Source organism: Cornus florida, unplaced genomic scaffold, assembly GCF_030987335.1.
Source record: "Cornus florida cultivar Cherokee Brave unplaced genomic scaffold, ASM3098733v1 CherokeeBrave_3.0.0_Hap2_Chr08, whole genome shotgun sequence".
NCBI classification, from domain to species: Eukaryota; Viridiplantae; Streptophyta; class Magnoliopsida; order Cornales; family Cornaceae; genus Cornus; species Cornus florida.
The window spans coordinates 11,596,231-11,721,250 of NW_026775578.1; the positions used below are offsets into that span (position 1 = coordinate 11,596,231).

At 35.3% G+C, this 125,020-nt stretch overlaps 8 protein-coding genes and 1 pseudogene across 18 annotated transcripts; 7 read left to right on the forward strand and 2 right to left on the reverse strand.

Moving 5' to 3' along the window:
• Nucleotides 1-3,245: 3,245 nt before the first annotated feature.
• Nucleotides 3,246-7,426, forward strand: LOC132269367 (protein NRT1/ PTR FAMILY 8.1-like). Its single transcript, XM_059770534.1, has 5 exons — nucleotides 3,246-3,392; nucleotides 3,993-4,282; nucleotides 4,371-4,588; nucleotides 5,335-5,885; nucleotides 6,447-7,426. The coding sequence occupies exons 2-5, from the start codon at nucleotides 4,093-4,095 to the stop codon at nucleotides 7,279-7,281; spliced, it is 1,794 nt and encodes a 597-aa protein (XP_059626517.1). The 5' UTR covers nucleotides 3,246-3,392; nucleotides 3,993-4,092; the 3' UTR covers nucleotides 7,282-7,426.
• A 6,100-nt stretch (nucleotides 7,427-13,526) lies between these two features.
• LOC132269368 (protein NRT1/ PTR FAMILY 8.1-like) lies at nucleotides 13,527-17,636 on the forward strand. 3 transcript variants are annotated; one of them, XM_059770535.1, is made up of 5 exons: nucleotides 13,527-13,739; nucleotides 14,406-14,652; nucleotides 14,739-14,956; nucleotides 15,502-16,052; nucleotides 16,524-17,636. In XM_059770535.1, the coding sequence occupies exons 2-5, from the start codon at nucleotides 14,505-14,507 to the stop codon at nucleotides 17,356-17,358; spliced, it is 1,752 nt and encodes a 583-aa protein (XP_059626518.1). In that variant the 5' UTR covers nucleotides 13,527-13,739; nucleotides 14,406-14,504; the 3' UTR covers nucleotides 17,359-17,636. The 3 variants fall into 3 exon arrangements, with proteins under 3 accessions (XP_059626518.1, XP_059626520.1, XP_059626519.1); XM_059770537.1 differs by having other exon boundaries at nucleotides 14,499-14,652; XM_059770536.1 differs by having other exon boundaries at nucleotides 13,528-13,739; nucleotides 14,492-14,652.
• Nucleotides 17,637-32,508: 14,872 nt separating this feature from the next.
• LOC132269369 (uncharacterized) lies at nucleotides 32,509-34,261 on the forward strand. The gene is made up of 2 exons (XM_059770538.1): nucleotides 32,509-32,749; nucleotides 33,544-34,261. Exons 1-2 carry the CDS (start codon nucleotides 32,716-32,718, stop codon nucleotides 33,996-33,998), a joined length of 489 nt encoding a protein of 162 aa, XP_059626521.1. The 5' UTR covers nucleotides 32,509-32,715; the 3' UTR covers nucleotides 33,999-34,261.
• A 3,169-nt stretch (nucleotides 34,262-37,430) lies between these two features.
• On the forward strand, nucleotides 37,431-38,574 carry LOC132268397 (arabinogalactan O-methyltransferase 1-like; annotated as a pseudogene).
• A 7,316-nt stretch (nucleotides 38,575-45,890) lies between these two features.
• On the forward strand, nucleotides 45,891-49,374 carry LOC132269370 (AT-rich interactive domain-containing protein 2-like). Its single transcript, XM_059770539.1, has 3 exons — nucleotides 45,891-45,917; nucleotides 46,090-46,128; nucleotides 48,310-49,374. The coding sequence occupies exon 3, from the start codon at nucleotides 48,364-48,366 to the stop codon at nucleotides 49,036-49,038; it is 675 nt and encodes a 224-aa protein (XP_059626522.1). The 5' UTR covers nucleotides 45,891-45,917; nucleotides 46,090-46,128; nucleotides 48,310-48,363; the 3' UTR covers nucleotides 49,039-49,374.
• Nucleotides 49,375-54,183: 4,809 nt separating this feature from the next.
• LOC132269371 (protein OCTOPUS-like) lies at nucleotides 54,184-56,364 on the reverse strand. The gene has a single exon (XM_059770540.1). It carries the CDS (start codon nucleotides 56,209-56,211, stop codon nucleotides 54,343-54,345), a length of 1,869 nt encoding a protein of 622 aa, XP_059626523.1. The 5' UTR covers nucleotides 56,212-56,364; the 3' UTR covers nucleotides 54,184-54,342.
• Nucleotides 56,365-60,678: 4,314 nt separating this feature from the next.
• On the forward strand, nucleotides 60,679-70,694 carry LOC132269372 (alpha-glucan phosphorylase, H isozyme). Of its 7 annotated transcripts, none has more exons than XM_059770542.1 (17): nucleotides 60,679-60,949; nucleotides 61,036-61,101; nucleotides 61,531-61,766; nucleotides 63,302-63,481; nucleotides 64,008-64,184; nucleotides 64,269-64,354; nucleotides 64,528-64,717; nucleotides 65,149-65,241; nucleotides 65,940-66,124; nucleotides 66,282-66,399; nucleotides 66,539-66,667; nucleotides 67,074-67,292; nucleotides 67,394-67,597; nucleotides 68,565-68,723; nucleotides 68,941-69,204; nucleotides 69,536-69,726; nucleotides 70,300-70,694. In XM_059770542.1, the coding sequence occupies exons 3-17, from the start codon at nucleotides 61,554-61,556 to the stop codon at nucleotides 70,424-70,426; spliced, it is 2,535 nt and encodes an 844-aa protein (XP_059626525.1). In that variant the 5' UTR covers nucleotides 60,679-60,949; nucleotides 61,036-61,101; nucleotides 61,531-61,553; the 3' UTR covers nucleotides 70,427-70,694. The 7 variants fall into 7 exon arrangements, with proteins under 7 accessions (XP_059626525.1, XP_059626530.1, XP_059626524.1 ...); XM_059770547.1 differs by having other exon boundaries at nucleotides 61,057-61,101; XM_059770541.1 differs by having other exon boundaries at nucleotides 60,680-60,949; nucleotides 61,543-61,766.
• Nucleotides 70,695-71,857: 1,163 nt separating this feature from the next.
• Nucleotides 71,858-76,456, reverse strand: LOC132269373 (serine/arginine-rich splicing factor SR45a-like). The gene is made up of 7 exons (XM_059770549.1): nucleotides 76,338-76,456; nucleotides 74,216-74,238; nucleotides 74,016-74,102; nucleotides 73,785-73,896; nucleotides 73,344-73,493; nucleotides 72,830-72,893; nucleotides 71,858-72,715 (listed from the first exon to the last, which is right to left on the reverse strand). Exons 1-7 carry the CDS (start codon nucleotides 76,338-76,340, stop codon nucleotides 72,093-72,095), a joined length of 1,062 nt encoding a protein of 353 aa, XP_059626532.1. The 5' UTR covers nucleotides 76,341-76,456; the 3' UTR covers nucleotides 71,858-72,092.
• Nucleotides 76,457-84,622: 8,166 nt separating this feature from the next.
• Nucleotides 84,623-115,258, forward strand: LOC132269374 (DExH-box ATP-dependent RNA helicase DExH11). 3 transcript variants are annotated; one of them, XM_059770550.1, is made up of 23 exons: nucleotides 84,623-84,970; nucleotides 85,752-86,009; nucleotides 86,334-86,594; nucleotides 86,712-86,780; nucleotides 87,018-87,093; nucleotides 88,426-88,625; nucleotides 88,743-88,850; nucleotides 93,260-93,361; nucleotides 93,523-93,723; nucleotides 93,918-94,028; nucleotides 100,860-100,927; nucleotides 101,165-101,555; nucleotides 101,875-102,030; nucleotides 102,173-102,283; nucleotides 102,513-102,566; nucleotides 104,202-104,459; nucleotides 105,819-105,928; nucleotides 110,738-110,891; nucleotides 112,503-112,959; nucleotides 113,231-113,445; nucleotides 113,565-113,803; nucleotides 114,602-114,728; nucleotides 114,820-115,258. In XM_059770550.1, the coding sequence occupies exons 1-23, from the start codon at nucleotides 84,836-84,838 to the stop codon at nucleotides 115,030-115,032; spliced, it is 4,074 nt and encodes a 1,357-aa protein (XP_059626533.1). In that variant the 5' UTR covers nucleotides 84,623-84,835; the 3' UTR covers nucleotides 115,033-115,258. The 3 variants fall into 3 exon arrangements, with proteins under 3 accessions (XP_059626533.1, XP_059626534.1, XP_059626535.1); XM_059770551.1 differs by having other exon boundaries at nucleotides 86,712-86,777; XM_059770552.1 differs by lacking the exon at nucleotides 84,623-84,970 and having other exon boundaries at nucleotides 85,813-86,009; nucleotides 86,347-86,594.
• Nucleotides 115,259-125,020: the final 9,762 nt, after the last annotated feature.

Consider the following 125,020-nt stretch of genomic DNA (forward strand, 5'->3'; position numbering starts at 1 on the left):
CAGTTGTTCATGTAAAGTTTTAGTACGATAAGATGTGTAAACGAGAAGTGTGAAAGAGTTGAAAATCTACGAATTTATTATTATTATTTTTTCATGGGTCAAATGTTTTTTTTTTTCTATAATTTTTCAAATATAGAGAATAATCATTTACATTGTAGATAGAGAAGTGTGAAAGAGTTGAAAATGTACATTTTTTTTTTATATTTTTATTATTCCCCCGGACGAAGAATCATGTGAGAGAGACGGGGAGAGAAAGAGAGTATATGTTTTGGAATGAAGTTAATTCCAGAGATTGCAAGTTGTGTTGAAAGAGACAGGTACAGTGGGACAAACAAGCCATTCCAAACATCGAGCATTTCTACGTCAAATGCAGGGGTGATGGCAATCCTAATCGGATCCTGTTTCATCGGGTTATTTTTTTTTTGAATTCGTCACCAACTCATTATCTCACGAATCGAATCTAATCGAATTTAATTCGCAAATTAAGATTTTTATTAAATATTATTTATTATTTATTTTTTAACCATAACCGAATAGATAAAATTTTAATTTATCACCATTAGTTCATTTTCATTTATTTAAATAATCATTAATTAATACATTCTTAGAGTTGATTATTAAATGATCATCAACTAATTAAATTAAATAATACATTATATATATATATATATATATATATATCTTACGGTTCAATTGATTCGATTTTTTTGAATTCGGCACCAATCCGTAAGTGCAGTAATCCGATCCGATCCACACGGAAGGGACTGGAACGAATTGGATTCACGAATTATTTGTCCGCCCCTAGTCAAATGTGACACATTATTAAGAAAAAAAAAAAAAAGAAAAAAAAGAAAGAAAGAAGGGGTACTTAGAGAGGTCCATTTTTTAATATGGTCAAATTTTGTATATATATTCCTTTGGGGGGAGTATTCAATGTGCATTAGCCGGCCGTATATCATTTTCTTCCTTGGCAACGTCCACATTAGAGCTCTCTCTCTCTCTCTCTCTCTCTCTCTCTACTCTCTCGTCAATCGCCATAGGAATTTGAGTCTTCCTATTTAATAGTTTCAACTCAAAACCAAGAATCTAATATATTTGGTGAGAAATATGTGCACTTCTCCTTTTTATTGTGCCTGTTGCATGCTATGCTGATTTCCACGGATTGAATCCAGGTAAGGTACATGTGAGCTGATATATATAGTAGTATTAACTTTATATATTTATGGCTTGTTATTGCCTTTTCTATTGTGATGATACTCATATTTTGATTTCATTTAGCTTTACAATAAAAGATTCACCGCAAAAGAGGAATAAAAAAAATGAGGACCTAAAATTATTTCCCACTAATTCAATAAGAATACAAATGAAACCAGCCGTTTGTGGGCTCAATTTTAGCTTGTCTATGGAGATTGTAACAGGTTTGAAAAGTTCTTGTTATTATTTTTAAAATATTTGAGCTTAACTCATTTAATAACAAAAGTTAATCAAACTCAATTTGGACTCGTATTCAAAATCTTTTTGTCTCGTTTACAAACTTATACGAGTTTACACTAGTTTATGTCTATGAATCTAGCATAAGTCTACATTTATTAATGTATTCTTAAACCTATAAGAATTTATATGAGTTTATGTTTATAAGCCTAATCGAATTGGGCTCAATATGATTTAATATTGACTCATTTATCAAACAATCTTAAAATTCAAATTCGAACTCGCCTGAGTGACTGAATCTGATTCAAATATGAGTCATTCATTTACTTTTTTTTTTTTAATTTTATCTGGATAAAATTGGAAGAAGAGATTCGAATAAAAACACGCAGCCCAACACTCTTACCAATTATACAACTAAATCATTCATTTTTTCACCATCCTCGACACGAAGTAGGTGGAAAAAAAAATAATAAAAAAAAAAAATTGGACTAGTTAAATGAATTCTGAAATAGTTGGTCTGAATAGACATTAACGTGGTCTTATCTAGAAAAAGAAAAAAGAAAAAAATGGTATTCAAAGTTCAAATGTTAAACGAAAATGAGAATCTCTAATTAGAATCTCCGTCCTTGATTTGTCTTTTTCATGAAGTATCTTTTTTAGAAAATACAGCAACATTACACGTGTTATCACCGTCTCCGTGGGTTTAGGTCAACTACCAGATCAACCTTCGTAATTTTGTAGATCCTGTTAGAGATTCTGTATCTATATTAATAAAATTATTTGAATTTGCTGATAATGATTATTTTATAATTATAATAAATAAAGCATATTTTTCTTTTCATCTATAAAAAATTAAGGTATTGTCACCATTCTTTTTAAAAGGTTAAATATATAGGATTAGCTTACAATCTTTAGTAATAAGAGGAGATATTCATCTATGAAATTATTTTTAAGTATTATGATATTAATATAATTTACAGATTTTTTTTTTTATAAAATAAATTCACATCTTATTTGAGTTATGATTTTATGCAACCATGATAATGATTTGTCGATCTTTGCGTAAGTGACCTGATGTCAAGCTTGAACTCGTGTGATGTTTATCCAATTGATTTGGTGTCCAAAAAAAGAAAAAAAAAAAGAAAAAAATCCAATGGATGAAAAAGTAAGATTAAACTCCACTTGTCTGTCTACTCTCTTAAAAAAGGACAATAATCCAGTGGATTACGATGACACGGAATTCAAAACAACAAAAGCATCACACCGAGCACCTTTCACTCAAATGCGATCCTACCGTCCAATTTTTAGTCAAGCTGAAAACGTTGACTTTATAATAATTGGTTCAAAATCTGCTATTTATTATCAAGTGTTTGTAAGGATTTCTCAACAATTTTTAGTTTGTATCATTCTCTTATCATTATCTAAAAATAAATATTTTTATAAATAAAAATAAAATTATTTTTATAATTACAAATTAAACATGTCAATTTTCTCTTTTAGAATAATTCATAAACACAGTCATAAAATTCAATAATTATGTTTTCACTGCAAGGAGATGAATAATACAACTCAATTTTTGCGAGTGAATATAAGTATCAATTCACAATATCATGAGTTGGACACGAATTTCATAAAAATTAGAATCGAATCATTTTTACTATTGGAATTAAACCAATTGAATGATCAGAATTAGAATCATCCAAAAGAAAGTTTTGGCAGATTGGGAAAGACACTTTTGTCCAATTTCTCTCTCCATTTGCTGGCCTTATAAATGCTAGATAGTCAAAGGTTGAAACTACAGCACAATAATATAAACAAACACACACACATGCACAAATAGGAAAGCATAGAACAAAAAATAATCAAAGATCATCGTATTTGAGCTTCAGAAGCCAGTGGGTTGTCTTTGAAGTCGTCAGATCTATGATGAGCCAAAACTGCTTTCTGGGTTAAAGCTTCAAGTATGCATCAAGTTCATATTATTTCATATTTTCAGTCCACCTTCATTTTTTTTTTTTTTTTTTATATATATATTTATCTACTCATTTTTTCCTTGTGCTTTCAAGTTGAGTGAAATGAAATAATAATAATAATAATGTGAAATGTTTTATTTTACATGTTAAAATTGTTCATTCACTTTGTTAATATTGATATTATTTCAAATCATTCCATTAATTTATTCAAATGTATCTTCCCTGAAAATTTATTTATTTTGAATAGCTTTGGAAAATTCTGATCCTCTAAGATGAGGGGAGACATCTGAATCATCTGTTGTATGGATAATTTATATTCTACAAAGTTTTGTACCTCTATAGCTTCAATTGGTGTTTCAGTTGTATATATCTTGTGATTGAACGTACATGGTTGCCAAAATTGAGAAGAAAAGAATAAGAAAAAAAAATTCCTAACCTGCCAAAATTTTCTTTTCTTTTATTTTCATTATAACTATATATAATTTTGAGAAATTGGGCTGTGTTTCTGATGTCTTTGATAGTTGATTAACTTGTTGCATTATTGCCTTTATGAGGATTTCATGCTAAATTGTTCTACATTTGCTGCAGTTTTAGCACATATTGGAGTACCACTATCGTTTCGGTCTTTGAGTAAATTTCTCAAACAAATAGAATACTAAATCAAGCATACACCAGTTTCTAGACTTCCATGGCAGAAGGTGATATCAATACTAAAGATGGAAAGATAATCACGGCAGAAGATGATATCAATACTAAAGATGGGAAGGTAATCACGGCCGAAGATGATATCTATACGAAAGATGGGACGGTGGATTACAAGAATAATCCTGCTAATAAGAAGAAAACAGGAACATGGAAAGCATGTCCCTTTATCCTAGGTAATGTATGTTATTCATCAGTTACTCGAGTTAACAGAATTTGGAATTTGTTTTTAAGGTTTTTAGTGACTTTTATGTTCATCGGCAGGAAATGAATGCTGCGAAAGGTTGGCATACTATGGAATGAGCACCAATCTAGTGCTTTATTTCAAGCATCATCTAAACCAGCAGAGCTCTACGGCTTCTAAGAATGTCTCGAATTGGTCTGGAACCTGCTACATCACACCACTGATAGGAGCATTTCTGGCTGATGCATATCTAGGAAGATATTGGACAATTGCCTGCTTCTCAATCATCTATGTCATTGTAAGTCATGTTTGTGAAACTTTATGGACTTGGTAATTTGTCTTGGTCCTATAAAATCCATATGTGGCATTTAAAATGACATCAGATTTGTATCCTTCTATAGCAATAGGTGCAGAAACTTGTATCACCTCAGAAAACTATAATAGAAACATACACATATGCATACATATATACACAGACACACACATATATATATATGAACCTTATTGGGAAATGATGCTTAAATTGACAACTTTGTTTGAGATACAGAATTGATTTTTGGTAATTTGTCTTGGTCCTATAAAATCCATATGTGGCCGTCTAAAATGACATCTGATTTGTATCCTTCTATAGCAAAAGGTCCGGAAATTTGTATCACAATAGAAAACCTTAATAGAAACACGCTAATGTATGCATACATGTATACATACACATCTATACGAATCTTATTGGAAAATGGCGTGTGAAAGAACGGCACATTTTTGTTGAAATTGACAACTTTGTTTTAGTTACACAAAGAAAAATCCAAGCTCATACAAAATTGGTTTTTGAAATTAACATATATATACTAACTTCAAGTACCAAAAACGAACTAGAATGGCTATGAGAAGTTAAATGGAATGAAATGATTATTTGCAAATGGCTCCTTACTTCATCCGCTCTATGTTCAATGCAGAAAGAAATCTTAGCTGAGTTTTAAAAACATACATTGGTTTGAATGGTACATTCTCGCTACATTACACTGAAAAGATCCCAATTTCATGTAGGGAATGACACTGTTGACATTGTCAGCATCCATCCCCGGCATAAAGCCATCCTGTAACGGTGATGTTTGTGACCCCACATTTAGAGAAAGTGCAGTGTGCTTCCTTGCACTCTACCTTATAGCTCTGGGGACTGGAGGAATAAAGCCTTGTGTGTCATCCTTTGGAGCAGATCAGTTTGACGATGCTGATGAGGTTGAGAAAAAACACAAGAGTTCTTTCTTCAACTGGTTCTATTTTTCAATAAATGTTGGAGCACTCATTGCCTCTTCTGTTCTGGTCTGGATACAAGATAATGTCGGGTGGGGCTGGGGTTTCGGCATTCCAGCTGTGGCAATGGCAATTGCTGTAGTGAGCTTCTTTTCAGGTACTCGTTTGTTTCGGAACCAGAAACCTGGAGGCAGCCCTCTGACACGTATCGCTCAGGTGGTTGTGGCATCCTTGAGCAAATACCGAGTTGAAGTGCCTAAAGACAAGTCTCTTTTGTATGAGACGACAGATGCAGAGTCTTCTATCAAAGGAAGCCGCAAGCTTGATCACACAAAAGATCTTAGGTAAGTGTCCCAACACCTGCTACATCAATCAAAATGCATGGACATGGAAAATGGTTCTTCTGTTTGGTTTAACAAAGTTTGAATTCAGGATTAATTGACTTGGTCAAATTGAATTGCTCAACAAGTGACTGCTCCACGAGATAAATTTTCAGAGATCTATAATTGTTTAAAAGTTCCTATGAATCAAAATTATTGCATTTATTTATTATTTCATGTTAGCATTCGGAATTGAAATTTAGTTTCAATGAAACTTAAATGAAAAACGTATGATAGAAATTCATATTAGTATCATTGTTTTAATAGAAACAATTGCTTGTATCAAGACTAAGCATGCTTAAGGACTATACCATGAATGTAAAATATACTCATTCAAAATCAGTTATATGATTACTGTGTGCTCTACCAATACATATACTTGATTTCCATATTACTTTCTGAATAAACTCATCTCAAACTCTGTAATTTACACGGCTTACTACATAGATTATTTATATTCTCTGTCCCTTTCTTGCTACCATGGTGAAATTATAGTCTGTCTCTTACGTAATCTTGCAAATGCAGTTTCTTTGATAAGGCAGCAGTGGAAATACAATCAGATCATATAAAGGAATCGATAAACCCATGGAAACTTTGCTCAGTGACCCAAGTTGAGGAACTGAAAGCCATCGTAAGATTGCTTCCCATATGGGCCACAGGTATCATCTTTGCCACCGTGTACGGTCAAATGAGCAACTTATTTGTGTTGCAAGGCGAGAAAATGGATACTCGTGTTGGCAAATCTAGCTTCCATATCCCACCAGCAGCACTAAGCATTTTTGACACACTCAGTGTCCTATTTTGGGTCCCAGTTTATGATCGAATGATCGTCCCATTTGTCAGAAAATTCACTGGTCACAAGCATGGTTTCACTCAACTCCAGCGAATGGGCATTGGCCTTTTCATATCCATCTTTTCCATGCTATCTGCGGGAATTTTGGAGCTCATCAGACTTAGGATGGTGAGGAGGCACAACTACTATGAACTCAAGGAAATGCCCATGTCGATATTTTGGCAAGTTCCACAGTACTTTCTCATAGGGTGCGCGGAGGTTTTCACATTTATTGGACAATTGGAGTTCTTCTACGAGCAAGCGCCTGATGCCATGAGAAGTTTGTGTTCTGCTCTATCGCTCACCACTGTTGCGCTTGGAAACTACACAAGCTCTTTACTCGTGACCATTGTTACCTCAATTAGTACCAAGAATGGGAAGCTTGGTTGGATACCGGACAATCTGAATTATGGGCACCTCCATTACTTCTTCTGGCTCTTGGTTGTGCTGAGTGTGCTGAATTTAGGAGTTTTTCTCTTGGTATCAAAGTGGTACACATATAAAAAGGCGGTGGGTACACTTCGTTAATGGCCACAAGAGGCGTCTAGCTGACACCATGTAAGCAAGTAGTTTCTTTCACTTTTCTGAATTTCTTCGTTTCTGATAATGGTGTTTCAAGAACTTGTAAATTCAGCCCCCTTCGAATGTTATTTGCTTTACTGTGTGTGAATAATATGTCAAGAGAATACTGCAAAGACAAAATAACACTTCATGTTCATGTTATTTCAGAAACAACTATAGTGAAAGTTCAAAGTTTGGACACATTGCAACTAGTTGTTTTGTTTACCATAGGTGTCATACATTGAATCAAGCCATAATATATTTGTGAAAATACAGAACAAAAACGAAAAGCAATTGCAAGTGTAACTGATTCAGATTTCTAATGAAGAAAAAAAATGGGGATGTCTTTATTAGAACCGGCAAGGATAGGGCAGTTAAATTGTTCACTTTCGAAAATATAGGGACGAACTTGTTCATTTTTGTACCACATGGGAGTATTGTGCTCACTTGGCGAAACTTCTGGAGTTTTTTTGCACCATTGCCTATTTTATTTCGGGTTTGTATATATATACATATATGTATATAACCTTCATTATTTATCTTTTTTTGTACAATTGTTCATTTAGTCGTGTTCAGCTGCTCCCTGGTGGGTAAGGTAGTATACTCACTTTTTAATGATAGCATTAGGATCTAATCCTACTACAATTAATTAATAAATTTTTACTTTTTCATATTTTAAAAAACTTATTTTTTTTTTCTATTACCATTATATATTATTAACGAAAAATGACAAAATTAGATGTGATTCAAAGCAAGGATTAACCTTTTTTTTTTTTCTTTTTTTTTTTTTCTTTTTTTTTAGCTTTGCAAATTTCAGGCTTTCATGATTGACGAATTTTATTATTATTATTATGTTTTTAAAACCGCAATTGATTTAGTTTAGTTTCCTTTAATTACATGTTTAGTTTTGTCATTTATTAGATTCTAATATTAGTATTAAAAGTGAATACACTACTCGGTTGCTTACCGAGTTGATGATTCTTTATGCTATGTTTGGTTGGAAGGATGGATTAGAGGAGGGATGGATGAGGCTTTTCGTGTTTGGTTGGAGGGATGGGAAGCTCCTTTCTTCATATTTTTCTATTCGCCCAATTTTGGGGGGAAGGGAGGAGAGAAAAAATGAATAATTATCAACAATATGCAATTTTCAATTTTAACCTTTTCAAAAAAATTCAAATGGATATCTACTTTTTTATTATTTTATACAGTGAGGATATATTGATAAAAAAATCTCTTTCTCTTGCTTCCAATCAAACAAAAAAAAGTATCATCTCATCCATTCTTTCTATTATCCATTCCATTTAACCAAACAGAAAATGGAGGAGACACCTTCCGTTCCCTAGGGATTCCTCATTCATCCATCTCTCTATCTCTTCCATCCATTTTTTCATCCCTCCAACCAAACAAAGCATTAATTTTCATCATTATTAAATTCGGACTCAAAATATCTTGCCCAGGTTTAGACCGAAATTAAAAAAACATTACCAAGCCCAAACAAATTCGGACTGAACTCGGGTTATTTAAGGTTGAGCCGCTTGAGATGCAGCTCATATGACAGGAGAAAAATGCTAAATTTTAAAATTTCATAAAAATAAAAAAATGTATTAATTATACATTTACCAGTCCCTATGCCACTGCGTGACTGCAAGTAGCAGTCCTTTAAAATCAATGGGTAAAAAATACAGAGTAGTAGCCTCCATATCGAAATAGAATTCTAGAGTGCGATGTGTGTATAAAATGGGGACTAGATGGGCTGTGCAAATACAACGATTGGTATTAAGGTTTAGCCAGGGTTCTGCTTCTGCAATGGAGGATCCACGGTCATCGTCGCCGGGAAAACTGCTGGGTTGACAAAGCAGCAGGGGAGATTCAGGGACTGGTATCAAAAACATTCATCCGCTAAGGCATACGTCGCTCAGTGAATCCTCATCTGATGTTGGTTGTGTTCTTTGTCCTGTAATCTTGATTCAATAGCACTCAGTCTTATTTAGTATTGTATATATATACACAGACATATATCACTTGATTCAATAGCACCGAGTCTTATTTAGTATTCTATATATACACACAGATGTGTTATGTTGTTTTTAACCACCAAAGGCTTTAATACGGTGATGTCTATAATGTATTCAAACCATTGTAGATAAGTGTCACTTTCTTGTTTTGACGGTTTTGGTTTTGTGATTAGGAAAAATAAAAATATATTCAAACTTCTTAAGGAACAAGTATTTTGATCGTGAGCGGAAAATTCCTACTGTCAATGACAATGACTGTTTTTGTTGAAGAAGACGGTGGCGTTTTGTGGGATTTGCAACATTCAACAAAGCCTCCACTCCCATTGCTGATGTTGAATGACGTAATAAGAAAACAAAATATTAAATTCTGTTCGCTCTCAGATGGCACCATTCATGGTGCTAAGGTACCTCCAGAGTTACGCGTATGTCGTGTTGTTGGATCTTCCATGGTTGGTTGCTGATGGCTCAAGCTCTTCCAATGAAGAGCAACAGTTTTCTAGAGCATATCTTGATGTCACTGGCCAAAGTTCCGATAAAAAATTTCCTGTTCAACCCGTTTAGTAAACAGATCATCCATCACCCATCCCAGACAAAAGTTCCATTTTATCGTTCAGACCAGCCAAGGTTCATTCTGAAGGCCAGTTTATCGTGTGCCCCGACTCCGGACAACTTGGCAGCAGGAGGTGCATAATTGTCATACTATTTGTAGCTGGGAAACTGGCTTTCTGTAAACCAGGGGATGCATCATGGTCCGTCTTGGATTCGGCTGGATTTTACTACGTGGACATTGCATTCTATGAGGGAAAGTTACATGCCCTCAATTGTAATGAGGACCTTGGCATCTTTAATGAGTTGGGAAGAAGTGGTGAAGTAACAAGACTCAACTTGCACTTGCCTTGTGTTCCTACTACATTGTGTCCATGGGAGAGTTTAATCATGTACTTGGTGCAATCTAATCGGGATCTAATTATGTTTATGAGGTTTTGGAAGGATGAACCTGAGTATGATGAACAATTATTCTGCCCTATCCAAACTCTCGACATCAAGGTGTTCAGGTTAGATCGCAGCAGTGGACTGTGGGTAGAGACGAACAGTTTAGGGGATCAAATGCTGTTCTTGGGTACCAACTGCTCGGTATCTTACACAGCTCCCATACCTGGGTTTTCAGGGAACTCGATTTATTTTACCCATCACCATTTTGATGGCTTCGAGGATGATGATCAACCAAGTGAGTTACGAGACTTGGGATTGTTTAGATTGGACCAGGGAAGCTTTGAGCCATGCTTTCAGACTAGTTTGACTTAGTTTTCCTATTTTTCTTATGCTGATTAATCCTGTGTCTGGTTGAAGGGATGGAAAAATAAATGGAAGGGAAAGAGGGAGGAATGGATGTGTCAGGAAGGAAATTTTTGGGTTGGGGAATGGGTAAAAGAAATGAACATGTGTCTGTGATGAAACCACTGGTTTCTTATATATATATATTTTTTTGAGCAATGCTTGGATCGTGCCCTATCAGAATAAGTTTTGTCCTCCACCTTGATGTGGTCCTATAAAAACTTGACACTTGTCTCAATATTGTATAATATTAAAAAAAGAAAAGCATTTGGATCAACCCGTCACAAATGGATTTTTTTGCTAAAGCTTTGGTCCGAACTCGGCGGCTCCGACGGGATCTTGCCACCTACATCCCCACAATCATTGGTTGTAAAGGGCGGTGAAGGTGGGGCGTTGCTGAGATCAGACAAGCGGTGAGCTTGCCGGTGGAGGGCTCAGCTTCGGATGATAGCAACCGTGATGGGCGCGGCTGACTGACAGCGACAGTGATAGGCTGACTTCAGATAGTGGCGAGGACGGCTCGGCTGGGGACAGCTCGGTCGTGAATAATTTGACCAGCGGTGGCGATGGCAGATCGGCGAGGATGAAGACGGTAGTGGGCTTGCGGCGCTGCTTGGCGAGATTGAACGGTAGTGGGTTTGCAGCGCGGCGCCGGCGGGCAAGGAAAAGCTTGACTGTGGATGAATTATGGCTGACTTGTGATAAGGTGGGCTGAACTCGGCCGGTGGCAGGGGCAGAGCCAGGGGTGGCCATGGGCCCCCTAATTTTTTAGAATTTTAGTCCCCCTAAGAAAAAAAAATATATATAAAAATTTAATGTCACTATCTTAAAATTTCAACTCAAATACAGTTTTTAACGTAATGTAATTATCCTAAAATCCTTCCAACTCAATCACAATTCTTTCAATAACCTTATTATCCTAAAATTATATATCATACATGATTCTTTCCGATCATTTTTTTTTTCTTCTTACTTGCCAATATTCTTTGATTTAAGTCAGTCAAAATTGATTTATTGTTGTTTGTTTTTTTATTGATATATTGTGTAATGATTATTAATTTGTGCAAGTATTATATGAATTTCTTATTTTTTTTTTTATAAATTAAAATCTAAAATCTAAATTAAATTGTTTTATTAATTTTTTTATTTATAATTTTGGCAAAAATCTTATTGGAAAGTTTAACAAAAAAAACTTGTTCAAATAACTATATTTTTTCATTTAAATAAATTGGTAAAATTTTAGATAGATATATTTTTATGTGAATTTAATAAATTGTAAAATATTTTTGCCTACGTAATTTTTTTTTTTTTTTTCTCCAAAAGTTCTAACTAAGCAACATTGCTTATTTTAGCCCCCCTAATCTCAAGATCTTGGCTCCGCCCCTGGCCGGTGGAATGGAGGATTCAGAACGGTGACCGGAAAAGATGAATGTGCTGGTTCGACAAAGATGAAAGGAAGACTTTCTGAAAAGAGAAAAAGGACTGGAGGAGAGAGAAGATAGGTTTCTCTGATGGATTGTACCCAGTAACTAATTTGATGCAGTATGATTCATTTTTATTTTTTGGGCAGGTGTCAAGTTTTCATAGGGCCACATCAGGGTGGAGGACAAAACTTGTCCTAATTGGGCAGATCCAAGCATTGCTCTTCTATTTTTTGGTGAATGTGTTTTGGTTGAATGGAAGGGGAAAAAAGTTTTTATATTCATTTTACCAATATAAATCTTAGTGAGTTTAAAGTAAAACTTTTTCCAAATTATTTTACAAGAAATTTTTTGTCAAGTAATGTATAGAATTTACATTCTTTTTACAAATTTATATTGGCATCAATAAAAATAAATAAATGCTAATGTTATTTAAGGTAGTAGGGTTAATTAATTTTTTTTGGAAAGGTTAAAAATGTATATTATTATTATTATTTTTTTTTGGTAGTTATCAATATTCACTTTCCTCTTTCACCCAAATTTGGTCTACGACCTTTTTTAAAAAAATAACAAAAATAATTTTATTTTAGATAATTTATGTTATAGTCATAAAAAAAAAATTAAAAATAAAAAAATACTTGAAAAGAAAAATGTTACCCTCCTTATAAGAATCTATTTGTTCTTATCCTATTTATTAAATATACACTTAACTTATCATACTTTGTGGTGGAGTGGAAAGAAATGATGTGATTAAAATTTAAGAACAAAACTTTACAGGTTTAGACCTAAAACACACAATATCATCACATTTTGGATTAAACTTTAAGAACAAAACCTTACTACTTCATACCCAAAACACATAATATGATGCCATGAAATGAGTGGTTGACACTTGCTTAAAGCAAGTCAAGCCCAACAACCACTCCGTTGACACTTGCTTAAAACAAGTCAAGCCCAACAACCACTCCGAATCCAGTCATTAGTAGGTGAAGAAAGATATCCACCGTAACCATGCGCTCCGTGAAGATTGCGCTCCGTGAAGATTCCTAAATTTTATCAGTTTTCCTGTGAAATGGGTCATGGTCGTTGAAAAGAAAAATAGTACCCACGGATATCTTACCTCGTTAGTTCCATATTAGTACCCATTTAACAAATACAAAAACTTCTTAAATATATGCATAACTTAGACCCGCCCTTGCATAAAATAGTCAAGCCCAACAAACACTCCCAATCCACTCACTAGGTGAGGAAAGATATCACTGTAACCATGCGCTCCGTGAAGTTCAATTTTATACCTAGTGTTTGTCAAAATCAGAGGGTACATGATAAGTGATACATGGTCGTTGTATATTAGTACTGCCACCATACTCCTCTCCCCCACTCTTGCCCTTTTTGTGCGTTCACACTTCACACAGCTGGTGCCACTCTGTTGACTTATTGTACACCAAGTGGCGAAGTCTCATTTGCTTTGTATGCTACATAGTCAAAAATTCACACTCCAAAATAATATACAGAAACACGCACACACAAAAAAGATAGGAAAGCAGAGAACAACAAAGATCATTTAATTTGAGCTTCAGAAAGCCATTGGGTTGGTTGTCTTTGAAATCAGATCTATGATGAGGCAAAACTGCTTTCTGGGTTAAAGCTTCAAGTATGTATTAATTTCATATTATTTCATTCCACTTTTTATTTATTTATCCACTTAATTTTTCCTTGTCCTTTCCAGTTGATTGAAATGGAAAAGAAAAAACTTCTCACATGAAAAATGTATAAAGTTTTATTTTGACTGTTTAAATTATTCATTCATTTTATTAAAATTGATATTATGTCAGTTCATTCCATTCATATTCAAAGTTATGTTCCCAGATTTTTATTTAATTTTTTTTTTATTTTTTAAATTTGTTAGCCTCTGAGTCTGAAATAATGGTTACACCTCTGAGTTATCTGTATATGGATATTTATCTTCCATATTGTATTGTACCTTTACCTTCAATTTTGTGTTTCAGTTGTATATATCTTGCGATTGAATCTACATGGTTTCCAAAAGTTAGAAGAAAAGAAAACTGGGAATAAAAAACACCTAATCTGCCAAAATTTTCTTTTCCTCTCCTCTTAGCATACAACTGAGCAATCATACAACTGAGGAATCAAAAATTTCTCCCAATTTTTTCATGTTGTCTCCTCCATGAAAGAATTTACTTTGTCCAATTATATATTGTTGATAAATTGGTTTATGTTTCTCATATTCTGTCTTTGATAATTGAAAAGTATTTCTTAAGAAGATTTTATATGCCTTGTTGTTCTACATTTGCTGCAGTTTTAGCACATATTCAAGTTCCACTGTCGTTCGGTCTTTGAGTCAATTTCCCAAACAAATAGAATACTAAATCAAGCATAATCTAGTTTCCAGACTTCCATGGCAGAAGATAAAATCTATACTAAAGATGGGACCGTAATCGCGGCAGAAGATGACATCTATACGAAAGATGGAACAGTAGATTACAAAAATAATCCAGCTAATAAGAAGAAAACAGGCACATGGAAGGCATGTCCCTTTATCCTAGGTATGCATCTTGTTCATCACTTACTCAAGTTAACAGAATTTGAAATTTGGGTAAAAATTTGTATTCACTTTTATGTTCATCGGCAGGAAATGAATGCTGCGAAAGGTTGGCATACTATGGAATGGGCACCAATCTGGTGCTTTATTTCAAGCATCATCTGAACCAGGACAGTGCTACGGCTTCTAAGAATGTCTCGAATTGGTCTGGAACCTGCTACATCACACCACTGATAGGAGCATTTCTGGCTGATGCATACCTAGGAAGATATTGGACGATTGCCTTTTTCTCAATCATCTATGTCATTGTAAGTAGTTATGTTTGTGAAACTTTATCGACTTGAATATCAACTCGGTAATTTGTTTTTGTCCTATGAAATCCATATGGGGCATCTAAGATGACATTGTATTTGTATCCTTCTATAGCAATGTGTGCAGAAATTTGTATCACCATAAAAGACTATTATAGAAAAACACACATATGCATACACACACACACACACACACATATATATGAGCCTTACTGGAAATTGATGTGTATAAGAAGAGTTCATTTTTGTTGAAATTGACAATTTTGTTCTATATACATGATGAAAATCCAGGCTCATACAAAATTGGTTTTTAAAATTAACAGAGACTAACTTGTACCAAAAACAAAGTAGAATGGATATGAGCAGTTAAATGGAATGAAATGATTATTTGCAAAATGCAAATGCCTCCTTACTTCATCTGCTCAATTCAGCCTTGCGGATTATATTCAATGCAGAAAGAAATCTTAGCTGAGTTTTGAATAAATACATGGGTGAATGGTACATTCTTTCTAGTTACGCTGAAATAACCCAATTTCATGTAGGGAATGACACTGTTGACGTTGTCAGCATCCATCCCCGGCATAAAACCATCCTGTAACGGTGATGTTTGTGACCCCACATTTAGAGAAAGCGCAGTGTGCTTCCTGGCACTCTACCTTATAGCTCTGGGGACTGGAGGAATAAAGCCTTGTGTGTCATCCTTTGGAGCAGATCAGTTTGACGATGCTGATGAGGTTGAGAAAAGACACAAGAGTTCTTTCTTCAACTGGTTCTATTTTTCAATAAATGTTGGAGCACTCATTGCTTCTTCTCTTCTAGTCTGGATACAAGATAATGTGGGGTGGGGCTGGGGTTTCGGCATTCCAGCTGTGGCAATGGCAATTGCTGTCGTGAGCTTCTTTTCAGGTACTCGTTTGTATCGGAACCAGAAACCTGGAGGCAGCCCTCTGACACGCATAGCTCAGGTGGTGGTGGCATCCTTCAAGAAATACCGAGTTGAAGTGCCTGCTGACAAGTCTGTTTTGTATGAGACAACAGATGCAGAATCTTCTATCAAAGGAAGCCGCAAGCTTGATCATACAAAAGATCTTAGGTAAGTGTCCCAGCACCAGGTGATTTCTGTCAAAATTCATGGACATGGAAAATGGTTCTGTTTGGTTTAACAAAGTTTAAATTTAGTATTAATAGATTCGATCAAAATTAATTGCTCAATAAGTGACTGCTCCACTAGATAAATTTTCAGAGATCTTCGTAGCAATAAAAATTATTGCATTTATTTATTATTTCATGTTAGCATGTGGAAGTGAAATTTAGTTGCAATGAAACTTATCTGAAAAATATGATAAAAATTTGAGATAGTATAATTGTTTTAATTGAATCAAGTGCTTGTATCCAGACTAAGCATGCTTAAGGACTATTCCATGAATGAAAAACAGACTCATTCAAAATTAATTATACCATTGTCCATTACCTTATGCTCCATATACATGATTTCCATATTACTTTCTCATTAAACTCATCTCAAACTCTAATCTACACTGCTTACGAAATCTTGTAAATGCAGTTTCTTTGATAAAGCAGCAGTGGTAATACAATCAGATCATATAAAGGACTCGATAAACCCATGGAAACTTTGCTCAGTGACCCAAGTTGAGGAGCTGAAAGCCATCATAAGATTGCTTCCTGTATGGGCCACCGGTATCATCTTTGCCACCGTGTACAGTCAAATGAGCACCTTATTTGTGTTGCAAGGGGAGAGAATGGATACTCGTGTTGGCAACTCTAGCTTCCATATCCCACCAGCATCACTCAGCATTTTCGACACACTCAGTGTCCTATTCTGGGTCCCAGTTTATGATAGAATGATCGTCCCATTTGTCAGAAAATTCACGGGTCACAAGAATGGCTTCACTCAACTCCAGCGAATGGGCATAGGCCTCTTCATATCTATATTTTCCATGCTAGTTGCTGGGATTTTGGAGCTCATTAGACTTGGAATGGTAAGAAGGCACAACTACTATGAACTCAAGGAAATGCCCTTGTCGATATTTTGGCAAGTTCCACAGTACTTTCTCATAGGGTGCGCGGAGGTTTTCACATTCATTGGACAATTGGAGTTCTTCTATGACCAAGCGCCTGATGCCATGAGAAGTTTGTGTTCTGCTCTCTCGCTCACCACTGTTGCGCTTGGAAACTACACAAGCTCTTTACTCGTGACCATTGTTACGTCAATTAGTACTAAGAATGGGAAGCTTGGTTGGATACCGGACAATCTGAATTATGGTCACGTCCATTACTTCTTCTGGCTCTTGGTTGTGCTGAGTGTGTTGAATTTAGGAGCTTTTCTCTTGGTAGCAAAATGGTACACATATAAAAGGGCGTTGGGCACACTTCGTTAATGGCAACAAGAGGCGATTGACACCATGTAAGCAAGTTGTTTCTTCACTTTTCTGAATTGCTTCTTTTCTGATAATGGTGGTTCAAGAACTTGTAAATTCAGCGCTTTTCAAATGTCAGTTGCTTTACTGTATACGAATAATATGTCAAGAAACAACTAAAGTGAAAATGCAAAGTTTGGACACATTGCAACTAGTAGTTTGTTTACCATATACATTGTATTTCAAGCCATAATACATTTTGGAACAAGTGATATAAATTCTTCATCAAATTTGGTTAATACACCTGTGATTTAACAATCATTGCTTATGCAATGATAAAAGTGTAGGTTGCTCAGTAAAATGTTTGAAGTGTGTATTCAAATATAAGAATATGTAAACCTTCCATTACACCGTCAAGCTTTGAAATTTTTTTAAATGATTTTTCTAGCACTTAAAAGTTGGCCTCCTGCTTTAAATCATTACCAAACACACTTATTCTTTAAAATTACTAATCGTGTATACAGGCAGTGTCCTATGTGGAGCCCGCAACCGCTTCCACTGAGTTACTTATAGTTAAAATTGTATAAATACTCCCACTGAAATTATGATAAAACATCCATTTATAAATTTGTCCCCATTATCGTTGAATTTAACTTAATAATCTCTCTTTAAAGTATTTGTATTTGTATATATAATTTTTAAAACTGTCCCCTCAAATTTTTAATAGTATCCGCTGCCTAAGAGATTCACTAGTATCCGCTGCATTTGAATTTATATATATATACGTAGTATATATTAGTCTTATTATTCTGTAATGGTGTCCTCCTCAACAAATTTTTTGAAAATAGGCCCTACTTAGGAGATTATCAATTCTGAAAGTCATCAGATGAATTAGCGATATCGGACCAATAGCATCTTAATTTACATGTCCACATCAAAACGTGTCGCTCGAACCAATTTAGTCCAAACAAAACACCATTTTGAACATCAGAATCATCACATTGATGTCTACACGAATGTGAAAGCTATTCAAAATTGAAAGTATTCGCCACATTATATTAGGCCACACCTATCTACAATTTTCAAATGGGTTCTCCAATTAGTTATACGTACAATTTGCTATATGGGGGTTACACAATTATTTTTACTGCAATCCCTAGTTAGCTGATTAACAACTCAAATTTCACTACATTTAAATGAAAAAAAAAAAAAAAAGAAAAAAAAAATTCTCAGAAACAGTAGTCCAAGTTGTAGGGATTTGGAAATAGCAATGTCATCCGAAGCTATTTAATTTTTGAGAAAACTAATAAGATAAGGAGGAGTAAAAATCTTTATATTGTTTTCATTGATTTACAGAAAGTCTACGATCTAACATAGAGACTTTTAGAAAAGAAAGGAGAGTTATTTTACAAAATTATGGAGTGTTGATCAAAAATGAAAATTTATAGAATATTAAATATTGTGTAGATATGTGTATAGAGAAGATTTCAGAATGACAGAGAGAACTGTAAAATCATATATATTTACGTATAAAGTTGCATTGAAGATTTTAGAATAGTTGAGTATTGAAGAGTTGTAGATATTTATTTGAGAAGTTGCATAGAGTAAATAAGATCCCTATAAATAAGTCAGATGTTATTTGCAACAGTCAAATGTGGATGCATTTTTCATAGCCTAGATCAAAAATCATTCTTTACCTAATGCAACAATCCCTGCACAATGGTAGTTTTAGTGAGCAACTACGACCTACGACTAATGAGGTTGCGGTTGATGACACAACCGTTAGCAATGAGATATATCACTAATAATTGAGAAACGGTTGATGACACAACCGTTAGCAATGAGATATATCACTAATAATTGAGAAATGTGATGGTAAAGGAAGAACGTCCTTTGTATGAATTTTATGGTTGTTGGGATCCTGACAGAGGAATGGATTGTAGGCAATAATTTCTTACATTTTTGTATCTTCGTTGCTGACTATGCCCATATGGGCCGATATGGAATAAAACTAATACATTCTGAAAATTTCATTTTAAATTTCAAATTCCACCAACACTTGTGAATAAATGAGGATGTTAATTAGGCCGTTCAACAGTTACATAGTAATATTAGTTCAATTTAACCATCAGAATTACACGAAGGCAGACCAATTTTCATAATTACATTATTCCATATAAATAGTTAAACCATTGGTTGCTTGCACGGGTAAAGCATGAACTGTCATTTGGTTCTTCCCTAAGCCACGTTCCAATAGTTTTAAAGATAATTAAAATGCAAAAGAAAGAATAAGGGCCTTCAGTGTGCATAATTGGATCTTTGTTAGATGGTGTTGGCCTTCAGTGTGCATAATGTATTTTCTTTTTTTAGGTAAAAAAAAATATATTTTTCAATATTTGGTTATGACAACCAAATACCAGAAAATAAAAAATATTTTATATCCAAACAAACGGATTGGTTCAACGGAAATTGGGATAATTTCACTTACCTCTCCTGAGGTTAGGCGTAATTACAAGTGGTACCCCTTACATTTCAAATATTACACTGACCTCTCTCCAAACTGATCGGCATTTTATTCCGGCCATTGACCATGTTAAATGACTAAAACACCCTCAATATTTTATTAATATATATCACATAAAGAATATTTTATTAATATTTTATAGGGTAATGCTTGCATCCTCCCCGAGGACAAAACTTATCTTACAATCTAACGTGACCCTATCAAAATTTGACACCTGTCATAATCTGATATAACATTAAAAAAATGAGCAATTTGGATCAACCCGGATAGAATCCAATTAGAAACCCATTTTTTCTCTCTCTTTCTCTCTTTTTGGCTTCCTGGTCCTCTTCTTCCTTTCTTTTTCTCAGCAATCCCTTGAGCCTCCTTTTGAGCCATTACCTTTGTCGCCGCCGTTCCCTAACAGATTTAATCATATCCAAAATCACTGACCCCCATTCACTGATAAGAAATTCAATCATTTTTTTTAACAGTTCGCATATGTATTTTAAATCCACAAATTTCCAAAAAAAAACTTAATTTCTTTTTCCTTTTTGATAATTAACAACACAGACACTTGCAATCTTGCATCCCATCAAGGACTTGAGCCCTGCACTATAATGAAAGAGTGCCTAGATTGCCAATGGAAATTATCAATTAAAACTCATAAACAACTTCAAAACAAATGTATAACATAGAGAAGAAAATAATCAGATTCTATGACTTACAATGACAGAAATAGGTGGTGACGAGAAGAAATCCAGAGGGCCCAAAAGCGCGCCATGTGAGAGTGCCAAGCAAAAAGGCGATCCCAATGCAGGAGAGAGACAACACAAATATGAGAAGCGGAAAACCCACAACAAAGATCGCGAGATTGCAGAAGAAAGCGCCAATGGAGGGTAGAAGGCGTGGTGGGCCCAGCCGCCCAAAGGATGAAGCCGCCATTCCTGGGGTAGGCGGTGGCGATCTCGGCAGTGATAAGGAAATATATATATATATATATATATATATATATATATATATATATATATATAGAAGTCACAAAGGTTATCGCAGGAATTACACAAATAGAAAATCAGTATTCCCAAAAATAGAATACTATTCTAAGGAAAAACGGAGACCAAAAAAGAAATTTAGTAAGAAAACCACCAGTAAACAGCAATCCAAAGACACTAGGAAAGACATCAGTAAGATTAAGTATTATAAATGTGGAAAATTAGGACACTATGCAAAACATTGTTATGCAAAGAAAAAAATTAGTCAGTTACAAATTCCTGATGACATTAAAGATTCTCTTTACCAAATACTCCAATTACGCGACACAGATGATAGTAGTAGTAATCCAGAAATTAGTTCTTCTTCCCAGTTATCTGATGATTCTGACAGTTCTCCTGATATTACTATAGGATGTAAGGATAGCTGTTGTAAGAAAAAGTCACTCAACGTTCTCACAAAAACTTAAGAACAAGAACACCTACTTATTAATTTAATTAGTAAATTAGATGACCCTGAGTTAAAATTAGCCTACCTTAAAAAACTCAAAAAGTTATTAGGAAACACAAAATCAGAAACCCCAAAAGTAACTAAACCTAATTTTAGTTTATATAAAACTTTGGAAAGATTCAATAATCAACCAAAAGAAATTACCATCCAAGATTTTCAAGCAGAAATTAACATAATCAAGACAGAAATTAAACACCTCAAAATAGAAAACCAAACTATTAAAAATGACATTGCTGAGTTAAACACAAATCCTGCTTTTTCCTTTAAAGGAAAAGACTCATCTGATGAAGAAGGCTCTAATCACTCCGATAGTTCAGAACCTTCCCAAAAGCTCCAAACTTTAACACATATATCATTTCAAAAATGGTATGCTAAAGTTACTCTTATCATCAACAAAGACTTCAAACTTGAAGTCATTGCTTTGATTGATACTGGAGCTGATCTTAATTGCATTCAAGAAGGTCTCATACCAACTAAGTATTATGAGAAAACTTCTGAAAAATTAAGCTCAGCAAATGGAAGTAAAATTGACATAAAATATAAATTATCAAAAGCTCATATTTGCCAAGACAATGTATGGTTCAAAACATCTTTTGTTTTAGTAAAAAATATGACTGACAAATTAATATTAGGAGTCCCCTTCATCTATCTTCTTTACCCATTTACAACCAATAATGAAGGATTAATAACCCGACCTTTCAGATAAGAAGTTCAATTTAAATTCTTGAGTCCTCCCTCTAAGAAAGAACTCAAGTCAGTAATTGATTCCTCTGTATCCAAAACTATAAATTTACTCCAAAGTAAAACCCAACAGTTAGCATTCCTAAAAGAAGAACTAACTGATCCAAAATTGCAACAAAAAATCCAAGAATTTGAACAACACATTAAGAACCAAGTTTGTTCTGATCTCCCAATAGCTTTTTGGCACCACAAAAGACATTCAGTCAAATTAACTTACATTAAAAGCTTTAAACGAAGACACATTCCTACTAAGGCCAGACCAGTTCAAATGAATCCTGAAGTTATGGAATTTTGCAAGAAAGAAATTTCTGATCTTCTACACAAGAAGATAATTAAGAAAAGCAAGTCACCATGGTCCTGTCCAGCTTTTTATGTTTAGAAAAATTCTGAAATAGAGCGAGGTGTCCCCCGTCTAGTTATAAACTATAAACCTCTGAATAAGGTTTTAGAATGGATAAGATATCCCATTCCTAACAAAAAAGACCTTATTAGCCGTTTAAGCCAAGCAGTTATCTTTTCCAAGTTCGATATGATGTCAGGATTTTGGCAGATCCGTCTCCGAAAAAAGGATAGGTACAAAACTGCCTTCACCACTCCCTTTGGTCATTATGAGTGGAAAGTCATGCCCTTTGGATTAAAAATGCTCCAAGTGAATTTCGAAATATCATGAATGATATTTTCAATCCCCACAGTCACTTCTCTATCGTCTACATTGATGACATCCTCCTTTTTTCCAAGTCACTTGATGAACATTGGAAACATTTAAAGACATTTCTTGCTATCATTCAGAAAAATGGCTTGGTAGTCTCTGTTTAAAAAATCAAGTTATTTCAAACCAAAATCCGGTTTTTGGGTTATCATATTTATCAAGGACAGATTCGTCCAATTGATAGGTCCATCCAATTTGCTGATAAATTTCCAGATGAGATTCTAGAAAAGTCACAACTCCAACGATTCCTAGGATCTCTCAATTACATTGCTGATTTTTACAAAGATCTTCGCAAGCAATGTAAACCCCTATTTGATAGACTTCAAAGTAATCCTCTTCCATGGACTTCTATCCATACTAATATAGTAAAATCTATCAAACAATATGTCAAGTCATTGCCTTGTCTCAGCATCCCCACAACTAATTCTTTCAAGATCATTGAAACTGATGCCTCAGATATTGGTTATGGTGGCATCCTCAAACAACGAGTCAGTCCAAATGCTCCTAAACAATTGGTTTGCTTCCATTCTGGTGTTTGGACAAAAGCACAAAGTAATTATAGTACTATTAAAAAATAAATTTTATATATTGTTTTATGCATTAGTAAATTTCAAGATGATATTTTAAATCAAAAGTTTTTAGTTCGTGTTGATTGTCAAAGTGCAAAATATGTACTAGAAAAAGATGTTGAAAATATTGCTTCTAAACAGATTTTTGCCTAATGGCAAGCTATATTGAGTATATTTGATTTTGATATAGAATATATCAAAGGAAGTAACAATTCTATTCCAGATTTTCTTACCAGAGAATTATTGCAGAAATCTAATGGCAAACCGACAGCCTCCCCAGAGGCATCCCCAAGTTAAGCCCTTTGACATTTGCCCCAGTAACCCTCCAAGTGCTCAACCACAGTCATCTTCTGCTCTTACAGTAGTCAACAGATTCCAGCCGCTTACACAAGCGTCTACATTCAAGTTAGCCTTGGTTAACCCCTCTCCAGATCATTTTCAAACTCAAGTTCAACCCACAGTTCGCAAAAATTTACAAACAGTTCCCAAAAAATCATCTAGTGATTATTTTGAAAAACCCTCTGTTCCTCTTTTTTATATTGAACCACACCAGAGTCACATAAAAGATCCGATCGCCTTGATGTGCTCTTATTTCCCTAGTAACGTTCACTTTTGCCCAAGTCACCCCTAAAAGACGCTTGGATTCTACAGAGACATTCTCTATCATACTGAATTCATTACCATCAGGTCCATAAAAGATCGCAATGATTCTACCAAAGTTATATACCACTCCCTATATATCCAACGGAATATTTCCATGGAAGAATGAGGAGATCATCCTTCTCTACTTCAACCCCTGCCTAATCATGAAATTCATTTCAGTTATTATGATTACATGGCAGCATGGTCAACCATATTATTACACCAAAATGAGTCATTTACTCATTCATGGTTTATCAATTTAACAAGTTCAAAAGTCAAATCCCAACTTGGTTTCTCAAATGGTGGTCACAGCATGGCTCCATTCCAGAAATCCTCCCTCTTACCCTTGCAAACCAAGTCAAATATTTCCACACCATCGACAAAGTCAGCAGGCACAATTCATAATTCCCAATTCTCCTATTATTCTCCTGTAAATACAAAGTTCCATGGATATTCAAATGGCAATATGATATCCAAGGTCACCTTGTAGTTCGCCGTCATTTTGTTAAATGGTGGGACGTTTTTAACATTGACAGAATAATGGGCTATATTGAAGATGAGTTCCCAAAAACAATCCCAACTCAAGTTACCCAAGTTGCTCCACCAGCTCAAGTTACTCTAGTTGTTTCACAACCAAGTCAGAAACTCCAAAAGATCAAGTCAGACAGGCGGTCTTCATCTGAAAAAACCACCAGATCCAGAAGGCCCCCCAAGTCAGAAATTGCAGAACTAAAAGATTTGCAGCATCCATTTTAGACCGCATCTAAGGTCTCTCTCAAAATGATGAAGAGGCTGATGATGCCTCCTCAGATGCTGCATCAAGTCACCCGAGGAATCTATACAATGATTCTCTCTACCAAGATAGCTATGATCCATTTGCCTAATCCGGGTTATCCAAGTCAAAATTCACTATTTACTACAGTACAAGTCAAAGTCACTATTCCTACAGGAACTGTCGACAGAATCACTATTTCTACAGTTCTCCTGACAAGATACTTTTCATCTACAGTACCGTCGTTACAAAACGACAGGAACAGTAACCCACTATTCATCTACAGTTAAAAGCAGTCTCAAAAGTCAAAAAAGTAACTTTTTGAAAGCCGGGAATGGCGCCGAAGATGCTCCTCACAGTGCAGAAGCTCAGCTATAAATGCAGATGCCAATCCATTTGCAAGGTTGTAATACCCCTAGTTTTGAAAGGGATATAATCGAAATTTTATTATTTATTTTATTGTTTTCAGTATTTATTTTATTATTTTTAAGTGCTTATGTGGCTATGTGTGGCATTTGAATGACGAGTTGTTTGAATTGATTTGTGGATTTAAATAGATTGTTTTCTTTACTTGTATTTTTAATTGATTTAATTGATAAATTGTTATTTAATTGACTTGTCTGATTATTTCTTTGTATGGTTGTTTTCTTTAATTAAATTAAATAGTTTTTAATTGTGTAAATGTTTTATTGGTTTTTGAATGGAATTAATTGGATTAATGGAATATTCCTAATTGTAATGAAAAATAGGGTTTAGTCTTTTACTATCTCACGCCGACTAAACTGGGCCTCAATTAGGTTTTCTATGGTGGATTAAGATTAGGCTTAGGGTTTTGATTAGTGCCTATATATATATACGGTAGTATGTCTTCAAAAGGGGTTGAGAACCCTATATACGTACAGTGTTGATAGAGAGGAAAACAGAGAGAGTAACAGAGAGTTACAGGGAGAATTACAGAGAGAGATAAAGGGAGAAAGTCTAGGGTTTTGCCTTAGGCTAGGGCTGAACCAAGGAGGAGGAGGAGCAGAGGTTGGCTTGTGGGTAAAACCAAGAGCAACAGAGGTGAAACGGTCGTCGGAGATTTCATCGGAAAATTCAGAGACGGTTAAGGCAAGTTTTATTCTCTCGCTATCCCTTTGTCTTGTGTTCTATGCATACCTAGATGTCTCTAGGATTCTAATTGAATTTTAATCTAATCTGGCATGCGAAATATATGTCAAGTTGATTATCAGTATATATATGGTTGTTTAAAACAATTCTTGAATGACTTGTGTGTTTGGTTTATTTTAAGCTTACAGATTGGTTCTGTTTTAATGAATGATTTAATTCGTATTATTATAAACAAGGGATTAGGATGTCAAGGAATATATATAGGATGGTTAAGATCAGTTTTGATTATCTGTATATGTTCTAGTATTACCTGTAGTTATGTCTGTAAATCGAAGATCAAGTTGTATGTTAACGCATAAGGAATCGGTAGAGGTTTTAAATCACTGTAATAAATTTCAATTGTCGAACCAAACCATTGGGATGCTATTTGGTATTAATAAGACCCTTAGGATTAGTTTTAGAAACCAACTGAAGAGTAAAAAGTGGCCGGGGTCGAAGCAGATCATCGGAAACGAAGAAGGAAGCGGAACAGTGGGCTCCCCCTTTTTGGAGGCGGCTCCAAACACTTTGAGCCTGCTCCAAAAGTTTTTGGAGCCGGCTCAATGTTGGTTTGAGCCTGCTCTATTTTTTTTTAGAGCAGGCTCTTTCAATTTTGATGCGTACTGTAAGTTTTCAGAAACTGTTTAGGCTCTTGGGGTTTCTGAACAGTTTTAAAACTTTAATTGGGGTTTCAATAATTAATTTAGGATGTAATTAAGGTCTTGTATTGCATAAAATACCCTCTTTGTATTAATGGAATTAACAATGCGCTATTTAATAACTGGTGCGCGGTTAACTGCTGGAAGGAAGTTAAGTTGTCTAATTTTAATTCGACAATTTAGGGTGTTATAATATGATTCTAAATTAAATTTTAGATGTATGAGGGAGTCTTTTCATTAACAAATTGGACTTGTAGCATAGTTTATGGCTCGGTGCTAAAACAATAAAGCCGTATGCAAAGATGCAACCTAGCATGCTATTGGTGGGAAAAAGGAACTGAATTGTTAGAATTAATTTTAGCAATTTCTTAGACAATATTATGATTTTAAAACTTACTTATATGCATGATAGAGTTATTGTTTTATTAAAACTGATCTATTCATGCTCTGGATGTTAGTCGTTGAACTGTTAAACAATACATGGTTTAACTCTTGGATTTAAATTGTTGAACCTTTAAACATCTTTCTGCAATTATTTGGGTTATAGTTTGGATTTAGATTGCTGAACTAATACTTAGGTTCTGTTAATCTAATTGGATGTTGGCCTAGAATTAATTATATATATATTTTCTGTCAATTACTTGGATGGATGCTGGATAATTAACTTGATGAACTATTAAATCTTGTTTTGTTAGTTACATGGATGGATTCTGGATTATAGATGATGAACTATTTAAATTCTGTTTATTATCTATTTGGATTATATGGATGTGTTTGATGTACTGCATAAAATGTTGCATCATTTACGGATCATATGCATGGTATGTACCGGTATGGGACGATGACATATGGAGGGACGGATTAAATCAAAACACTAATTCCAACCCATTTATACATACGGAATGGATTAACTAAAACAGTTAAATCCTACATGGTTTCATGTCCTGTCAACTAAAATAGTTGAACGACATATTGGATGGTTGTTTATATTTTCTGTTAATAGGAAGGATATGGATTTAATTAAAATATTTAAATCCTAGTTATATGTTGTGTTTTGGCAACGAATAGTTAACCGGCTCAACATTGTATTTGGAAGGAACTTATATATAATTGGAGTAGGGATTTAATTAAAACACTTAAATCCTAATTTTATGTCGTGTCATGGCAACGAATCAGTTGAGCGGCACTACATTGGTTTGGATGGGAATTTATATATATAAATTATGGTACCGCGATTTGAGCTTGAGTCTCATAGTCGAAGGTTAGGGTGCGTATATGCAGTAGGATGCGTAGCTAGCTATGTTGGTTGAGGTATACTCTGTTAGGCTTAGGTAGTCATACCCACTCAGGTGCGTATTGCATGTTACCTTCTATTCAGGTTGAGACCCTCAGCATAGTTAGTGAGAGTCCTATAGTGTGGATATATATTTATCTATTTACGGACTATATAGATATGGTTGAGACATCTAGGATGTATCTGCGTATCGGGTCTCTGTTTGGATTGTAGTTAGGATAGAACTTGTTCGTGGGCCTGACCCACTATTATTTTTCAGGTAACGGACGGTTCCAGGTCTTAGAGCTTGTTCGTGCTGAACAGAGACGTCTTCTCATTCTTCCGACGACGTAGGCGGTTCCTGTATGATTTAGCATTGGATTTTTTTTCGGTGGTTCATTTCTCAGTAATGATTTTATTAGGGGTCCACCAGATGGATTCCCGAGTTGTATTAGAAATTGAGAATTTGGATGTAACAGACTAGTTCTTATTTATAAGATTTATTCTGAAATTTTCAATAAAGGATTTTCATTTAGTTTCTTTCCAGCGAATTTTATTTACTCATGTTTATCTTAATTATGTTCTGTGTTCGATTATTGCTAATTGATTTGATATCCTCGGGTAATCGGGCGTGGGCCTGGCCAACCCGCATCCGGAAATCCGGGGGTATCACAAAGGCAGACTTCTTCGGAGGCTTCTTTTCTTCAGTCTTTTCTAGTTCTCATATTTCTGTAATATTTTCTGTTCTATTCTCTGCTTGTAATACACTTCTAGAATGCTGTATTCAACAGACTTCTACCAGTAACTGTTATCAGTATTGTAAGTTAAATTCTGTTGTACAATTTAATTTCAGTTATTTGATTATTTATATATTCAGTTATTTGATTATTTATATAATATACATTGGAAGGTTATACACCTCTTCTATAATATATATAATTTATTTGTTTTCAGTTATTTGATTATTTAAGTTAATGATTTGATTATTTAAGTTAATGTGCGCTTCCCTTTTGGTATCAGAGCCATTTATTTGTGGTTGATATAGTTAACACTATTCGTTATACTTCATTCTTGTTAATCTTGTTCTGTTGATTCGGTTTAAACATTCTGTTATCTAATTCTTATCATATTGTTATTAATTTCCTTCATGTGAGTCCAGATCCAAACAATAAGTCCTAGATCCAAACAGTAAGTCCCAGAAGAGGGCCTGAGCGGTACGGCATGAGCGGATGAGCGCATGGATATGATATAAATATCAATTTGAAAAGATCATGACCATAGTTTGTTTTGACCAGCCAACTAAATAGGAATAGTAAGCGTTAAGTAACAATGAATAGGTTATTTAGATCTTCCTCTTCAATGAGCTCTAGTTCCAGATCTAGTTTACCCCCTCCAATACCAAACATAGTTAACGAAGAAGAATATTGCATTGAAGACAGTAACTTAGATTTTCGTGATTGGAATATCCCCAGAATTCCAAATCGAGAAATTTACAAAACTAGTTTCCTTGAGTCAACCTTTCTTAGTGATTACACAATTAAAACAGTTGAACAAATTTACTCTTTGTCAAAAGAACATGAAAAATGCCAATTACTCACAGCCAAAGCAATGCAAAGACATAGAGCTAGAGGATACAATTTCATCCATCTAGCTCTCATACAAGTTGCAATCAAACCATTCACCAACAGAGGACTTAACGCATCTGTCTTACTAGCCCTTCGTGATGCTAGGTTCCTGGATTATGACCTTAGCCTCTTAAGAGTCGTTGAAACGGGCCTCTGTAATGGCCCAATTCATTTCAATTGTTATCCAGATTTGACTCTTAGTTTAAGTGACCCTTACTTATTAAAGGCTTTAACTCTTAACGTCCAAACATCATGTTACCTTATGCTTCTTGGGTCCCAACCTTTAGGTCTAATTTACAGAATTTATTACAAAGCAATCAAAACTAATCTCAATGCCAAAGCAGTCAAAAAAGACATCAAAGGTCATACCATGTTGATTGAAAGCAGTACTGCTGATGCTAATATCCAAATCAAGAAAACAATTGCCTGGAAAGACATTTCGTTACCCAATGAATGGATTCTCCAGAATGAAAATCATCCGGTAAAAATAAAAAATGATATAAGTAATCTTGAAAGAGTCCAGGAATTTATGGATGGCACCGTCAGGATAAGTTTTGATGAACAACGTCTTCTGACTCGCTCTCATCCTTCTACTTCATTTGATAGATCAGATAGTGGTCTGTTAGATAAAAAAAGTGAAGTTCCTCCTCTAAAAAGAAAAAATTCACGATTTGATCCAAGGATGAAAGATCTTAAGTTAAAAGGTCTAAAAATAGAAGAACAAGTTAACCGACCATGTTATGTTCCAAACCCAAAATCTAAATCCACACCAAGTTCTCCTACTCCTTCTGATTTCATTGGCAACCTTAACACCATTAACCCACAATTAAATACGATTAATAAACCTTTTAAGTATAACCAGGGACGGAGCCAATTAAGGACCAAAAAGGGCACGTGCCCCCCCTGGATTTTCTCCCTCTCTTATATTCTATATATATTTTATAATAATATATATGTTTTTTAATGAAAATATGGAAAGTGCCCCCCTGAATTGTCTCATTCTTCGTAGAATTCTATATATGTTTCATATTTTTTTATCCTAAATTATTTCCTTAATCCTTATATTCTATATCTATAAATTAATTTCATTCCAAAAATATCATTATCACTTTCTATATATATATATATATATATATATATATATATATATATATATATATACTCATAAATATTGACTTATATACATGTACAATATATTATAAATATATGGTATGGTATACAGTATTATACTGTGCCCCTCCTGAAATTTTTTTCTGACTCCGTCCCTGAGTATAACCTCTCCAGATTACATGATGAATACTTATTTGTTCCCAATAAAGCAAAAAGAAACGATTTTAGGAAAACTCATACTAAAAAGGAACAAAATAAGATTCTTCACTATTGGCAGCAGTTCATGATCGAACACAAGGTCGAAATTAATTTCTTTGACTATCTTGAGAACTATCATAACAAAGTTAATGTTCTAACAAAAGTTAATTGGAAAAAACTAGACACCACAACTGTCTCCTCTTCCCATCCCCCATTAAAATCTGTGATTCTTGATCACATGGGGACTGAAGTTACTGCTTCCCCCTTAAAAGTCAGCACCACTACTGATCCAGATGCCAGAAAAATAATTAAACAAACAATTTCCCAAATCAATACCTGCATACTATTGGAATACAACTTGACAAAATCGAACTTTCCTTGTCACCACCTATTGCCCCAACAGCACAACTTTCCTCTCTTCCTATGGAAAAACCCCTTATTTCAATACCAACTCACCGAAAAGTTTTCCTCCAGCATTGTCCGACCCCTCTACTATTCTACAAATTGAAACAATTCTCAAAACACTTGAGAAAGGAAAGGCTAAAATTAAAGATGAAAAAACAATCACTGTAATCAACACTAATGATGATTCTGACACTTCCTCCTCCTATTCCAGTTATCCTTCCGAAATCCACCAAATTGAACATGCTTTCTCCAATCTAGAACTTAATCGTATTATCAATAAACGAGTCAACCCTACCAGCCTCACCAAAAATTGGTACCCTAGACCCACTCCTCTAGACATTCAATATGAAGAACGCAACATCCACAATCAATTCTCCGTCTCCTCTGATAAACTCTATGAATAGAATATAGATGGTTTATCTGAGCTGAAAATTCTGAACAAGTTAAATCATATATCAATGGTAGCTAACAATTATGTCACTTCCTATGATCTTAGTCAACCAGATATTGTTGATTTACTTACCTCTGGATTTTCCAGCATGCTAAAGTCTTGGTGGGAAAACCATCTTACTGAAAACTCACGCACCAACATCAAAAATGTTGTCCAAAAAGATAATAATGGACTTCCTATTTTTGATGAGACCATAGGTCATGGAATCACTGATGGAGTCAATACACTTATTTATACAATAGTTAAACACTTTATAGGAACTCCGAGTAACATCACTGCTCGAATACATGACCAGCTTACCAATCTCTCTTGTCCTACCATGAGTGATTTCCGCTGGTATAAAGATGTATTCTTATCCAGAGTTATGCTCAGAGATGATAGTAATAAACCATTTTGGAAAGAAAAATTAATTAATGGTTTACCCAATCTTTTTGCCCATAAAATTCGAGAAACACTTGGTAAAGCTACAGGTGTCATTGACCATGACAACCTCACATATGACAATATCAATAGCTTAACCCAAAAGGTATATATATATATTTTTTCCTGGGTATATAGGTTATTTTAATGCAAAAGTAAGAGTTAAAATGTCTTTGCAAATATTGTAAGGGCAAATGTGATATTACATGGTTAAAAATAAATGATGTCATCAAAAATCATCATTGACCAACGTTAACTTTCAGTAAAGGGGTCTAAGTGTTACGACGGAGCAAACCTCGAGGGAGGACGGTGTAATTTTTGCTGTTAATACTTCAGTAATTTAGCCTGCCTCTCATCTCTTGGGCCTGGGCCCACCTTATTTGATTAAATTGTTCGCATGCTTTCTGTCGGCCCAATTTTAAAAACCCACCGACTAATCAATCCAATTGGCCCGATCATAACTGGGTACGTTGTTTTACTTTTCCCTTCCCACTTCTTCGGTTCCCAAACTGTGCACTCTCTCAATTACTCACCCAATCACCACAACCCCATCACTCTCCAAATCAGCCTGAATCATACAAACGTGGTTCAGGGTCGGTCGCTTTAATTATTGAAGATCGAACCCAGCTAGCTAAACTTCGCACTCACGATGGTTCGGAAACGATTCCAAGAAGCCAAAACAGGTATTACTCTCCAAACTCTTCATAGCAATGAAATTAGGATGTCCTCATCGTCAACATTGTTGAAGACTGTGTTGGGAGGTATGAAAAGTTGGAAAATAGATCACATGATCTTTAATTGAGCTTCGAATCAATGTGGGTATAAGCATAATTGTTTGTACTTATAGCAATGTCATGGTTTCAATCTCATCACATCACATTGACTAAGATATACTGAATTCTAGTTTTTTCTTGACCCCTGGGCATTGAGATTCTTTATTAGGTGTTTGTTTGGGTGGTCAAGTGTTGATTGAAGAAGCCAATGTGCTCTTTGATCGTGTAAAACGGGCGGGTCTTTGCATTCCCAATCATTGTTATAGCTATGACTGTCTGTTGGAGGCTATCTCTAAGTCTGGTTCAGTTGATTTTGAGTTGATTCAGAAGATGGAAGATCTCAATATTAAGTTGTACCAAAAGAAATTGTGTTTTAGTACACGGGTTTGTGAGGGAAGCCCTCCAGTTGTTTGATAAAATGCAGAAGTCCAGCCATGCCATTTTATGACATGCTGATTGGAGGGTTCTGCAAGAACAAAGAGCTTGAAAAAGCTTTATTTTTGTAAATTTTTTATAACCCACGATTTTGAATCTGAATGATGTTCAATATTTGAATCCAGCCTCGTAATTCTTCAATTTAGACGCAATCGCATTTTATAGAGATTCGCCTTTACACTGTTCGACGAAAAGACTGAACCACACACACTGACACAAACATATACTATATATGCTCCAAGTTATGTGAGTATAAATGTCTTTTGCAGGGCTTGAATTGGTTAAATCTTTCAATTACGATAAGTACCTGAGGAAGATAGGGTTTGGAAAAGAAGATTACCACTTCTGGAAACAAGTAGGCAAGGGATTGCTATGCACATACGCGCTGTTTGGCGCTGCCTGGCTGTACAATGAAACCTCACCACTTGGTTGGTGGACACTGAAGCCAAGACCCAAGGAAGAGAAAGAGTTGGCTCACCTCTATGAACGACGGCAGTTTCCTTATCCTGGCGACGAGGAGGCGATGAAGGAGTTCATTGAGAAAGGTGGAATGATCGGCACTACTATAGGACCAAAAGGGATCATTGAATCCGATAAAGACTCCTACAATTATCAGAAGAAGTTGCAGGACAAGAAGTTCGAACAAGAATCTTTCAAGATGTGGATGAGGATGAGGAATGAAGTTGTTTCAGAGCTCCAAGAGAAAGGGTTTGATGTTGAGTGATGGTTACAGTGATTTCTTTTATAAGGTGAAGCATTTGATGATTGTTGTGCCATGTTTTCAGTCTTCAGAGGTGTATATCAGCTTTGAGCCTTTTGTTTGATCCAATGTGTGGACTGTGGACTCACATTTGGGTGGAATATGTTGATGGATATGAAACATGTGTATTTTGGTTTGTATGTTTTTAAGGATGTGGTTCCAAGTGCATCAATGATTCATGTAATCAAATTAGATAAATTTGAACCGTACTTGCATTTATCTTCTTACATCGATTGGTTTACGTAAAATACTAACCAAACAATGGGTTCCTCAATCATAACATCAATCTGTAAAAAAAAAAATAATCATCAATGTTTACCACATTATTTACTTATTAAAATTAATTACATACCAAAGGCATTTAGCCCAATGTTATAATTTCCTATCTTCAAAGAAGAAGGGAGGGTTTTGATCTGGGAGCGTGAAAAAAAAAAAATTGTGTTTGTTGTTAAGATTTAAAAATTAATAATAATAGTTAATTAATAATTAATCACTGACAAGCAAGAACTGAGGAGGATTCTGTTTGGTGAGTGGGCCTTTGTTTTTCCACGGCTGTGTATAGTGTTTGATGATTTTAATAAGGAAAAATTATATTTTGGTAACCAAAATTAAACATAATTGTTATATAGTGACCTTAAAGTCAATAAAAGGTGAATAATGACCAATTTTGAAACTTAATTGATATTAAGTGACCATTTGATGATTTATTACCTAAATAGCCTTCTTATAATATATTATTATGTAAGTAGATAAATTTACCCTCTACATTAACATAAATAAACACTTACTTAAATTGACTAACAAAAAGATAACAGATTATTAGGGTGAGTCTCTGAAGAGAAGATCAAGATGGAAGAGAACTGATGATGGATATTATACATCATTTTCTTCAAGATTCTAAGAGACATGACGAGAAAATTGTAAATTTTCTTCTTATTCATTATTTTCAAGGTATAATTATTATACTTTACGAGTTGATTTGTCTGAAAGATCTACCTTAAGATATAAGATTGTAATTTTTAGGAATTTTTAATACTACTTAGTTATAGTTCAAGAAATAATGACTATTGTTGATTAATTTCATAATTTTACTAACTGTTAAAAGGTGTTTCAAAAGTATGATTTGCCATTGTAAATGTTATGAGCATTCATGTTGAAGGGCCTTGAAAAATAAATAAATAATGGAAAAGAGATAATGTTAATAAAGAAATTTTAATTTTTTAAATTGGTAAATTGTAAACTAAAAAGGAAAATATTAGATGGTTGAAAGCCTTGAAAAATAGATAAAGGGTGAAAAAAAGATAATGTTGGTAAAGAAATCTTAATTTTTTAAATTGGTAAATTATAAACTAAAAAGGAAAAAAAGAAAACGTTGGATTAGAGAGAGAGAGAGAGTAGGAGGAGGATGAATTTAATGACTTATTATTTATATTGGATGGCAATTTTGTCATCTAAAGTTTATTTTTAAAATGTTTATTAAACTTTTAAGTGTTTTTGACCAAATTATCCTTAAGTGGTCACTTAATATCAATTAAGTTTCAAGATTGGTCACTATTCACCTTTTCTTGACTTTAAGGTCACTATATAGTAATTATGTTTAATTTTGGTTACCAAAATATAATTTTTCCTTTTAATAATGTATAAAGTTTTAGTAATGTATATAGTAGAGAACTTTTTAAAGAAACGTAAATGTTAGCGGTGATTGTAGTACAATCGTAGCCCCAACTAGTAAAAGTTTTAGTAATGCTTAGCGGTGATTATAGTACAATTGTAGCCCCAACTAGTTAAAGTTTTAGAGTAGAGAAGTGAGAGAGTAAGCCAAAGTGAAGGCGACTGTTACACTAAACAAGTGGCACGGGTAGATGAGTTTATGAACCTTAAGGGTGAAAATCACCTCCAATGAAATAGTATATCATTTACTCCATTTTAAAATGAATTGTCCAGAAATGGCCACGTCATCCATGTTTGAGATGCATAGTAAGAAAATATTAGAATACTTAGTAGGAAAATGTTGGAATGCTCCTTACGAAAATATTGGATGCACTTTTACTTACAAAAATTGAGGAAACAGATTACTGACAACTGGAGATGATCCTTGTCCGAATGTGCAATCCAAGTGAGGAGGAGTACACCAGAACAGTAACAAGCGACACGAAAGGTGTGTTGATGTTGTATCTCCTGCGGCATTGATGAGGCTTACCGCTTACACCAATATGAGTAGGGGTGGAGTCAGAAATTTGGTTCAGGAGCACGTTAATATTAACAAAAAAAAAAAAAAAAAAAATTCCAAATAGGCCGAAAATATATATAACTTAACAACAGTGTATTAGCATAAGTGAATAAAAAATGAATAAGAAGAGGAAAAAAAAAATATAGTGACAAAGGTTATTGAACATAAATTATGCATAAGTGCAAGAAAGAAAAAAGAATTTTTTAAGAAGAAAATGAAATAAAATATATATATATATATATATGAGAGAATTTTAAAGGAAAAAATATGTTTTAATTGTAGAAAGAGAATGCAAAAGTTTTTTAAGATGACAAAAAGAAATTTGAAGAATAAGAAGGAAAAGGAATAAAGAATTAAAAACGTTTTTAGAAATAGATAATTTTATTGGAGATAATTTATAAATTTTATAAGGATGTTTTATAAATATTTACAAATTATATGCATAAAATAAAATAAAATTTAGTTGATTCAGGGGCAAAGGAGCCATTTTATTAATTTTAGGTGGGCATTTTATCAATTTTTACAAATTTATATTAAAAAAAATAAATTCAATAATCTAGTGAGCGAGCATAGGGCGGGCCGCAGGAGGCAAATGCCCCTTAAGCACATGCTGGCTCCGTCCCTAAATATGAGTTGGAGAAGGGATTACTGGAATTAGGTGTTTTGTTACATAGCAGTTAGCACATATTATTGTTAAATGTTAATATATAGGGCAAATTTCAGTAAATTCCTAATATTTTAAAAAAGTGATCATAAAACCCCAACCAGTTTTAAAAACCCCCAATAATATAATAACATTATCATTTTACCCCAATTCTGTTCATTGGGATCGTTAACCCAGTGCTTCGACAAATTGACAATTCTGTCCATTGGGATTGCTTCGACAAATTGACAATTCTGTCCATTGGGATCGTTAACCCAGCGCGTGGTTAACAATTGCTTCGACAAATTGACTTTTGTGACAAAAATACCCCTGCTGTCACATGTGCCAAACAAGTGATGTGCATTTAAATATGTTATACCGAAAATACCCCCAAGCTTGTAATAGTAACCTTGTCCTCTTCTCCGTCTCTAACCAGACCCCTGCCGTCCTCCTCCGCACCCCCTCCTCCTTCTCCCGTTCCTCCACCACCAACCCCCCCCCGCCGCGAGTCCCCTCTCCCTCCCTTCCCTCCGCCATCCACCACCACCACCACCTCCTCTCTTCTCTCCGTCGCCGTCCCTGTCCCTGTCCCCCACTATCTATAGCTCTAAACTCCCTCACATCCTCTCCGCCTCTAATCTCCCGACCTCTCGCCGCCGGAAACCAATGAAACTCCCTCACATTCTCTCCGAATCGAGCCTTTCATCTCCACATAGCCACAACCCCTACAGATCGAATAATTATACAGAAAACTTTACATACAATGCAAATTCAGCATTCTCTGCCACTCCTTCTCAAGCCTCATCTGTCTGGAACTGGGAAGAATTATACCCTCCGTTACCACCCGATTCCGAGTTCTTCCAACAATGGAACAACATTGACAACAACAAGGCCTCGAACTACAGCTACCAAAATCAACCCAATCACCTACAATGTCCTCCGATCTCTCTCTCCCTGTAACTTCTTCTTCTTAGGGCTCGGCCTGGACTCCCTCATGTGGGCCTCACTCAACCCCGGTGGAACCACTCTCTTCCTCGAAGAAGACCTGAAATGGTTCAAGACGGTGACCCAAAAATCCTTGTACCTAAAAGCCCACGCCGTCAAGTACAGGACCAGGCTCGACGAGGCCGACAATCTGCTCCGATTCTACAAGTCGGAGCCGAAGTGCTCACCGGCGAAGTCGTACATAAAAGGGAACGACCAGTGCAAGTTAGCGCTGACCGGACTGCCCAGCAAGGTGTACGACAAGAGTGGGACTTGATTATGATCGACGCGCCGAAATGGTACTTCGCGGCGGCACCGAGGAGGATGGCGGCAATCTACTCGGCGGCGGTGATAGCGAGGAACAGGAAGCGATCGGGTGTGACGCATATGTGTTCCTACACGACGTTGACCAGTGGGTGGAGAAAGCCTTCGCAGAGGAGTTCCTGTGCAGGAAGAATTTGGTGAAGGGTGTGGGGAGGATATGGCACTTCGAGCTGCCTTCCGCCGCTAACGTGAGCTGGGCGAGTGCTGGGTCCCGGTTCTGCTAAATTGAGCTATGGGGTGTATTGTTGTAGTAGGCTGCGCTACACTTTGGGTGGAGGATATTATTTTTAATCTTTTCTTGATTTTGTGGTAAAGGATAATATTGTAATTTCAAAAATATGATTTTTTTATTTTTTAAATAAAAGGGAATATAATAAGGATAATTTAGTCATTTCACATACTCTTAACTCCCAATTGACAGAGTTGGGATAAAATGATAACGTTATTATATTATTGGAGAAGTTTTTAAAACTGGTTGGGGTTTTATAATCACTTTTTTAAAGTATTGGAGGTTTATTGAAATTTGCCCTAATATATATATAACATCTTGTGGCGCACGGTTGTGACTAGATCACGGGATGGTGAAACTCTAAACATGTGACATTAGACATGTTTGTTTGTAGAAAAATCATAGCACACGTGTGGGTTGTGTTGATTTTTTGACCCATTTTGTCTTGAGGGGACTCACATTTTAGACTTATAAATAGATAGGATTGCAACAGTCTTATTTGATCTAAATTCGATAAGGCATTTCATTTATGAGTCTAATTAATTGAATATCTGACAACTTGAATTAATTGAAGATCCGATAACTTGAATTAATTGAATATCCGACAATTCGATCTATTAGGAGTCTAACTTTTTCTTAAGAAAAAAGAAATTAATGTTAAAAGAGAATGGAAAATAATGATTAGAATAAAAAGGAAAGAAAACAGAACACAAATAAAATATGAAAGAAAATTAGAATTTTTAATAAATAAATAAATAAAAGCACTTATTGTGTTTGGGAGCATCGAATCAGCGTTTTAGATTTGAAATTGAAAGAAATTTGGTTCAAAATTTAAACTAAATTTTTTCTAATTCCAAATCCAAGCTGCTAATTCGATATTCCCAAACATAACACTATAGAGTAAAAGAAAATAGGGAGAGAGAAGAGGAAGAAGAGAAAATAATTATAATAACATTATATAAATAATTATAATAACATTACGTTAAAAAATATTATATAATATTTGATTACTGCTACTTGGAGGCCTCCCTCGACATTTCATATGAGCTCTCCTTTTAATTAACATACTTTGGGCAAATAAAATAATGCATAAATTATAGGATAAAGTGCAAAGAATCCTCCTAAACTATTATCTTTTCGTAAATAAACCCCATGAATAATTGATTTGTTCCAATTAAGGATAAAACAATCAAAAAAGACTATTTTACCCTTTCTCATTAAAATTTTCATTTCTTATTAAATTATTTTATTATCTTTTCTCTTATCTAAATATTAATTATACCATTTATCTAAATTTTATTATTAGTATCAATTTATCACAAAAATGGGAAAAAATAAATAGATTTGCAACTACATTTTCTAATATGATTAATTTATAATTAAACTATACTATTTATAATAAAACTTATTATACTCATGCTAAACTTTTTTTAACCATAAAAATACCTTTTTTATATACAATATATTCATGAAAATTTACTAAACTACTTAAATAAAAAATACCTTTTTATGCAATATATTCATGAAAAAAATAAGAATTTACTTAAATTGTTTAAAAAATTTCTACTTAAGATTTTTATTTAAAAAATTAATATAAAAAATTAAAGGAAAATTTACGTAAATTTAATAGAGAATATGCCATCAATATAGTATAAGTTTATTTCATAATTAATTTCAATAAGAAAAATAAATTAAGTGTAATTTAAAAAGAAAGGGCATTATGGTCATTTAATAAAAAATAGTCTAGGTATTCGGGCATTTTGCAACATAATGTAATAATTCAGAAGGTATTATATACAAAAAGTTAAAGTGATCTCACTATTAAACAATAAAAAATCAATTCAAAATATCATAAATAAAATTATACGAGATAATCAAAGTTAATAACGTAATTTGGTCAAAGAAAGAGTGTATAAAACTTTGACTCATTCGTGTGATTTATTATAAATGAATTTTGGTAAATTCTCGTACACTTTTCTTTCAAATAGTTAAATTCGCACCTCAATATTTGTGTATGATCATAACAAAAAAGACAAAGTGCTCATGATAAATTTGGATTAAATTATTATCGAATCGGATTAACCATAATCCTTACATATTGTTAAATTTGGATCGTTAACGGGTTATCGGATTAAATATTTAAATCATATACTAGTATCGGATTGGATTCGAATCAGATTCAAATAAAAGATCCAATCTATTCACAAATCTACCAAATTTAGGATTCTATTATAACCAAGTATATAAGAGTTATTAGAGTTTGTAATGAGCACAATTTTAGAGGGTGTGAGAGACACAAAAGGCTAGGGGTTCAAATTTATTATCTCCTTATTTTTTTGCATATTGAAATCTTTAACAAACAACTCTTAAATGGTAGTGGTGGTCTCTGAAGTTCTTCTACATAATTCTTAAGTTATTTTAAACTAAGAATCATTAATCAGGTACCATTGCAAAATTTCTCTCTTTAATTATTATATCGTTCTTAATTTCTACAAGTTTGACTATTGATTTAAACGCAACAACACGTAGTTCCAAAAGCAGACGAAACCATTGCGGAACTAATAGCAGCTAAAGCAAAATGGAACACAAAAGATGCAAAAAGGTATTCCCTCCGCAAACAATCATCTATATATATATATATTTATTGTCTTTTCGCTTTCTCTTCCGCTTGCAATTAAGGCTTCATCCATTTGTTTAGACTAAAATATTTTTCGTCAAAAATATTTTCTTTTTTTTGGTAAAATATTTTCTTTTATTTTTATTTTTTGGTATTCGACAAAAGTTTAGGTTGAAATCGAATCTATTAGGTCGAACGTGCAAAATAACTTGCTGAGAATTGATGAATAAATTATTTTTGTTAGGTTTTAATTTTTTTTCTTCGTATTTTATGATAACCAAACACCAGAAAACACAGATAATATTTTTCAGGTAAATTTTTTACTAAGCCTAAGCTGTTGTTTGATAAAACGGAAAATTAAGCACTAAAAATTTCAAGTACTGAATTTTACGGAATATATATTTATCTATAAACTTATTTGATATTGTATTAATTTTGAGTATTGAATTCATTAAGATTGTTTGTTAAATGCAAAAGAATCTAAATGTTGTATATATTATATATTTGTCTTGAATATCTTCTACGCATAATATTATTATAAAATATACTATATTAAAACATAAACATATATATAAAATAATGAATTTCACCAAAGAAATATATCAATTTAACCATGGATATTAATGTAAAAACTTATCATATAAATTTCAAAATTAACATATAAAATGAATAACTTATGAAAATGAAATATTTATGAGAAGGAGATTAGAATTCACGCATAAATCGTTCGATCTTTATTTATATAGTAGATTTGCATCATAAAAATGGTGTGACGATTTCATTACATGATTGTTGATTATAAATTTGAGTGAACCATGCACTGTGTGCATATATATATATATATATATATATATATTTAAAAAAAAAAATTGGAGTAAAAATTATAGAGTAGAACAAGTGATAGAGAACTCTAAAATAGGGTAATATTTTCATTAAAAAATATTTTAAAAACTAAAATCACTTACCATCTTTATGATACCATCTTTATGATAATCGTACTTAATATTTTAAGTGGTATTAAAAATTCTCTTACCGGTACCCTTAGTTTACTTCTATCCTTGGGTTAATATAGCAGTGTAAGATGAAATATCCAAATAAATCATGAGAATTGAAGATGACAAAATAATGGGGATGTCATCAAATTTTTATTCACGCACCTGTCTTTACTAAGGTTAGATGAACTATTAAAAATAAATAAATATAACTATTATTCATTTTTGTTGTAGAACTCATATTTTGTAGGATTGGATATAAAATACTTTAAATAGAACTAGAAATGATTGCATTCGGGAAGATTATTGGAGTAGCACATACTATAGATAAAATGAGAGAAAATTGGTTGCAAAAAATATCTTTAATTGCACCCGAGCAGGACCAAAATTAACGTGAATGGAGTTAGTAAGAAATCACGTGATAGCATGTGCATTTACTAAAATGATTGAACTTTTCTTGTAATATAGTCCGTCCATAGATGCTTCAATAAGAAAACAATGCTAATCTATATAGAAGGTATGAGGCAAAGAGGTAGGATGACAAAAATTAACATGAGATGAAAAAATATATTAAAATTGTAAGAGATGGCTTTTAATATAAGAGTAGTGATACATTTACCGAACCTAACCACCGAAAAAAATCACCAAATCTAACATGGCAGCCACGTAATAGGAGAGAGACTAAAACGATTTCTCCTCTCTCTCCTATTCGTTTATGACTCTCTCGCTCTCTAGACTCCCATCAATTATTATTTCTCTCTTTTCTCTTTCCAATTGGCAAGTTAATTTCTTGCACCCTTTTTTATCTAAATCTAAATTTATAAGCCACCGTTCGAAATACAACTTTTTTTGTTGTATTGAATTTGTGTCATAAATTTTTGTCTCTCCAGTGCAATCTCTGTAAATCTAAGGAATAAAAGTTTGCTCCTAAGTGGAGGTAGCAGACATTGGCAAGGCTATAAGTTATCTCAACCACCTAAGCATTCAACTAAGACTTTGATCCAAATTAGAAGAATTATGCACCTCTAACTCTTTATTGATGTATTTCTTTGTTCAAAAAGAGGAAAAAAAAAAAAAAAACAGGGTATAATCACCAGCCGGACTGCCATTGCCTGCAACATCTTTGCTTCATGTTGAATGTCATACATATTTTTGGAGACCTAAATAACATACATGTTTACATAATTGGAACCAAAAAACAAAAACACTGTAACAGATTCTAAGCAGATGTTAAAATACTTTCATCCATAGAAGTTGTTGAATGACACCTAGTAAACTGCCTTGTTTTTTTGATATTTTTAGCTTGTAAATTCCTTCATCAATACAAATTCAGACATAATCTTCTTCAACTTGTCTTCTCTTGCTCTATCTACTTAGGCATAGGTTCTGTTCCATTTTTTTTTTTTTTTTTAAAAGAATTTATTTATTAGTTTCTCACCCAACTCTAAATTAAGCATAGGTTCCAAGGCAAGAAATGTTTCCATGAAACATATATCATCTACAACACCTTCAAAGATTTGCTCACCAGTCACTGAAATTCTTTCTCCTCCCTCGCCTAGATATTTAGGAGACAATTAGCAGCTTGTATCCATTGTTTGATTTTAAGCACCAATTCATCCTTAAAATAAAAAATAAAATAAAATAAAAAAACCACTTTTTTAACAACTCAATGCCAAGCCATTAAAAACTGTGTCCATGAAAGACTTCCAAATACCTACAGAAATCGGATAGAGAAGGAAAGGAAATTTAGACCAGAGAGCGTCCCTAACGAAGAGGAAGAAAGAGAAGATAAACCATTTTAGCTTTCCAGAGATTTTTAGTCTCCTACTTGAATGAGTTAATGAATTACGTGGTTATGCCATATAGGATTCGACTATTATTTCGGTTGTTTGGTTCGGTAAATGTATCATTATTCTTAATATAAAAGAATGAAAATAGAATTGTGCAATTTTCATTCATATGAGATTAAAGTAAAGTTGAGCATAAATAATTAACTTCAAAATATACTATTCTCTCTTTATGTCTCAGTTTTTTTATTTTCAGTCAAATTATAAATAGTTTCAAGAAGTCTTCAAGGGAATTCTTTAGTGCTATTAATTGCATATTTTAAGTTTCCAACTTTGTTATATCTTGAAGGTGTTTACCATAGAACCTAATAGTAAACTCAATTAGAGTGAAGAGTGGGGGGCAATTAACACCTTAAAAAATAAATAAATAAATTATAAAAAATAAATGTGACTACATACTTTAAAGTCGCAAATCATTTTTTTCTTCTTCAATTTTGAGTATCAATTTTAACATAAGAGTACTCGAATTTTGTAATTACTCCAATAATAAAGTCCAAGGAGAATTCTTGTCAATTTTTAAAAATAACAAAACTTATTTTCTAGATACTTATTCTAATTTCTGATCCCCACATCAAATTGATTGTACAGTAGACAAAGTCGTCAATTACATCATTTTGCTTAGCACAATCAATATATGCTTTGCAAGTATCCATTAAGGTGGATTTGTCATTTTCAATGACAACCAAAGCCAAAACATGTAGTGGTTGAGATAAGTAAATGTGATCCATACCAGGGCAACACAGGGAGAAAAGGGAAGATAAATTAAGATGGCCTAAAATAATTGATTTCATGTTTATGACCTTAGATAAGATGGAATGGCAAAACAAAATTCATTTAGTTGATTTGATATTTATACTTTGAAAGTATTTAATATACGTAGTTCTGTATATCATTATTGAATATTTCTTCTGTTTCATAAAAAAGTGTCGATCCAGGTCCTTTTTGGTTATCCCAAAATAATTATTCCACTTCAAAACCCAATGTACTATTTTTTTAATATTCTTAATTTATCCTCATTGACTTGTTATAAAAGCAACTAAAGTTATGTGGACCTATATATTTAAAAATTCACCACAATAATAAATAAATAAAAACATAAAAGTTTATACATTTAAATAGTTAGGTTAAGGTTTCTAAAAAGAGACACTTTTTGTTGGACGAATAGAGCTTATTTTTTAGGAACCCGGATTCATTCTGTGCAGTGATAGGGAAGGATGGACCATTATTAGATGTTTCTGAATCATTTAACACTTGGTGAACTAGTTTAATTCACATCGTTGTTTAGATTTTTTTATAATATAAGAATATATTCTTGTGGGGTCATTTTCTCAATTGGAGAGTCTGAATTGAATTAGTCCACCAACTATTAATGGTCCAAAACCATCTAATAATTTATCCCCATATGGAGTACCGTGGTCCACTCAACCCTTCCATACACCTTGTTGACTGTGTGCACAATCTTAGTTCTGAGAGTCATTCATGAAAATAGATATGTGTTTTCCTTATTTAACCATTGAATTGAAAGATTTATTAAATGATACATTTTGACTTTTCATATATCTTAAAGGAAAATGATTCTTCTACAGAATAGATGTTGAAAATTGCTAGACTTACACTTTTAATTGGTCAATTATGTAACAAATAAGGAAGTAGAGCCCTCCACTTAGTAGTATTTGGTATAAATAACTAATTAAAAATTATTCGTTTAGGCAATTTACTAAATTGTTCGGTGTGAATATCACTACTCTATCTAAAAAATCTGTCTCAATTGCGTCTTGTTATGAAAGAGTTTTCTTGTATTATTCTATACATTATTATTTTCAGTTCGTTATTTACTAACATATCTATTCACTAAATAATACTCATCATATGATACATGTGTCATAATACGTTAGGACCAAATAATTTGTACAAGCTGAACCACATGCAAGTCTAACCCTCTACTTGAAAAGGGGGTTGTCATGCTAGAACTACAAAACTATCACTATGAGACTCAAAACCCACCAAGGGCATCGAGGTTGGTGTAGTGTTTGGGGGCTCTTCTTTGTGAAATGCTCCAATTTTTTATTTTATTTTTTTCTTATCTTAAAGAGAAAAAATATATAAATAAATTGTCAAAAATATAAATTTAACTTATTTTCTTTTCATTTTTTCTCATTTTTCCTTGTTTCTTTCATCATTTTAAACAGGTTGCTTGCACAAGAGAAAAAATTGTGGAGATAAAACAGGTATTACTTCTGGCATGCTTGATAATATATAGTTATTTATTCCATACTTCAATTTATATTTCAGATTTCTTGCTTTAAATTTTTTTATTATAACAACTTATAAACATAATTTTAGAAAATATAAAATAACTAGTGCAATGATAAATAAAAAATCATTAATTTTTTTTTCTTTTGATACCTAGTATAATTTTATTCTCCTTGCACGCTCTTTTTTTCTTCTATTCTATTTTTCTGAATCCTCCCCATGGATGTTCTTCATCGTACCACCATAGATTTCACTGCCAAATCGCAATTGGGATCTAGAATTAGGGTTTCATTTTTGAAGGCCAAGCCTTGATATTACGCGCACTTAGAACCATTGCGCTCCGTTAGAATCTAAACCCTAAATTTGAAACTTCTTACGAATTAAACTTTCAGGAATCTAAAATATCTACTTCCTACATATAAACCGAGAATCTGAAATTAACGGCAGTGGCTTTCTTGGAGAGAGAGAAGGCATCCTTTTAGAGAGAGAAAGCGTTGACCATTTCCGGTTTAGAGAGAGAAAGGGGACGGGTTGCACCGGTGCAGTGGCGTTTTTAGAGAGAAAAGTCAAAGATCGAGTCCCATTATCCAAGAATGTTGTGAGGTATGGAATCGATAGAAACGTAATCTTCCACATCAGTTGCAGTAGTTTAAATTGACAATGATAATGAAACTGATTGTGATGGCCTCTGAAAAGATTTAGTTTTTAATTGATTTGATTGTTTGGATATTATGATTAAAGTTCGTTTGGAGATTGGAAAGAAATGTTTTTCGGTAATTTATTGAGAGAGAATTCTGTTAATCAGAAACTTAAGGTTCGGCCATTGAAGAGGTACTGGTTTTGAAACAATGAAAGTACGACTTTTCTCTTAGAGCACCCCATAATTCATCACCGTACATATGCAATCTCCCGCTCACATGCATGGGGCTACGGGAAAATTCCTTGGCGACCTGTATTGGGCAATTACCCGAAAAAGTTCTCGTGGTGGCCCAAAGGGATTCAAACTCCCATCCTTCACGGTGTCAGGTGAAAGTCTTTGCCATTAAGTTTGAGTTTTGTGTCTGCCTTGCCCTTGGTGGCAGATGCTGATGTCTCCGACAGGAAACTTGTGATGAATGATAAGAATATGTATAAAAGAAACTAAGGTTGGTGAATTTGTAGGTCAGAAATGACTATTTATCTTCCTCTAGCTTTACTCTCAATTTAGGCTTCAAACATCTTAATCGCTTTAATTTTTTATTTTATTATATATATTTTTTTTCCAATAGTAATCTCTACATTTACATTTGATCACCTTATTTATCTCCGATAAATGTCGCCCCAATCATAGACCACTAACGTGTTCATTTTGAAGTTTACCACTAACGTGTTCATTTTGAAGTTTACCACGTCTTGTCTTGTCACACATTCATCTCAACATTCACATTTGATCACTCATTTTTTGATTGACTAGTCTAATAACTGTTTATAGACTTACCTTTAGATTTTAGTTTTATGTGAAATATGTTGTTTTATAGGAAGTCTTGACATGAAAAAAAATGGAAATTATGAGTAATGCAGTGATATTTTTCTTTTTCCTTTCTTACAGTCAGGATCTGGTGCTGTGGGGAGTCATCAATTCTATCTATTATTGTACTTGATAAGAACCTGATTTGAGATCGAAGTTATTAAATTGTTCTTTTCTTTGTTTGGTTTGCTAATTGTGTGTATATTTCAAACTAAAATCCTTAAAATAGCAATTGAGTAGAATTAGTAAAAGTTTTAATTATTTCTCTTGTCCTTGAATTCTGTATCAGCTTATAGATGTCGGTTTTAGATGTGGGTGGGTGTTGAGCATATGTTTCTTGGATTATTTCACCATAGTAGAATCTGACACACAATCTAAAAGATAAATATAAACCAGACTGATTGTAGAAAAATTATAATTTTGTGTAATTTTCCCTAGAATGAAGAACGAAATTTCCGTTTTTATTTAGAAACCCTTCATATAGTACATTTGTTGTTACCTTTTCAAATGAATTTTCCACCTTTTCAAGAATTTATTTGGTTTGAGATTTTTGAGGAGCAAAGTATTATTGGCTAACCAGAGTCATTTAGCATACTCAATATCATTAGACGCTAACTTCTTAGCATCCATTCTGATAAACTAATCATAGGTCCAATCTTTACTCTGTTTCTTCGAATTGGTCAAGAAACCAAACTCGTCAAATATGCAGAAGCTGAAGCAACTGAATCTTCAGAAACTTCAGAGAAGGAAGATCAAGGATGATCATCTCAGACTGGCAATTCCCGTTGGACCCCGTTTTCAAGCTGATATTCCAGATTGGATTGGTCCACCACCTCAAAGTGAGTCAAGTACTTCAAGTTGGTTAGGCACTCAAGTTTGGCCAATTAAAGACAGGAGCGCAGAAACCAAAGGTGATGCAATTGGGAAAGGGAGGCCTGACTTTTGTCTTTGTGACTCCCCTGGTTCTGTAGAATGCGTTAAACGCCATGTTACTGACAGAAGGATCCAGCTGCAGTATGAACTAGGTCCTGCCTTTTGGAAATGGAAATTTGATGAGATGGGTGAAGAGGTTTCCAAGTTGTGGAATATGGAGGAGCAGAAGAAATTTGATTCTCTTGTGAAAATGAATCCCATTTCAAAGGGTAAAAGTTTCATGAAGCCTGCCTTAAAGTCTTTGCAATGCCACTGCAGAAAAAGTATAGTTAGTTACTACTTCAATTCATATGTTCCTAAACGCATAAGCATGAAGACCAGGTCAGGATGCAAGATCATCGATACGGATGATGAGGAGGCTGGAGGGGCTTTGTATTCCAAATGTCCTCAAAAAAGGTCTCGAGCTGAGTACGTGAAGACACATTACCTGACTGGGCGAAGATGATGCTTGGCAACTCGGGTACTATTTTACATTACCTCATACAGTTCTAAGTACGTGAAGACGCATTACCTGACTGGGCAAAGATGATGCTTGGCAACTCGGGTACCATTTTAAAGTCTTTTCAGTCTCTGATTGAGTTTAGAGGCCTTGTTTTGTATTCTGTTGTAAAATTTTGATGCACATAAAGTTTTTTTTTGACTGAGAACAAGAGTCAGCTTCAACTCTTGTATCTGGATCATGTATTGTAGGCAATTGGTTAGTTTTGTGTGTACTAGTTGAGCTCTGAAGCCATTTTATAAACTGCTCACTATATTGTTTTTACTTGAAAGACTTTTCTTATGTGCACATCTTCGTATGTAAACAATTATTGTGTCTTTACTTTTGGAGAAGGGTCAAAGAGAAATGAAATTAGGAATTGATGTAAATTAGGGTTTTTAATTACTTTTGGTAATGTTTTGTTTTAGGTTATTTTCATATTTTTCTATTTTTAAGGGTTGTTATGATTTCACCCCTCCAGACTATTTTAGCTTTGGTTTATTGAATAATATAGCGAGTTTGCGAACTCTTCCTCTGTGTCTTCTTTCTCCACTGGGTTCTTGCTTTTCTCAATCCCTCAGTCTCTCCAACCTACCCCCTTCAATCTATCTCCTCATCCCCTTCGTCCGTCTTCTCACCTCATCTCTTTCGTCTGGTCTCATCTCATCTTCTCATTCTCATCTCCTTCTTTCATTCTAGTTCGTAGCTAAACAGTATTTGTCCTGCATCATAAACTATAATGAATTTTTGGAGGTGTGTGAAAAGCCACAATTTCAATGTGCAGAATACATTTCTGTCAATATCATACCTGTTAACCAATTCTACAATGAAGTTTCTGAAGCCTCAAACCACTCTGCTGAGGGTTGGCCACATGAATTCTCTCCACCCAACCTATTCTATTGCACTTCATTTCCCCTACTATGTTTATCTTTGTAAAGTCATTTTTAATAACCCCACATGTTATTTTTGGACGCCTTCTCTTTCTCTTTCCTTCTATTACAACTAGTCTTCCTCTGGGGTCGGCAAATTTGGAAGGCTTGAAATGATAAGTTATTTAATCATGAAGACTCAGATCCTCGGGATATTTTGGACCGAAATTCCTCTTCATCCTGCTAAATGGCTGCGTCCTTCACTAATTCATTTGAAGCTCGATTTTGATGCATCCTATAATCCAGTCTCTAAAGAGTGGTGGGGGCTTGATTCTTCGAAATTATGAAGGTTTTCCAGTTAAAATAGCCACAGTTTTCTTTCCTAATTTGGATATGTTTGATCCTCTTTAATGGTTTCTCTTTTGTTTGTGTTTAAATATATATATTTTTTTGATCTATGATGATGATGATGTCGGACCTCTTAAAGCATCCCATGGCGTTAGAAAAATGTCCCTATATTGACATTCTCCAATTCTCTAATTCGTATTCCTGTTTCGCCATTAGCAGCATGTGGGAGCAGATCTGGTAGCCTTTAAATAAAAAGGTTGTATCTAATTTATTGTTGGACTTGGATCCGTTATCCTCTCCGCTGAATACTCTGTGTTGTCTTTGCTGTGCATGTGTTGTTTCTGTAGCTGCATAAGAGTGTTTTTTTTTCAATCTTTCGATGAGTGGTTTTTTTTTTTTTTAATTTCTTTTTTTTGTTCATAAATTTTTTTAATTTCTTGTTACCATCATCATCACTATTATTATTATTATTATTACTCTTATGAACCTAGATTATATGATCTGTTCTTTCTATAGATGAGATTGAGAGTTGGAACCTGAAGCAGGTGGGTTTGCTTGAACTTTCAAGACAAAAAATTTGGATTATTTATATCCTAAATTTTCCATAAAGAGCTTCTGATAGCATAATTCATTCAATAATTTATCAATAACCCTCCTCTTATCCATAGGAACCCATGTATGTGACTCTAGCGGTATCCCTACAATACTTGACATTTGTATCATTCATCTGAACTGTTTTAAATTATCAAAGATGTAGTCTAATGGTACTTTTTTGTCTTCCAAAATAATAGGTGGAAAGGTTTAAGTCTCCGTAAAGATAACCAGGCAATTTCTTGTCAACAAAAAATAAATAATAAAATAAAATAAATAGGCACCTCTAAAAGTACCATTTAGTTCTTGAGCCTTGAGATTTGCATTAGAATTCAACCGTCTTATTTGTATGACCAATTTTCTGAGCCCTGTTTTTAAAATTCTATCATGTGCTATAGGTTAAAGAAATCCAATTGTTTAAGGATAAATTACACCTTCCTCTTGTTATGGACAAATTATATACAAATAGACCATTCAACATTTACTATTTTAAGATATTTGGCACTTGTGGTTTATTTTTATTTTTTTCAATATAGCTATTAACAAAATTTTATAAAAAGACAAATTTTGTTCTTCCTAGTATAAAATGTCATATTATTCCTACTGAAAGCTCAAAACTTACCCTTTTTGTTTCAAAATCTTCCCGTAACTTTGAAATTAGTACGGAATTAGTGTAGGGGGTGGTCCCCTGCTGTCATCCTTTTGCAATAATGACTCCAATAACTCAAAATAGTTTCCTAAAAGAAGCAATAAGATATCTAGTGCAATGCAACAAATACATGAAAAAATTATTGTTGCATAAGCTATGTAAATTTGTTACATAAAAGATGTGAAGTTATTGCGTAAGCAATGTGAATTGTTGCATAAACGATCTAAATGGTGCATGAGGGGATCCGGATTCATGAGATCTGACCCTGAAAACATGGTCCTTGGACTGCCGATACTTGGCGAGCATTGTTTAGAAGTCCCTGAGAATAAAATAAACCTTTCAGGGACCATGCACTGTACATTTTTCAGTGCATTCATCAAGAATACAAATCCCATGCGCCTATGGTTCCACCAAAAACCTTGAATATTCCAGGAAGAAGTTACCCATGTTGGTCTAACCAATTCCGGGTGCTGGGGCCTGGGAGTGACTATTGTTTGTTACAACTTACAAGTTACAGCAGTAAACACCTGGGGCCTGGGAGTGACCATTGTTTGTTACAAGTTACAGCAGTAAAACATTCAGAGAACACAATTCCAGTCTAAAATCAACACCTCATGCAAATAATGCCAAAGGTAAAAGTTTGTTTCAAGTCGATAACCTATTCCTCATCCAGCATTTGTGCCGACTCTCCACTTCATACTAGATTTTAAGAGATCAAACAGATTTATTGGCAACCAGTTTCAAGGCTTCTCAAGGAAAAACCTAGTACACCTCTAATTATAAAGTCAACGCAGACCTTTAAATGCACCCGTGAGGAGAGGAAGATTGATTTGCATAGAGACCAAAACTATAAGAAATTACTTCAAAAAATTAAATCTAGTATCAGATATGGCATTAAAGTTGCAAAGAGTGGAAAGAGAGAATCTATGTGGTAAAGACAAGGATGATGACGACGACAACGATGACCTCTCAGTATGAAGTATTAACCACCAAAGTTCGGCTCCCTGCTACCAAGTTACACCAGATGAGATCCAAGTTCAGATGCTAATAGAAGAAATTAGCATCTGGAAATAAATTGCAGTCACACGCATTATGGAAATAAATTGCTGTCACATGCATTATAAAGGGTATAGCAGCCCAATGATAATAAAAAAAACAAGGCCGTTGAAGAGTTGAAACATTTTCAGTATCATTCAGTTCCACGTCGCAAGCCCCAGAATACCTGACATCTAACACTGCTAGTGACCTGTACATCAACAGAATTGTATAATCTCCTTGTACACAGACACTATATGAAGATAAAACATTCATTGGTTAGAATATGTTCAAAGCAGGACAGAGAGACCAGTTCAAAGTTACATAATTTGTCTCTTTCTATAATTCCAAGGATATACCCCAATATCCTAAATATTGCCTATAATTCCGACATTATTCCACAGGACAAGGGTTGGCAAAACAATTGAGCATACAACCCTTTTATTACTTGCAAATCCTTTCCTGGATATTCCCTTAATTTTACAAAAACTAAAACTTACTTTACTCTTAATGTTGCAAGATTTCATATTCTAAATTTTTGAGGTGCTCGAAAGAAAAGGAAACAAAACTCCCATTCAGGTTGATACTTTGTAACAGTACATGTATTGTCCAATTCTAGAAGTATCTGTGAATAAAAACCTCTGTGCGACTTATATCCTCATGTTTTTAGTTTATCCAGATGATAAACACTGAATCAACTCTTCAGCAATTTCATATTAAAACAATGGTCTAAATGCAAGTTCTTAAGAGAAACTGATGCCCTAGTTACATGAACCCCACAACGAGCACTTTCCAACAGTCAATGGTTGGGGAATTTTCATTAAAAACTACACGCAGTTCATTTATATAGACACATTAATTGGACAAATTGTAAAATTTTCATACTAACACCATAGCATCAACTGCGTATAGGTATAGGTAGTGTTGTCATAAATTAGCACGGAAGAACAACTCCTAGTTAAAATTCAAGTAGTGTGAAGATCAAGGATAAGTTTTGTACAGTTTGCTATTTGTTTTTTTTGTTTTTTTTTTGGATAAGTAGTTTGCTATTTGTAAAGACCAAAGAGAACTAAATCAAGCAGATTCACAACTTTATTAACCAATAAAGTTGAAGAGAACCACGCAAACCATCAATGAACTCCTTCAAAGAAATGCTAAAGTACGAAAAAGTCTCAGTTACATCTCACTTCAAGAAGCAAAAAGAGAGAGCCTGTGGTTGGTTCAACCAATGCGGGATGCTTAAAAGGATGGACAAGATAAAGAACTAGCTTCTGCCATTATTTGTAAGCTTCAAACTCAAATACGTTCTGATGGCTCAACTATATTAACTTCTATCACTTTACCAAGCAATGAACCCTATTTAAATCTCACTTCAATATCCAACAGATTTACCCAAACCTTTTGCAAGTTATTGTGGCCTAATTAGCTATTCTAGGGCAAAATTCTATATTCACATTCCCACTTCAACGTGCAAAAAAACAAGGCCTGCCAAAGATTTGTAGACATCATGAACCCAAAATTTGATCAGTCTAGATAGCATGCAAAATTATTATATAGATGACTCCATTTTCTACATACAGTAAGCTACACTGGCAAAATAGTTCTCATTGACAACAATAATAAAGAAGAAATACAACCTTTGTATTGCAAAAGCTTGTTAAGCACAGAAAAGTAACAATATGATGTGCGGTTGTCCGAATAACAAGAAGAAACGCATCAACATCTTTACAGAGCTTCATTTCACAGAAGAAACGCATCAACAATCCTTTTACAATCAATTCAGTCCAACCTTAACACACTACTGGCTGAAGATTGTGAATTCTTTAGCCTACTTTTTCCAGATTTGTTATTATAGCTCCTTGTTGGTGTCAAATAAAACCGCAATAGACCATTATCAAAGTTGCTCGGAGAATACCTGCCACTCCGGTTTTTATCCAGCACAAAATCTTCTTTAATCTTCGGAACACAGCCTCTAGTCTCTGTCACACTCCTCATACTTCCATGTGATCCAATCATTTTATCGGAGCTCCTAGAATTAACACAGCTACTGCTACGAATGACCTTCTCGCCACGAGCCTCATTCTCTATTCCATCAGCCTCCCCGGCCTGCTTTTCGTAAAGCTCTCCAAGTGACTGGTCAATCACATTTTCTCCAACATCTCCATATTTGCTGTCAATCAGCCCTTGCCTAGAACCCCAAAAGTTCCACACTTTTCGCCACCTACCATGCTTCTTGACCTCTTTTGGGTTACCACCACTTGCCACAAAAGTAGCTTTCTTCGAAGCAGATTCAATGCTCTCCAACTGATCATCTTTGAAAGAATTCGAGTTCAGATTCCCCATCTCTCTCTCTGTAATTAACAACTTTGTCCCGTGAAAGATATCAATTGTTGCAGGGGACACCTTGGAATTCAATACAGTTTTCATTTCATCACCCTCTAATGCTGAAGTTTTTTTATTGGAACTCTTCATAGAACTCGAACCATCAAAACTACTTCGCCTCTGTGAAGAGGAAGAATCCCAGTAGTAATCTCTAGTCTGAGCTGATCCACCAGAGGTCGTCTCATCTTCATTGATTGAATTCATCATCTGCTCTTCAACCCACCTCCGATTATCGGACCTGTTCACCGGTGCCATCATCGCATTTTCAACAACAGAAAGCATTGGTGTAAGCCGTGGAATTGTTCTTGCAATCAGATAACCATCCCAAGAAGCCCTATGCTCATCAAACGAAAATCTTGGATCATCTAAAGACATTCGACCACCATCAACTGAAAATCTCCGATCCACATCGCAAGACCTCCGCCCAAATCCATAATCCCCAATTTCCGACTGTGTCTCCCTCAACTGCCACCCATTTGGCTTCTCAACACGCATTGTCAATAGATCACCGCCACCGCCACCGCCACCGTTGGCTCCGGCGTAATACTTCTTCCCCTTTTGCTTTCGCTTCCATTTTCGCAATTTCTTGCTGAAAACCGACGCCGCCGCCCGAAAACTTCCCGCAATGTCCTTCAAATCCATCCCCATCTGCTTCTTTCTCTGCAATTCGAGATCTATGAGCTCTTTCACCGTCTTGAGTTCTTCTTCATCGTCTCCAGCTCTCTCGTCATCGACATTTTGTCCCAACACATCCTCAGCAACCCTAGTTTTGTCTTCATTTTCATCCTCTCCAACCAACTCTGGCACAGGATCAGTGAGTCCTGAAAACCCTAAGTTCTTCGATTCAACCTCGGGCTCTCTATCAAGTCGTTTCCTTTTATCATCGAGGAGGAACAGATTTAGCAGACTATTAGGAACCCTAGCTTCGCATGAATTTCTGCGAGGCTCAGATAATCCGGAGGAAGCTTCGCAGTTGTGGACGGCGACGGATTTGCTGCGACGGAGCTCCGGCGAGAAGGAAGAGGAGGCTATCTTCCGGTGACCGGCTCTATCAGCTCGGCCGCCACCGGAGTTGCTGAGGACGGATTTGAGAGATGTGGTGGCGGTGACGGTGCTGGAGGAGGTGGAGGAAGAGGGTTCCGGGAGACCTGAAGGGTCGATTCCGGCGAGGCGTTCGCGTAAGCATGAGGCACAGAAGCCGGTGACCGGTTCGGCCGGGTGACGGTAACAGTTGGATAGACGACGAGTGTAAGGTTCGAGAGTCATAACCGGAGGTGCTCAGTGCACACGCGGCTCATGATAGAAGCAGGCGATAAAGGGGAGAGCAAGGAGTGGAGAGGGTGAAAACTGAAATGTAGTTGCAACAGAGGTGAACAGTGAACAAGGAAGTAAAATGCTACTTATGAGGTAAACAGATAAGAACCCTTGATAAACCCTCTTTTTTGCCCCCCACACAATGTTGTATTTATAATTTTTTGTCTCACCCTTATTTATTTATATATAACAATACATAATTACTCAAAACAATTATTTAGACACAAAGTTTTAAGAAATGAGAAAAATAAATAAATAAATAAAACATGGCATCACTATGACTTATATGAATCGATCTATTTTTTAGTTTTGCATATTTAAAAGGCTTCCTCATCTTCACATTGAGAAAAATCTAAATCCTCAAACTAGCCTCTAAACACAATGTTTATAAACATGTACAAAAATAGTTTTTTATAGAAAAAATAAACTACTTATAAATTATTTTGTTTACTTTAGTGTTTTTGTATATATTTGTTTTGAATCAAATTAGATTTTGATTCAGAATTCAAACCAACAAAGGGGTAAGAGAAAATTAATGTTTTATTTGAAAAAAAAAAAAAAAAAAAAAAATTGAATATAATAGGATGGAAAAAATTACAAAGTTGTATACTTTCTTAGCCAAATAAAGTGATTGAATTTGGGAAGAGAAAGTGATAGAATGCATATTTTGTTATTTCTCCAAAATATTTTTTTTGCAGGTATTTTCGATTACTTTTTTTTTATTTTCTTCTTCTCACACCTCCTCTCATTTCCTCTCTCAACTTCCTTTGTTTCTCCATCAGACCAAATCATAAAAAGTTTATCCATGCTTCCCCTTCTACTTGGCTCATGTCACTTCAAAGAAAAAAGAAAAAAAACCAATTTAGCTTTTTAATTACATTTTAAAAAATTACATTATTTAAATACTTACCAAAATTATACTTTTTAATTTAAATTGTGCTTGTACGGAAGTTAGGATCTGTTTGGAAATTAAGTCTCAAAACTTATTCAGTTTCTGGTCCCAAACTAGTGTTTTTTGCTTTCAAAATCCAGGTAAAGATTGATGGTCAAATATGAACGGAATTGGGCCCACTATGCTTCTCATGATATCATTTTCATAGGCACTGGCAACAAGGTGCCCGTGTATGATTAATACTTTCATCATCTATTCCAATTTAATACTGTAGTCCGCTTTAGATGCATTTATTTAAGTTGGAAGAGCGCCAAAACAAAAATGAACAAATAAATAAATACTTCGTAATAATAATTCAGAGAATTTTAAAAATATATAAGTAAAAATATTACTAAAAATTTGCTTATTTATAAAATAACTCTTTCCCGTGTGATACATAATATTGAAGTAATGAAAATTGAAAAGCAATCATAGTAAAAATTTACATTTTTAGTAGCGATTTGAAAATTATTCAATAAAATTTAAAGTGAAAGGACCAATAAATTATATAAATAGTGGTTAAAATCATAATTATAATTAGCATATGTATATGGAGGTGGCATGAGAACAGGTAATTGATGACAAATTAAAGTTTGATTGGGAAAGATGGATTTTCTTCATTACCTTTGCCTTTTGTTTCCTTCTAAAGCAAAAAAAGTGGACATTGACAATGAATTTTGCTTGAGAATGAAGTGTTGCACTTTTCTTTATTTATATATATATATGGTAGTATTATTAAACAAGCTATATTTTCTCTTTCTTTGCATGAGAAAATTTGAACCGTTCACTTTAGCTTCAGTACATGGGTGAGTGACCATATTGATTCTTTGGAAGACGACAAATGTACAAGCCATATATATATAGATTTTCCAAGATTGCTTTTCAAATATGGTCCCCAATCTACTAGGCCCAAACACCAGTATTTTAGCCAGCACAGTTTATTTGAGTTTACTACTTATATAATTTAATATTACAGCATTTTGTTCCAAGATTTTACCATTCTTTATGGTCATGAATTCAACTGGTATTTATTTATTTTATTTTTTTTTCTGTCCCCACATTTTTGTTATGCACTACGAATGTCGTCAAGGAAAGTGGTGATTCAAGCCTTCATCCATGGTAAATCTTGCTAAAAAAGAAAAAATCATGGGTTAAATCTTAGTACCAATATTATTAGAAGATAATAAGTAGGATCTTATTAATTTTATGTAATGGAGTGAAGACTCCCGCCCTAAGAGTTCTATATGGTTTTGGTACCAACTGTAACTATCTGGCTCTGATACTAATTATAACAAATTATGTGTTTCGCGATCTGACTCAAAAACTTAAGTTATGTTAGGTGGGATTAACACCTAACCCATATACATCTATTTAGTTTTCCATTCGAATCCAATATAAAACAAGACTCCCTTTATAACAACTTGTTTATTCATCTATTAGAATTTTTGGACCCAAAACTTATTCTAGATAAAGAAAACTAAGGTTTTTCAAGTATAAAGGCAACTCTTTTAGCTTCAACTCAACTTGCAAAACCAATATATATTGAGAAAAAACAAACTTAATTAAGTGGGAAAATACTTGATGAATTTCAGGTTTAAAAAAATAAAAAATAAAAAAAAGAAAAGAAAAAGACGCGCTTCAATTTTAATCAACCACTCCAAGCTTTAATTGTTTAATTGGCAAAATAAATTCTTATCTATTCTTCAGATTAGGGACGGATTTAGAAATTCATATGAGGGGGGACAAATTTATATAGAGAGATTTTTTCATAATTTCAGTAAGGACAATTTCAAAATTTTATGAGTATAAATACAAGAAGTACAAATTTAAAAGTGTAGAATGTAATAACAAATAAATTTAGCACATCCGTGCCTACTTCCGATATCGCATGAGCAATTTGGTTTGTCAAATAGATCTATCATGTATTGGCTACTGGTGAAGCATATAACTTCATATTCACTCTCATTTAAAATCTTTTTATTTGAATTTATACTTTTACAGTGATGACCAACGACTTACGAGACAAAGGCAGGGCGGACATAAAATTTTAGGTAAGAGGAATAAGACTGAAATTTTGTATTAATTTCACAGGGACATTAATAATATTTTATAGATATATATTAAAAAAATAAAAATAACATAGTATATTAATAAATAAATAAGAATTAGTTAGACACAGGATTATATATCCTATTCTAAATAGTTATAAGAAAGTTTTGTTGAATTGTATCGAATATACTACAGCTCATTCAACTTGATGAAGCTGTGAAATAATTGTTGCTTAAGAATCATGTAAAGCCACCAAGAGATAAATAGGACAAATTTTGTCTTTCCAATATATCTCTACGTCTATCCAAAACATACCACATCATAATTTGTATAACTTCCAGTACGTTTGAGTTCATAAATAATTTAATCCAAATAAAGTTGATGATGTGACGAGTTTTAGATTATTGGGTGAGGTTTTGAGATACTTAAAAATAAAAAATATTAGAGGAAATGTTTAAATAACACTTCAATCCAAACTTAAGTACAATTAAGGCCGGAACAGGTTTAGAACGAATTACTCTTTTTCAAACCTATTTCATTAATTAAAATATTTTTCCAAACTCAATTTGGGGCACCGCATCGGGCGGGTTCGAAGCGCCTCGTATACATACTTTTAAACAAACACATTTTGAATTTTAACAAATTTAAAATAAAATTTGTAAATCCTTTTTAGTATAGTCAAGTATCTAACAGTCGTAATAATAAAAATGTTGTTGAAATTGAAAACTATCATAAAATATATATATTATTACTAACAAAAGAATATTTATTTATTAATTACTAATTTAGGGCCTTGCGAGTTTCAAATTGTCTCCTCAAACTTGCCCCAAACCCAATTAGAATGATCTCAATTGGGACGGGCGAATTAAATTGACATTCATAAGAACAATTTATGTAGAATTCGGTAAGATTTGGATATGCTTATATTGTTAAAAATAAATTTGGTTGGGTTGGATCCATAGACATTTCAAATTTTAAATCCAATTCCAATTAAATATAAATTTTAAAATTTTTAACATAAACTTAATTTAAATAACAAAAACCAGTCCATTACGGATCGGATTTTGACCGGCACCCCATGGTCCCCAGGCCCAGTCCAAAGTATCACACTAAGCCCGTGGAGAGGAAACACTTTTTATTGGATCCCCCACACGGTCACACCTCAATTATATGGAGAGTAAATATGGAAATTACTCTCTCTCTCTCTCTCTCTCTCTCTCTCTCGTGGTGCGCGCTTTCCTATTCAACACACCCACGTGTTCTCCCTTCCTCCAATATCGAGCACCCATTCCCGATCTCAACACGCCACGTCGACACCCCCTCCCTCTCTCTCCTGATGTCACCCCACTCACTGAGTCTCACTCCCCTCCGTTCCCATGTGACGACACTCTCCCACCCATCACTTCCACAAAAACTCCTCCGTCTTCTTCTCTCTTTCTCTCTCCTATATCTATCATCGACTACCATTCTCCACCGCAGATTCTCTATCAAACGCTTTTTTCCTCCATTTCTTGTCCTCTTTTCCTTCTCTAAAATACATACTGTTTCGCATATTCGGTTGTCGCTTTCTCTCTTTTTTGGAATATATATATATATATATAAAATCTATAAATATCTTCGTACCTTTCTTCTCATTTAAATATAATTCAGTTTAACAAGCTCTTCCACTTCTCAATTTTCATAACCGAGATTCGATTTTTCTGCAAGTTGGTTCGTTTAACGACCTATATGTATTAATCTCTTTCTATATATATATTTATTGCTCTCTGATTCACGTGATTCTCTTTCTTATGTAGCTTTATTGAATTGCTTCACAGAATTCTTGAGGAGGATTGGAGTCTGAATAGTACGGTTCACACAAAGTAATTCTCTTCTCTGGTTTACCATTCTGTTATTGTTAATCTTGTTCATACACTTCTTCTATAATTTCACAGTGATTTTAAATTTTAATTTTCTTTAGTATCATATAATATAAATTGCGGAAATAGTTAAATTGTTGACTGATATATAAGTTCAATTCAGAATTGATGTACGGTTCGCATTCTTTCATGGCAAATTCTAATGTCAATTTCTTATTTTTCGATTCTCTTGTCAACATATACACATGCATATACACATAAATGTAAAGAATCTGATTTTTATTACAATAGTAAACCTTTTTTTTTTTTTTTTTTGTAATTTTGTTTGTTGTAGATTTTTTTCAAGCGAACTTTCTATTTATTTTTATCTATATTTAGCTGTGATCAGTTTCAATTTTTGGTTGTTTGATGATTGAATTTTCATTATATGAGGTACTTTTATAGAAGTACTAGGGATGACGACTACAGAAAAATCCAATGGTGCTACTGGATATGGCGTTGCTGCAAAGATTCCAGCCTCTGCGCATCCAATGGCCGGAGAACCAAAAGAGATTGCTTCTAATATCAATTACCACGTACGGTACAGTCCTCATTTTTCTGCTTTTAAGTTTGAGCCAGAGCAAGCGTACTATGCAACAGCAGAGAGCGTTCGTGATCGCCTGGTACAGGTAAGAATTAATAAGCCATGAAACTAATCTATTGATATTTGAAGAATACTGTCTAGCACTGATGATCTGTTTGTTCCTTGTTTCTGATTTATTCTCTGTATTATGCTTCTTATGTCATCAATATCCTGAGTTGGTTTATTTTGAATCTATTCTTTGAGAAACGTTGTCGGGGTTTGAGTTGTGAATCACGAATATTCATTATATTCATGATTGCTCACACTGCTCAACATTACTAGAAGAAACCATCATGCATGCAATCAATCTTCACCATGGTCATGATCCATAATGGCCCGGCTATGATCTTCAATGGCTGGACTAAGTATTGCATCACGATATACTCTGTAGGCTCTTATTATTACAATTACATAATAAAAATAAAACCGGCATAGAGAAACCAATTAATTTGCCCATTCGCTGGAATTTTCAAATTAATTGTCCTTTACATGTTACCGCGAATATGATAAAATATTTCTTGCCAAATGTTGTGTGGGATTATGCTAATAAAAGAAAACACTTTGATATATATATATATATATATATATATATTTCCATATTTTGCTTAGAAAATTACGTCCATTGATTACTGAAAAGTAAAAGCATTTACCTATAGGAGATTATCATACTAAGTGGAGTATGTTGCTTGATTTCACACAAATTTTATATCACTTCCTATAAGAACATTTGCACATCTCACAGTATGCCAATTTGCACCATAAGAATCATGCATTACTGTTATGGTACAAAGTGCTGTCCAATCTTACTGTACCTCAATCTTCACAAATTAGGGAAAGACGAAAACTCCGCCTGGCACCATTCTTTGCCGAAAATCAATGATTTAATATAAGAGTACTTGAAAATAGGAAAAGAATGATGTAGTATCTTCTTGACTTCGTATGGCTGTGTAGAAGATGGTCCATAATGCTTTTATTTATAAGTGGATATAGGCGAAATTTAAATCAAATACATGACCAAAACTGATGCTTAAAATTAACAAGTTAATGTCTATAAATGACGCATAAGCCTAATAAATTGGCCCAGCATGTACTTTGGCTAAAACTAATCATTTGGCAGATACCAATTAATTATCCAATTGTTAAATAAAGAAACATTTTATGTTAAAGCATGGTTTACATATACATGTGTGTTTTTCACACTTCAACTTAAGTTTTGGAGAGGCAAAAACAAAGTCCACATTAGATCAAATCATTTGGATCTATTAACCCTTAAACCCAATAAAATTAGTTGATTTCTACAATGCTGATTTCATATTATTTTTCTTCATGATTTGTATATCAAAATATAGAGATGTTAGAGGGCTAAGATGCTTTAACCAGTATATGAATTAAAAATCTCTAGACATGGCTAGGTCTACACCACCACAAAGTAATGAGGGGGAAAAAGGATAGAAAGCAGAAATCTGATTTTTGATTTCATAATACTGTTATGTGCATTCCTATAGGCATATGCATTGGCTCACTTGTAAAATTGCAGCTAAATTAATGGAGCTTCTTTTTATTTGTTGATTGGTTCTGCAGCAATGGAATGAGACCTATCTTCATTATCACAAAGTTGATCCAAAGCAAACATACTATCTATCAATGGAGTATCTCCAAGGACGAGCTTTGACTAACGCAATTGGAAACCTAAACATTCAAGATGCATATGCTGATGCTTTGAATAAGTTAGGTCATAAACTCGAGGAAATTGTTGAGCAGGTAGTCCAATTTTTTGCAACCCTTCACACATCACATTGTTGTCCAAAGGCTATGGCCATGCCATAATTACGCAAGGCACTGTGCCATGGATGTCTTCTCATTTAGAGTTTGTACCATTTGTAATTTACTCGCTTCAATAGCTTTTCATTAAGACCTCTGCAACTGGTCATATTATGAAATAAGATTTGGCTCAAGGAACTTTAGGGAAACAAGTTCCTGTTTGTGTTCTCCTCTTGTAAAAGACGTGTTCAAATTAGTCAGCACAATTCAGTTCCATTCTGTTAGTAATGCTCTGAGATCCTACGTCTTTGTGGGTGTGTTGGTATTAATCAACCAATAGCATCCCACCTACATATATTGGATAGGTGACATGAACCTTATTCCACCATTTCAAGCAATCAGTTTCCCGGACACAACTATTTTTAGCTTCTGATATTGGGTTATAATTCATTTTGAACATACCTTATCGTGTCTATATTCTATACCTACATGCAGCGTATTGATGTTGCTTGAATAATTTTTGTAGGAGAAAGATGCAGCACTAGGGAATGGTGGTCTGGGAAGGCTTGCATCATGCTTTCTAGACTCTATGGCAACTTTGAATTTGCCTGCATGGGGCTATGGTCTGAGGTACAGATATGGGCTGTTCAAGCAGCGGATCACCAAGGAGGGCCAAGAAGAAAGTGCTGATGACTGGCTTGAGGTTTGATTTACCTGAAAATTCTGTAAAATATTGCTTGTATAATGGGAATTCAACTAAGCATAAGTTTTGTGGGATGTTGTGCAGAAGTTTAGTCCATGGGAAGTTGTGAGGCATGATGTTGTGTACCCTGTCAGATTCTTTGGTCAGGTTGAGGTCCAGCCCTCTGGATTGTAAGTTTGAACTCAAGCATCTTTTGTCATTTACTAGAGTATTGCTTGCGCATTTTGGTTGAAGAATATTATTATAACTTTAGATTGCTGTACTGATTTCAAATTTACAATGCTAGTTAGTTACTATGAACTTCTGCACATTATTTATGTGATGTTTTTTGAATGTATTACAGTCGAAAATGGGTTGGTGGAGAGGTTGTAAAAGCTCTTGCCTATGATGTGCCTATTCCAGGATACAAAACCAAGAATACCATCAGCCTTCGGCTCTGGGAAGCCAAAGCTAGTGCTGAGGACTTTAACCTATTTCAATTTAATGATGGCAAGTATGAATCTGCTGCACAGCTGCATTCTAGTGCTCAGCAGGTTGATCTATCTTACTCTTATACAAGAGGCAGTGTGGCAAATATAGACCCCCCCACCCCCCTGTTAAATAATACGGTTTAGTTTATTAGTATTAGATACTACTCTTATTCCTTGCCACCTGTTGTGTAAAATGTTAGTCTCTTTTCCCAAATTCTTCTAGTTATTACTCTAAAATTGTAATTAATTAATGGGTGAATTATAGTTTAGGGTTCATTCTAAGCTGTAACTATGAAAAAGGGAATTGTCAATGTAAAATTAGTTTGTTGTGAGTCAAACTGGTAGTTTTTCCTTTTACATAGTTACTGCTCGGACTGAATGCTAAACTGTAAATTCCCCTTTAGAAAGCTGCTTCTCATTCAAAAAACTTGTGTGCTTGCCTGTGTTGCAACTGATTCTTTATAGCTTACACATATAATGTTGTGCATTTTCAGATTTGTGCTGTTCTATACCCTGGCGATGCTACAGAAAATGGGAAACTCTTACGGCTAAAGCAACAATTTTTCCTGTGCAGTGCATCACTTCAGGTTGGCTGGTTCTCTCTCTCTCTCTCTCTCTCTCTCTCTCTCTCTCTCTCTCTCTCTCTCTCTCTCTCTCTCTCGTCTTTGTTTATGGACCATATCATTCTCTTGTGCCACTTTTGTGATTTCTCTACTTTTCTTGTTAAAATCTTGACATTGTACCAAAGTTGGCAAGCATCATATTGATGCTTCTGCAACAAACACATACTTCTCAAAGAATATTGGTCCCCTTCAAAGTTCGCCTTAATTCAAATTTCAACCTGAAACTGAATTGCAAAGGGAGCCTCGATTTTATCCTTGTTTTTTCGAGATGGATGTCATACTTGTCTTTGATAATGGATCAACTCAATCTCCTCTCCTGCTCATTTATCTAATTTGTCAGTGTTAGGGGGTTGGCAGCAATATCAACTGGAAATTGGAAATGTGGACACCAAACTCAGTTATTAGTATTTAATTTTAAAGAAGGCATTATTGCTTCAACAATGCTAGTTCAGCCCCAGGGTGACTTTTCTTCTCACATTATGAAGTCTATGCAACTAGATTGCCTTAGGTTGAGTATAACATGGGTTTATTAACCAAGAATGCCTTAATTTTTTTAATTTAAGGGAGATTTTTACAGCAGGTTTCTTGTGTGATTTTTTAAAGAAAGGCACATGGAGCTGTTATTGTGTCTTTTCATTTCCTAATCTTGGGATCAATCTCAGGACATGATCTGCACATTCAAAGAGAGAAAAGTTGGGAAAGGCTCATGGAAATGGTCCGAATTTCCTAGCAAGGTTGCAGTACAACTGAATGACACACATCCTACTCTTGCAATTCCAGAGCTGATGCGATTACTTATGGATGATGAAGGACTTGGATGGGATGAGGCTTGGGATGTGACAACAAGGTGCAGTTATCTTTTTTGTTTGGTAGAAATAGAATACTTAGTAATTGGAGTTTTCCCTGAATAATTTCCTTGTTCCTGCTGCTGCTGTTCGATGTTTGTGTTCATATACGTTTTTCTGATGGGAGCTAATGAAATAACAAAAGAATTATTGAACCAGGACAATTGCTTATACAAATCATACAGTCCTTCCTGAAGCACTTGAGAAATGGTCACAAGCTGTAATGTGGAAGCTTCTTCCTCGCCATATGGAAATCATAGAAGAGATTGACAAGCGGGTATCTCATTCCTCCCCTTTCTATTTTTTTTCTATCTATGTATCTATCTATATATAGATACACACACACGCACGCATATACATATATAGATAATATATGTAATTTTAAGTTCTTTGAGTACTATCATGACTTCTTGCAGTTTATGGAGATGATACATTCTACGCGACCTGACCTTGAGAGTAAGCTTCCCAGCATGCGCATCTTGGACAAAAATCCCCAAAAGCCAGTTGTGCGGATGGCAAATTTATGTGTGGTGTCTGCACATACGGTATGAAGTCCACTCCTTAGAAATCAACAAGCAGATTGTATTTTGTACTCACTTCGTTAAACTCTCCTGAAAATTATTAAGGGTTTCAGATTTGGTTTATCAGAAAGGTGAATAGTTTTGAGAAAATATGACAAATCAATTTTTTGATTCAATACCTAATATGTTGTAGTCACTTATTGGACAATCACCTACACTCATAAGAAGCATATTTTTTTCTGATGGAATCGTCCTGTCCAGTGAACTTGCATTATTTTCATGCATATGTTGCCTTTTACTTTCTTCCTAAACCCTTAATCTATCTCCTTCTTTTGGTCCTTTATTCACGAAACCCTTATTCCTCCTTTGAGCTTTTGATTAATATATCTAGGAAATCACAAAGAGACTATTTGTTGCCATCTCTCTGCAGGTGAATGGTGTTGCCCAGTTACACAGTGACATCTTAAAGTCTGAATTATTTGCAGACTATGTGTCTATATGGCCCACCAAATTCCAGAATAAAACCAATGGTATAACTCCTCGTCGTTGGCTCCGTTTTTGCAGTCCCCAGCTCAGTAATATAATCACCAAATGGTTAAAAACCGATCAATGGGTGACCAACCTTGACCTACTTACAGATCTTCGGAAAGTACGTATAGTATTTGTTTTCGAAGCATATCTATACATTTTGTTCTATTGATGAATGATTCCTGTGACTGCAATTATATCTGCTGATGCCTCCTCCTATAGTTTGCTGACAAAACAGACTTCCAAGCTGAATGGGAATCGGCCAAGATGGCTAACAAGCAACGTTTAGCACAGTACATACTGAAAGTGACAGGTGTGACCATCGACCCAAATAGCCTTTTCGATATACAAGTCAAGCGCATCCACGAATATAAAAGACAGCTGCTAAATATTCTGGGTGCAATCTATAGGTACAAGAAGTTAAAGGTAGAACAGACTTCCTAATATTTCCAATTATTTACTTGTGCAATATTCATTCTTAAATAGCTCGATTATCATAGTCAAAATTTGTTTTTTAAATAATAATAATAAAAAATAAATAAATAAATAAAAAAGAAAAAAATAAATTTTAGGACACCTAATGCCCAAGTACCCATGCCCATGTAGGGACTGTTTTTTGCTTCTCATATGTTCTCCAAGAGAGAGAGAGAGTTTAGCTGTTTTTTTTTTTCCGAGTTGATAAGTTTAGTTGTTTGTTCATGTCCACTTAATTGGAAATTTGTTAATGTCAGGTTATAAATCCGTTATTATCTACTGGTTGATGTCAACGCACCCTCCAATGATGTGTTCCTCATATTCGTATATTTTACATGCTTCACAGATTCTGTGTAAATCTAATTCTATTGCTGAAATTTTCTAATATAACTACTTTTATTGAACAGTTGGTTCTTTGGTCTGAACTCTGAAGTCACCTTTTATGATAAAATCTTGAAAATTATCAAAATGCTCAACAAAGTTAAGCTCCAGTCTTTGGAGTACATATTTCCGGGCAGCAAAGCTTCATAAACTTTCTTCTAGTTTACCAACTTCTATTAAACTATCACACATTCGATTCTTTAGTCTGAACTCTGAAGTCTTCGCGATCTTTTTATGATAAATATTGAAATGATCAAAGTACATATTTCCGGGCAGCAAAGCTTCATAAACTTTCTTCTAGTTTACCAACTTCTATTAAACTATCACACATTCGATTCTTTAGTCTGAACTCTGAAGTCTTCGCGATCTTTTTATGATAAATATTGAAATGATCAAAATGCTTCTACAAGCATTCAGTTCAAGTGTTCAACAAAGTTCAGTTCCTTTGGAGTACATATTTTCAGGTAGCAAAGTTTAGTAGCTATACTCGTAAACATTATTCAAATCTCATAAACTTTCTTCAAACTGATTATGACAGGAGATGAGCCCTGAAGAGCGGAAAAGTACAACATCACGTACCATCATGATCGGCGGTAAAGCATTTGCAACATACACAAATGCTAAAAGGATTGTCAAGCTTGTGTGTGATGTTGGTGCTGTTGTCAACAATGATCCTGAAGTCAATAGTTATTTGAAGGTAAGTTAATTTATGTAGATTTTCTTGATGCTGCAAATGTACCTCTATTTGCTTGCGGGGTGGACTACATATAACATGTTCCTGTAGCATTCAAAACTTTTGTTCTCGTTTCTGTCAACTTTTTGGTCCTGTCTGAGAAACTTTTTTGTGTTATATGCTATGCATGATATAAGGTTTAATTTAGACTGGTCTTTTTATTGTTTCCCAAACTTTTCAGGTAGTCTTTGTACCAAATTATAATGTTTCTGTAGCGGAGGTGCTTATACCAGGAAGCGAGCTATCACAACATATCAGCACTGCAGGCATGGAGGCAAGTGGCACGAGCAACATGAAATTTTCACTCAACGGTTGCCTCATTATAGGTACACTAGATGGGGCTAATGTGGAAATCAGAGAGGAAATTGGGGAGGAAAATTTCTTTCTCTTTGGTGCAACAGCAGATGAAGTCCCTCAGCTGCGCAAGGACAGAGAGAATGGACTGGTATTAATCTGTAGTTTCTTAATGCTCAGTCAACAGATCAATTTTTATTTTAAATCCCAATAAATGCTACAAGACCTCCTGGCCAACTCTGTAATATTCAGAAAGAATTGTTTTCTGTAGTTGCATTTTTTTACTTCATTCATCGTATGCAAACGGAATTTAATTATCCTCTCTCGACCATCTGACTCCTGACCCCCACCCTTCCAAATGCCACCGGGGGGGGGGGGGGGTGGTGGGGGAGGGGTGGGGTTGGTTCAGTAATTTGCATACTTCTGAGCCTCCATTTTGTTTTCTCCCAATCTGATATTGTTTCTTGTTTACTACTATACAGTTCAAGCCAGATCCTCGGTTTGAAGAGGCCAAGCAATTTATAAGATCTGGAGCATTTGGAAGCTATGATTACAACCCACTCCTTGAGTCTTTGGAGGGAAACTCTGGTTATGGCCGTGGTGATTATTTTCTTGTTGGTCATGACTTTCCAAGCTACATGGATGCTCAAGCAAGAGTAGATGAAGCTTACAAGTAAGAAATTCAGGCTCTCCCACTTAATTTGATGTGTGTATGCGGAGTTCATACGCTGTTATTCCATGTTTTGAAACAAATATAATCACACCCTTGACTTCCTTTTCTGGTGCACATGAGATAATTATAAAAAAAAAAAAATTATCATCATGCCCACTTCACATATCGATACAAGGAGCTACATCTAGCACTGTTTTTTTGGTTGGCCATGGATTTGGACCCTGACATCTGCCCGTTACAAACCCAAGTATAAGCCAAGATACGACCCCACAATGGCGGGAGCCTCGTGCACTGGTTTTGCCATAGGGTTTTTAGCAGAAGCTGCTGCTGAACATCTTTAATCAACCTTGTCTGTAATAACTCGTGTAATCTGTAACCTGGCTTCATCTTCAGAAACAGGCTTAAAGTTGAGTTCAACGACTACCGAAGGTGTCCTGATGGGAAGCAAAATAGCATCTGTTACTTTTAGGTTCTTCTCCTGATATGAGGAAGCATGCATGCTAAACATAAGTGGAGAATTATGTTGATTGGCCTTTTTATCTATTTATCTTGATAATTGTTTGGTGCTTGCAGGGATAGGAAAAGATGGACAAAGATGTCAATATTAAGCACTGCTGGGAGCGGCAAATTTAGTAGTGACCGGACAATTTCTCAGTACGCGAAGGAAATCTGGAACATAGAGGAGTGCCGCGTACCATAAGCCAAATTACAACCCTATTATGTATTAACTGTCTTTATGCTATTTATTTTATTTTATCAGATTTTATGCTGGAAAAAATAAAAGAAATTCAAATTAGAAAAGCAAAAACAACAAAAACATACGCTTATCTAAAAGCATCATTAATAAGCAGAATGCTTTGCATTTTAACTGTGTTGTGAGCTTGTCTCTAAAATGACCTGCTTTCACCTGGATAGCTTTTGATTGTAATTTTTATTAAAGAAAGTAGCTAGTTGCTACCAGTTCTATATCTCTTGTTCGGTGGTGTGTTTCCAGTATTCCTACATGACTCTATATGCTCAAACCTTTTAATGCTTATCATCTTAATTACGTTCTGTTCTTTCCCAATTCATGATTTATTAGTATCAACATAGCTCCTATTTAAATAACGAAATGCAAATCTTTTATCATCATAGTTGCATTCTTTCCAAATTTGTTGTTTTCAACAGAGCTTCCCATTCAAACAACTACATTTTTTTTTTTTTTCCCTTACTGAGCGAGCTTGGAGTTGATCTCTCTCATCCTATGAGAATGTTCTATGAGAATCAAGCAGTTTTTTTTTTTTTTGTAAGTGAGCTAGGAGTTGATCTCTCTTATCCTCTGAGAATGTTTAATGATAATCAAGCAGCAACTCGCATCACCTCTAATCCGGTTTTTTGTGAATTAACAAAGTCGCCAAAGAAATCTGTGTAATTTGTTCGGAGGATCTGGTGGCACAGATGAGGGCAGAGGCGTGACTACACCAAACAGCTAAAGAGTCGTGGCTAACGGGGTGTGAGTTTCTTGGTGTCTTTGGCTTTCTGTCAGGAAAAAAAAAAAATCTTAACAGGCAGTTTTTCAAAGTTTTGGTCGATATAGGGGGCTCTTAACATTGCTAGCACCGAGAGTCCCAGACCACCACCAAATCCTCTTCCCATTCTCAACTCACCGGAGCATAGTCCGAATTCAGTATCATTTATGGTATAAAGAATCTCTTCATCTTTTTTTAACCGTATTATATCACCATGTAGCCCCTAAATCACTAGCGAACGACAAAAAATGCGCACGAGTCCTATAGGTGTGCCTACACGAAAACGGAAGTTAATATACTACCAATAGGAGGGAGGTTGTGAAGCACTAGTGCGCATTATATGTCAGTTCAGGTCTGCCATTTTCATCATCTCAGTTGTCAAACAGTGATCATGATCATAATTAATCCGGTAATGAGAGCAAATCATCAGACAAAAAACCCAGCAATATCGTTAGACATGTCGGTGTCCAGCCCAATGTATACAACTATAACCACCTAGAAACATATGGGGAAAATGCAATCACAATTATGACAAGGTAACCAGTCATTATATTATCCCTGGATCATACCCTTGACAGACTGCAAAAATCCAACCAAAGAAAAATATACAGCCACGCCAAAAATAGAAACCATAAGAATCAATTTGCTTAAGATAGCACTACCGAAATACAATACAGCTATTCAGAAGATATAGAACAAAAGGGAAGTCCTGACTACATTGATATCAATATGCTCGCTCAAATAGTCAGCCACCAGGCAAACCAAACAATAGGTCCCCCAACTACAACCACATGAGTTGACGATCTTAAACCACTATCCCTAAAATAAGAGACCCCTACCAACTCAAACCCAAACCCTTCAATACGAAGGTGAACCAGACCTAGGAGTCTCAGATCTGGAAATTGGGCTCCCGCTTGGGCTCCTAGAACAGCTCCTAGAAGAATATCTGCCCCTAGAATGCTCAAGCCTGCGTGAAAAGCTCCTCCTCAAGCTCCTAATTCTAGGGGAAATGCTTCGAGAGTAGCTTCTCCTCGAGCTCCTCCCCCGCCTTGGAGAAATGCGGCGAGAGTAACTTCTTGAGCGCCCTGGAGAAACACTGCGTGAATAGCTCCTGTAACTCCGCCGCCTGGGGGACACACTGCCTGAGTAGCTCCTCCTCGACCTCCCCCTCACCACAGGTGAGGTGCTTCGTGAGATAGAACGATAGTGGCCTCTCCTGTACCAGCGGTCATCTGGTGAGTTGTGCCTATAGAAGTAAGGAGAATAGGATCTATCACGCCTGCTAACAGGTGACCCGCTGTACGGGGAACGAGATCCTTCACTGTAGTAAGGGGAGTATGATCCTCGTCTACTGTAGTAAGAATAAGACCTGCGCCGCCTGTAGTGAGGAGAGGGTGACCTGCTCCTATCTAAGTCGGACGAATAATGAGGAGAGCGGCTCCTGGAATAATAGGGAGAATAACTAGGAGAGCGACGCCGCACTACATCAATAAAAGAAGAAGGATAATCAACAAACTTACAAGCCAATAATCTTACCACGTTAATCAATAATCAACACTAACTGCAATAATTACAACATTAATCAATAATCTTACCACGGATTGTTCTCAACCCAAGATACTTTCCAGGGGTGGGTGTCCGACCTCTTCGCCTCTTAGCCTGGAAATATTGAATAAAGACAAAGCATGAGGCCACAAAATCAAGTGGATCAAATAAAGTACCAAAATAAAGCCAACTTAAATAAATACCAACAGAATTCAATAGCCAGAATTATGTTAATTCAATTAACAACTAAAAGAGCTCAAGGTTAAATTGCTGGAGAAAGAGAGAAATGTAGGGCATACAACCCTCTGATTAATAGTCTGATATTTGCTTGATGAGTTTGATTCATTTGTTAGTTGTAATTTGGTGAAGAGCTGCTACACACAGCTAACCTGCTGCCAAAAAAACTTTAGGCGAAGAGAAGCAAACAACTTTCAACACAAATAACTAATAGCAAACTGTGTATCATCTTGACACAAGAATGAGCACAAACAACAGTAGAGATGCAATGAAAAATGGAGAAAAATAAAAGTTATAGAAAGCCAGGTACGAAATAAGCTCATTTACCTTCTCCACCGTGATGACACGGCCTTCAAGAACAGAGCGGTTCAGATACTTAATGCAGCGGTTAGCATCCGTAACAGAGCACATAGTTACAAACCCAAATCCACGAGATTCTCTAGTCCATGGATCAACCACAAGATGAACATCCTCAACCTAGAAAGTCAACTCATGTCAGTGAAAACAAAGGCACATGGATGGACCAATAAAACCTAAAGAAACTATCAGCTGCTTAGCTAGCTACCCTCAACCACTCATGTACTTAGCTTAACAGTTCAGATGGAAATCTTAACATCCATAGCATCAAGGGAATGAAGAAATTAAGTGGAACAATAAAAAAAACAGTGAGGAGAAATTGAACGTTAAAACAGCTTTGGGATCAACAAGGTAACTAGACCATGAATCAAGGCCCTGGAAAGGGGTTGGGTAAATGAACTTCACATGTACCTTTCCCTCGGTTGCAAAATGCTTCTCAAGGTCTCTTTTCGTTATTCGCGGTGATAATCCTGTTACATATAGGTTATTCCCAGGGTTTTCAACATCACTGGAATCACGGCTCCTGTTAAATCATTTCAAAATAGGTAAATGAAAAAACCTTAATGTAAGTTAATTATTAAAAACATAAAAGAAAGATGGGGAAAAGGAGGGGGGTGAAGAAAATTTGACTTGACTCGGTACCTTGACCGGCTTCTGGATAAGGACCTTGACAAGGACCTCAAAACTGACCTACTGTACCGCCTGTATGGGGAAGGAGAGCGAGAATACCTACAAATATATGCAGGACATGAAGCAGTTAGCAACAAGAATAAAGACATTGCCAATACTAGATCCAAATCCAAAAACCTGAATCAAAAGAAATGAGCATCAAATCTACCCACCTTGATCTTTTGGAGTATGACATCTGGAAACATTAAACATGAAAACAAAATTAATAATTAGTACCAATGAAGAAGCACAAGAATCGTGATGTAATGAAATACTAAGACAAAAAAAGAGATATATACCATTTGAGCATTTCAAGCAATGGACCAGGCCCAAACAACCAACACTCGGAAACCACTTAATACAGTTTATTTCCATGAATTGTATTAATGTTAATCCATTAATACAATACATTAATATAATACATGTTTTATGACAAATAAACTGTATCAATCAAGTTTACTTTTGTTACCAGACTAAACTTCAGCCTTTCAGTTTTACAAGGCAAATGTATTATGAATACTGTCAGAACTCTTGATAATAAGAATACAACCTTTTTATAGCATATGATCTGATTTAGATACCGCTACCAAAGTAACAAAGATAAGCAAAGACTTGTGCGCGTTCACATACAATAAGAAGGCCGATAATCATCTTTAATGCCATCTATGCCAAATGCTACTGGGAAAAACAATCTCATGCCACTGACCCACCCACACACACTAATTGAAAAAGGGACAAATACAATGAACCTCCAAGCCATCACAATAAACTTTTTTTTTTTTTTTTTCCAACTTTTAATTGAGTAGCAAACAGATTTAAATAATTCCCTGGCACAGATTTCTTGTTGAATTTTATATAAACATCATTTTCGGGTCTGACATGATGTTAAATGAAAAAAAATAATAATTAAAAAAAAGTGTGTGTGTGTATTTTGGTGGGAATACCATAAAAATATGAGGTTCCAAAATTTTCAACGCATCAACAAAAAATATAAAATTTCTGAGATAGTTCTTTGAAAACATAATGCAAAATTAAACATAAAGAGCTCCAACATGTGCTACGAAATAAGAATTGCAAACATTGTGTGTGTGTATAAATACTAATACACACAATTTATGATTTAAAACTAATTTCAGATAAATAACTTAAAAACAACAACAACAACTGATATGATCAATTATAATACATATAAAACAAACAAATATCACAATCCAATAAAATCACAACTATATCTAGTTTTAATCCAAATCATCAAAACCGTACCGGCTCCCAATCGTATTTACCACATGTTAAATGAAAAAAAATAATAATTAAAAAAAAGTGTGTGTGTGTATTTTGGTGGGAATAACATTAAAATATGAGGTTCCAAAATTTTCAACGCATCAACAAAAAATATAAAATTTCTGAGATAGTTCTTTAAAAACATAATGCAAAATTAAACATAAAGAGCTCCAACATGTGCTACGAAATAAGAATTGCAAATATATACTAATACACACATATAAACACTGAGATAGTTCTTTGAAAACATAATGCAAAATTAAACATAAAGAGCTCCAACATGTGCTACGAAATAAGAATTGCAAACATATACTAATACACACATACAAACAACAACTGATATGATCAATTATAATACATATAAAACAAACAAATATCACAATCCAATAAAATCACAACTATATCTAGTTTTAATCCAAATCATCAAAACCGTATCACAATCCAATAATCACAACTATATCTAGTTTTAATCCAAATCATCAAAACCGTACCGGATATGATCAATTATAATACATATAAAACAAACAAATATCACAATCCAATAAAATCACAACTATATCTAGTTTTAATCCAAATCATCAAAACCGTACCGGCTCCCAATCGTATTTACCACAAAACAGGTAAATATATATATGTCAAAAGAGTGAGTACAAAAAAACCAATGCGTAAAAAAACCATAATCGATTCTATTTTGGTAAATCAAATAATTCATCAGAAATAATACAAATAATACAAAGATCATTTACTGAAAAAAAAAAAAAAAAAAAAAAAAAAACACTTAAAATCATCCAGTTATATAACAAAACGAGAGATCCAAAACAATCTTTCAATAAAATCAAAGATATGTATCTTTTCAATCAAAAAAAATCCAAGGTCATCACTTTTCAAAAAAAAAAAACAAAAACAAAAAAACACCTGCGAATCATCAAATAATCACATGCTAATACAAAAAATCAAGAGATCCATAACAAGCTTTCAAACATTTGATGATGAATCAAGAACGTTAAGAATTACCATAACAAGTTGTAACGAATAATTGGTCGATAATTCTCTTTTCCCTCTCTATAGAGCACAGAATATAACGCGAGTCTCTCGTAATTTCCCTAACCACAGGTTTATATAGGGGGAGAAAAGAGAGAAGTTTCTGGAGAAACGGACGCGAAAATAAATTAAATCCGCTTGAATTCGTTGTGGCTTGTGATTTTACTTTTTACGCTCTTTTTAGTGGTATAAAAATACGCTACGTCACCAAAAGTAGGGGTTATTTTGTAAAATTAATTGTGCTCAGTTTTCAGAGTAAAATGACCCCAGGGGTTGTGTGACACGACTCAAGAAGAACGGTCGTGATTGGATTTTGTAGGGGAACTAAAGTTTTTTGTTTTTTTCGTTTCCGGAAAGTAAAGTGTTTTATATATAGCTGTGCAAAATATACAGAAGGCCGAAGCCCAAAATACAGCCCAAGCAACGATTGGCCCAAGCCCATTCAGTAAGACAAGGCTTACATACAATTAGCAACAACCCTAATTGTATACAAAATCAAAATCAGCGCTTTAACACATTTGTGTGAGCCACCCACAGTTCGGTGTGCAAGAGACAACAGCAACAGAGCAGATCCGAAGCGTCCCGCCGATCATTTCCTAGAGATATATCCAAGAACAAAGTGTTCAAGTTGATTACCATCCAAAAAAAAGTGTTCAAGTTGATAGGGGAACTAAAGTTGCTATTAGGAACCACCTAATGTGTCGTGTGGATATGAATGCTTTAAATTAATTAATTAATTAAAATTAGGGCAAATTTTTAAATTTTATTTTTAATTTTTGGCAAAAAAAAAAAATCAAGAAAAAAGTTGATATAAACTCCTAAGTATCTAATTTATTGCAAAATAATATTTTAATGATGCAAATGCCCTTTAAAATAAATTTTTTATAAATTATTTTTTCCCTTATAATTTTTAAATAAATAATATTTTAAGAAAAAAATTAAAATTCCATGCCATTAAAGTGAAGTTATAGACAAAAATGCCCTTTAATGTAAGTTTTTTAAAAAAATAGATATCTAAAAATGATTATCATTTTAGATTTTCAATTTTTTTAAAAAAAATTATTCCAACCAATTTCATTTTCTTATAGACCCACCATTAAAAAAATATTTGAATTTTTTTAAACATCGCTATGTCAAATGAGTTATTTGTATTAATTTTAACTTTATTTAAGATAAATCATTTCCTTAAATTTGTATTAAGTGACATATTTGTCATAATTACATCGTTGTAACAAATTGAATAGTTAGAGGTTTTATGTAAACCCTTTTTTTTTTATAGACTTTTCTGCCATAAATCAAAGTAGAAGGATATTTTATGCAATTTTCCCTATAAAATATAAAATAGGCCAAAGTACAAAAAATCCCCTCAACTTGTAGTCTTTTTCCGGTAAATCCTTGTCTATTTTTTTACCAAACAACCTCGTCTTGTAACCCTTTCCAATAAATCCCTCATGTCTTTTTTTTTTTTTTTTTTACCAAATAACCCCCATCAACTAGTTGAAGGGGTAAAATAGTTGATATTTTGACTAAAATGTCATTTTTATTTAAATCTTAATTTTCTCGAACTTAAAAAATTCATATTTCACAAATCGTACTTTTAAAAATTATAAATAATATATGCATGGAAAGCTTATGAAATAAGGATTCCAGAAATATAAAATTTGTACAACAAACCTTCATAACCAGAGAGATATAAGCAATCTAAAACTCTACTCGAACAATTTTATTTTATTTTTAAAAACTCGAGATATTTGCAATAAAATTTTCAAAATTATTCATTTACATATGAAGCCGAATATATAAAAAAATTTAGCCCTAACAAAAATCGATTTAATGAGATATCATATTTTGCGTCAAAGTATTTTCATTATTTTGTAGACTCACAATTTAAAAATAAAAAATAAAAAATTAAATATTTGGTCTCTATTGGGGGCTAATTTTTTTCAAGTGAAAAATTCTGAAAATTTTCTTACAAATAATCCGAGTATTTTATAAAAAAAATAAAATAAAATAAGATTGTTGTACTAGTTTTTAAGATTGTCTATTTATCTCTGGTTATGAAGTTTTGTTAAACAACCCTTATATTTTCTGAAATCCTTTTTTTATAAAATTTCCGTGCATATATTATTTTCAATATTTGAATGTACGGTGTGTGAGATATTAATTTTTAAAGTTCGAGAAAATAAATATTTAAATAAAAGGGCATTTTGGTCCAAATATCAACTCTTTTAACCCCTTAGATAGTCGATGGGGACTCTTTGGTAAAAAAATTAGATAAAGGGGTTTATTGGAATGGGTTACAAATCGAGGGGGTTATTTTGGTAAAAAATTAGATAAGAAAATTTTACTAAAAATGTTACAAGTCAAGGAGAATTTTTTGTACTTTGTCTTATAAAATAAAATAAAATAAATATGTGGATGTCAAATGATGGATGTTAATTTCATTACATAGTGTCATCTAACTTTCAAAATTTGTCATATATTCGTTTTTTTCCTCATAAAAACAAATTGTATGTGTGTTATTTGAGAAAATTAAAATTAGTTTCAAATTATAAGGGTAATGATTCATGTGTATGCTAATTTGTTGTACGTACATGAGAAGGGATGACACTAAAGGGTTTTAGTAAGGGAAAACTATGTATAGGTAGACTTAGTAGTCTTAAATAACAAAATAGTCTAATTTTAAAGTTTATTTTTCAATTTGATTAAATTTAACAAAATAATTACAAATACATTAACAATTATTATTCAAGTCTAAAATACCCTTCAAACTCTTATTTTAAAATACTAAAATATTCTTATAATTATATAATAATTTTGGAGCCTATTTTGGTCCGATTCTTACATGGCATGGACACATCATTGCTCTTACCATTTTTTTTTTTTTTTTTTCTTTCCAAAATGACGTTTTTCTCTTTCTTCAATTAGATTGGGCTCCATTCCTCTATCTTCATCATCTCTCCTCTTTCCTCTCGTTTTAGCCCTCTTTCTTCACTTGATTGTTGCTATTATTGTTGCTTTGGGTTTTGATAACTTTTCTAAACAACCACGTTGATGAGGGAGTGACCGACATGACCAGAGGATTATTATACAAACTTTAATTGACTTGTCTTTGTCGTCTTAGTCAGATCTCTTGTACGATGGCTTAAGCTTCATATTTTTATCTACAATGATTTGCTTACCAAAAAAAATAAAGGATAAGCTAAAAATTTTGGTTCTTGTGTCACGACCCTAGACCGTAATCCAGGTTATGAATATAAAACAGAGCAAAGAAATGCTTGTATTCAGAAATGTCTGACCGAGCCCTGGAACAATGTCGGAATTTTTTTTTTTAAATAAAACTTTAATGTCCATAGCTGATAATAGAAAATCCCTTGATTCAAAATCATTTTAAATAAAGTTCCCTGTTCACACATTATCTAAAAATATGAAAGTGGGTTTCATACGTAAAATCCCATAATCCTTTAATTACAATATTTAAACACGATCAGTTTGGAAAAATATTTACAAATATACATACTAGTCTCAAAATATACATTTCTCATTTAGACAAAGATATACAATAAAATAAAACCCTAAATCCGTCTATAGCTGCGGAGGAACTCCCTCTACAACCTCTTGTCCATAACCTGAAAAAAATGAATATATAATAGGAATGAGCAACCACAGCTCTGCAGGAAATGTCTAACCACCACTCCTTAATACCCCCATGAATCCAAACAAAGAATAGGAATCAGAAAGGGAGTCATGTTAGTCATAGGGAAAATAATCGTCACATAATCATGCTATCACACAAAAGCAGTCAACACAGAATAATATAAAGTGTCATATAAGCAGAGTCAAAATCATTCCCCTTAATGCAACCTTCTATACAAAGTTTCACCTTTCTAATTAGCACAACCATCAATCTAAAGGTAAACCCCTGTAACGTGAAAAGACTACCCATTTATTAATACCTAAGGAACCATTTAGTATTAATGATTCACTGCACCTAGACAAAAGGATAACCGCTCATGTCTAATCATAAACACGAACTGAGAATATCCATCTCTATTACTCCATAATTATCACATTAATCAATATCTTAGCTGGTCCTATGCTATGCCGGGAGAAAAATAATCATAATATCACATTTATAAATCAAGTCATAAATGAATATGACATGCAATGGGTGCAATATCATGCGATGTTGCCCCTCATTTTTCTAAAACCATTTCCATCATCATTTTTAAACCGTTAGTGAACCCGTCCCGTGACAACTCCATTGTGGCACGAGAGGAGGATTGACCACTGTCCCTAACCCATGGCAACTCCATGGCGTCATTTGAGGCCCAAGTAACACAATTACACTAGAGCGATCTCCCTAGTCCCTTCTAGGCCTCACTGACGCCGCGGTCCCTAGGCAACTTCTAGGCGACCGGGTTTTTCACAAAATCCTTTACAAAATTCATTCCCAAAAATCCATATCATTTATTTCAAATCAATTTTTTTCCATTATTTCCCAATGATATGCATGAATGTCACATGCTTCACAATATTATAATACCACATCACTACTCACATCAAAATCCAATTCTATAAACATACTTTGGCAACAAATTTATCACGGCAGCAAGCTTCACAATGACATACTATCACAGTATTAAAAAAATCAACTCAAGCATATTGTCATCTAATCTATACAACATAGAAGTTATTAGACATAAAAAACATATAGAAATTCTATGAACACACTTTGGCAGCAAATCTATCATGGCAGCATGTTTCAAGGATAATGTATCATTCAGTTTTTTGAACACTATTACAACACCAAACTCATAACAAAACAGCCCATAATTGGAGTGAACTAAATATAAAATTTTCAGCTTGTCAAACAATAACAATATAACCATTGTGATTACTAGAATTTCAGTTTTAGACACATAAACATCAACGACATTTTAAGAGTTCAAATTCCATATTTAAAACACATAACACATCATTTCTGTCTAAGTTACAAAATTTCAGATTTTTATTACACAACATGCTTGTAAAGAAAGCTTAATTCAAGTCATATAATGGTTCAATTTAAAAGATTTTGTTCACAAGGAAACAAAAGGTGTGATGGTTAAAACAACCCCTATTAGTTGTTAACAATTCATACGCAACTTGTTACCTACATCTTTGAAAATTCATAATAATTTCAATTATATGTCAAATTGAGTGATTCCAAAGCCTAATGAAAGCTTAAACAACGTACTTTGAAAGTGTCAATTTAGTTTAACAAAATGCATTCCCAACTGGAACAGTTTTGATCAAAAAAAAAAAAAAAAAAATCAATTTTCATCCAAACTGAGTGAATTCAAAGCCCATTGAAAGTTTAAAGACTGTATTTTCAAGATAAAATCTTACTTCACCAAAATCCCTTACCATTTAAATTAGGTTTGATGAGAAAAACTCGGACAAAATCTGCACCCAACCCAGAATTTCCAGCAAGAACACTATAACTCAAAAAATTCGTAATAAATTCATTTCTAAACCAGTTTAAATGAAACTAATTCTCAATGAAAGCTAATTAACTATATTATTATAATATCAAATTATCTCTAAAAGATAAATTACAAATTTACATGAATTTGACCAAATTGTACCATGTAATTAAGTTTCAACAGCACAAAATTTCAGTTTTCTTTGTATACACTTTGCAACTCAAAATTTGAAAGAAATTAACTCACTAAAGGTAAAGGAATTGAGGGTTAGACAATCCTACCTCTTAGCAGCTTGAAAACCCAGCTACCAACAATCTAAAACAAACCAAAGTAAGCTACCAATTTTGCAAAAAAATGAAGAACACCTCTTGAAATTCAACCCACCCTTCCTTTTTCAAATCAGATTTTAAAATCCCAGCAATGAAGAAATGATTGCAACTTTGCTTCCAAAATGAAGCTCAAGACACCAACTACACTTTTCATTCACATACCCTTCTCAAAATCCCAACACAAAAGCTTCAAAGTGTCATGCAAAAAAGACTACTATGAAAGAGAACAAAAAGGACGAAAAATGACATTCTGTAGATTGTGTTTTGTGTCTATCCCATTCAATTGTAATGTTATATGTCATCACACACACACACAATACGTGGCCATGTGAACCCCCATGTGTCAAGCTCACAATTAGTCAAATGCAAGACCAAGCAAAAATGACCAAAAAGTCCTTCAATTATTTCTAAATGCCAATTATGCCATGTGCCTACTAAAAGTTTACTTTGCCCTATATAAAATAATCAAATACCATATATATCATTTGTAAAACAAAAAGTCCATAATACCCTTTATGAAATAAACAAATGACATTTAACTAAATTAAACACATTTGCAACTTAAATCGTAATTTCCGGCAATAACATAAAAATGCATGAATATCAAAATGACCAGAAAAATTGATAAAAATGCAAGTACTCACACTTGGGTCAATTGATCTATACCCAGTATGGTCACATATATAACCCAGAAAAAAATAAATTTCAGAAAATTTTGAAATCAGACAGATCTAATTGAAGAGAGAGAAAGTCTCATTGAATAATGAAAATCTATTTGAAAATTAAGAACAAGTATCACAACTTGATCCCTAAACATCTAGGGATGATCCTAAATTTATCAGAAAATAGTGTTATGTGTCTTCAAAAAGTGTATGTCTAAACATGTAAATAGTACATATAAAGAGGGAGAAAATGCCGTGTAAAATAAATTTGGATTTGTAAGAAAATATTATTCAACCTTAATCGTTTGTAATGTTTGTTGCAATGGATTCACAAATTTTCTTCACAAATTTTCTCAATCGTTTGTAAAGAGGGATTTTCATCACAAATTTTCTTCACTTACGCTCCTTCCAAACACAGGATTCACAGTCAAGATTCGATAGTTTCTTAATTGACTTTTGGTATTTTGAAATTATATAACTCCAAGGATATTTTGGTATTTTAGAATAAGAATTTGGAGGGTGTTTTGGACCTTAATAATTACTATTGATGTATTTGTAATTATTTTGTTTAATTCAATCAAATTGAAAATTGAACTTTAAAATTAGATTATTTTGTTATTTAAGGGTACTAAGTCTATTTATACGTAGTTTTCCCTTTTAGTAACCTTTTATTTATTTATTATTTTTTTTTGCATCCTCGAGAAAGTATAAACATAATTTTGTTTTTTTGAGTGACAATTAAAAACAAAAATAATATTTATTAATACTTGTTATTGTCACAATTTTGAAAACAAAAAATAATAGCAGTATTTAATAATATATATTTGTTACAGATGTTCATAAAATTTTTAAATTTTTTTTTTCATTAGCACAAAAAAACCTTAAGTATGTATACAATTCAATTATTTAACCAATATTAAAAATACCCAATACAAGATAATAAAATATAATATTCAATTTAAATCCTAATAATATCAGTATAAAATAAGATATATCAGGACAAAAACACAAAGCTTCCACATGTTAGAATTTGTTACTTATAAAATAGTTTCATCCGGGTTAATGATATCATATCTTTCAAACCTAAACAAGTATTTTTCATTCTACCCAAATAACTTGTCTAGAATTTACTTACTGTGATTGATTAGTATTTTAATTGATTTTAACAAGTATTCGGAGTTAATCAACAAATATTTTTGTGATTTTGAAACCGAATTCGAGGATAATTAAGCATAACTTGAAGGGATATATATATAAAAGACAATATATATATATATATATATATATATATATATATATATATATATATATATATATATAAATTTCTTGAACATGCTATTTCAAGAAATTTAATTCGAGGATAATTAAGCATAATATATTTAATTCGAGGATCAAGAAATTTAATTCGAGGATAATTAAGCATAAAATCGGGATATATATATATATATATATATATATATATATATATATATATACACACACACACACACACACATATAAGACATAAAATATAATTTAAAATTTTAATATAATCGCACATTTTAAAAATTAAATAAATCAAATATTTTTGTGATTCATTCTAACAATTACTCTACTATTAAGTATATGTAGGTGATTGATTTTTATAAGATGCATTTATTTATTGTTCCAATAATTTTTTACGAGATGTTTTTACTTTTTCCCCCAATTTTATCAAGATTTTACAACGGCACATTATTTTTACCGAAGCACTGGTGTGTGTATATGTAATATGTATATATATATATCTACGTTGCCTTTTTAGTAGTAGAAAGGAGACATCAGTACCTTTCTCGTTACTCCTACTCCGGTGTACCTGTAAGAGAGTTTAATTGAGGTTTAAGTAAAGAACTAATTCGCACCGATTTTATTTCTCATTCTTCCCAAAACCCGCGAAAGTACACGCATTCGAATCGGAAGCAAACTAAGTCGGCGGAGAAAGTGAGGGCAATCGCCGGAAAAGGGATCAGAAGAGCGCAAGACGCAGCAAAAAAATGGATCGGATCGCCGCAGCGAACGAACTTTCATTTCGGGTCGGGTTCTCCGGTCACAGTGGTCACCTCAGAGTCGAGCCCCTCCCGCCGGTCGAACGCTCCGACAGTGTCAAGTCACTCCCTGACTTCATACTTGTCCGTCTCCCTCTCTCTATATACATTTACACTTATATAGACATTTATATAATAACTCACTCACAATTTTCAACTGCACACACTAGAATCTAAACTTCATTCTTTTTGAATGCTAGAGTGAAATCATTATTTAGGGTTACAGATATTATTTTGTTGAATTCGATTACGGGTGTTTTTACTTATTAGGTTTTCCTACGTGTGCTTAAAGTCGGCCTTGAATAGTGTTGTTTCTTAATTATTAGGGTTTTATATGTGAGATAATGGTTGCATCGGTTTGGGGTGGGGAGGTTGATGCAAGATTTACATGATGATTGGATGGAAGGAAGTGGAACACAATGGGGTTAAAAGAATGGAAAATGAGGGAAAGATGATCTTCTATAGGAGTTTTAACTTTTGAGAGTTTTGGAGAAAAAGGAAGTGAAGGTGATAACCTCTCTTCTTGAAGGTTTCTCGTGAATTAAAGTAGACGGCATTGCTCAGTGTATGTTCTGTTTACGCGGGTTTTGGGATTTCACATATTTCAGACAAAAGCTGTCAAAAAATCAAGGAAACCATAGGTGATTGATCTAGTGTCCTAGGTTATGACCCAGATGGTCAACTATAAGATACTATTAAATTATCCTTTCAATGGCATACCTTGGTGTGCCTTAAGATATGCAGCAATAAACTCTATAAATTGAATAGTCATTACTTCAAGAGCAATGTTAAATGTATCTAAAGTTTTGAATTTTCATATTCATTTGACTAACTTCATTTTTTCTTATTTCTATGTCTACATCAGCCACCTGCATTTGCTAGAGAAACACCTACCTCAATAAAAGAGTATATAGAGGAGAAATATCTACTGCCGAGATTGGACACTGACGAGTTTTCTCCAGAAAAAGCAGGAAGACAATGGGAATTTGACTGGTTTGATAAAGCGAAAATTAACCTAGAGCCTTCATTGCCCCGGTCTGTTGTGGTTCCGAAATGGGAATTACCTTTCAGACGCCCAAAGAGGGGTCCAGAGAAAGAAATATGGGAACCGATCTCAGTGCAGGTATGAAACGATTTCTTATCCAATGCGTGCCTGTTCCCTCGCAAATATTCAAATTAGCTAACACAAGCACGAGCGTTCATTGTAAATTGTAGCTTATACTGAGAATATAAGTTCACAGAACCTCTATTGCTTATTATCTTTTATTTTCCTTAGGGACAACTGCCAAATCGGTTTTGGGATTTGGCAGTCTTTTTTTTTGTTGTTGTTGGTGTTATTATTATCATCATCATCATCAGTATAATTGTTGTCGCTGTTGTTGTTGTCATTGTTAACTCCTCTTTTTCTGAATTTGTTCTGCGGAGTTGATTTGTTATAATACTTTAGGTGGATGTATCAGAACTTATGGCTGGGGCTGAGAATTCTGGTGCTCTGCCACGCATTGCTGGACCTGCAAAGGATTTTGTAAAAGGAAGCCTCAATAGCCGTCCTTTTCGTCCAGGGGGTTTGGATGATTCTCAATCTTCAGAAAGGATTCTTCCTGTTGGTATGTCTAATGGTGAATGGGTACGGGAGGTGCTTAATGGTGGTCCTGCTCAGGCGATTCCTCCTAGCTTTAAACAAGGATTGGATCTTGGTGATATTAAAGTAAAATTACTTGATTTATCCTATAATTGGGAACTCATAACAATATACCATGATCTTACTTTTTGTTTAACTTTATATTTTTTTTGACAATTTTGTTTGCATGGATACCTTTTGAAGGCATATTCATCTTCATGGAATGTGTACGAGGATCAAATTTCAGTCAATCGCACACCAGATGAAAAGGTGGTCAGTTGTTGCAGTGCAGATATGTTTCATTTCCACACTCATTAGTTACAATATATTTCCACATCTGGGCTATTATGGTTGCATATTAAATCTGGAAGTTAAGATTTGGTAGTTTCATGAAGCATGTGGTCATGTATGCAGGGTACCATGCTTGTATAACTTTTTTTGAGAAACGAATCTTATTACTTGCCTTGCAGCTTTATGTAATCAATGATTTTGTGTTTATTCTTCATGCAGGCTGAGCTTTCTGTGCAGTTTGATGACTTGTTTAAGAAAGCTTGGGAGGAGGATGTCACAGAATTTTCGGGAGATGGTCCGTATGATCTACACTCCACTCTGAAATTCTGTTTTTTTACGTTCCTGTTTGTTTTGAGCAAGAATGCTGAGCTAGCATTGCTAGCCTTGCTAGCTCTGCTTTAGCTCAAAAAATTTATGCACGACCAATTCTAGGTTCAGGACTATTATTCTTTGTTTGGAATGGGCTTAGCTAGATTCATCTCGGTTCATCTTGCGTTGCATTAAATTAATTTTTGACTAGGATGGTTGAGACTGCCACTTTTAGTGGTCTTGATATCAGACAAAAGGGCCAATAAATGGTGTTGGAGCAGTCCGAGATCTGAGTTTTGTGCTGGATTTCAACTTTCAATACTGAAATGGTATGAATAGTAGCTTATATTTTGAGCATACGGCAGAAATATGGATTTTGGAAGCATTCACTGTTGGAATTTTGGGAACAGTTTTAAAATTTTGAGTTATTTGAGATATCATTGTGAACAGCAAAAGATTAGGAGAAACTCTAATGTGTTTTAGTTGGAGAAAACTATGCACTCAATAAAGAATACACGTGTTGTTAAATACTTAAATCAGTGTTTGAAGTAGTTTGGAATTTGAAACTTATGTGGTTTATTTATGAATAATTACGGAGATTTTTATAGTAAATTATATTTACATATGATCAATGAAGAATTTTGGTGTAATTCTAGAATTTTCTTGAAATTCTTCAAATTTGGCACAGATAAACTAATGGAATCAATAATTTTAGTTTTGAACAAAAAAAAAAAAAAAAAAAAATAGAACTATGTGACTTTGTTTATTATATTTTTGGACCTTTCTTAGTTACATTTTGGAGATGGTAATATTGTGTTTGGGGTGCCGGAGATAGAGGATATGAGAAGGAAGGAGGCAGGGGGATGGGCTTGGAGGGCTAACACGTGTTGTTGAAAAGCAATAGTTTCTATTCACCTTTCAAGTACAGTTTCCAACTTTGAAGTTAGTTTTGCAGTCCTCACTCCTCATATTGTCGCCAATTTTAAATGCGCTGACCTTATTAAAAAATGACAGTTACTTTAAGTGCTTGACAAACAATCTTCCCTTCCGTGCATCATTGTGGAAAACGGGTAGGGGGAGGAAATGTGTACTGCACTACTAACATTTAGTCATTTTGCATTGTTTATTGAGGTTTTTTTTGAAGTTTACCAGGTGGTCAGATGATCAAATTGATAATTGCCCATCTATTCACATATCAATCTTGAAATTTAAAAAATTAGTTATCCATGTTCCTCTTTTTTTTTTTTTGTTTTGGGGGGGGGGGGGGGGCGGCCGTGTTGTTTATTAGTGGAGGCTAATGTGGATGCTGTGTTATCAGTGGAAGCTGAAGTTAATGATGTGGAGCTTGTGAAGTCAGAATCTCTACCCTTGGATGCTGAAGTGAATAAGGTGGATGTGGCTGGTGGTGTTTTTGACACTCAATCAGCCGTGTTGGATGAGATTTTATCAGTTGAATCAAGGGGATCATCTTCAAGATTGGATGGAAGTAGTGATGGTGGCGGACAGCAGCAAAAAGAGGTAGGTATCTGAAAGCAGTGCTTTATGCAAGATTCCGACATTTAAATACTATCTTTTTTGTCTGTTTGTAGTTTGTTTCTCTCGGTGCTGTTGGTTAATGGGTGCTTCTATCTGCAGTTTTGGGCTGTTAGCGGAGGTAGTGAAGGGATTGCAGATCGCTTTCATGAGCTTGTTCCTGACATGGCACTGGACTTTCCTTTCGAATTGGATACATTCCAAAAGGAGGTATTAATTGTGTTTAAAAAAATTCTGCTTCCTTTCCTTTCTTGCTATTTCCATCTAATCAAACAGATCTTTAGGTTGACTTAGGCAAAATAATTTTAAATGCATGGTGAATCATTGTCCACCTTTCTTCCATTTCCAAAATGCCCTCCCACTATAATTTTGAAATTACCAAAGCAGCCTTTGGTTAAGCAGTGTATTAGAAGTGCTAAAATTAGTACGATTGCGTACTATAAGCGATAAGTTAGAGCTTTGTACTTTCCAAAGGTGAATAAGGTACCACTATAGTGCTTTAAGGTACCACTTTTAGCAAACTAATTAACTAAGGTTAGTTTGGTAATTTCAAAAGTTGGAGGGCTTTTTGGATATGAAAGAAAAGTGAACAATGATTCTGCATCAATTTGAAATTATTTTTCCCAACTCAAGCAAAGGCGAAAAGTGGACTTTAAAAGTCCACGATTTTGTTATTTGAGGCCCTTAAGTCCAATTTTGTGTTGTAGGCCTCTAAAAGGCTAATAATTTACATGGAAAATGTCCCAAAAGCGGGACTTAATAGTCTTGTTGAAACTGATAGGAGTTATTGGTCGTGTAGGAAAATTAGTTTATTTATTATTAATTTTCTCTTGACATACAATAAGCTTGACAAAGCCTTCTGCAAACTGTTACGGCTGATTACGTGGTTTTGGCTTCACCATTTTGCTCTATAATTTTGTAAGGGTGTAAGTAGGAGTTTAAAAGGCTTAGAATTTACGTGAAAAATGTCCCAAAAGTGTGACTTAATAGTCTTGTTGAAACTTGATAGGACTTATTGGTCTTGTGGAGGAAAAATTAGCACTCATATGTACTTTTTTTACTTTATTTTATTTAGGGTAAATTACACTGACACCCCTTGGGGTTTGCCCTTATAACACCTAGATACAAATTTTGCAAAAGGTTAACACTAAGACCCCAAATGCTTGCTATGTCTTACACAAATACTCCGTGTCATCACTTGCACCCATGTTAGAGCTCTAACAGCAATGACACCATGTAAAATGACCTGGATACCCCTTGACTTTGTATAAATACCTCTTTTTTCTTAACATATAATATGAAATGACCAAAGTATCCTACTAAAAGTTTTGTTAAGACAAAGTTACCCTTCCACTTAAGTGCAACATATATAATACATATATGTTCATTACTTAACATATATGAAAGTTAAACATAAATTTCCTTTTTTTTTTATTTTTTATTTTTTTGATAAGTAAGAATTTTATAAAGAAGCGCTCAAAAGGGGAGCGAATCCCATGGAAACAAAAGGCCACAAAACGCCTTAAGCCTTCAAAGAGGCCAAAAAAATAACAATCTCCTCAACAAAACGATAGTCTCTCCCTGAGACCCAACAAAAAAGAGTGGAAATAATGGAGAACTTAAGCATAGACATAGGTTACTCTTTGCCATCGAAATATCTCCGATTTCTCTCGAGCCAAATGCACCACCAAATATAGAGAGGGATAGCCCTCCAAGCATCCCGCATGAGAGCCCTAACTGAGACACCTCTCCAAGCCTTAATCAACTCTCTAGAGGAACAGGGCATAACCCATGGGACCCCAAATAATCCAATCATCAAATCCCAACAATCTCTGGCCATACTGCAATGCAATAGAAGGTGATCCACTGTCTCCTCATCGTGTCGGCACAAGTAATAACGATTGATAACCACCTGATTCCTCCTCCTCAAATTATCTTGGGTTAAAATCCTACTCAAGATAGAAGTCTAAGCAAAGAAAGCCACTTTAAGGGGAGCCTTGGAGTGCCAAATAGCCTTCTAATGGAAAGGACCACCATCACCAACAGTAAGGCACCTGAAAAAGGACCTCACCTCGAAACGACCCTGAGAATGAGGACTCCAAAGCCAACAATCAGACTCCTCATGAGAAATCACCTGACGATACAGTAACTCCAAAAAACGAGTGACCTCCTCAATCTCCCAATCCTGAAAATGCTATCTAAACTGAACATCCCAAGTTAGTCTTCCGTTATCAAGATGATAACAATCAACCACCAAGGCCTGTCTATTAGAAGCAATCCTGTAAAGCCGAGGGAAAGAAAGAGCAAGGGGAAGCTCCCCACACCAAAGGTCTTCCCAAAATCTAATCCTCCTGCCATCCCTGATCCGAAAGCGAACATGCTTGCGAAAAACTTCCCATCCCTTTCGAATGCAAGTCCAAACCCCCACACCCCTAGGACCACGCACCTTAAGGGAACACCATCCACCACTGCTTTCCCCAAACTTGCTGGCAATAACTTTCCTCCAAAGCCACTGCCTCTCAACCCCAAATCTCCAGAGCCATTTCCCAAGCAGAGCCCTATTGAAAGGCAATAACCTTCTAATTCCTAAACCTCCACTCCGAAAAGGACAACACACTTGCTCCCAACGAACCAGATGGTACTTGAACTCAACCCCCCCCCCCCCCCCCCCCCCCCAACCAAAAAAAAAAGAAAATTACGCTGTAGACTCTTTATTCTTTTATTAGGGATTATGTTACAATTGGTATTAAACATATAATTTGGGATTATATAACACACATATATGGTTGCAGAATGTTGAATGGTCTATATGTAGTCCAGTCGTTAGAATTTTTTATTTATTTTTGATAAGTTGTCCAGTCCTTAGAAATATATATCCAACAAAAATATATTAGCCAATAGTCAAAAGCAATTCAAAGCAAACTACAAAATTTATTTATTAATTGAGGGTATATAAGAATATCTCAATACACATTAATATAATGAAAGAATTTTATTAATCAAATGTTACACTGAAAAATTTATGGAAAATTTCATATTACGGGGCTAGTCAATGATGTTCTTAACATGAAACTATACACTAAATAAAAAGGCTTGTAAAGTCGTCAACAATAAGAGCAGAACCAGAGATGTGAGACTGCCATGAACCAAACACATGCCAAGATCTCACCAGACAGTGAACGAACCCATCAACCCAAAGTCCAAACCCATTGGTTTCTTCGCGATCCCAAACATAGGGATCACCATCTCACCCTTACCGTCGGAACCTAAGCCAACAGGTTTATCATAGCTGATCAGACAGTGAACGAACAACATCCTGCCTGAATCGCGAAATCCGTTTGCTGTTCTTCTCATCGGATTCTTACCATCATGTCACCAAAACCCGCTCTAACCTTCCATAAAATACGGCCATCCGGTGGTGTTAGTGATGCTGTGTATGGTGGTGGCCAAGATTAATTAAATTGGGTAATCTGGTGACATATATGTATATATATTATATATAGATGTATGGTTGCAAAATGTTGAATGGTCTATAGGTTAAATTCATGTGACACCAAATTGGCCACGATTGGGGTTTCCATCGTGCAGATTCGGTGGCCAGCGGTATCAACACAGTACAGTGGTGGTGTCACCGGATCAGCCGCCATGGTGGTGGAGAGTGGTGGCAGTGGCAGCGGTACAAAGTATGGGGATTGACGACCATTTTATTGCGTTTGATTGATGGTGGTGTTTTGCCGATGATGGAGAGATGGGTTTGATGATGGAGTTACATTAGGGTTTACAGAGTAGTGAGAGGGTTGGGGGGAGGGGGAGTCTCTTGGCGGGAGGCTCAGAGGGGAGTGGTTATTATTACAGACCACAACTCCCAAGGGCCATCATTAGGGGCAAAATGGTCTTTTGGATTATTTGATTTTTTGATAAAAAACAATTAAATGTATGAGGGCATAGATTTCACACTATTTTTAACTCTGTCAGTGACGGAATCTGACGTGGGGTCTGAGTGTTACTGTTTTGCAAAATTTCACTGTACAAAAGCGTAATTGTTATAAGCACTTTTGATTGCAGATCTTCTTAATCTCATAATTTTCCATTTACTCTTACTTTAGATTAATCAATTGAAGGAATGTTGTCACTTGTCACTGAATACACAACAATCCTCTTCTTGGACTTGTCTTGTCAAGTCATTCATTTGTAAATATTATTGTTTAGCTAATGATGTTTCTATTTACACTCACAAAAAGGGTTGGGGATGGGGAAGAAAAAAAGAAAAAAGAACAGAGAGTTGAACTTATGTAAACCTGCCATTGTTGGGATTTCACTTGGATTACCAACAGTTCTTCTTACATTACTCACTGCTCCCTCTTATATTTTTTCTCAGATTATCTTATAATATATATATATATATTCACTGCTTCATCTTATAATATATATATGCTTTTCCTAAATAAATCTTTTGTCACTCAGGCATTATTTAGTTGTTATATCTTTTTTAACAACTTTGTTAGCCTGGGCACATTATCATTAACTATATATTATTTTGTGCATGCTACTCTAAAAGTAATGTATTTGTAGAATGCAGCTTAAATTAATAATTGGCTTCTTTATGGCGATAATTACAGGCTATCTATTACCTTGAAAAGGGGGAATCTGTTTTTGTGGCAGCTCATACGTCAGCTGGGAAAACAGTTGTTGCAGAGTATGCATTTGCCCTGTCATCAAAAGTATGCCTCTAGTTGAATTCTTGAATGTCTGGTTATGTCAGTTATCATTAAAAAAAAAAAAAAACACTGTTTGGTCACGTCCTTGTGTATTCAAGTTTTTATATGTCAAATTATGCTTAGTTTCTGTGCTTAAGATTTTGAGTTGATACTATGTCATACAGCACTGTACTAGAGCAGTATATACTGCTCCCATTAAAACCATCAGCAACCAAAAGTACAGGGATTTTTGTGGGAAATTTGATGTTGGCCTCCTCACTGGAGATGTTAGCTTGAGGCCAGAGGCTTCTTGTCTCATCATGACCACTGAGATACTAAGGTCAATGCTCTATAAGGGTGCTGATATCATACGTGACATTGAATGGGTAAGTTCATTTTGTATGATATAATTGATATTCCTTTTCAGCAGTATAAATTCTCCATGTTTCTATAGATTTAGTTCTTTTATTATGTTACCTGTTTCACTTGAGCTTTTATTTTCTTTTACTCTTTTTCCTTCCAAATATCAGAGTTCTGACATATTTGTGCTCACTTGGCTTCTGTGTATATGTTGAAATAGGTTATATTTGATGAAGTGCATTACGTGAATGATGTTGAAAGAGGTGTTGTTTGGGAAGAAGTTATTATCATGCTTCCGAGGCATATTAATATTATCCTCCTTTCTGCCACGGTACCTACTTCCTTGTTGATATATATATATATATATTATGATCTTATTTGTTTTGCATAGTTTTTTTTTGAGGTACCTGAGAAAGGCACCTCCCCACCCCCATGGGGTGGGGTGGGGTGGGGTGGGGGCAAGATGAGTAATACTGTTGCACCAATCATGTTACCGGAGCTAGCATTCAATAATTGACTAGTCAAATTTCAATATATAAACTAATCATACCAATTTCACCTTTTCTTTTTCCCAAGTCCACTTACCAATTTTGACCTACAAATGTAGGTTCCGCTTCCTTGAACCTTAGGTTTGGGAAAAACCCTCTCTCTTTGTACCTATATCTTACTATTTTCAAGAAAAAGTTCTTGGAACTGAAACTAACAAAGTCGATTAGAACATGAGAAGAAAAATAAAAAAAATAATATATATAAATAGAAGAATCAAATGGTAGAAAAATAATTGGAATGCGTTTCCACATGAAACCTATATTGTGATTTTTACTTAATCAATAATTTTTACTGAAAATTGCTAACTTATTCTTAGAAATTAGAGAATGGATGGTTCATCATCTTCCTCATTTGTGCCTTTATCCCAATTGAGTGGATCATCCACATTTTTTTTGCTTTAAAATTTTAGAATTTGCTGTTTTAATTTTTATTAGAGAAGTATGATTGGATGCCTAAATTGTATTAAAGTAACACCTTAGAGGGAACATATTTAAGAATCTCAGGTCTATGACTAATTTGTATAAGAACAACATTTTGGAAGGATCATAATTTTGGTAAATTGATCTATTTCTAAATTGTATTTGACACAAATTGGGCTGAAATTAAATTGTATTGAAATCACAATGAAATTACACTGTTATATACACTTCAGAGGATCTAAATTAGGAAACTGTCTAATCCTAGAGATATTGACCAAAAAGTAATTCCCTAAAATCAGGGATTACAATGACTAAAACATTACAAAATCTCCTAGCTAATTACAGCTATACACACACGGTTTCCTTAGCTAATTACAGCTACACACACATGGTTTCCTTATTTATAGAACCGAATTTTCCACACTCCCCTTCAAGCTGGTGAATGGATATCATCCATTCCAAGCTTGCTTGCTAGTCTCTGAAAAAACGTCCCAGACAATTCTTTGGTGAGTATCTTTGCAAGTTGATCGCTAGTGGAAACGAATGGAGTGCAAATTAGGCCACTGTCAAGCTTCTCCTTTATAAAGTGCCTGTCAACTTCAATGTGCTTCGTACGGTCATGTTGCACTGGATTATATGCAATATTAATGGCCGACTTATTGTCACAATAAAGCTTCATTGGACCTTCCCACTTGACTCTTAGATCTTCTAAGACAATTTTCAGCCACCAAGTGCCATTGCTCTAAACTCGGCTTCTGCACTGGATCTTGCCACAACATTCTGTTTTTTACTCCTCCAAGTCACAAGGTTGCCTCCTAGAAAAGTGTAATAACCCGAGGTAGATCTCTTATCAATTACAAACCCTGTATAATCTGCATCAGTGTAGGCTTCAAGAGTTAGCTCCTCTCCCTTCTTAAATAGAATTCCTTTGCCCGGTGTGCCTTTCAAGTACTGTAGGATTCGATACACAGCCCTAAGATGTGACTCTTTGGGATTGTGCATGAATTGACTTACAACACTAACTGCATAGGCTATGTCTGGTCTAGTGTGTAACAAGTAGATAAGCCTTCCCACAAGTCTCTGATAGGAGCTTTTATCTACTGCCGTGTCTGCCAGAGCATCTCCAATCCTGTAGTTGAACTCTATAGGCGTCTTTGCTGGTCTGCAACCTAACTTGCCTGTTTCCATCAGCAAATCTGTTACATATTTTTGCTGAGATATGAAAATTCCTTCCCGAGAATGTGCTACCTCAATGCCGAGAAAATACTTTAGTTTGCCGAGCTCTTTAATTTCGAATTCTTTCACTAAACACTTCTTTAAATTCTCCATTCCTTCCAAATATCACCTGTCATTATAACGTCGTCTACATAGGCTAACAATGCAGTCACTCCCCCTGAAGCCGAATGCTTTACAAACAAGGTGTGATCGCCTTGGCTCTGTGTGTATCCCATATCGAGCATTACCTTGGCAAACCTTCCAAACCAAGCTCTTGGATATTGTTTTGATCCGTACAACGCCTTCTTAACTTGCATACCACCTGTCCTGTATTCGAACCAAACCCCTGTGGAACTTCCATATAAACCTCCTCCTCGAGATCACCATGTAAAAAGGCATTTTTGACATCGAATTGCTGTAATTTCCAGCCCAGATTAGCAGCCAATGACAACAACATTCTGATGGTGTTCATCTTCGCAACAGGAGTAAATGTCTCAAGATAATCTATTCCATACGTTTGGGTATATCCTTTAGCAACCAACCTTGCTTTGTACCTCTCCAACGAACCATCTGACTTGTATTTCACCGTGAATACCCATCTACATCCCACCGGTTTCTTTCCTCTCAGCAATTTCACCAAGTCCCATGTCTTGTTCTTCTCAAGTGCTTCCATTTCAACCTTCATGGCATTCTTCCAATTCTCATTACCTAATGCCTCGGATATGGTTTTGGGAATGGAGATTGTGTTTAGGCTTATGAGAAAGGTTTTGTGGTTATGGGACAGATTCTTGTATAAATAAGCACTAAGGGTGTTTGGTGCATGCTCTAGTTTTCTTTCTAATAGCAATAGGAATATCATAATCACTTTGATCAAGAACTTCAGTGACACCATAGTCATTAGAAATAGGTTTAGTAATTACCTCGCTAAGTCCAAGAGCAGGGGTTGATTTGGGTGATTGAACTTGCACAGATTGAGTGATTGGTGCCCTTCTTCTTGAAAAAACCAGCTGTGGATGAGTAGAGTCATGAATTTGCTTTCCTTTATCATCTCTTGTGACTTGGGTGTATGAGGCTCGGTTTCAGGTTGTATGGATTCGGACTGAATGTTTGGCTCAGGCTGGACTAGCTCAGGTTGATCAACAGGAACGGATTGAGTGTCAATAGGAACGGACTGAGTGTTTGGCTGGACAACAAAGACAGGAACCAGGAGGAGGACAATGGAAAATCAAGAAGAAAAAAATCCTTGTCCTTATCTTCCGTGAATGAGATCTCCCCCTGAAGATAAGGACAAGTAAAGTAATGATCTTCTTCGACAAAAGTGACATCAGCTGACACATAGAATTTTCTTGTGGGAGGATGATAGCATTTGTTCCCCTTTTGAGTGGAAGAATAGCCAATAAAGACGCATTTGACAGCCCGTGGATCAAGTTTTCCCCTGTTTTGAGAATGCACATGGACAAAAGCAACACAACCGAATATTTTGGGAACAAGACTACTTGAAGCATTGAAATTAGGAAAGAATTTTGTTAGAATTTGCATAGGACTTTTAAAATCAAGAACCTTTGTAGGCAATTTGTTTATCATATGAGCAGCAGTTAAAACCGCTTCCCCCTAATATTGCTTAGGAACATTTTTTTGAAACAAGAATGCTCATGTAATAGCTAAAATGTGACCATTCTTTCATTCAACCACGCCATTTTGTTGGGGTGTGTTAACACAAGAAGATTCATGTATTATGCCCTTTTCTCAGAAATATGGTGAGAGAAACTGATTAAAATAGTCTTTGGCATTGTCAGAACGAAATCTTTTTATTTCAGTACCAAATTGTGTTTTGACCATGTTGTAAAAAACAGGAAAGACAGAGCTTATGTCAGATTTATTTTTCATAAGAAAGATCCAAGACACACGAGTGCAATCATCAATGAAAGAAATGAACCACTGAGCCCCAGAAATGTTAGAAATAGTGGATGGTCCCCAAATGTCACTATGAATAAGAGTAAATGGAACAAATGTTCTTTTTTCGCTTATTGGAAAAGAAGCACGTTTGTGCTTTGCAAGTTCATAGACATCACAGTGAAAAATTTCAACATCTAATCCTTTGAACAATAAAGGAAACATAATTTTAAGGACTCTAAATGACGGGTGACCAAGACGGAGGTGTTGAAGCCAAATCTTGTCTTTATTGGATTTAAAAGACTCTGAAAGAAATGATAATGGTGAGGAATTCGCAACACTAACTTGACCACTGGGTTCTTCAAGATTGTAGAGACCATCCCTTTCTCTAGCATGTCCAATTATCCTCCTCGCGCCCTGTACTCGAAATATACAATGAGAGGGATAAAACACCACACTGCAATTAGAATCTTTAGTGAGCTTGTGGATTGACAAAAGGTTGGTAAATAATTTTGGTACATGGAGAACATTTCTAAGTGTGAGTTTTTTGCTTACAAAAACATCTCCCTGCCCAGCCACTGTTGTCATAGAACCATCGGCTATTGTTATCTTCCTATTGCTAGGACAAGGTGTATATGAGATAAATTTTTGTGACGAGTGGGTCATGTGATCTGTAGCTCTTGAGTCAATGACCCAGGAGCTTGTGGTGGATATATCCGAGACTTTAAAAGCATGAGTAGAGGAAGATATACCTGAGAACGCCAAAGTGCAAGTACCTGTTGTAGATGGTTTCTCCAAAGATCCCAGCAGATTCTTCAATTTCTCAATTTCCTCTCTATCGAATTCAATAGATGATTCTTGAGATTTACCTTCTCCAGCCTGTTGTATATTTGCCATATATGCCTGCCCCTGTCCCTTTGGCTGTCCACCTTTTGCCGTCCAATTTTTGTTTGCCATCTCCGGTTTGCCGTAGAGTTTCCAGCATTTGTCCCTAGTATGGCAGGACTTTTTGCAATATGTGCACCATAGGGAATCTTTATTGACTGGCCTTGTAAAATTTGCCCGCTTGTTGTCTTCATTAGATAGCTTTTCCCGGCCAAAGTTCCTCACATTTGCAACTTTTGTAACCAAGGCCGAACTGTCCACTGGGTTATTCTCAATCATAACTCCTCTTCTTCCTTCCTCAGCACGAACAATTGCAATTGTTTCATTAAGTGATGGCAGATCTTCCTTTCTGAGTATTTGGACTCTTACTGCATCAAATTCAATGTTCAGTCCTGCAAGAAAATTGTAAGTTGGTCTTTTTCGACAAACCTCTTAAAGAGGGCTGCATCCTCGCTGTGTTTAATTTGAATGCACTGGTAATGATCCATCTCTTGCCATAAACTTTGCAACAGATTGGAGTACTCTGTGATTGATTGACTTCCTTGCTTGGTGGATGAAATCTTGGTCTTGATTTCATAGATTTGTGCAGCATCCCGGACTTTAGAGTAAGTTTGCTTCACGGCCTCCCATATTTCTTTGGCTGTGTTAAGAAACATACATGTATCACTGATTTCTGGCAATATAGAGTTCCATAACCAGGACATCACCATAGAGTCTTGTTCATCCCAAGCATCAAATTTGGGATCCCCTTTGTTAGGCCCAGTACCGAGTAAGTGACTCAGTTTGCCTCTTCCCTTCAAGAACGTGCAAACCAGTTGAGACCACTTTAGATAGTTCTTCCCGTTCAACCTATACGCTGCCTGGATGTTCTGCAATTCCCCTGTTGGAATCGAGTTGCTGCCTTCACTCAAAGGAACCTTCGAGGTAGTTGTGGTGTTGCTGTTGTCGGCTGTTTCTGACATGGTCTTTTGGTAAAAGGGTTACGGTCTTGAGGGGTGATAGTGTGGGGTTGGAGATTGATAATAATCAGTCTAGCGATATGAGAGTTCGCAAGACCAGAAATACAATTCCCAAAATTGAGCCTACAGCTCTGATACCATGACACAAATTGGGCTGAAATTAAATTGTATTGAAATCACAATGAAATTACACTGTTATATACACTTCAGAGGATCTAAATTAGGAAACTCTAAAACTAGGAAACTGTCTAATCCTAGAGATATTGACCAAAAAGTAATTCCCTAAAATCAGGGATTACAATGACTAAAACATTACAAAATCTCCTAGCTAATTACAGCTATACACACACGGTTTCCTTATTTATAGAACCGAATTTTCCACAGTTTTCCAGTGACATTTTGGGAGGATCTATTTTTGGGGAATTGCGGTCCATTTCTTTGTGTATTTGGACAAACTCCATAGAACTAGACTGTCTTTTATTTTATTTTATTTATTATATAATATCAGATCACGAGTTGTTGAACATTAGCATGGTCTGATGCTTGATGAATGAACGCAGTAGCTTAAATTTCAATATCACTGAATTAAAATATTGTTCACTACTGAGCATTGATTGCCTCCATACCTTGCAGGAATATTCTGGATATGCCCCTGGTTTCAAGTTTATTGTTTTCATGAATGAAAAATTGACTTGGTCATTTGAATTTTCTGAATATGTGCCTATAGGTTCATCTTGTGTGATACTGCTGTTTGATACGTGAAACTGATTAGTGATTATTGATAATTCAGCATGGTTCAGATTTTGTAGCCAGTGGAAAGGACTAACTCGCTTGGTTACTTGTCTGTCATAACCTAAATGTGGGTTGCTGCCACGAGGTGATGGTGTTTTAAGCACCTCCAATTATAACATCTTTTGGATACCTACAAAGTTGATGTAATTGGCAGGAGTCTTTATTTAATAGAAAAAGAGGAAAAAGATTGCGAGTGGCCTGCTCCATCCTGTAGTTGTTTGGTTATCGTCTGTTTTTGTGAATACGATGTATCCTTACTTTTGATATCCCCCCCCCTCTATCTTTCTCCCCTTTATTTTTAGTTTTTATTTTTGTGGTGGGGGGAGGGAGAGGTGTGAGGGCAAAGGTTTCCCTTATCTGGAATTATTGTTTGCTATGCTAACTTTATTTCTAATAGAAATTCTCATTTGGGGTAAGGATATTCATACCATATCATATGTTGGGTTTCAGGTGCCAAACACAATTGAATTTGCTGATTGGATTGGTCGAACGAAGCAAAAGAAAATTCGTGTAACCGGGTGAGTAGCAAGTTGTGGTAACCAAATTCCATTTTTATTTTAGTCATGGAAGTATTGAATGTACTGAAATTACTTTTTTGTTTTGGTTTTTGTTTTTTTGTTTTGTTTTGTTTTGTTTTGTTTTTTGTTTTCCATTTTAATTTATTTAAGTAGAAGGCTGAAGGAACTTACTTACAAACACACACAGACATATTTGGTCAACTTCTTGAAAAGCATTTGGTATGTTTTTATTATCAGGACGACAAAAAGACCAGTCCCGTTGGAGCACTGCATTTTTTATTCTGGAGAACTCTACAAAATCTGTGAAAGTGAAATCTTTATGTCTCAGGGATTTAAAGCTGCCAAAGATGCATACAAGAAAAAGAATTTGAGTACAGTCGGTCGTGGTACTGGAATGTATCTGGGGTCTTCAGCAGCCCATGATGGGGCTCGAGCTCAAAAACATGATAATTCAATGCGTGGTAAACAGAATAAGCATTCTGGATCCCAGAATTTGGGGAACATTTCTCGGGCTGGTTGGGGGAAGCAAAACAACGGTGGTAACCAGAGCAGTTGGGGGTCAAGGAGATCAGAAGCTTCATTGTGGTTGTTGCTTATTAATAAGCTTGAAAAGAAGTCACTATTACCTGTATGTAGGAATACTTTATTTTGAAATCTAGGTTTCTTAATCAAAATTTACAAAATAAGATCTCTGAAACAACCTGTAATGTATCGTATCATGGTACAAATACAGCATTGCGAATGGCAAACTTTTAGTTAGAATCATTTTGCTATCTGACCTTGACCACAGAAGTTTAATTGTTCTTATGGCTGCATCAGCATAGATTTTCTCATAATATTTCTTTTGGTTTCATGTTTCAACTCTTAATAGTGATCATAGTAGAACCTAGGAGCTTTTCATGTCTTTTTTATAATTTGTACATTTCTGTCTTGACTTGTGACTTCAGGTGGTTATATTTTGTTTCTCAAAGAACCGTTGTGACAAATCAGCTGATAATATGACTGGGACCGACCTCACAAGTAGTTCTGAGAAAAGTGAAATTCGTGTCTTCTGTGACAAAGCATTTTCACGGCTGAAGGGATCTGACAGGAACCTACCACAGGTTATTTAGTTCTGAGATATATGTGTGTGTGTATATATATATGTATGTATTTATATATTCTCTCTGTCTGTCTGTCTCTCTCTCTGTGTTTAATCTGGACCAGTTTGGGGCATCAGATATATGATGTATATGCATTTTACAGGTGGTCAGAGTTCAAAACCTTCTTCGTAGAGGAATTGGGGTGCATCATGCGGGACTGCTTCCAATTGTCAAAGAAGTTGTTGAAATGCTTTTTTGCCGTGGTGTGATTAAGGTAAAGTTTTTTACCTCTCCAATGTCCTAAATGTTCCACGACATTCATGTTTGATTTTTCAGAATGATGCCAAAGTTAATGATGGATCCTCTAGAGCTTTAAGTAGTTGCAATCAAAGTTTTTATTCAGTGTATTATTATTGAAGTTCTATTAATGTTTCTTGGAATTTTGTTATGCCAGTGATCAAGGGGCTTTTGTTGATTGCTTCTTATCTTTGTTCTTTCTGTAGGTATTATTTTCAACAGAAACATTTGCAATGGGAGTTAATGCACCAGCTAGGACGGTAAGTCTTCTTTTATGGTACTGCCGTTGCTGGAAGCGTACTTTTACTTGGGGTCGAAATATCTGGCAGGTTTAGAATTTATAGTATCTTTTGTTGTACTAAATTTGGGGTTTTTGATCACCTTTTTTGAGTAAAATTCCTATTGTATTGCCAATATCTTCCTTTGGATCGACAAAGCAGTTGGTTCTGTTTCTTGTTTTTGGATAGTATTTATTTCCTTTTTCTTTTGGATTTGAGGCAGACATCATTCAACATTGACCATCCCTTTACTATATCACCATTTGTCCTCGGTATTGGTGGTATTTCTAGTATTCCTTAGCATAGCTGGTATCGTGTTGTAGTTGGAAGAGTTTTTGATCATTTAGTTGTGATGTTGTTGATTATGGAAATTTTATTCTCCCTTCGCTTTCCTTCAGGTTTTCTGGATGAACTTCCAGTTCTGTAAAGCTCATCTAGGGTAGGATAAAAGATATGTATAGATGTGAAGAAAATGTCAGGGCATACTGATCAAGCATTACAGTATTTGTCATGTACATGCTCAGTGTTTTAGCTTTTAATGCTCAAGTCAATTGATGACCTTGGTGATGTTTGTAATGTAAATGTAAGCCTGAACTTGTGGGTACCATATTAGCTTACTTAGAAATTGAATGTGAATCATTTTCAAATTCGAAAGCCCCTTTTATATCATGTATGATGCCTGCTTCTTTTGGTGAGTTTGTATCATGTGTAGTTTAGCTGTCCGTAGATTTGAATACTGGAAATCAGTAGAGGTAATTGGAATTTTCTTATAAAAATAGTAGAAAGAGATTGGTTATTAATTGTGCTCTCCTCAATTTAGTAATAATTAGTTTCTTATTCAAGCATATGTGCTAGCCTCTCACACAATGTATATGTAAATTTCTCACAAAAATCTATTTCTATATACAAATTTTCTAGATATCATAAGTGTATGTGTAAGAGAAGGACCTAAAGCCTTTGTATAATGTTTTAAGAATCCTAGTCCAAGTTAAATAGGGAAAAGTTTAACTCCAGAATTGGGAACTCTTACTTTACGCAACAGAACGACTGTGATCAGGTCCAAACTGGGATTGATTCTTAACTTTCTGATTGTACATGGATAGATCCTCAATAGACATTGATAGGTCTTTCTTATGCTATCCATACATGGATATGTCCTTAAGAGGCGACGATCGATCCTTGATTCTACGTGGATTGTCTAAAGGGTTTAAATTCAATAAAAATCATGTTTTGCACTTAAAAACATTTTCTAATACTCGTTCATGTGGTTAAAGTACATTAGGGTCAACCTAATTCATTTTATTCCAATTCAGTCCTAGTGTCCACTTAGTGAAGTTAGCTCCTAAGTATGTTGATCAGACTGTTGATTCAAATTGTCTGCTCAAACCTCATTCAGTTTTCAATCTTTAGTCTTCAATCATGTCTTCTAGGAAATCAAGTAAAACAATGCTGAATGAATGGCTCATCTAATGTCTGACTTACCCAATTAAACCCTAAGTCCTAGCATTCATAAAGACAATTATCAAGATTTTTATCTTCAACGCTATTCTTCATGATGTTGCAAATTTTACACTTCAATATCACTTTTTAGTTTAATATTCAGTAATTTTCTGGCAGGTTGTTTTTGATACGCTTAGGAAGTTTGATGGCAAGGAATTTAGACAGTTACTTCCTGGAGAATACACTCAAATGGCTGGTCGTGCTGGCAGGAGAGGACTTGATAAAATTGGTACAGTTGTTGTAATGTGTCGTGATGAATTCCCAGAAGAGGGGGATTTGAAGAATACCATAGTTGGTAGTGCAACCAGGCTTGAATCTCAGTTTCGACTGACCTATATCATGATCCTGCATCTCCTTCGTGTTGAAGAATTGAAGGTATCTATACTACAGTTTTGAAATATTTTGGACTGCACGGATGTTACATAATTTATGAACATATAACAATAATGTAATATCCACCAAATTGGATATTGTTGGTTGTTTCTTGCCATATGGATAATTGGATTGCATGAAACTTTTTGTTTTACTTTGGCAAGTATCAAGCTGTCATAATGTGGTTGTCTTGTTATGGCTTCCTTGGACATGTTAAATTTACCTGGTTCGTTTGGTGTGTTCTTAATTTTGATTTTCCTTTAGATTTGGAGTCTTATTAACCATATTGAATTCATGGATTCCTAATTAGGTAGAGGGCTAAGAATTGATCTCATTCCGCAAAAATTGAGGATGAATGCTCAATACGAAGTGCATACAGCTAATTGTTTCGCCATATTCTTTCTTTTAAAGAAATTGAATAAAGATGAAAATTCAGACACTTCCCAAATTGAAGCTTATATAACCAGAATTGTTGATATAAATTAGGGTGGCCATAAAGACGGTCAACTTCTATAACATCTTTAAACTCAAAAGCGAAGCAAACATTTTATATAGATATAATAATCTCGTACTCAGCCAAGTCGATAAAAATCTCTTCACTGCACTGCAATAATTGGCTGTTGGTGGATCTGCAATGATTGGTCATTATAGTGAAAAGGATTCATGTAATTGACTCCAAAAATTTGGGACTAGGCTTAGTTAGCTGAGTGGAGTTTGGCTGCCCACGCTGCTGTACCTGCCCTTTTCCTTGTTTGGGCACCCCCTAATAAATTGATGCCATATTATGTTTAATGATGTTAACAGACTGTTTTCTGCATTCTAGTAACAAAACAATTACTTCACTAATTAACACACATTCTGGAAATATTTTTAGTGACAACCCCCTTCTCCAAAAAAAAGGAAGAGTTCATTTCAGTTTCTCTTGATCTGGATCCGCAATATGAAAGTGGTACCCTTTCGTTCCACAGCACTGTTGGTTGACCGCTTCATTTGTTCTCTCTGTATTACAGTATCAAATAATCAATTGAAATTTACCATGATGTAAAGTTTAGGGACGGAGCGGGCAAAGGCCATAGCACATCAAGATACCAACACAAATAAAAAATAAGTAACAATGTGCCCTTGAGTGGCTTATTGGTATGTGAGATGCTTACTAAACTACCTCATCACAGCTAGACTTCTGATTAAGCAATCTAATACAACATATATAAATCTGTTTTCATTACATGATTTGAGGTTCGATATATTGGTTCAGCAAACTATAGCAGTCAATGTTCTTAACATGGATTTGGGATTTTCTCAGCAAATTATAGTCATCCTAGAAGTCCAATTTCCAATGTTGATTATGAACCTTAACTGCAGGTGGAGGACATGTTGAAAAGAAGTTTTGCAGAATTTCATGCTCAGAAGAATCTTCCAGAAACACAGCAACTTCTGATGCGAAAGCTTGCGCAGCCTACAAAAGCTATTGAGTATGTTAAGTGCAGAATTATGATTTTGAACTTGTCTGCTTTAGCATTTGCGTTTCTTCTTATTAAATAACATTTTTTGCCTTTTATATGTCAGGACATAACTTTTATGTCATTAGGTATAATATTGTATGATTGTGTACTATATAGCACAGACATGGACAAACATACGACACGGCAAGTCTAGAAAAAGTGGAATACAATCATGGCGAGGACATGACAATATATATATATATATTTTCTAATTCATACATCTGTTATGTATGACGATGTGTAGCATTGATTTAAAATTTAAATTTCTTTACTAATAATTACCTAATCTTGAAGATAAATGCGTGGTAAATACCGGAAAGAATATTAAATTATATATATTGCTACTCTTTTACTATATTTTATCTTTACAATTATATTGTTGTCCTATATTAAAAAGTGCCCTTTGCATTATTGACCTTGTATACAATGTCAAATTTTCATAAAAGAAATATTGGTTATTTCAAGGTTATAACTATTTTAGTTTCTATAGTGTCTAATTATGACTCCTTTTGAGATGTTTTTGTGTTGTATAAGTTGTGTGCTAGGGAGTGTTGAAATTTTCATCTTCGTGTCCAAATAATAAAATTCATTTTACATTATGGACACATCCACAAGGTGGCAGCCATGTGTTTGTGAGTGTCTATGAAGCATAGTTGTTAAAGGCTCAAGGCGCCTGTGCGCCAAAGGTCTCCTGGAGCCTAAGCTCAAGGCACGAGCTGATCAAAGTAAGGCACTTGTGTAATAATGCATATTAATAAGTATATAAAGAATAAATAAACTATGCGACGCAAACTTGTCAATATCAAAATTGGGAATATTTTCAACATATCAATTCAATGGATTAGCTAAATCAACATACATATATCTTTTCTATTCACAAAAGTTTTCAATAAAATCAATGTGCAATTGGAACAATTCAAGATATGCGACACAAATAATAATGGGATTTTTGATATGTCAACTAAGAGGATCAAGTAAATTAATACTCATAAATCCTTTCATATGCACATGCATTAACCAAATTAAATGTGATTATAAATCTTAAACAATTAAAAACTTTAATCATGCAAATCTTAAATCATATTTATCGTAAATATTCAGAATCAAGCACTAAATGCATTTAATGCAAGCAGTGAACCATAAAGTTGTGAATTTTGTTAAATATTTTATAAAGATATATATATATATATTTTTTCCTTTTCCCGGAAGGTAATATTTTATAAAGTTGAACAACATGATCCATTAAGTATGATCATGATATGACATTGAACATTTTAATTTAATAGTTATTAAAAAAAATTATATGAAATAAATGACAAAAAATAAAAGGCGTGCTTCATTCGATCCAGTAGCCTACTAGAAAGCACAAGTCTGAGGGCTTTATTGGAGTCTGATTGGTGTCTATGCTTCTTAGATTGTGTACTTCATAGGTTGTTTAGTTTTGCAAGTTCAAACATTTATCTGTACTAACTGGTGTCTTAGGGATAGGGTGGCAATTCAAGTCGATGATTGTGTTTTTGTCGTGCCGAAATATTAGTTTTTTGTGATATAGGTCAAGTTGGTCAACCCAAACTTGACACATTTGTTAAAGGTCTTGCACCCTTGAAATGGATGGGTCGTTATTAAATTGCTAAAACGACAAGACTTGTGTAACTTGTTTAATAAATGGATTTTATAACATGTAATAAGACACAACTTGTTTAACAATCTATTTACTATTTTTTCTTAATTATAAAATGCAAATATAACAAAAAAATACTTAAAGATTGAATAAAAATTTTATGAAGTGACTAAAATTTCCATTTTATCTCCATTGAGGTTGATACTATGCAATTATGACACGATTAATTAAATGAGTCGAATTGGGTTAAATGAGTTAAGTCCTAAAACCTGAACATGAATCGGCTTGCTATGATTACGTGAAGATGATTAAGGTTATCCCAAATTTGCTAATTTCATGTTTGGTTTGAGTCATGTTGATGGGTACAGTCAACTTTTGCGGCCCCTACTGAGGGATATAGTTAGGGCTGCAAATGAGCCAAGTTGTTTATGAATAGCTTAGGCATTTCTTGATTTAAGCTAGGCTAGCAAACAAGCCTCAAACTTTTTTTTTTAAGCTTGTCTAATAAGCGATTCAAGCCTGGACAATCTATGGATCAGTTTTTTAGGCTTGTGAACATGTTCATTTATTTTTTTTTGATAAGTAAAATTGAAATAGAAGGCGTTCAAAAGGGGAACGCGTCTCAAGAACTGTACAAAGACGAAAAATGAGAAGAAAATGAGATCTATGAACCCAACGACCCCAAAAAGTCCATAATCTCATCCAAAGAAATACAATCTCGCCCCATTCCCCAACTAAAAAGGGAGCAAAGAATAGTGAACTTCAAAGCCCCAGTGGAGGTCCCCTCCCCATCAAAAGATCTACGATTGTGTTCTTTCCAAAGACTCTACCAAATACAAAGGGGAATCACCCTCCAAAAATTACGAGCGCGCGCTCCCACCCTTTGACCCTTCCACCTATCAATCAGATCCCTTGAGGCCCGGGGTATAACCCACTAGACACCAAAGAGACCCAAAGCAGTCGTGAGCCATGGGACAGTGCAAGAGAAAATGATCCAGAGACTCTCCATCATTCATGCACATACAACACCGGTTAACGATGACATGTCGTCTTTTCCTTAAATTGTCCAGAGTCAAAATCTTGCCCCAAACAGCAGTCTACACAAAAAAAACCACTCTAAGAGGAGCCATCGAGCGCCAAACCGTTTTCCACGGGAAGGTGGGTCCACGAAAATCTGAAAGCTAGTGAAAATAGGACCGGACTTGGAACTTCCCCTGAGGAGAAAGCACCCAAGTCAATGAGTCCGGCCCGGTGCCATCCACCTCCTGTCTATACAGAAGATCCAACAAACCAATGACATCATCCAACTCCCAATCCTGAAAGGATCGCCGAAACTGAACATCCCCAGACAACCTACCGCTATCAAGGCGATAACAGTCAACAACCATAGCATGTCTATCAACAACAATCCTGAACAACCTCGGGTACAGACGAGACAAAGGACGGTCCTCGCACCAAGCATCCTCCCAAAACCGAATATCCCTTCCTTCCCGGACTCTGAATCTAATGTGCTTTGAGAAATCATCCCAACCTCTCTTAATGGATTTCCAAACCCCCACGCCTATAGCAGACTTGACCGGTCTAGCTGACCATCCTCCCCTCTCCTTTCCAAATCGACAAGAAACAACCTTTCTCCATAACCTACTACGTTCACTGCCGAATCTCCAAAGCCACTTGCCTAGGAGCGCCTTGTTGAAAGGGGCCAATCTCCTAATCCCTAAGCCTCCCAACTTGAGGGGCCTACCAACTTGCTCCTATCGAACAAGATGATACTTAAACTCCTCTCCTCTACCGCCCCACAAGAAATTTCGTTGAAACATCTCAAGTCTTCCAACAATAGCAGAAGGGATCTGGAAGAGCGACAGGAAATAGGTTGGGAGACTAGATAAAGTGCTCTTCACCAGAGTAACTTTTCCCCCCTTCGAAACGTATTACTTTTTCCATCCTGCCAACCTTTTCTCGAATCGCTCAATCACCAGGTCCTAGCTTCCCACCCTTCTTGTCGAGACACCCAAAGGCAAGCCTAAATAAGAAATAGGGAAGCAACTCGCCCTACACCCTAAAACAGCTGCGAGAGACTATTAGGAAGACGTGTTTGTGAGCAAGCTCGATAAAGGTATGAGCATGCCTTGTTTATTAGGAATTGTTTGGATTTTTAATTATTTTTTCTCCTTAACAGTCTTGATTTCAAACTCGAGTTTGAGATTAGGATCAAAATTGATTTTTTTTTTTGATAAGTGAGATTAGGATCAAAATTGATCAAACGAGCTGAGCTGAAGCTCGAAGAGTAATGTTCGAGCCGAACTCAAATACTTGTTTGGGCTCGGGCTTGAGCTCAACAACCAAACTCGAGATCGAGTTTGTACAACCAAAAGGTCAGCGCGGCTCAACTCTTTTGCAGCCCTAGATGTAGTCTGGGCCTTGCTAGGCATATTGATGCTTTAATTGATTGAACTATTGTTTGCCAAGTGATATGTGAAAATGTTATATTTATATAAATGTGATGATAAAGATTGGCCTTAAATAAAGATTTAGTTTCTGCAAAACTTGCAGCTCTCCAATACTGTGCTTTGAAAAGTTTTTATTTGGCAGATTAGATTTCTTGGTCTTAGGATTTTTTAATGCGTATTCTGTGTTCATTTGAATACTTGGAGACCCTTCCCCCATTCCATGGTGCGAGATTTCTAAATCTGGATTTTAAAAAGCATTTTTGAGGTGATACCCATTAGTGAGTGACAGTGGACAACAATATGAATTTTCAGTGGAGAAGGGGTGGCATACGGCAGTAATAATCTGAGTTTGCGATGTAGTTCTTGTGGAATTGTAATATCAAGCTGTTCCTGTTTTATAAAATATATGACTCTAGTGAGGTCACTTTATTTGTACACTTCTATCATATAGAAATTGAGAGGACATGGGACTTGGTTCTGTTTTTTTGCTTGCAGGATATTATTATATTGTAACAATAATAAATATGTCATGGCTATCTTTATTCCAAAAATTTAGAAATTCGTACTTCACAATCATATTTTTGTTGACTATTATAACTATTAGTATATGAGCAAATGGGAACCTATTTATCTTTAATTTGGAAGGTATTCTCCTATGGAACTACAATTTGTTCGTATTGTTCATGAAGCGTGTTTTTTTGCTCCTAGATGTATAAAGGGTGAACCAACAATTGAGGAATATTATGAGATGTTCCTGGAGGCTGAGAAATATAGCAAGAATATAACGGAGGCGGTCATGCAGTCAGGGGCTTCCCAACATTTTCTTACTCCTGGAAGAGTAGTAGTCGTGAAGTCACAGTCAGTGAGTTCTTATTTACAGATAGTAATTTTTAATGATTCAATTTTATATCACATATGATTGTAATATGGTTTTTTACTTTTATTTTCTTTTTCTTTCCTTGTAGTTATTATTATTATTCCTTTTCTTTGATGGGGAGCTGGGCAGGGGGTGTGGGGTTAGGGGTCATGATTGCCAGTATTTGTATCCTGAAGTGTTGCTAGTTTTTGTTGCTGTGAGTACTGCTCATCATTTTGGCATGGATCCGGAACTAGCTCAAGGGGCTTTATATTATTCTATCATCTGATTTTTTGGTCTTTGTTCGCAGAGATCAGGAACTACCTGGCTTAGGATCCTATTTCTGTCCCTTTGTCAGTTGAATTCTAGCATTATTTTCTTATATATACATGGTATGGCAGCAAGTTATGTAATGCTGACTTGTGGGTTTTTGTATTCTCTCTCTTGTTAGAGTTAAGTTCATAATTTGTATTGTAACTACGTAGAAATTAAATAATGATTTACTTCTTACGTAGATTAACTTCAACTTTGCAGTTATAGAGTTATAGAGAAGCACTTCTTCCCTGATGCATAATAAAATGTGATACATTTAGCATTTATTGACTTTTCTACAATTCGATGGGCTGCATTACAAGACATCAAGTATCATAAAGAACTGTTCTTGTACTTACCTGGTACCAATGTTGCTGTTCTATTAGAGATCTTAAAGAGAGTGATGGTTGCATCCTTGCAATTCTTCTTGCAGTCATTTTTCATCGTATACATTTGGTGCTTTAAACTACTATTATTTGAGGTTCTCTGGTTTATTTGGTAATCTAGTTGGGCATTTTCTTGGGTATCATTAGATTGCCTCGTGGTTATTTCATAATGAACCGATACTATATCCTGTTCTTTGTCCTTTCTACTAAAGATAGAGCAATTTATCCATCCTGTTAAGTTATAAGTCGTCAAAAGAAAGATCACTGCTCAAAAATCTGATTTCTACCTTAAAAATGAGGTAGCTGTACGTCTTCAGCTCTAAGGGCTCGTAAGTCTCAGTTGGAATTAGTATATTTCCCTTGGCACTTACTTTGCCAGTCCTCTGACCTGTCGCCATTACATTCTCCCTTGGAATAGGTTTCAGTAGTGAAGCTGTAGACTTGGCTAACCGCTGTTTCTCCTGCCCAGTGCCACCGCTAAAAGAAGTAAGGTCCATCAGCGAACCTGGTCGAGCTGGATGATGGAGTATGGTCCATCAGCAAACCTGGTCGAACTGGATGATTAGTGTTGCAATTTCTGGAAGGGTTTATTTCTGATTCAATTATTAACCGGAGGAAACCCTTTGCTTTGGCCAATATTCAGTATGAGATTTTCTCTCTCATAGTCTCATGTACCTACTCTCTTGGAATCTTTATATGCATCATTTTCTGGATTCATGCATTGGCCAAAGCTCACATGCTATCTTTTCTGGTCTAGCCCACATGCATTGGTTATCTTGGTTTCTAGTCCCGTGTTATATGTGCCACTAGTACAGTGTCATTCCTTTTCCTATGTACTGAAAATCTGCACTAAAGTTTCTATGAATATATTAAAATATAAAATGTATAATTGTTGCTGAAATTTGTTCACCATTGACAGGCCCAGGACCACTTACTTGGAGTCGTTTTGAAAGCTCCTTCCAGTAATATTAAACAATATATAGTATTAGTGCTGACTCCTGAATTACCAGCAACATTGGAAACTCCTTTGTCGAGTGGTTTTTCACAAGATAAAGAAAGCGTCAATTTCCAGATATTGATGCCAAAATCGAAACGTGGTTTGGATGATGAATATTGTTCTTCTCTCACTTCGAAAAAAGGCTCAGGTAATATCAACATAACGTTACCTCACCGTGGTAGTTCTGCTGGGGTGAATTATGAGGTTCGAGGAATCGATAATAAGGAGTTCCTATCTATATGCAATTGCAAAATAAAGATTGACCAAGTTCGGCTTCTTGAAGTCGTGAGCAGTGCTGCTTATTCCAAAACTGTTCAAGAGCTATTGGGTTTGAAATCTGATGGAAATAAATACCCTCCAGCATTAGATCCATTGAAAGGTTCGTCTTTCCTCCCATATCGAATTGCCAGTTTTACCAATTTGGCCTATGTCGAATATGTTGAAAAGAAAGCTGTCATTTTGAGTGTGATTCTCTCTCTCTCTTTATATATATCAATACCTATGTGCACACAAGCACAGATAAACATATAGAGAGTTTTACAGGATTGTGGTGTTTTTAGATATATGTTTGTACTATATGTTTACTTTTATCTTCTCTTCAAAGTTTTACTTTTGCAAGGGTGAGTTTTTTTATGGAGATTGTATATCAGATCTGAAGCTGAATAACATGGATCTTGTGGATTCTTACTACAAGTGGAATAGTCTATTGCAAAATATGTCCCAAAATAAGTGTCATGGCTGTGTTAAACTGGAGGAGCACATTAAGTTAGCGAAAGAGGTAAAGAAGCACAAAGAAGAAGTTAATGCTCTTAAGTTTCAAATGTCAGATAAAGCCCTTCAGCAGATGCCGGACTTTCTGGGTCGGGTATGTGTCAATGATAAGTTATTTTCTTTTGTAATTGTTCTTGTTTCACGGCAGTTAGTTTTTTGGTGCAAGTTCACAGATGCAAGAAGTCCTTTAATGTCTTATGTGTGGCTTTGCAGATAAACGTTTTGAAGGAAATTGGCTGTGTGGATGCTGACCTTGTAGTCCAGGTCAAGGGGCGTGTAGCTTGTGAGATGAATTCTGGGGAGGAGTTGATATGCACAGAGTGCTTGTTTGAGAATCAACTGGATGAACTGGAACCAGAAGAAGCGGTAGCAATAATGTCTGCCCTTGTGTTTCAGCAGAAGAACACTTCAGAACCTTCTTTTACTCCCAAGCTATTAGAGGCTAAACAGAGGTTATTTTTCTTTTTTTCCTTTCTACCCATAAAAGCTTTGACTTGTGACATTTGGTTCTCCTTGAAAGCTGTGCTACATGGGCTCTCTTATATGTATGCTTTTATACACGGCATGACATGGGTGTGGGATATGGGATATGTCCCATAACAAACTCAAATAGGACAATACCAACCTTTTGCATGTGATGGTGGAAGAAGAAAAAGAGAAGCTCAAATTCGATAGCAGAAACCACATCCCCTTTAATTCAAATAGGAGTATATCTTTAAGGAACAACAATATCATACATTGAACTATTATGTAACATATATTGTATCTATTTACACAGAATGTGTATACGTTTGCATATAAATTTTAGTCACATTTAAAGTCAAGTTCCCATGTCTTAAGTTTCGGAATTGGGAGGTATGAAGCTTAGATACATAACCACACCCAACATAGGCATCCAACTTCATGTAATATAGCGTGAAAGTAACAATACTGGAGATAAGGTGCTTAGAGTTCCAACTTCTTACATAGGAATGTTTTCCCTGATCATTAACTTCAATTTGAACCATGCGTTTCTGCTGGTCACTCAGGGAACATGTGATGATTGACATCACATGCTCTCTCTCTCCCTAGAAGGGAAATGGTAACTAATTACTGTTTAATACGGTCAAACCTATATGACGGGATTTGAACTGTTGACTTAAAGCTTATGCTCTGTGTGCGTATTTGTGTGCGTGTCTGAAAAAATTGTCTGAACATCTTCACATATTTGATGTATTCATTTTTTTTTTTTTTTTCTTCCATGCGCTTAGATTGTACAACACGGCCATAAGACTCGCGGAGCTTCAAGCACAGTTCAACCTACAGATTGACCCTGAAGAGTATGCTCGAGACAATCTCAAGTTTGGTCTTGTTGAAGTGGTGTACGAATGGGCAAAGGTTTGATCTTTTCCCTGTTAAGAGTGTACAAATTACAATTGTCACTTGTTCCTTGAATGACTCATTTATGTAATTATATTTCCTACGGCAGGGAACTCCATTTGCAGATATATGTGAGCTTACAGATGTTCCTGAAGGTCTGATAGTGAGGACCATTGTCAGACTGGATGAGACATGCCGTGAATTTAGAAATGCTGCAGCAATTATGGGTAATACTGCACTGTACAAGAAGATGGAATCGGCCTCGAACGCTATAAAGCGTGATATTGTTTTCGCAGCTAGCTTGTACATTACTGGGGTGTAGTTTATCGTAGCCTGAAGGCATTTGCCTGCCTTTCCTTCTTGATGTACAGTGAGGGATTTGGAGGAAGAAAAGAGATAAACTTGTTGTATGACAATCAATAGCCTACTCAATTTCCGGGAAAAAAAACGATAATAATAAATCAATAGCATGCTCTTTAGCAATGTCTCTTGGATGATCTGTATACTATACACGGACTATTCACTGGTTAATTTTTATTTATTTATTTTTTTTTTTTTGAGAAATGGGAAAGATGTACATTAACAGCAGCTGTTCTAGTCAAAAAAAAAAAAAAAAAAGGTGTCTCAAGGTTCAGTTAGATCAGTGATTCAAAATAACAGGCTGTGTTTTGGAAATATCTAAAAGAATGAATTTTCTCTAGACAAAATTTCTTAGAATGAAATCTATTCTTTTTATTTTATTATTTTTCTTGAATTATTTTATACTTATATAAGGGGTAAATGTTGGCAACATCATCTGGTGCTTCAATTTTTGAATAGTTTGGAAGGCATATTTCATTATCACGGTCATTGATGCCTTTATCTTGCATAATTTATTATTATTTTTTCTTTTTTCATTCTTTCATATATGTCTCTTAAATTTAATTTTTTGAAATCGTTTTTAAATCCTGGTGGACAGGCTTGGTCAACAAAATTTTAATTAGTCTAATCAAAACTAATTATAAAATTGCAACTTATGTGACATCGTGCATGGCTCATGTGAAAATCTAATAACCACAAATTATTATTTTTTTAATATGTTGGGGTGGCGTGACTTGGTCAGATACGTGAATTTAAAATTTGACTATTTTAATTTTTAATTAGATAATACTACAAGATAAAGTGATTTTGGAATAATTTTTTAAGAAGAATTGAATTCAATACAATTTTAAAATATATTATAAATTAATTATAAATTTAAATTAAAAATTATTAATTGTATTTATGATTACTTCAATAAACTGACCAAAAATTATATCCAAATGAAAACAAAAACAAATTCCTTTCATTTTCGATTAAAATGACACCTGTGCCCTCGTAATATTGACGCGTGGTCGATCGCTCTCGCCAACTGTAAATTTGAACTTGGACTATTCATTTGGTTCTTCCTTAGCCGCTGTGGGATCTGCATTTACTCCTACGTTGTAACCATCTGGCAGTGCGCTCTCTCTACAGCACATCACATACATGCATTAGTGGCTTGGTTTTTCTTGAGCATAAATTAGGGTTTTCTTGAGTCGATTTTCAGTCTCGTGTTCTCCGCCACGCCCTAGTCTCTGTTTGTTGAAGATCATTTCAGTGAGAGGTTTCGATAGCAGTCATGAGCAGCCCTAGCGGATGGAACAGTCGAGTAATGTGAGTTTCATCCATCTTCAGCTCTATTGTTTGTTCGTGTTCAAGTGTGTGTAATCTGAACCGTTGATCTCTCTGTTTCTTGATTATCTGAACACTTGATTGGTCTAATTTTGTAGGTTTGAGCGCTATCTTTTTGATTATTTGAGAAAAAGAGACATGCATGAAACTGCCGAGATTTTTCGTAGAGAGGCAGATCTGATCATCGATCCCAACACTCTTTTAGGTAATGGCATGATAGTTTTATTTCCTTTCTTTCGTACCTATTTTTTTACTTCTTTTGTTTTGGTTTTTGTGACCGACTGGTTCTTGTTTCTATGTTCGCTATATATTTGATTCAGCTTGAACTTTTTTTTAGTGGGTATGAATCATATGATCAATAAAAGATCAGGTACTTCATTTCATAGCAATGTCTGGTACTTTCTTATGTTGGCATGCTTACCATTTTATTTTATTTTTGCTAGGTTTACTCTCACAAGATCAATGTCCAATCTTTAAAGTTTAAGATGCGCTTTTCTTATTTTTCTAACGCTTATTGCTTTATAGTTTCTTACTCATAGACACTCTCAGATTTTTATTTATAGATTTATATACAAAAATATCTCTTGCAACTGGTGGTGAACAAGAAATTTTAGAGATGATCCAAGTGTAAAAAGGTAGTTACCAGAAAACATAGCAATCATATCCAATGTCACTATGGATAAGTTTCTTGCTCACCTGTGTATATATGTATATGATTATTTGTAGGATTGTTCACTTGATCTGTGAATACGATCTGCCCACTGGTTTGGTGATGGATTCATAAAATAGAAATCTGTAGGGATCGGATTGGTTCACGGATTATGGTCTCAAAATTTGATCCGATCCGTTAATAATCTAATATATACAAATATTATATATATATATATATATTAAATATGTTTTATAATCTTAAACCCACAAGCATTTATTTCAAATTGGTTATAATGATGTTGGGCTATTGCTTTTGTTATTGCATGTTGTTGAATGCGTCAATGATCATTTGGTGGTGATTTACTTTATTTTATTTTATTGTTAATTCTAAACATATCAACTCATGTTTGATAAATTTATACTTCATTTATTGGGCCATGGTTAAGAAAAAAAAATTATTGGGTCCTTTAGAAAAGACCAATCCAAAGAACCAAACCAATATTTCACGGATCGAATCAGATTAACGCTTTCCATGGATCGGTTCAGATTCAAATGTCACCAATCCATAGGAATCGGATTGGTTTAGGTTTGGTGTCTAAACTGAATGGATCCGATCGGTGGATACTCCTAATTATTTGTTTGTGTTTGGACTTGTGTCTATATTTATTTATCATGATGTTGCTTTGAGTATATAACATGAATAAGCATCAAGACCTTTTTTTGGGTGATATTTTGAACATCATGCTGTGCTTTTATGCTCCAAATGATCCATACTCATATCCGAGGTTTTTTTTTTTGGAGTTTCAGCAATAGATGTTCCTGATGGTTTTCTACATGAGTGGTGGTTGATATTTTATGATATGTTCTAAGCACGCCAACAAGAAAATCTGGAGCATAATGAGGGTCCTTCTGACATGGTGATTGTTCAATTTTTATTTTTGTTTGTTTTGCCCGTTTGCTATTGCAATTACTTATTCTTTTGTTTGTAATCACATTATTATTGTTATTTTTATGTAAATATCTAATCACATTATTAACTTATCTTGTTCTATTTTTAGGGCGAACAAATGATGAACGTGCCACAACAAAGTGATCCTTCTCCATTGGGACAAAACAATATGAACGAACGAATGATCAGGTAGTTGATTGTTAGAACAGATTTTGGTATGATTGCTCAACGTCAATGATTTGAGATGTCACTTACAAAGTTGGTCCTATTAGTTAAATGATTGTTCAATTTTCTCCATTGAATCCATGATTTGGTATGATTGCTCAACATCCATGTCTTGTTTTGCAAGAATTTATCGTATTGTATTGTTGTGTATTTATCATGTTATGTCCACATCCCGTATATCCATGTCTTGTTTTGCAAGAATTTATCGTATTCTATTTATCAGACCTGAACTTGTTCCCTAGGATGATTATGAGGTGTTTCAGTCTCTCTGGTGCATTGTTGGTGGCATAATGAGATGGTCATTAATTAATTAGCTTCATATATTTAACACATTCCTTGACAAATGATAGAGCAATTATTTGATATTTATGTTTTTTTTTCATGTTTGTAATAGTATTGATAAAGGTTTTTATTCAAAAATGTTAACATTTTGAATAATTTGAAAACTGTACAATAAACATACTGTATGGAGTATATGCTGACAAAATCTATATTGAATATATAAGAAAAAAAAAAGAGAGAGAGAGGAGATCATTAATATTTAGTGTAATCAGTCAGTTGTATAATAAACTCATCTAGTGAGTTTTGCAAAGATGATTTCCAGCATAAAAAGCCTTTGTAGTTATACTATTATATAGGTAGAGATGGCAATAGGGTAGGACAGACATGCTAACTTGGTTTATTAAAATTGGTAGATATATTATGCATTGGTAATATAAAGACGTAACTTACACCCTCTGTAACATGGTATTAGAGTTTTTAGAGTAGTAGGCTTTCTAAAATGGTTTCAGATCTTTCTTTGACATTGGTAGGTCTTTGGTATGAGTCTTTCTGTTTGCATTTATTCCTCCATTATATCTGTTTGTTTGCACCTTGCCCTATAAAGGAGTCTCCCTATCATATGGATGTCTCCTGCACGAGGGACAGTATGTGAGCTTGATGTACACCTTTTGGGTCATTTTTTGACTGCTTAAGCTGAGCGAACAAGTAGTTGTCTGACATGGTATCAAAGTTTGGTTTTGGGAGCCTTTGGATTTATTGTCTTTTTATTTTATTTTATTTTTTATTTTTTTATAAGTAGGGATTTATTATCTTTTGATGCATTGGTATCCCCATTCCTTTTCTATCTCTTTGCATTCTGTTCTATTTTTTTGTCTCTCCATGTGTGAGTGGGTGTCTTACCGAAGAGAAGGTGTGAGAGTTAATTTATTTTGTTGGGCTCATTGTTCAATAGTTAATGCTTGTTAAGGAGTTGGTTGTTAATAAAATATTACAAAAAGGAGGTTCTAGGCTCAAATCTACTTGATATCTCTACTAATTGCATGTGTTTCAGCCAGAGACAGTTTGGGCACACATGAAGGGGTGTGTGTATAGTTTAGGTCGAAGCAATCATATAGGAATTTTTTTTTTTTTTTTGATAAGTAAAATGTATTAGAAGGCGTTCAAAAGGGGAACACGTCCCAAGAGCTGTACACAAACCAGAAAAAAGAAAGTGGAAAAGACTTATGAACTCAAAGAGCCCAAAAAATCCACAATTTCCACAAAAGAAGAATAATTTCTCCCCCAGCCCCAACAAAAAAAGGTACAAACAATAGAGAATTTCAGCACCCTAATAGAGGACACCTCCTCATCAAAAGATCTTCTAGTTCGCTCTCTCCAAAGACTCCACCAAACACAAAGGGGAGTCGCCCTCCAAAATTCTCTAGCATGCACCCCCACCCATTGGCCCCTCCAAATGTCCATCAATTTCCTAGTGGTCTGGGGCATGACGACACCAAACAGACCGAAATTGAGACTCCAACAGTCGTGGGCCACAGGACAATGCAGCACAAGGTGATACACGGACTCTCCATTAATCATGCAGAGACAGCACCGATTGACAATGATATGCCTTCTCTTTCTCAAATTGTCCAAAGTCAGGATCTTACCCTAAGCTGCGGTCCACGCAAAAAATGTCACCCTAAGAGGCGCCTTTGATAACCACACCATCTTCCTAAGAATGTGGAACCATGAAACCCAGAGAGAAAAAAAAAGAATTTCCGGACTTGAAACGTCCCCTACTCAAAAGGCACTCAAGTCAAGGAATCCGCACCAGTGCCCTCTATTTCCTGTCTATACAAGAGAGCCAATAGACCAGTGACATCATCCAACTCCCAATCCTGAAAGGATCGATGGAGCCGCACATCCCAAGACAACCTACCGCTATCAAGACGATAGCAGTCAGCAACCATAGCGTGTTTTTTAACAACAATCCTGAACAGCATAGGGAACAAAAGAGACAATGGACCATCCTCACACCAGGAATCCTCCCAAAACCGGACATCCCTTCCAACCCGAACTCTGAATCAATATGCCTTGAGAACTCGTCCCACCCCATCCCGATGGAACACTACACCCCATACCAACAGTAGACCTGACTGGCCTAGCTGACCACTCCCCTCTCCTCCCCAAAGCGACCCAAAATAACCTTCCTCCAAACTCTGTCTTTCGCTGCCGAACCTCCAAAGTCACTTACTAAGAAGAGCTCTGTTGAAGGGGCCAATCTCCTAATCCCCAACCCTTTCAATTGAAGAGGCCTGCAAACCTGCTCCTACTGGACAAGATGGTACTTAAACTCCTCCCCTCGACCCCCTAAAGGAAATTCCGTTGAAGCATCTCAAATCTTCCAACAATAGAGGAGGGAATCCGAAAAAGTGAGAGGAAGTACTTTGGGAGACTGGGCAAAGTACTCTTCACTAAGGTAACTTTGCCACCCTTGGAGAGATATTGCTTTTTCCATCCAGCCAATCTGCTCTCAAACAGCTTAATCACCGGGTTCTAACTTCCCACCCTCCTGGCCGAGTCACCTAGAGGCAAGCCCAAATACGAAATAGGGAAACGTCGCGTTCCACACCCTAAAACAGCTGCCAGAGAGTCCACCTCCTGAACCTCCCCCACAGGAACGAGCACACTCTTTCCCACGTTGACTTTCAACCTTGAAACAGCCTGAAAGCAAACCAGAACATATCTCAGATACCGCAACTGGGACGCCTCTGCCTCGCAGAAAACAAGAGTGTCATCCGCAAAAAGCAGGTGGGAAATCTCCATTTGCTGAACCGAAGTAGGGCCAATCTTGAAACCCCTAGTGAACCCGAAGTCCATAGCCCTTCTCATGAACCTACTGAGGGCCTCCATAACAATAATGAACAGAAAAGGGGAGAGAGGGTCCCCCTGCCTCAGGCCACGAGAATTGCCAAAAAACCCCAAAGGAGAACCATTCACCAACACCGAAAAACGAAAAGAGGAAACACGTGACAATCCATTTTCTCCATATCTCCCCAAAACCCATCCTCTCTAACAGATAGAATAGGAAATTCCAGCAAACATGATCATAGGCTTTCTTAATAACTAGCTTGCATAGAGTCTTTGATAAAAAGAAACAATACCGCTTCGAACCTCTTCCTCCGTAAACAAAATCGTACCATCCATACACAACCGCCTAATATAATTGCTCGAGCATTAGCAGTTCTATGGAAAAACTTAGTATTGCGGTCACCCTCTTTGAGCCACAAGGTCTGAGATTTCTGACGCCACGAGATTTCCTCCAAAACAACAATCTCAACACATTCTGCCTAACAAGCTGCTTTCCTAACCTATTGAGATTTGAGAAGAGCACCCTCCCCTTCAAATCTATTAATCTTAGCAATATCAACCAAGGCCCTATTCTTCCTCCACACCAAATTTCCAAAAACCTCTTTGTTCCACCTTTTGAGTTTATTTTTCAGAAGTCGAAGCTTTCCTGCTAAAATAAAACTCGCCGTACTCTCCACTAGATCCTCCTCCCACCAAGAATGCATAGTCCCCTGGAAATTCTCCGCTCGAAGCCACGTATTCTCAAATCTGAAAGGAGTGTAACGAGATCTCAAACCTCCACAGTCCAAAACCAAAAGAATATGGTCCGACGTCACCCTAGCCAACACAGCCTTGACAGCGTTTGGAACTCCTCCTCCCAATCTCCAGAGACTAAGAATCGATCCAGACGAGAAAAAGTTGGCACTTCCCTTCCACTGGACCAAGTAAAAGAGGCTCCCTCTAAAGGAAGATCAATGAGCTGGTAACCATCAATAAAATCAGAGAAATGCATCATAGCCTGCGTCCACGAACCCCTGTAGATCTCTCTGACGAGGATCTAACCACATTGAAGTCTCCAACCACGCACCAGGGAAGAGACCACCTCCCCTTCACCTCACTCAACTCCTCCCACAGCCCATCCCTCTCATAATCATCCACCGGCTCGTACACCCTAGAAAAATCCCAATGGAAACCATTCTCCACCATCACAAAAGCACAAGACAAAGAAGAGCGCCCCCTACAAACATTCGCCTTAGCCATCCATCTTCTATCCCACATAAGAAGAACACCGCTAGAGGTCCCCACAGAATCCAGTGCCTCTCACTCAACAAACCGATTACCCCACAAGCTCTTGACCACCTTATCAGACATGGAGTCAATCTTCGTTTCTTGAAGGCACACCAAATGAACCCCCCATTTCCTCACAGCCATCTTCACCACCTTCTGCTTGCCCGGGTCATTGAGACCTCGGACATTCCAAGACAAAAGTCGTAGTTTTATGAGGAAACATGCACCCCCACCACCCCCTTACCCCTCCCTCCCCCCTTATCACTGCCCCTCTCTTTCTCCCCCTCAAGCGTCCTATCGTAGTTCACATCTGAACAGAGATTCCTCTGCTCCCTCTCCCGATCCCAATTGACCCCACAAGAGACACCCAACAGTTCACTAGTGGCCCCGATATTAGTCATGACCCAATCCTTGCCAGAATCCACACCTTCCTGCCTACTCAACATACTGTCCACGCCCTCTGGATGCACAACTGCCAGAGGATCCACCCCCAAACAATCAAGTCTCTCCTCCTCCCATAAGATCATAAAGAGAGAACTGCCCTGATCCACCCTGTTCCCATCATCATTGCCTCCCTTGGCCTCCTCCGCCTCCTTAGAACGCGATAACCAGTCCATACCACTGTCTAAATCTCCTTCCTGTACCAAGGGATCAAGAATACAATCAACAGTGGGCTGAGAATCAGGCAAACACCTGTGCTTCTGCAGTTCCTTAATCAACAAAGAGGCTGATTCATCGCTAAGAAAAATACAAATATCCTTGCCAACACAAACAGTCAACAGTTCTGGCACAGTACCCTTCAGAGATGTCACCGGACCACCAACCATAGGTGAACCCAAATCTTCTGTTCCACCCAAAGATAGCTTGACCTGTCTCCCCAACACCTCTCCTGGCAAATCATTATACCGAGAAGAGGAAAGAAAATCCGAACAAGCCTCAGCTTGCCCGCCACAAAGACAATCAAAGCCCCTGTCACCAAGCAAATTTATCGCCCCATCCCTTTCTGACGGCCTAACAACCCTAAACCCGGAGCCATCCAAATCACTTGCCTCCTCCACAGAGTCCACCTCGACCACTGGTGACAACTGAGGCCTCCCACAAAGAGCGCCCCCCCCCCCCCCCCCTCCCCCTCACTTCTCTACATCCCACAAGGAGGAGTAGAAACAGAAGGAGCAGAGGGAGAGCTCCGAGCGCAGGAAACAGAGAACATACCTGGACGAGAGATAGGAGCCTTGCGGGCGACCCATTTCTGGTCCATTTCTTGCTGAACTGGGTCGAAAAGCTCGAGGAGTGGCAATCCTCTTTCGTGGATTCACAGGCACCAATCCCATCTTCGCCTAAAGGTTCCAACTGAAGCGGTTCGAACCTATTCCCCGAAGACAGCTTTTGACAACACGTTCCATACCGAAAATTCTTTGGGCAAACCCCATCACCTTTCGTCTTGAGTAAACTCACCTTTGCCCAGTTCATCTTCTCCTTCCTCGACCAGGATCTCAGGTCCGAGTTTTGTGACATGTCCTGATCATGAACATCGATGCTATGCTTAAGATCAGAGGTTGGGTTGGGCTGCCCACCTCGAATAGAAACTGAAAGGCAATGGTTTGGGCCCCAACTAATAACCCTGTCTTTACTTATCAAAAAAAACTAACAACCCTATCTTTTGAAGAATTTTTCTTTACCTAAGCAAGCCAGAAAAGGTAAATGACCCAGCGGGCTTGAGACCAACATGTCCAACCCACCTATCAACCTTTGAAGACTGCCCGGGCCCAGACCCAGCCCTCTTTTGCGCGATCCAACCAGCTCCTTTCGAGCCCACAAAGTTCGACCCACGCTGAATAGGCCCAACACCGTCTAGCCCAATAGATGCAACATTCAAATCACCCCTAACATCACGTGACACACCACGTGGTGGAGCAGCCGTCCTCCACTCACAACGGTAGTCGCTTTTTCTCCATCCACGTGTCCTAGTTGCTTCCTTCCCACTTCCACTCGCCTTGAGCGAGCTACTCCTCACGCGGCCCTGACCTTGATGACAGTTGTCCTGCAGAGCCACTGTCTGCATCTCCGGCACACATCCAACCCCGAAACCAGATCTGCGCGACGGACGTGATCCTCTATCCGATGCCACCGAAGGTCTCACGTCACCTCTTCCGGCACAGGTCCTGGTCAATGGAACCATAAACGGAGCAATTTCTTCAGATAAAGAAATTCTGAAAGCCCACCCTCCGTCCTCCACAACAAAAGTCTTCGGAATCACGCCACTGTCAGCCACGGTGATCACAATCCTCTCCGTGTCGCTCATCTCGTACGCCTCAACATCCCGAAAACCTCCACACACATCTCCAATGGCGACGAAAAGCTTCTGGCACCGAAGATGTAGTGGCAAGCAATACAC

What these genes read in the sequence shown, in the direction of transcription:
- LOC132269367 (XM_059770534.1), top strand. Translation starts at nt 4,093, where the DNA reads ATGGCAGAAGGTGATATCAATACTAAAGATGGAAAGATAATCACGGCA. An exon ending in AGCATGTCCCTTTATCCTAG is followed by an intron (nt 4,283 to 4,370) that starts GTAATGTATGTT and finishes GTTCATCGGCAG; the next exon opens with GAAATGAATGCTGCGAAAGG. An exon ending in GATCACACAAAAGATCTTAG is followed by an intron (nt 5,886 to 6,446) that starts GTAAGTGTCCCA and finishes TTGCAAATGCAG; the next exon opens with TTTCTTTGATAAGGCAGCAG.
- LOC132269368 (XM_059770535.1), top strand. Translation starts at nt 14,505, where the DNA reads ATGGCAGAAGATAAAATCTATACTAAAGATGGGACCGTAATCGCGGCA. An exon ending in GGCATGTCCCTTTATCCTAG is followed by an intron (nt 14,653 to 14,738) that starts GTATGCATCTTG and finishes GTTCATCGGCAG; the next exon opens with GAAATGAATGCTGCGAAAGG. An exon ending in TCTCAATCATCTATGTCATT is followed by an intron (nt 14,957 to 15,501) that starts GTAAGTAGTTAT and finishes AATTTCATGTAG; the next exon opens with GGAATGACACTGTTGACGTT.
- LOC132269369 (XM_059770538.1), top strand. Translation starts at nt 32,716, where the DNA reads ATGGTTCGGAAACGATTCCAAGAAGCCAAAACAG. An exon ending in ATTCCAAGAAGCCAAAACAG is followed by an intron (nt 32,750 to 33,543) that starts GTATTACTCTCC and finishes TGTCTTTTGCAG; the next exon opens with GGCTTGAATTGGTTAAATCT.
- LOC132269370 (XM_059770539.1), top strand. Translation starts at nt 48,364, where the DNA reads ATGCAGAAGCTGAAGCAACTGAATCTTCAGAAACTTCAGAGAAGGAAG.
- LOC132269371 (XM_059770540.1), bottom strand. Translation starts at nt 56,211, where the DNA reads ATGACTCTCGAACCTTACACTCGTCGTCTATCCAACTGTTACCGTCAC.
- LOC132269372 (XM_059770542.1), top strand. Translation starts at nt 61,554, where the DNA reads ATGACGACTACAGAAAAATCCAATGGTGCTACTGGATATGGCGTTGCT. An exon ending in TACTTACAGATCTTCGGAAA is followed by an intron (nt 67,293 to 67,393) that starts GTACGTATAGTA and finishes CTCCTCCTATAG; the next exon opens with TTTGCTGACAAAACAGACTT. An exon ending in AGAGTAGATGAAGCTTACAA is followed by an intron (nt 69,727 to 70,299) that starts GTAAGAAATTCA and finishes TGGTGCTTGCAG; the next exon opens with GGATAGGAAAAGATGGACAA.
- LOC132269373 (XM_059770549.1), bottom strand. An exon ending in TCATACTCCAAAAGATCAAG is followed by an intron (nt 74,103 to 74,215) that starts GTGGGTAGATTT and finishes ATATATTTGTAG; the next exon opens with GTATTCTCGCTCTCCTTCCC. An exon ending in TTATCCAGAAGCCGGTCAAG is followed by an intron (nt 73,897 to 74,015) that starts GTACCGAGTCAA and finishes ATGATTTAACAG; the next exon opens with GAGCCGTGATTCCAGTGATG.
- LOC132269374 (XM_059770550.1), top strand. Translation starts at nt 84,836, where the DNA reads ATGGATCGGATCGCCGCAGCGAACGAACTTTCATTTCGGGTCGGGTTC. An exon ending in AAAAGAAGTCACTATTACCT is followed by an intron (nt 101,556 to 101,874) that starts GTATGTAGGAAT and finishes TTGTGACTTCAG; the next exon opens with GTGGTTATATTTTGTTTCTC. An exon ending in TGGTGTACGAATGGGCAAAG is followed by an intron (nt 114,729 to 114,819) that starts GTTTGATCTTTT and finishes TTCCTACGGCAG; the next exon opens with GGAACTCCATTTGCAGATAT.